The sequence below is a fragment of the Mustela lutreola genome, chromosome 2, assembly GCF_030435805.1.
Source record: "Mustela lutreola isolate mMusLut2 chromosome 2, mMusLut2.pri, whole genome shotgun sequence".
Taxonomy (NCBI): domain Eukaryota; kingdom Metazoa; phylum Chordata; class Mammalia; order Carnivora; family Mustelidae; genus Mustela; species Mustela lutreola.
The window spans coordinates 62,915,243-63,059,421 of NC_081291.1; positions in this window are offsets into that span (position 1 = coordinate 62,915,243).

Sequence of the window (144,179 nt, forward strand, 5' to 3'; positions counted from 1 at the left end):
TTTAGAGTAGTTTGGGGATCAAAGTAAAATTCCCTTTCCCCACATACACACAGCCTTCCCCATTATCAACATCCTGTACCACGGTGATAATTTTTCATGCTCACTGACCCTACACTGACACATAATTATCACACCAAAGTCCCCAGTTTACATTAGAGTTCACACTTGGTGGGGCACCAGGGTGGCTCAGTGGGTTAAGGCTTCTGCCTTCGGCTCAGGTCATAATCTCACGGTCCTGGGATCGAGCCCCAGACCAGACTCTCTGCTTGGCAGGGAGACTGCTTTCCCCCAACCCCTGCTTTCCCCGCCTGACTCTCTGCCTGCTTTGATGTCTGTCAAATAAATAAATAAAATCTTTAAAAAACCTTTTCTCATAGAGTTCACTCTTGGTATAGTATCTTATGCATTTTGACAACTGTGTAGCGATATATATCTAAAATATCATACATATCTTACAGAACATTTTCACTGGCCTAAAAATCCTCTTTGCTCTGCCTGTTCATCCTCCTCCTCTCCTAACTGCTACAAACCGCTGACCTTTTTACCATTTGCATGGTTCTGCCTTTTCTAGAAGGTCATGTAGTTGGAACCTTACAACATGAAGCTTTTTCAAATTGACTTCTTTCACTATTATGACGGATTGTAAGTTTGTTCCATGTCTTTTCTTGCTTGATAGCCATTTCTCTTTATCGCTGAATCATATCCCATTGTTTCAATGGACCACAGTTTATCTATCCATTCTCCTCCTGAAGGACATCTTGATTACTTCCAACTCTTGGCACTTATGGGTAAAGCTGTTACAAACAGAGGTTTATATGCAGGATTCTGTGTACACAAAGTTTTCGCTCTTTTGGGTGAGTACCAAGGAGCACGATTGCTGGATCATATGGTAAGAATATGTTTAGTTTTGTAAGAAACTGCCCAACTGTCTTCCAAAGGGGTAGCACCATTTTGGTGTTCTCACCAGAATGAATTAGAGTTTCTCTTGTTCCTCATCGTCAAAAGCATTTTATGTTGTCAGCATTTTGGATTTTAGCCATTCTAATAGATGTGTAGTGATATATCATTGTTTTATTTATTTAATTTTTTAAAAAATATTTAATTTATTTATTTGATAGAGCGAGATCACAAGAAGACAGAGAGACAGTCAGAGAGAGAGAGAAAGGGAAGCAGGCTTCTGCTGAGCAGAGAGCACAACGTGGAACTCGATCCCAGGACCCTGAGATCATGACCTGATCCAAAGGCAGTGGCTTAACCCACTGAGCCATCCAGGTGCCCCTCATTATTCTTTTAATTTACAATTCCTTAATTAGATTTGCTGTGGATCATCACAGCATCTTTTCTTATCATTATTGCTATCTCAATATCTTCTTCAGTGAAGTGTCTTTTCCAGTCCTTGCCAATTTTTCAATCAGGTCATTCATTTTCTTGTGTTTGAGTTAATAAATAAATACATAATAATAACAAATAAATAAATAATAAATAAATGAATGAATTTTTTTATATATTATATATGTTATATATAGTATATTATATATTATTATATTTTAAATAATACTTTATTAAAAATAAATTTACTAATGTGGCCAAGAATTCAGAATCACAAATATTTCAGAACTAATAATAACTGCCATCACTTGATGTTATTCTATAAGTTAAATCCTACGATCAATTTTAAATTTTAAATTCTTACAATTTTAAATTCTTAAATCCTTATGAAGAAGCATCATATGGAGGGAGCAGTTTTCATAATTTAGCATCCATCAGCATTTTTTTAAAGATTTTATTTATTTATTGGACACAGAGAGAGAGAGAGAGAGAAATCACAAGTAAGCAGAGAGACAGGCAAGCAGGGAGGGAAGCAGTCTTCCTTTTGAGCAGAGCCCGATATGGGGCTGGATCGCAGGACCCAGAGACCATGACTTGAGATGAAGGCAGAGGCTTAAACCACCACCCACGTGATGAGAGAGCCACTCAGGTGCCCCTCATCCAACAGCCTTAATTGTTTGGAGGAAAATGTGTGGATGAATAATGCCTTAGGGAGCTAATCTCTCTAAAGAATTTTCAAGGCTTTACCCCTTCAAGGTTTATGTACAGTTCTGATAGCCTCTAAACATCCAGCTGATTTCTACAGTGACAGGTCTGTTAAAACCTGTCCTCAAACCAGGAATAGAGCTTGAAACATACCAGTCAAGAGCTACTTTGAGTCTTTTAAGGAATTGATCATCATTTCTTTGTTTTTGGTTCATATCTGAAATAGTTCCATATTACACTTGCATAATTTCTCCAGAGCTGATTTTGAAGGAGGCATTCAGTTCCAGCTAGTTCCATATTTTGGCAAGAACTATAATTCTATATAAAAAAAAAACCATATTTTAGGGTGCCTGGGTGGCTCAGTGGGTTAAAATCTCTGCCTTCGGCTCAGGTTATGATTCCAGGTTCCTGGGATTCAGTCCAACAGTGGGCTCTCTTCCCAGTAGGGAGCCTGCTTCCATTCCTGTCTCTCTGCCTGCCTCTTTGCCTTCCTGTGATCTCTATCAAAGAAATAAATAAAATTTTTAAAAAAACATATTTTATACCAGTTATTCATGTTTATTAACTAAGATATCACAATACAAATAATACAAACAGTTGCTCTTTATTAATACCTTCAACGAAGATCAAAAAAATATGTCATATTTTCACCAAAAATTTTATATCATCTGATAGGTCAGATATATATAAAATTACATTTAAAATTTTAAAAATATCAGCAAATATTTTCATTTAAATGCAAATTTCAAAGAAAAGCTACTTTTCAAAACACGACTTTTTATCTTATTTTTTTTTAATTTGTCGACAACTGATAAAATGTTTAGCGAGACTATTAATGTTAGATCGAAAAAAATGATTAATAGATGTAGGTTCAAATTATTAGGTTCCATTAAAAATGATTTAATCTTTCATGAACATCTGTTGGGTAATGTGTTGTATCCAGATATAGTAAATTAATGACATATATAAAATTATAGGGAAATGACTCCTTCCGTTCCATTATGAGTACAGCTTTTAAAATGCTATTTGTCACAACCTGTCATTATGTAGTATTATGTAGCATTTAAAAAATGTATACTCTTTACTATGAAGTCTTTTAGAAATCTAAGATATAACTTTCTATGGATTGTGTTTCCATATTGCTTTATTGCCAGTTTGAACAAATCCACATGCTTTGATTCAAAGGTAATAAATTCCTCTTATTTGGAAAAATGATGTTTATTTTTTTCTCTCACCCTTAGCAGGTGGTTTCATTTTAGCACACTTCTGAGTTATAATTTCATGCTTATTAAAAACATTTTTATGATCTACATAGATGAATGAAACTTTTATTTTATTAAATTATTTGCCAAAAAATCTGTTATTTTTAAAAAAGTATTTCCTTTGAAGGGTTATTTTAGAGCATTCAGAGAGGATCAAGGAGTGTGATATTATGCAATTTTTAAGTTGGTTTGAAATGGTTATTTATATGATTGTTTCTTTAAGGCTCTTATCTTATTTTGGTTTTTTTTGGTCTTATTTTGTCTTATTTTGTCCATTATATGCTATAAAATATTTTGAAAGTAAATTTAAGGTACGTTTTACATAGTTTATTTTTGGAAAAAAATATTGAAATGAATTATGAATTCAGTATACTCTCAACTTTAATTTTTTCTGAAATTTACCAATTGTCTACTGAACCTATTATATGGCAGATATTACTTCAGACTACACTGGTAAATGAAATACGTGGCTTTTTAGAACTTTTTTTTTAAGGGGTGAGACAATTAAAAGCTATAAACCTTAATAAAAATTGCATAGTGCATTCAAAAATAATGAGTACAATGGGGAAAATGAAAAATTAGATCAGGGTGAGAAAAATCAAGGTTCCTAGGCAGGGGATGTGGAGTTAATAATTTTAATAGGAAGATCAGGGTAGTTAAATGAAGCTGACAATTGAACAAAGGTAGGGAAAGGTGATGAATTTGCCCAGAACTATCAGCAATAAGGTCACTCCAGACAAAGGAATTGGCTATCTTGAAGGCCATAAGGTTGGATCGTGCCTGGCATATCTGAGGAATAGCAAGGAGGCCACTGTGAGGGACTGAAGAGTAGCAGGGAAAGAGGTCACAGAGGTTAAATGATTGGCTAGATCATGTAAAAGCTTAGAAGTCATTGTAAAACTCTGGCTTTTATATTTGGAAACTTACTGTGTGATAGAATTTCTGCTAATAACTGAGAGTTCAAATGTCCATAAAATTTCAAGGATTCTTTTTCTTGTAAGACAGAATAAAGAAAAAGACTTCATATTTTCACATGGTGTAACAAATGCTCGGAGATCCAAGTGTAGGAAGCTATGGGAGCACAGAAGAAGGCACTAAAATCACACCAATATATTTGATGACTGTGACTATATATAAATTTGTATTTTCTAGATTTTTTTATAGTCATGGAATCACACAGTACATACTATTCATTGCCTGGCTTTTCTTTTCTCAGCACCATTACTTTGAGAATCTCCAATTGTAAATATTTCATTTTGATGTTGAATAGTAATTTCTTTAATGAATAGATCATAATTTGTCTTTGCTCTATTGATGGACATTGATGAACATTTCACTGTTTTCAATTCTTAAAAATAAAGCTGCTATGAAATTCATATACAAGTCCTTGTATGAACATAGGGTTTGTTTCTCTTGGTTAAATGCCTAGAAGTAAAATGGCTATTCGTGTATCTGCAACATATTTTGCATTTAAAATATTTTCAAACTATTTTCCAAAGTGGTAGTATCATGATATATGCCAACAACAGTTTAGATTTTTTGTCGTTTCTCAATCTAGCTCAGACGAAGTACAATCAGCCTTTATAATTTTAGCCATTTTAATAGATATGTAAGCATGTCTCATTTTGATTTTAATTTGTATTTCTTTAATGTCTAAATGTTGAGAAATTTGTCATGTGCTTATAAGCCATCCATGTCTCTTCAATAATTTTCTTCACATGTAAAATTGGATACTCTGTTTGGTTATTAGTAAGGTATTTTATTTTTATTCATTTTTAAATAATCAGAGTTGATGTCCATTATCAGATATATAATTTGCAAATCCCTTCTCCATCTTTATGGTTTCTCAATGGAGCTTTGATAGCATGTCTTTCAAGAAATATGCTACTTCTTTCCTGGTACACGGAGGTATGACTAGAACATTATCAATGTTGACCTTTGCAAAGAAAATCATGGCTTAAGACATATGTAGTCTGCGGTGTTGGGAGTGTTCTGTAATATCAAGCATATCTAGTTAGTTGATAATTTTGTTCAATTCTTACATATCTTACCAATTTGATGATCATTTGTCTATATAATCTTAAAATAAAGGTGTTGAAATTTTTTTCAATTTCTATCTAAGGTGTTTTGTTCTCCAAGAAATTAAATGCATGATTATCACACAATTATAAAATACTTGTCTCAAGAATTTTTTATTCAAATTTAATAAGAGAAGCAGATATTAAAACTAGTTCACATGGTTATTTGGGATATAAGCAGAGTTGTGCAGCAGAAGTGCTCTGGGCCCATAATTTGGGATATAGAATTTATGTTTTCTAATGAAAAATCACTAACTTGCATTATTGTTAACAAGAATTTTGAGCATTACCATCAGTTTTGTACATTATAACCTCTTGCTGTACAGTTTGTAAATAACTTTGTCAATAGCAAGCTAATAAACGGGGTGACTCCAATGGATTGAGATTATCTCCAGAGTTTCTGCTACATAATGCCCAGGACTCCATTGAAAGGACACCTAAGAATTTATTTTGCCCAAAAATTTGATCATTTTTTTCACTGTCCTTACCTATTTTCCAAACCTAGTCCTTTTGCTTCACCTTTCAGTCTGCGGACAACCCTGTATCTGACTGACTTGTTAATTCTGGGAATGTCTTGCAGATTAATTTGCTTTCCAGAGGTGGTTCCTCTAATTGATGTCTAAGAACCCTAATTAGTTAAGAAAACTTTTTTAACATTTTCATTGCTATTTATTATTATTATTATTATTGCTAATATCTCTATTATAAATAATTCACAAGGGCATCTTTCTGACAAAAGACAAAGAGCTGGCTACTAGTAGATAAAGTACATTTGACTCTGTCACTGAAAGTGGTAAAGGGATTTGAGAAAATAAGGCAAAGCACTGAAATTATGTGTTAAAACTTTAAATATGATAGACACATTTTCTTAATTTCTAATACTGTTGTTGCTTATAATTAAATAAGATGTTTTCCATGGACCACGCTTTACAGCAAATATGTTGTTTATACAGATTAAATTTTCATCAAAAGCGACACCTGGATGGCTCAGTTGGTTAAGCAGCTGCCTTTGGCTCAGGTCATGATACCAGCGTCCTGGGATCGAGTCCCACATCGGGCTCCTTGCTCGGCTGGGAGCCTGCTTCTCCCTCAGCCTCTGCCTGCCATTCTGTCTGCCTGTGCTTGCTCTCTCGCCCACTCTCTCTGATAAATAAATAAAATCTTAAAATAAATATATGAATGTTCATCAAAAAATTGTAAGTGTATTTTATTGTAAGATCATGATCAGCATTTTGCAGATGAGAAAAGTGAAATTTAGAAAAGTATGTCTCTTCAAATCCCTCATACAATATCTGGCCTAGATAGAAGGATATACTATCACAATTGAAGAAGATAATTGAGATTACTTAAAATGATAAACTTACTGTATAGGGTTTTTTAAATGCACAAAAAGAAGGGTGGAGTCTTCATTCCCTGATATGGAGAGAACTCTGAGTTCAAATGTTCTTTCTGATTAAATGGCATAGTGATGATGAGGATTTAGTCAGACAGTGAAAGAGAGCAGTAAGCATATTGTTAAGTGGTAAGACATTATAATACATTTAAACATCAAAAAACGTTGTGATGGATCATCTGTTTATGTGAGTAAATAAATAAATAAGCTTCCTGGGGTTCTGATAGAGGTAAAGAAGACTACTATATGATCCAAAGGGCCACGTGCACCAAATGTTTATAGCAGCAATATCCACAATAGCCAAACTATGGAAAGAACCTAGATGTCTATCAACAAATGAATGGTATAATTTGTTGATATATATATATATATATATATATATATATATATATATATATATATGATGGAATACTATGCAGCCATCAAAAGAAATCAAATCTTGCCATTTGCGATGACATGGATGGAACTAGAGGGTATTATGATTAGCAAAATAAGTCAACCAGAGAAAGACACTATCATATGATCTCCCTGATATGAGGAAATGAAGTGCAATGTGGGGGGTTTGGGGGACAGGAAAAGAGTAAATGAAACAAGATGGGATCGGGAGGGAGACAAACGATAAGAGACTCCTAATCTCACAAAACAAACTGAGAGTTGCCGGGAGGGTGGGGAGGGTAGGGAGAGGATGGTGGGGTTATGAACTTTGGGGAGGGTATGTGCTGTGGTGATTGCTGTGAAGTGTGTAAACCTGGCGATTCACAGATCTCAGACTTCAGCCTTGCCAGAGATATCACCACATCAGTTACTATAAAAAGACAACCAACAGTGGACTGCCTGTAAAGTGGATGGTCCCTAAGGCCATGTTTTTCCAGATCTACATCAACCAGAGTGACTTCTGGTCTTTTGGGGTGATCCTGTGCAAAATCTTCACTCTGGAAGCCTATCATATCCTGGAGTGCCTGTGGAGGTGGTTTTCAAGCTGCTGAAGGAGTCATTTGATGGATAAGTCAATAAGTGCGCCAGAGAGTTATACACAATAATGAGGGGTGGCTGGCATGTGGTACCTTCAAGCTGCTGGTAGAAGACCTGGATCATACTGTGGCCTTGACCTCCAACCAGGAGTACCCGGACCTGTCCTTGGCCCTGGAACAATACTGTCTATGCTTTCCCAACAACCAAAGCTCCACCTGCTCCTCAGAAGAATTCCTCCTTCTCTCATGCGCCGTTGCCCAGGGAGGCCTATATGCCCTGACACCCAGCCCAGCTTGACAATGGTGGACTCAAATGACTAGTATCCCTATTACTCCTGTCCAGATTCCTCATAAGCTGTAACCCTTACCGCCCACCCTCCCTGCAAGACTCACTGCCTTCTCCTTTGTCCCTTTCCTACTGGCAGGAGCCAGCTGCCTACCTGAGGCCTTCACCCCTTGAAGTTCACCTGTCTTCCCCTTCCTCTTCCTCCTCCTTACAACCTGTTCATGAAAGAAAGGCACAGAGAGGCAGGTACTTGCTCGTGGCTACTTCCTTCCCTCCCATATGTTGGACCAAGACCCCTCCCTGGCATCTGGTACTGCCTGGACGTCGAGGGAGTGGGAGATGAGGCATGCCAGTGAAAGCTGTCGGAGCTTTCCTGTTTTGGTTTTGTCTGCTTAGCATAACATGTAAGACTGAGTTCTGGTGGCAGGGACCTAGTCCTTGGGGCTATAGCACTAGCGAGGGGAGTTCAACTGCTCTGGGCCTTGGCTAAGAGCAACCCCTGCTCCAGAGATATGGTGCCAAGGGCTTATTAATTTTGATACTAATTTGCTTTGCTGACCAAATACCTGGTATCAAAAGATGGGAAGGCAAAGACTGGAAGCAGTGTTGTGACCATGGGGTCCAGCCACAAACTATGAAGAAAACACAAAGTGTATAAATCTGAATAAGTATATATTTATACACCTTTTTAAATAGGTTGTTATCAAAGATTTAATCAATGGGTAATATGCTCCTCGTAGCTGGGAAGCATCAGTTGCCATATATTAAAAAGAAAGAAAAGAGGTGTCTGGGTGGCTTCCTCCATAAGTGTCCCTTCTTTTCAGGTCATGATCCCAGGGTCCTGGGATGGAGCCCCACATCAGGCTCTCTGCTCAGTGGGAAACCTGCTTCTCCTTTTCCCTTTGCCCTGCTTATAGTTCCTCTTCCTGTCTCTCTGTCTGTCAAATAAATAACATATTAAAAAAGAAAGAAACAAACAAAATGTTTTTAAAAGTTCTTTTTTTTTTTATTTTTTAGGGGTGCCTAGATGACTCAGTTGTTTAAACAGATGTTTGCCTTTGGCTGAGGTCATGAATCCAGTGTAAAGGGTTCCAGCCCTGCATGGGACTACTTGCACCCCAAGGAGATTGCTTCTTCCTCTAACTTTGCACGTGATTACCCCTGCTTGTGTGCTTCCTCCCTCTCTCTCTCTCTCTCTCTCGCTGTCAATAAACAAAATAAAATATTTTACTAAATAAAGAAAGAAAGAAAGAAAGAAAGTTCTAAACCTACTTTCAGTTTAGGTCCCTTAACAAAAATTGCTACTGATTCATTAAAAAAAAAAAAAAAAAAAAGAAAAGATAATTTAGAAAGATGCTTCCAGAGCTAAAAAGCTGTGGTTTTTTTTCAGGATTAAATATAGAAGTGCTTTATAAAGTAAAAGAAAATATGCTATATTAACACTAATCACACTATAACTTTGGTGGTTATATCAAGATAATGAAAAGTGATTTTAAAGCAAATTTCATTATCAGACATAAAGATCAAGTCAAAATTACAGAAGAGTAAAAGGATGAATTCATCAGGGAGTATAATATGCTTCACTTTTAATACTTAATAACAGATTTGGGGATATATAGGGAAAAACTAAGAACAAAAATCATAACTTCTACCTTAGAAGAGAAATGGAAAAAAGTTTCAACACCTTTATTTTAAGATTATATAGACAAATGGTCTTCAAATTGGTAAGATATGTAAGAATTGAACAAAATTATCAACTAACTAGATATGCTTGATATTACAGAACACTCCCAACAACCGCAGACTACATATATCTTAAGCCATGATTTTCTTTGCAAAGGTCAACATTGATAATGTTCGAGTCATACCTCCGCGTACCAGGAAAGAAGTAGCATATTTCTTGAAAGACACAGCTATCAAAGCTCCATTGAGAAACCGTAAAGATGGAGAAGGGATTTGCAAATTATATATCTGATAATGGACATCAACTCTGATTATTAAAAAATGAATAAAAATAAAATACCTTATTAATAACCAAACAGAGTATCCAATTTTACATGTGAAGAAAATTATTGAAGAGACATGTCAACAAAAGGATATGGATGCCTTATAAGCACATGACAAATTTCTCAACATTTACACATTAAAGAAATACAAATTAAAATCATGAGACATGCTTACATATCTATTAGAATGGCTAAAATTATAAAGGCTAATTGTACTTCGTCTGAGCTAGATTGAGAAGTGACAAAAAATCTAAACTGTTGTTGGCATATATCATGATATCACCACTTTGGAAAATAGTTTGAAAATTTTTTAAATGCAAAATATGTTGCAGTTACACGAATAGCCATTTTCCTTCTAGGCATTTAACCAAGAGAACCAAACCCTATGTTCGTACAAGGACTTGTATATGAATTTCATAGCAGCTTTATTTTTAAGAATTGAAAACAGTGGAAATGTTCATCAATGTCCATCAATAGAGCAAAGACAAATTATGATCTATTCATTAAAGAAATTACTATTCAACATCAGAATGAACTATTTACAATTGGAGATTCTCAAAGTAATGGTGCTGAGAAAAGAAAAGCCAGGCAATGAATAGTATATACTGTGTGATTCCATGACTTTAAAAAAATCTAGAAAATACAAATTTATATATAGTCACAGTCATCAAATATATTGGTGTGATTTTAGTGCCTTCTTCTGTGCTCCCATAGCTTCCTACACTTGGATCTCCGAGCATTTGTTACACCATGTGAAAATATGAACTCTTTTTCTTTATTCTGTCTTACAAGAAAAAGAATCCTTGAAATTTTATGGACATTTGAACTCTCAGTTATTAGCAGAAATTCCATCACACAGTAAGTTTCCAAATATAAAAGCCAGAGTTTTACAATGACTTCTAAGCTTTTACATGATCTAGCCACTCATTTAACCTCTGAACTCTTTCCCTGCTACTCTTCAGACCCTCACAGTGGCCTCCTTGCTATTCCTCAGATATGCCAGGCACGATCCAACCGTATGGCCTTCAAGATAGCCAATTCCTTTGTCTGGAGTGACCTTATTGCTGATAGTTCTGGGCAAATTCATCACCTTTCCCTACCTTTGTTCAATTGTCAGCTTCATTGTAACTACCCTGTGTTAAACTTTGACATTTGTTCCCTCTGTTCAGTGAATAACACTATATCATATTTTGAAAAATACACTCATTTTCATTTTGAAAAATATCCCTTTTTCCTCTTATGGTAATTATTAATATGAATTAATAGTAGAATCTGATATGGTTCCATATGACCATAAATACTTTATTGTATATTATCAAATTTAATAATGAATATAATGTACTTCTTTGGACAATTTTTAAAGACCAGTCTACTCTTAAAAAAAAAAAAATGGAGACGCACTTCTTCAGTTCACACAAATTTCATTTTATTATATATAACCTCAGATAAATTTCAACAAATCATAATTTATTAAAATTATGTCTACTTAAAAATCTCATAGAAGGGTAAAACCATCAAAAATAAAAATAAACACACACAACACACACACATCACCCACATATTGGCAAATCACAATTGCTGTAACAATACATTAGACTTTCCACAGTTAAGGGCTATCAAAATTTCCATCAGTGACAAAAAGATTTGTATCCAAATGGACTGATTTTCCAGAATCCAAGAAAAAGTCTCCTAGGGTTTATTTAAAGAGAAATATTGGAACAAATACTTCTTCAATTTAGGAAATTCAGAACATACGATTAAAGAATATTTGCAGTGCAGACTATATTCAATCCTTCCTTCAAAATGTGCCTTTGAGTACATAATTCTGTTTTCTCTATCTAAATTGAGCTGTCCTCCAAGGATGTTTTCTAAAATGTGTGTCTCTGTGTGATAAATGTTCTAAGACCTAACATGCTTCATTGTATTTTTACTGTGCTCTCAAATTTAATCAATAATTTGCCTTGATGTATAATATCTAGTTTCAAATATCTTTTCCATCTCTACAAACACCCAGCTGTCTCCTTTATATGCTATTACTATTGAGAATTCTGATGTCAGTATTATTCTTGTACATTTTAGGTGATCTGTTCTTCTCTTGGACATCATTTATGCTCTTCTCTGTTTTTGATATTCTTAAAACACACCATAGTATATATGAGTGTTTTCTTTAAATATTTTATTTATTTATCAGAGAGAGAGAGAGAGGGAAGAGAACGAGCACAGGCAGACAGAACGGCAGGCAGAGGCAGAGGGAGAAGCAGGCTCCCTGCTGAGCAAGGAGCCCAATGTGGGACTCCATCCCATGACGCTGGGATCATGACCTGAGCCGAAGGCAGCTGCTTAACCAACTGAGCCACCCAGGCGTCCCTATATGAGTGTTTTTTTTTAAAGATTTTATTTATTTATTTGACAGAGAGAAATCACAAGTAGTTGGAGATTCAGGCAGAGAGAGAGAGAGGAGGAAGCAGGCTCTCCGCTGAGCAGAGACCCCCATGCAGGACTCGATCCCAGGACCCTGAGATCATGACCTGAGCCGAAGGCAGCAGCTTAACCCACTAAGCCACCCAGGCGCCCTGTATGAGTGGTTTTTTGTGTGTGTGGCTTTTGTTTTGTTTTGTTTCTGATTTCTCATATTTGGCATCATGTTAAGTCTGGTATCTTTTATCTTTCTTTAATTCTCCAAAATTTATCTCAGTACTTATTTAAATATTTTCTTTATTTTTTTTTTCTCTTCTGCTGCATTTGGGCAGAAGTCATTAATTTGTTTGTTTGTTTGTTTGTTTTTTCCCAACTCACTTATTCATTTTACAGCTATATTCATCTTAGTCTCCATTTATTGTATTCTTTATTTCATCAATTTTCACTTAATTTATATTCACAGTATAGTATGTTTCTTTTCTTTGTATATGTATATCATTATTTTATCATATACATTTAAGCTATTTTTAAAAATATTTTATTTATATATTTGACAGTGAGAAATCACAAGTAGGCAGAGAGGCGGGCAGAGAGAGAGAGGAAGAGAAGCAGGCTACCTGCTGAGCAGAAAGCCTGATGTGGGGCTTGATCCCAGGACCCTGAGATCATGACTTGAACTGAAGGCAGCGGCTTAACCCACTGAGCCACCCAGGTGCCCCTTTTAAGCTATTTTTTAAAAGTACAGTCATTCTTTTTTTTTTTTAAGATTTTATTTATTTATTTATTTGACAGAGAGAGATCACAAGTAGATGGAGGGCAGGCAGAGAGAGAGAGAGCAGCAGACTCCCTGCTGAGCAAAGAGCCTGATGCAGGATTTGATCCCAGGACCCTGAGATCATGACCTGAGCTGAAGGCAGTGGCTTAATCCACTGAGCCACCTAGTCGCCCCTAAGCTATTTTTTAAATTCCTGTTCCAATAACAATTAGATTGCCATATAAAGTTAACCACATCATCTTTTTTAGGTAAGTAATTGTACTTTTTATGTGCATAGTTATTTTGGTCCATGAGTTCAGCTCCTCTTAGGATCATCAAATCTTTGTAAAGTCTGGGTATGCTAAGATTTTCTAAGCAACAATAAAATACATTGAAACCTGGTAGCTTAATTATAATAATGTTTTCTTTCTCAATCATTCACAATAGCATTACATTCTGAGTAGCTTCCTTCTCTTTTGCAGCTATAGTGTTTGGAAAAACTTGAATTGTGATATCACTGTGATAATGTGAATTAGTCAGGGTTTTTCAGAGAATCGGGAAGAGAAAAAAAAAAAAGGAAGATATTCTCCAGGGCCAACTCTAGAAGTGACTATTAAAACATCTGTCCAGAAGGGTTGAAAGATGGCGGAGAAGTAGCAAGCTGAAACTGCTTCAGCTAGCCGGAGATCAGCTAGATAGCTTATCTAAAGATTGCAAACACCTGAAAATCCATAGGCAGATCGAAGAGAAGAAAAACAGCAATTCTGGAAACAGAAAAACAACCACTTTCTGAAAGGTAGGACCGGCGGAGAAGTGAATCCAAAGCGACGGGAAGATAGACCCCGGGGGGAGGGGCCGGCTCCTGGCAAGTGGCGGAGCAACGGCGCACAAAATCAGGACTTTTAAAAGTCTGCTCCGCTGAGGGACATCGCTCCAGAGGCTAAACCGGGGCGAAACCCACGCGGGGTCAGCGTGGCCTCAGGTCCCGCAGGGTCACAGAAGGATCGGGGGTGTCTGAGTGTCGCAGAGCTTGCGGGTATTGGAACGGGAAAGCCGGCTACAGAGACAGAGCCGACAGTAAGCTCGCAGCTCCGTGTTACCTTGAACCGGTCGCAGGCTCGGTGAGCTCGGAGCGCGGCCGGAGGTCAGGCAGACGGGAGTAACTGGGCGCTGTTCTCTGAGGGCGCACTGAGGAGTGGGGCCCTGGGCTCTCGGCTCCTCCGGGCCGGAGACCAGGAGGCCGCCATTTGTATTCCCGTCCTCTGGAACTCTACGGAAAGCGCTCAGGGAACAAAAGCTCCTGAAAGCAAACCCGAGCGGATTACTCACCCCGGCCCCGGGTAAGGGCGGTGTAATTCCGCCTGGGGCAAAGACACTTGAGAATCACTACACCAGGCCCCTCCCCCAGAAGATCAACAAGAAATCCAGCCGAGACCAAGTTCACCTACCAAGGAGTGCGGTTTCAATACCAAGGAGAGCAGCAGAATTCCAGAGGAGGAGAAAGCCAAACACGGAACTCATGGCTTTTTTCCTGGGATTTTTTTTAGTCTTGCAGTTAATTTGATTTTTTCTTTTTCATTTTTTTTTTTTTTCTCGCCTTCGGGTAAAATTTTTTTTTTTTAACTGTTACCTTTTTCTTTTTTAACGATTTTTTACTAGTTTATCTAATATATATATTTTTTCTTTTTTACATTTTTCTTAGGTGTTTTCTTTTTTTAAAAATTCTTTTCTTTTCTTTTCTTTTTTTTTTTCTTTTCTTTTTGTTTTTTTTTCTTTCTTCCTTTTTGAACCTCTTTTTATCCCCTTTCTCCCCACTCACGATTTTGGATCTCTTCTAATTTGGTTAAAGCATATTTTCCAGGGGTTGTTGCCACCCTTTTAGTATTTTACTTGCCCCTTCATTTACTCTTATCTGGACAAAATGACAAGACATAAAAATTCAACACAAAAAAAAGAACAAGAGGCAGTACCGAAGGCTAGGGACCTAATCAATACAGACATCGGTAATATGTCAGATCTAGAGTTCAGAATGACAATTCTCAAGGTTCTAGCCGGGCTCGAAAAAGGCATGGAAGATATTAGAGAAACCCTCTCGAGAGATATAAAAGCCCTTTCTGGAGAAATAAAAGAACTAAAATCTAACCAAGGTGAAATCAAAAAAGCTATTAATGAGGTGCAATCAAAAATGGAGGCTCTAACTGCTAGGATAAATGAGGCAGAAGAAAGAATTAGTGATATAGAAGACCAAATGACAGAGAATAAAGAAGCTGAGCAAAAGAGGGACAAACAGCTACTGGACCACGAGGGGAGAATTCGAGAGATAAGTGACACCATAAGACGAAACAACATTAGAATAATTGGGATTCCAGAAGAAGAAGAAAGTGAGAGGGGAGCAGAAGGTATACTGGAGAGAATTATTGGGGAGAATTTCCCCAATATGGCAAAGGGAACGAGCATCAAAATTCAGGAGATTCAGAGAACGCCCCTCAAAATCAATAAGAATAGGCCCACACCCCGTCACCTAATAGTAAAATTTACAAGTCTCAATGACAAAGAGAAAATCCTAAAAGCAGCCCGGGAAAAGAAGTCTGTAACATACAATGGTAAAAATATTAGATTGGCAGCTGACTTATCCACAGAGACCTGGCAGGCCAGAAAGAGCTGGCATGATATTTTCAGAGCACTAAACGAGAAAAACATGCAGCCAAGAATACTATATCCAGCTAGGCTATCATTGAAAATAGAAGGAGAGATTAAAAGCTTCCAGGACAAACAACAACTGAAAGAATTTGCAAATACCAAACCAGCTCTACAGGAAATATTGAAAGGGGTCCTCTAAGCAAAGAGAGAGCCTACAAGTGGTAGATCAGAAAGGAACAGAGACAATATACAGTAACAGTCACCTTACAGGCAATACAATGGCACTAAATTCATATCTCTCAATAGTTACCCTGAATGTTAATGGGCTAAATGCCCCTGTCAAAAGACACAGGGTATCAGAATGGATAAAAAAACAAAGCCCATCTATATGTTGCCTCCAAGAAACACATTTTAAGCTCGAAGACACCTCCAGATTTAAAGTGAGGGGGTGGAAAAGAATTTACCATGCTAATGGACATCAGAAGAAAGCAGGAGTGGCAATCCTTATATCAGATCAATTAGATTTTAAGCCAAAGACTATAATAAGAGATGAGGAAGGACACTATATCATACTCAAAGGGTCTGTCCAACAAGAAGATTTAACAATTTTAAATATCTATGCCCCCAACGTGGGAGCAGCCAACTATATAAACCAATTAATAACAAAATCAAAGAAACACATCAACAATAATACAATAATAGTAGGGGACTTTAACACTCCCCTCACTGAAATGGACAGGTCATCCAAGCAAAAGATCAGCAAGGAAATAAAGGCCTTAAACGACACACTGGACCAGATGGACATCACAGATATATTCAGAACATTTCATCCCAAAGCAACAGAATACACATTCTTCTCTAGTGCACATGGAACATTCTCCAGAATAGATCACATCCTCGGTCCTAAATCAGGACTCAACCGGTATCAAAAGATTGGGATCATTCCCTGCATATTTTCAGACCACAATGCTCTAAAGCTAGAACTCAACCACAAAAGGAAGTTTGGAAAGAACCCAAATACATGGAGACTAAACAGTATCCTTCTAAAGAATGAATGGGTCAACCGGGAAATTAAAGAAGAATTGAAAAAAATCATGGAAACAAATGATAATGAAAATACAACGGTTCAAAATCTGTGGGACACAACAAAGGCAGTCCTGAGAGGAAAATATATAGCAGTACAAGCCTTTCTCAAGAAACAAGAAAGGTCTCAGGTACACAACCTAACCCTACACCTAAAGGAGCTGGAGAAAGAACAAGAAAGAAACCCTAAGCCCAGCAGGAGAAGAGAAATCATAAAGATCAGAGCAGAAATCAATGAAATAGAAACCAAAAAAACAATAGAACAAATCAACGAAACTAGGAGCTGGTTCTTTGAAAGAATTAATAAAATTGATAAACCCCTGGCCAGACTTATCAAGAAGAAAAGAGAAAGGACCCAAATAAATAAAATCATGAATGAAAGAGGAGAGATCACAACTAACACCAAAGAAATACAAACTATTATAAGAACATACTATGAGCAACTCTACGGCAATAAATTTGACAATCTGGAAGAAATGGATGCATTCCTAGAAACATATAAACTACCACAACTGAGCCAGGAAGAAATAGAAAGCCTGAACAGACCCATAACCAGTAAGGAGATTGAAACAGTCATTAAAAATCTCCAAACAAACAAAAGCCCAGGGCCAGACGGCTTCCCGGGGGAATTCTACCAAACATTTAAAGAAGAACTAATTCCTATTCTCCTGAAACTGTTCCAAAAAATAGAAATGGAAGGAAAACTTCCAAACTCATTTTATGAGGCCAGCATCACCTTGATCCCAAAACCAGACAAGGATCCCACCAAAAAAGAGAGCTATAGACCGATATCCTTGATGAACACAGATGCGAAAATACTCAACAAAATACTAGCCAATAGGATTCAACAGTACATTAAAAGGATTATTCACCACGACCAAGTGGGATTTATTCCAGGGCTGCAAGGTTGGTTCAACATCCGCAAATCAGTCAATGTGATACAACACATCAATAAAAGAAAGAACAAGAACCATATGATACTCTCAATAGATGCTGAAAAAGCATTTGACAAAGTACAACATCCCTTCCTGATCAAAACTCTTCAAAGTGTAGGGATAGAGGGCGCATACCTCAATATCATCAAAGCCATCTATGAAAAACCCACCGCAAATATCATTCTCAATGGAGAAAAACTGAAAGCTTTTCCGCTAAGGTCAGGAACACGGCAGGGATGTCCATTATCACCACTGCTATTCAACATCGTACTAGAGGTCCTAGCCTCAGCAATCAGACAACAAAAGGAAATTAAATGCATCCAAATCGGCAAAGAAGAAGTCAAATTATCACTCTTCGCAGATGATATGATACTATATGTGGAAAACCCAAAAGACTCCACTCCAAAACTGCTAGAACTTATACAGGAATTCAGTAAAGTGTCAGGATATAAAATCAATGAACATAAATCAGTTGCATTTCTCTACACCAACAGCAAGACAGAAGAAAGAGATATTAAGGAGTCAATCCCATTTACAATTGCATCCAAAACCATAAGATACCTAGGAATAAACCTAACCAAAGAGACACAGAATCTATACTCAGAAAACTATAAAGTACTCATGAAAGAAATTGAGGAAGACACAAAGAAATGGAAAAATGTGCCATGCTCCTGGATTGGAAGAATAAATATTGTGAAAATGTCTATGCTACCTAAAGCAATCTACACATTTAATGCAATTCCTATCAAAGTACCATCCATCTTTTTCAAAGAAATGGAACAAATAATGCTAAAATTTATATGGAACCAGAAAAGACCTCGAATAGCCAAAGGGATATTGAAAAAGAAAGCCAACGTTGGTGGCATCACAATTCCGGACTTCAGGCTCTATTACAAAGCTGTCATCATCAAGACAGCATGGTACTGGCACAAAAACAGACACATAGATCAATGGAACAGAATAGAGAGCCCAGAAATAGACCCTCAAATCTATGGTCAACTAATCTTCGACAAAGCAGGAAAGAATGTCCAATGGAAAAAAGACAGCCTTTTCAATAAATGGTGCTGGGAAAATTGGACAGCCACATGCAGAAAAATGAAATTGGACCATTTCCTTACACCACACACAAAAATAGACTCAAAATGGATGAAGGACCTCAATGTACGAAAGGAATCCATCAAAATCCTTGAGGAGAACACGGGCAGCAACCTCTTCGACCTCTGCCGCAGCAACATCTTCCTAGGAACAACGCAAAAGGCAAGGGAAGCAAGGGAAAAAATGAACTACTGGGATTTCATCAAGATCAAAAGCTTTTGCACAGCAAAGGAAACAGTTAACAAAATCAAAAGACAACTGACAGAATGGGAGAAGATATTTGCAAACGACATATCAGATAAAGGACTAGTGTCCAGAATCTATAAAGAACTGAGCAAACTCAACACCCAAAGAACAAATAATCCAATCAAGAAATGGGCAGAGGACATGAACAGACATTTCTGCAAAGAAGACATCCAGATGGCGAACAGACACATGAAAAAGTGCTCCATATCACTCGGCATCAGGGAAATACAAATCAAAACCACAATGAGATATCACCTCACACCAGTCAGAATGGCTAAAATCAACAAGTCAGGAAATGACAGATGCTGGCGAGGATGCGGAGAAAGGGGAACCCTCCTACACTGTTGGTGGGAATGCAAGCTGGTGCAGCCACTCTGGAAAACAGCATGGAGGTTCCTCAAAATGTTGAAAATAGAACTGCCCTATGACCCAGCAATTGCACTATTGGGTATTTACCCTAAAGATACAAATGTAGTGATCCAAAGGAGCACATGCACCCGAATGTTTATAGCAGCAATGTCCACAATAGCCAAACTATGGAAAGAACCTAGATGTCCATCAACAGATGAATGGATCAAGAAGATGTGGTATATATACACAATGGAATACTATGCAGCCATCAAAAGAAATGAAATCTTGCCATTTGCAACAACATGGATGGAACTAGAGCGTATCATGCTTAGCGAAATAAGTCAAGCAGAGAAAGACAACTATCATATGATCTCCCTGATATGAGGAAGTGGTGATGCAACATGGAGGCTTAAGTGGGTAGAAGAAGAATAAATGAAACAAGATGGGATTGGGAGGGAGACAAACCATAAGTGACTCTTAATCACACAAAACAAACTGAGGGTTGCCGGGGGGAGGGGGTTGGGGAGAAGGGGGTGGGATTATGGACATTGGGGAGGGTATGTGATTTGGTGAGTGCTGTGAAGTGTGTAAACCTGGTGATTCACAGACCTGTACCCCTGGGGATAAAAATATATGTTTATAAAAAATAAAAAAATTATAAAAAAAAAAAAAAAAAAACATCTGTCCAAATTCAATTGAGCAAAACTCAGAAATGCCATCTCCAGTGAAATACAAAGAAGATTATATATAGTTCTGGGCACACACATCTCATTTGACCCAATAATGTACATCAATGAAAAACTGAAGGCCAATCACCACTCCATGGGATAATTTAAAAATAAATTTACTAATGAGGCCAAGAATTCAGAATCACAAATACTTCAGATCTAATAAAAACTGCCTTCACTTGATGTTATTCTGTAACATAAATCCTACGATCAAGTTTCAATTTTAAATTCTTACAATTTTATTTTTTTTTATTTTTTTTTAAAGATTTTATTTATTTATTTGACAGAGAGAAATCACAAGTAGATGGAGAGGCAGGCAGAGAGAGAGAGAGAGGGAAACAGGCTCCCTGCTGAGCAGAGAGCCCGATGTGGGACTCGATCCCAGGACCCTGAGATCATGACCTGAGCCGAAGGCAGCGGCTTAACCCACTGAGCCACCCAGGCGCCCAAATTCTTTTTTTTTTTTTTTTAAAGATTTTATTTATTTATTTGACAGAGAGAAATCACAAGTAGATGGAGAGGCAGGCAGAGAGAGAGAGAGGGAAGCAGGCTCCCTGCTGAGCAGAGAGCCCGATGCGGGACTCGATCCCAGGACCCTGAGATCATGACCTGAGCCGAAGGCAGTGGCTCAACCCACTGAGCCACCCAGGCGCCCCAGGCGCCCAAATTCTTACAATTTTAAATTCTTAAATCCGGGGCGCCTGGGTGGCTCAGTGGGTTAAGCCTCTGCCTTCGGTTCAGGTCATGATCCCAGGTGCCTGGGATTAAGTCCCCCGTCCGACTCTGCTCAGCGGGGAGCCTGCTTCCCTCCTCTCTCTCTCTGCCTGCCTCTCTGCCTACATGTGATATCTGTCTGTCAAATACATAAATAAGGTCTTAAAAAGGAAAAAAAAAAACCTTTAAATTCTTAAATCCTTATGAAGAAGCATCATTTGGAGGGAGAAGCTTTCATAATTTATCATCCTTCAGCCTTTTTTTTAAAAAGATTTATTTACTTATTGGACACAGGGAGAGAGAGAGAGTGAGAGAGAGAGATTACAAGTAAGCAGAGAGGCAGGCAAGCAGGGAGGGACACAGTCTTCCTTTTGAGCAGAGCCCGATGTGGGGCTGGATCCCAGGACCCAGAGACCATGACTTGAGATGAAGGCAGAGGCTTAACCCACCACCCACGTGATGAGAGAGCCCCTCAGGTGTCCCTCATCCATCAGCCTTAATTGTTTGGAGGAAAATGTGTGGATGAATAATGCCTTAGGGAGCTAATCTCTCTAAAGAATTTTTAAGTCTTTACCCCTTCAAGCATTTTGTACAGTTCTGATAGCCTCTAAACATCCAGCAGATTTCTACAGTGACAGGCCTGTTAAAAAATGTCCTCAAACCAGGAATAGAGCTTGAAACATACCAGTCAAGAGCAACTTTGAGTCTTTTAAGGAATTTATCATCATTTCTTTGTTTTTGGTTCATATCTGAAATAGTTCTATATTACACTTGCATAATTTCTCCAGAGCTGACTTTGAAGGAGGCATTCAGTTCCAGCTAGTTCCATATTTTGGCAAGAACTATAATTCTATATAAAAAAAGAACATATTTTAGAGCGACTGGGTGGCTCAGTGGGTTAAAATCTCTGCCTTCGGCTCAGGTTATGATTCCAGGTTCCTAGGATTCAGTCCCACAGTAGCTCTCTTCTCAGCAGGGAGCCTGCTTCCATTCCTCTCTCTCTGCCTGCCTCTTTGCCTTCCTGTGATCTCTGTCAAGGAAATAAATAAAATTATTTAAAAAACATATTTTATTCCAATTATTCATGTTTATCAACTAAGATATCACAATACAAATAATACAAACAGTTGCTCTTTATTAATACCTTCAACCAAGATCAAAATAATATGTCAAATTTTTTCCAAAAACTTTATATCAACTGAAAGGTCAGATATATATAAAATTACATTTAAAGTTTTTAAAATATCAGCAAATATTTTCATTTAAATGCAAATTTCAAAGAAAATCTACTTTTCCAAACACGACTTTTTATCCTATTTTTTTTTTAATTTTGTCGACAACTGATAAATTGTTTAGCGAGACTATAAATGTTAGATCGAAAAAAGGATTAATAGATGTAGGTTCAAAATATTATGTTCGATTAAAAATGATTTAGTCTTTGATGAACATCTGTTTGGTAATATGTTGCATCCAGATACAGTAAATTAATGACATATATAAAATTATAGCGAAATGACACCTTCCGTTCCATTATGAGTAGAGCTTTTAAAATGGTCTCATGAGGTAGGGATTTTAGCCACTGGCTGTGGAAGGCATGAGGCCTGTTAGTGATTCTATTTTTTCCTCTGCAGAATGGGTCTTTCTACATTCCAGGTCCTTTCTACCCGAATAAATAATGCGCCGATTCTCTCAGTGACTTGTACTTTTGGTTTAAACAGCCAACTGTCTCTTAAAAAGGACTTTGGTTTAAATTCCTTTAAAAAAAAAAGTCTTTCAAAAAAATCTTTTTTGTTTTTTTTCTATTTTTTAATCCCATATGTTTACTCTGATCCTGGAACTTTGTCATTTTGACCTTCTCTGCTGATTAAAATATTCTTCATCATCAGCACCTACTGCTCTCCTCTCCTGGTGGTCTCTCTGGAAGGGGGTCTTCTCTAGCTCTTCTAGCAGGAGATGGGCACTTCCCCTCTACCCCTGTTGCCAGACCAACCTCACCTATCCTGCAGGGTCAGGTCGGCCTGGCCTTTTATCTGTTGTTCTCTTCTGAGAGGTTAGTTTTTCATAGATACCGTGCTTTGCTTTTGTCAGGATTTACCCTGGACTATCAAAACCTTTTTCTTGTGCCAGTGAAGCCTAAGAAACAGTCTTGATGAGAGAACCAGGAACTCAAACAGATCATATTTACCTGAATGTTCCGTCCAAAATGAAAAATACATATCTGAGGAGCCTCAAGATCTCTGAGAAGGGAAGTTTCACCAACTCTGTCATGCAGGGACATCAATTCCGATTCTGTGTCAATTTTCCTCCTTTCCCAGCTAATAATTCTCTACCTCAGAAAGCCCAGTCTCAACCGTTTCCTCCCTCAAAGGCAGTTGCTCTTAGAGTCTGCACATGGCCTGCTGGTCGTTGGCTACTGCCCTCTGTACCTTGGGTCTAACAGCTGCGGGGCATCAAGATGAAAATGTCTCTTGTTGTAAGACTTAATATAGTTTGGGGCACATGGGAAGCAATAATCACTCTTTTAGTTGATCCAAGTGTTCGACCTTTCTTAATTATTCTAGTACCACAGTTTACTTGTTCTAAGATTTGTCCTCCCCCCCCCATTCTAATTTCTCTTAAGGTGGCACTCACCTTGCACTTGATGACATATCCTACTTTAACTGACAGCATTTCTCTTTCTTAGTCAAACATAAACTATACTGCATCTTACCCTTGATGAAAGCTAGGATGTAATTAAATACTCTATTATGGTTACGATTCTGATATTTGAAATCCTCCGGTAGCTCTCTGTGCCCCCACAGTGTAGTACCTCACCTCCTCGGCATAGTATACAAACCATCTCACCCCCAGTGTTAACTCCGGGGCTCAGCCTCCATCCCCAGGTGATGCTGCCAGATCAGCTGTCCGTTGTCATGAACTTGCTGTAGTTTCTCGAATGCACTGTGCTGTCCTGGCACTATGAAACTTGACACACTCATCCTCATTCTTCGCTTTGCCCTTGTCTATCACCTCCCCTGAAAATCTGTTCCTACGTGGCTTTTGCCAGCTCCAACCTACCCTTGGCAGTCTTTTATCTCCCTGTGGTAAAGCCTGTCACACTGCACCATGGACATGCCCGTTGTCCCGCTGAGAAGAGAAAAGGGACAGTGAGGGCCCCCCAGCATTTGCAGCTCTAGTGCAGAGCCCCATGCCTGGCTTGCAGGAAATGCCAGATCATGAAGACAAACGGAGATCATCCTCTGGCTAAAACCAGCTCTTCTTTGCCTACCGCAGGATCTGGATCAATAAAGAGCAGCCAGTTATTATTGCTTTTTTTCTAGGGATTTTTTTCCCCATATATGTCCCAGGACTTTAGTTTTTTTATAGCACTTTAATTCAGGCTTCAACCACTTCCTAGTCAGATTAGGTGAAATCTTTTTCCTTCCCTTAGCCTCGATGTATTTCACACCTAGTAATTCTTTTTTTAAAGATCTTATTTACCCATTTGACAGATCACAAGTAGGTAGAGAGGCAGGCAGAGAGAGGGGGGAATACAGGCTCCCCGCTGAGCAGAGAGCCCGATGTGGGGCTCCATCCCAGGACCCTGAAATCATGACCTGAGCCGAAGGCAGAGGCCTAAATCACTGAGCCACCCAGGAGCCCCCATATCTCGTAATTTTTAATCAACGTGGATTTGCTGCATTAAATAGTTCCTTCTTCTTCAAATATAAATATATAAATATATTGATCAAGTCACGCGCATGTCTTAGGAGAATGTCATACCTTTAGTAGCAAACTTGAAATCTTGGCCATTGGTTTTGATTTTTGTTTTGGTTTGATTTGGTTCGGTTTTTGTAATTTTAAAAATCCCTCCAGCCCTTGGCTCTGTCTGACCTGAGTGCTTTCAGCTGTTTCTGCAACAAAATTGTCCTGGCAGCGAAAACTCTCATTGTTTACAGTGGCGCCCCCTTCTGAACACTTTGTTAATAAAAAGTTTTTTTTTTTTTTTTTTTTTTTTTTTTGGCTATAGTATTGTGGAACAACAATGAGGTATATCAAAGAGGTGAACCAGAGATAAATTTCTCTAAGGGTGGGGTGAGGGTTACTCAAAAAGGAACTTGAGAAGGCTTTTAAAGATATCGAAAATCATTATAACATAACATGACTGATTGTTACCCTGCTCTTAACTGGGCAAACACTTGTTGGCTTCCAAGAAAGACTAACATAGTTGAGATGGTTCTAGCGGCCTTCTAGCACAGGGTCTCATGAGGCAGAATTCTAGCCACTGGCTGTGCAAGGCATGAGGCCTGTTAGTGATTCTATTTTTTCCTCTGCAGAATGGGTCTTTCTACATTCTAGGTCCTTTCTACCCCAATAAATAATGTGCCGATTCTCTCAGTGAGTTGTACTTTTGGTTTAAACAGCCAACTGTCTCTTTAAAAGGAGTTTTGTTTAAATTACTTTTAAAAAACAAGTCCTTTGAAAACAATCATTTATTTTATTTTTTATTTTTTAATCCCTTATGTTTACTCTGATCCTGGAACTTTGTCATTTTGACCTTCTCTGCTGATTAAAATATTCTTCATCCAATCCCAAAACAAAGTAAAGGCCAGCTCCACCTCATGGAATACCACCTGCTCTCCCTTAGATAGTGTGCTGTTGCTTTAATAAACCTGCCTTCTGCTTTCACTTTGGGCATTGATCTCTAATTCTCACGTGCCAACAATAAAAATAATGATGGTTTACCGTTACAATTCATAGAAAAGGAGGTACAGGGAAATTGAATGAAAGGAAATAACAAAGTAGGTTCATAAGTCAATCTTCTTTGTTAATATTATCCTGAATGTGCGTTTCTGCCACCTCTCTCCTGTTTGATATGATAAAGAATGACCACGATACATGAATTATAGTTCGGGGTTTTGAAAAGCATAATAGCTTTATACCAACACTTGAGCTTTTATTTATTTATTTATTCATTTATTGCTAACAAGATAGCTGGATTTGATATGCGGTTCCCTACAACCAACCTCAGAAGTAATTCCATCTTCATGAGAAGTCAGAAAGATGCACAAACCAAACCTCAAAATAGATTCAAAGAGAAAATACTCTTAAAAAAATTTCCCTTCCTGGGGCACCCGAGTGGCTCAGTGAGTTTGGCTCACTGGGCCTTTGCGTTCGGCTCAGGTCATGATCCTAGGGTCCTGGGATTGAGCCCCATGTCTGGCTCTCTGCTCAGCAGGGAGCCTGCTTCCACTTCTCTCTCTGCCTGCTCTCTGCCTACTTGTGATCTCTGTCTGTCAAATAAATAAATAAAATCTTTAAAAAAAAATTTCCCTTGGGCACCTGGGTGGCAGAGTGAGTTAAAGCCTCTGACTTTGGCTCAGGTCATGATTCCAGGGTCCTGGGTTCGAACCCCACATCAGGCTCACTCCTCATCAGGGAGCCTGTTTCTTCCTCTCTCTCTGCCTGCCTCTCTTCCTACTTGTGATCTCTATCAAATAAATAAATAAAATCTTTAAAAATAAAATTCCCTTCCTATCAGAAGCAGACCAAACCACTAACAAATTCCCCAAAAAGCTTCATCGAAAAGGTTGTATTTTCTTCAGACACCCAGCAGGACCTTCTTCTCTGGGCCTGGTATTTCTTCAATGGCCTATTCCAGAGAATAAGACACTAAACTACTGAGCGCCAAGGGCCTCAGAACCTTTGTGAGAGGCACAAAGCATGCCTCTGGTCACCAAAAGTGTATGTAAACGTTTGCTGCTTTTCTGTATTTTTCAAAGCTGAGTTTTTAGCTGGAGGCCGCTAAGTGTGCCAAGACAGACACGAATTATTTAAAACCCTGAAGAGAGTGCAATTGCATTTAAATTGCCTGTAACCTTCGTGTAATAGATTTATGATTGATGATAGATTTAGTTAAAATATAACTGTTTTAAATATTTATTATCAGTAAACGATTTCAACCTATGCTCATTTAAGTAAGTTGATGCATAATCCCTTTTCTATTAAACCCTAGTGCAAGGACCCATGCCGCACTTCCGCGAAAACCCCAAGCTCTTTTTCTAGAATGGCCATATGCGTATGTATCAGTCGTCCTCTTTTCACTCACTTTGTGGAGCACCTACCATGGAGGTCATGTAATAACCAATAACCAAAAAACAAACAAAAAACCCAAACATCCAGGTCGAAGTGATTCGCGGGTGCCATCATGCAATGGCGGACCCTGCCTGGAGACTAGGAGACTGCTCAAACAGATCCAGGGCAGGCATTTCAGCCCAGGCCTGTGCTGGGGAAGCTGGTTCCAGGCTTTGGGCACAATCAGGAAGCCAGCGAAGTGACCCGAGAGTGCAGCCGGGGTGTAGGGCTGATGATCTTTTTGCAGCCAGGGAGCGCGCGGACACCCGCTTGGGGAGCCAGGCTAGGAGGCCGCTCAGCGCCGGCGCCGGCCACGCTCGCAGGCCCCCCAGGCTTCGCCGGCGCCGGCCACGCTCGCAGGCCCCCCAGGCTTCGCCGGCGCCCTTAACCTGGGCCCGCGCCTCAGGACCCAGGGGAAGGGAGGCGAGGGCGGGGGCAGCCCGGAGAAGGGGCTTTGTTAATTGCGGAATCCGGAAGTGAGCTCGAGGAGGACGCCGCGGAGAGTCTGAGAGGAGGTGGAGGGGCTGTCGGAGGAGGGGTGCGCAGCGTCTCGGTGCTGTGCTGCGGCTCAGTTGGCACTGCAGGACACCCACTCCTGCGTTCCCGCCCAGCCCCTGAGGCCGCGCTGTCCCGCTCCCGCGGCCCGCTGCCCCGCCCCGCCCCATGGCTTCTCTGGACGACCCTCTGCGAGCAGGTAAAGTGACACCGCGCGGCGCCCTCACCTGGAGCAGAAAGCGCGGGCCGCGAGCTCGCGGGGGTGTCGGGACCCAGCCTCCCCCGACCCCCGGGGCAGCGGGACCACCCCGGACGACGCGCCGCACCTGGATCCTCACGGGGTCGGACCAGGGACGGAGCCACCCGAGGTGCCCCCCGCCAGCGAGCGCAATAGCCCCCATCGTTTGGCACCCCCACGCGCGGGTGCCGAGGACCCCCTTCCCTCATCCCGTGCCGTGGCCCCGCCACTTTTGTTCTGGACTTGGGATCCCAGGTGGTAACTAGTCCCTCAGACCTCCCTGGCAGCAAGGAGCTCAGGGAGGGATTCTCAGGTTTTCCTCCCCGCCCTGGCTCTTCCTCACTCCACATTCACATGCCTTCTCGCATCCCTTTCCTCTCCTCATTGTCACTTTTATTAAATGGTTTTGTTCTGCATGTTGACCCGCAGAGCGATTTCATGAATGAATATACAGGAATCTGAGTAGGAGCCCACCTGTCAGAGCCCATCTTTGGAGGCATTTCATTAGAATGGTCTCTGGTTCTAGCCTCAGTTCAGAATACTGCGTGTACCTGAGGACCGAGTCCAGATGTTTCTTTCATCTCTGACTTGAATTTGAAATCCTAACGTCACTATGACCTGGGAAGCCGAGGTCCACAGCATCTTCACCTGAAATTCCACTAGAGCTCCCACTTACCTAGTGCCCAGCCTGAGTCTGTTTTCCACTACTGTCAGGGTTCTAGAAGTTCATGCACTGCCCACCACTGACAGTAGGGCATCTCTCTGTCCAGATTTTCCCTTTACATAAGGAGGTCAGTTACAGGAGATTAGGGCCCACTCTAACGACCTCACTGTAATGTGATTGCATCTGTAAGGACTCTAGTTCTAAATAAGGTCACGTTCTGTGGTACCAGAGATAAGGACAGCAGCAAGGTTTCTGGGGGAAATGGAGGTCAGCTCTTAACAGTCCACTCTCTGGCTCCCCAAATTTGTGTCCTTCCTGTGTGCAAAATACCTTCACCCAATGCCCTCCAAAGCACTACTCATCCCAGAATCAACTCAAAATCTGAAATCTCATCTGTCCTCCTCCACTCAAAGACCCAGATCTCACCCAGACCATGGGACCTGAGGACTGCATCCAGAAGCCACAATCTCCTGGTAAAGCTGCCCATCAGGTCCTGACATCACCCTCATTGGTCCCAGCAGGCGAGGGCCTACAGTTCCCAGACAGTTTCTCAGAGGAAGTTTGAAGACCACCTCAGAGGACGTTCTTTGGGAGTGAATGAAGAGGGAAGGGGGTCAGAGCCTCCTGCCATTCCCAGGGCACCAACCCAGAGAGTGAGGCCTTGGGTGCTTTCTAGTGACAGATTCAAGGCAATTCTTCGACTTTGGGACTTCAGAGTTAACTTAGTTTTCATTTGTGATTATTACTTTTGTGTGAGGGCCATAGCTTTTCTTTTGACCTATGGCTGTTTTCACTCCCGGTTCTGAAGAAGCCCCTAAATCCTAATCCTGTTGAGGACTCCGAAAGCTCTCAGAGCAGCAGTACTGGGGGACAGTGTGGACACATGGTTTGGTTTCTCCTCTGGCCTGATTCTGCGGCAGCCCCGCTCTGTCCTCCTCAGACTTCAGAGCAATAGCTGAATAAGTGGAGAAAGGACCAGGGGGTCAGGAAGGTGGCCACCGAAGAGTGACTTCTCTGGAGGTTGGCTGAGCTAGCGAGTGAGCCTGTTAGTCCAGCTCTGCCTGCAGTCTGGATGGAGCTGAACAGGGGCCAGGGAAGGGGAGGAGGAGTAGAGAGCGGGGACAAAGGGACCAAAGAGGAGATTCAGAGGAAGGGAAGTATTTGGGAGGAGAGAAGAAACTCTAGAATACAGGCATGTAAGAAAGGAAAAGGGATGAAGTAGGCATCAGGAAAGGGCACCACCAGGAAAGGAGAGAGGGGAAGGGAAGAGGGAGGGAGGGAGGAAAAGGGAAAGGAAGAAGGGAGGAGTCAGCAAGCCAGGGCTCCCCCTGCATCTGAAGAAGAGGTGGCTGGTCCAGCTTGTCAAACAGGGTGCTCACTCTTTGGTCCCAGTTTCTGCTCCCAGTGCTACTAGGCTTTGCAAGGAAGGCAGGCTGTCCCATGGGACCCACTGGAGCCCACTGGAGCCCACAGGAGGATGGAAGAGGTAAGATGCCACCGGGTCCTGTCCTGAGCTGCTCCCAGCTGCTAGCCTCACCACATGGTGCAAGAGGGACCCCAGAACAAAAAAAGGACACAGGCCCGCATGTCTGTGGGAGGCCCTGGGCACTTAGCTCATTGCAGTGAACTACAACGCCTCCTCAACCCAGGCTTTCAAAGACTGCTTCTTCGTTCCTGGCTTTCATGTCTGTAGGAACATGAGCCAGATCTAACTCATCTCCGACAGACAATTCTGACTCACCCCGTGTCAGATTTTTATTAGTGGCTGTGATAGAGTAAGATAGCAATGCTCCAACAAACGGACTATTTCCTCCCACGTGACCTCAACAGTCTTACACATTTTCTTAGCGAAAAAACCTTGTCTCCTTTCATTAAGCCCATATCGTGGTCTAATAGTATACATGTGCCTTCGTTAGATGCGAAGCGATACAGAGGTCCTTTTTTTTTTTTTTTAATTTTACAAGGTAAAGTCAGTGAACACATCTAACTTGATGAATAAGTCTCTAAAATGTCAATCCAGGCAAAGCTTTTTCTGCCTACAGTTTGGAGCCTACGTGGTGACATTTTTAAAACGCTTTCAGTCCCTCAGTGAGGCTCTTAGAAGCTACCCAGGGCTTACTACGTGCCAGGCACTGTGTCAGGTGTTGGAGCTAAATGGACGCAGAGCTTGGAGGCAGGCTGGGGAGGGACATCCGTGACACAACCACAGCTAGAAACGGAGGCCAGTGCTAGAAAAGAGAGAGCAGGCTGCATGGAGAGTGTGTACCATGGGGCTTGTGAGCTCACGAATAAGTGGGAGTAACTGGAGTGGGGAGACAGAGGAGAGGAAGAGGGTCTTCCCATCAATGGGAATCACCTGTGCTTGGAGGCAGGCACCATGAGGGGTCTCCACAGGAAGAGGGAGGCAGCGTGTTTGAAGGGCAGAAAGACAGGGCAGAACAGGCATCAATCAATTGGAAGGGTAGGAAGAGACGGATGGGAGGATTATGGATGCCTTTGGAGGACTGAGAATTTGTTAGAAGATCAGTGCAGATTTCTATGGAGACAAATGCCAGGAACTGCTAGGTCTTTGAAAGGTCACTCTGGCTGCCTTTTGTCAAAGGGGTTGGTAAAAGGCACGTGCAGGTGGGAGGTGAGTGCAGGAAATCAGGCGAGGGAGCATGGGAACTTGGTCTGGGGTATATAAGGGAAAATAGCCTTTAATGAGTTCCACAAATTGGCACCAGCTGTAGCTTCATTACAGCGCTGGAAGGGGTAGGTGGGTGTGTCCTGGAGGGTACAGAAATTACATGAGAAAGGGAAGTCTTTTTAGATCTTTTTTCCAACTAGAGGAACTCTCACCTTATTGATAGAATTCCAGAGTGGGAACGGATGGACATGAGGACATCTTTGAAGACATATCTGCACTCTTATGTTCATTATAAAATTATTAAGTCTAAGCAAGAGATGGAAATAACTTCAGTATCCATTAATGGATGAATGAATAAAATAAGTATGGTAAATATATACTATGGAATACTACTGAACCATGAACAATTAAGAAATACTGCCATTTACAACAGCATGGATGGATCTTGAAGGTACTATACTAAGTGAAATATTTCAAAAATTTTATATATATATTTTAATTTTTGTATTATGATATCCCTTACATACAGAATCTGAAGAAAAAGCAAACTAATGGAAACTTAGAGTTGAGTTGACAAGAGGTGAACCTGGGGTGGAATAAGGTGGCCAAAGGGTACAAACTTGCAACTATAATATGAAAAAGTTCTGGGGATCTAATGTACAGCATGATGATCATAGTTAATAATATATACATCCATTTCTATTGTGCTTCCCTTTATTAAACTTTGCATATATCACATTCTTACAAGTTGAAAGTTTATAGCAACCTTGTGTAAAATAGGTCTGCTGCCACCATTTTTCTAACAACATTTGTTCATTTTGTGTCTCTCTGTCACATGTTGGTAATTCTTGCAATATTTCAAGTTTTTTCATTATTATTGTATTTGTTATGGTGATCTGTGATCAGTAATTATGACCCACTGAAAACTCAGAACTAGTTTACTTAAGGTATATACATTGTTTTTCCTTAAAGGCATAATGCTTTTGAACAGTACAGTATAGTGTTTATTTTTTATATGCACTGGGAAACATAATTTTTTATTTGCGCTGGGAAACAAAAAAAAAATAATAATTTGACTTAGTTTATTGAGATAATCACTTTATTGAGGCGGTCTAGAACAAAACTCACAAGACCTCTGAAGTTTATCTCTACTGTACTATATACATAAAAGTTACTAAGAGAGTAGATCTTAAAATTCCTTACCATACATGCATAAAAAACAGTGGCAACTATATGAGATAGGAGATGTATTAACATTTTTATGTAGATTATATTGCAATACAGATGTATGCCAATTTATCAAATTGTACAAAATTTACACAATGTTAAAAGTTTGCAATGTTATAAGAAATCATTTCTTATATTTACAAATTATATGTCGATTATTTTTCAATAAAGCTGGAAAAAACTTTTTGTAGAATTAATCTATTTTTCAAAAAAGGAAGTAGAAACTGCAACTAACTCTGAAATAATAGAATATAAAATCCATTTTAGTTATCAACACTGTGACAAAAACTATTACTTAGTTTACAATGAAGGAGTACTTAGGAAGCATGAAGGATGGTCTATAAATAAGGCTGAAAGATCTCAGTTTTAAGGTTTAAATTTAAAATCTTCTTTTGAAATACTAAACTGACCACCCATTTTTCCAAACATAAATGTCTTAACTGCATGAATTTATTTCATACAACTCTATAATCTAGTTTCATAAGAAAGCAGCATGCAAATTTTGAATAAGACAGACTTGCTTAAGTTTCTTTATGTTCAACAGTAAAGGATACTTCCCTAAAAAGAAGAAAAATCAGCATATTTATTATGATAATTATTATTCATAATGAGATTCATATTGAATTAGGAAATATATATCCTCAGAGGGGGTAAAGTAAAATGAAATTTATTTTGGTAAAAGTGTCTATGAATAGTCAATACAATGCCTCAATATAAATGAATATTATCATTTTGAACAATTTAAATACTACTATTAGAATTATTATAAGTATAAAAATAGCTATCATTTTAGCATGGAATATGAGACTCTCATGCTCCATGCTTCATTACATCCACACAACAACTCTGCATAATAAGTATTATCATCACCATTTCATGGGTGAAAAAACTGAGGCTAACACATTTAGATAACTGGTTTATGATTACATGGCTAGTAAAGATGCATCACACTAATTTCGGCTTTATGATTTCAGAATTGTACTCTTTCCACTGCACATTCTATTACTCTGTAAATACTTGGCTTGTTTTCATTTAGTTCTTTAATTTTATTCATGTGGTGATGGCTTAAAGCTTCATTTAAAGGAAGCTTAAAAAATTCATTTAACCAAAAGCTCCCAAGAATTAAAAATGTCATGGATATCATTAGTTAATGGGTAACCATATATTTTCCACTCGAGTGAGATAACAATCAGAGAGTTTTTCTAAGTTTTAGTCTCTGAGAGTTCCAAAGGACTTTGTTAAAATAGAAATATTTAGACAAAGGTGATCAAAAGTCTGGATCAGGTCACCTTAAGATAAATATAAGGAAACTGAGGAAACAAATGGAGATTTGAACACTGAGCTATGATATAATGAACGCTTTAAAGTATTTAGTAGAGCATAGAAAAGCCCTTTAAAGCCTGGTCTTAGCCTAGCATTGCAGCTTCTGGGATATCTGTCTATCTATCATCTACCTACCTACCTATCTATCTATCTATCTAGATATAAATTTGAAAACTTTTTCAACTTAAAGATTTTGAGAAATAGAACATAATTAGCACCATAGAAGATCTGTTTATGATAACAACCTAGCCCCTCCTCCCAGTTTGTTAATATTCTCTCTTATTTAATGTAACATTGTGCAAATATACCACTACTGATCTGCCATTATGAATGAAATAACTATAATCATGTTTTCATATCCTGGTGAAAATATTCATTTAGTTCCATGTTGTATTTCTAGGAATGGACCAAATTTTTTTTTTAATTTTTAAGTTTTTTAAATATTGGCCAACTTACCTCATATGTTTTTATTATGTGCACTGTCATTCTTTCACATTCTTGCAAGACATTTTCACTGTTGCCCAATATGGTAAGTGTGTAATAGTATGTCATTCTAGGTTTTAATTTATTTTTAATTTAACTTAATTTAATTCCAGATTCATAATAAAGATAAACAGTTTTTATATATGAGTGGCCATTTGGATTACCCTTTCTGTAAAGTACATGCTCAAATCTTTTGATATATTAACATTGTGTCATACTGACTTCTTGAATAGTAGATTTTCTGAATGAACTTTTAGCTGTGTAGGTCTTCTCTATTTTATTTCGAATTTGTTTTCATTTCAAAATCTTTATATTTATTTTCATAATCTGCTTTTATTTTGCTTTGTCTATTATCTATCTATCTATGTATCTATTTGCAAGCAAGAGAGAGCAAGCAAGTGGGAGCACAGGGAGGGATAGAAAAAGAAGGGAAAAGAATCTTAAGCAGGCTCCAGGCTCAGCACAGAGCCCAAATCTGGGCTCTATTTCACATCCCTGACATCATGACCTGAGCCAAAATGAAAGAAATAAAATAAAATTAAGGTGTTAAAAAAAAAAAAAAAGAATTGGAGGTTTAATTAAGTGAACCATCCAGGCACCCCTGTGGTATCTTAAATTAGCTGTCATATCTTCAAAGTTCTAGAGTATCCATTTAATTCATTTATAAAATCTTTCTCAATATCATTTTTAGTTTCAGTTTTTTGTTCAATTTGCTTCCCCTCTCGTTTCTTTGCGCAGAGTAATCAAGCCATTTTACAATCTTTATTGATCATTTTAACATCATACTTAATCCCATTTTGTCTATCAAATCTTGTTAATGGTTTTTCTTTGTGTGCTTTGTTACCTTTTGCTATGTTCAAGGCATTATATTTGAAACTCTTATTGAGTAGGGATAATTAAGAGCTATAATAATGGTACGGTCCTCCTTGGCAGGATTTTCTCTTATATCTGAAACTCTACAAGACAATCATACTCCAAATTCAGTAATTGACTTTCTCAGTTTACACAGAAGGCAAGGTAGGCTATAGTCTTATTTCTGCTACTCCTTTTGCTTTGGGGATCTCAACTTAAATTTGGGTTGTACCAAAGTTTTCAAATTTGATTGCTGCTGGATTTTGAATTTTGTTTCTCTAGTATCAAGTGTCTATTAAAAACACAGTTCAGTGTGTTTTAGCAGTTTCAAATGCTCTCATAGCTAAAATGGCTTCAGGCATATATCTCTAGACTCTCATTGTGTTTCGTATTTTGGTCCAGTAATCCCTCACTTATTTTTTTAATCATTCTGATATTTTTAACTTTAAAAGCTATTTTGTCTGGATTTTTAAGTTGTCTTAAGTAGGGGTTTTTAGATCACCATTACTAGAAGCAACAACAAATATACATGAAAATATCTGCAGTAGTTTATCACATCTTTATGGCTTTGAACTTCCATAAGCCGAGGCATCCTTCTCTAATCACTTAGGCAAACTCCAATTTACCCTTTAAAACAACACAAGAATTGCTTCATTTAAGAACATGTTCAGGGATGACTTTTCCCCACTGTTCTTACCAACATTCCCACACACTCTTTGCTACCCGCACCTTGTTTATGAACTTTCATTAGGTATATCAGCGTCACCAGAATTTTGCCCTATTGTATTTTTGTCCTTTAGAGCTTTAATTAAATATTAATTCCATAGAAAGTCTGTCCCTTTTCTTTCAAACCTGGGTTAGTTATTTCTTCTCATTCTTTGTCAGAAGCTACTTTTTTAGAGAAACTTACAGCTGTATTGTGACTTTGGAGCCTTTACAGTTTTTTGACTGGAAAAATCACCCATCCCTGAGATTTTTACGCAGCTTCCTAGCTGATATTATTCAGAAATCTGTTCAACACAGACTTTTTCAGGGAGGCCCTTTCAGACCACTCAGTTAAAAAACCTCTTCTCAATCACTGCTCTTTCTAAAATGTGCTTATTTAGTTCAAATATGCATCACTATTAAAGAAAAACCAGTACGATTTTTTTCTTTTTAAAGTTGGCTTACCTATTATCTATCTCTCCCATTAAAATGATTCCTCTGGGCTAGGGTTTTGTTGTGCTCATCTTAGGCCAGGCACTCAATAAATTGTCTCTGAATGATTGAATTGTTTGACTCCCTTGCTAGATTCTCAACTTCATGAGGCCAAGGATTGTTCTATTCAGTCCTTCTTTATCCTCAATGTCTGTTATATTGCAGTCACTTACGTGACTAATGGGAAAAATCACAGAAAGAAAGAGTTAAAACTACAGAAAACCCCCGTAGGTTCAATAACACAAAGCTTTCTAAAATTATTTAGCCCAAGAATTGAATACTGGCTGCACTTTTGATTTTTTTAAATGGTATTGAATTTAATTTAAATGGAAATACTTGAATGGTAGGATAATAAAAATAAAATTATAAAAGCAACTTGCTCATTAAAGTAATAATTATATAGGGCATCTCTTCTAGAAGCAAAATTATCAAATGTCAACCATCTGAAAGCATAGAAGGAGAAGGAAGAGTGTGAATTGTGTACTTCAATGCTCTTTTCTTTATATTCAGCAAACAGCTTCATTCACACCTTTCCAGTTTTTTCAACTCTTTTGACAAAGCGTTCAGAGGAGTTACTGCTGATGACCACCATCACAGCCTGACAGGAGAAATGTTATAAAGAAAAATAATAGCATGTTTTTCCCAAATTGTTAAGGATATGGTGAAGCTCTGTCGGATTCAAAGGAGGAATGTGCAATTCCATGCTATATATAATAATAACTTATTATAATAGTGGCTTTGCAATTTTTCAGATATATCCATTTACTGAAACCACTATCAAATAAACAAAAACAAACAAATTAACAGGGGTTCGAGACAGGAATTATCTAATCTAAAAATAGCACATGTTCACAGAATACACAACACATATCCCAAGTGCTACTATAGGTTTCAAGTAATAGTCAAAACAATAGTAAACATGATTCAGACCCAACCAGTCAAATCCTAAATGGGACCTTAACTGTAAATCCTTATCTTTAGATCAAAGCGGGTAATTGCGTGCTGAATATTCATTATAGAACTAATATGTTATAGAACTCCTCTGAAATGAGTCATTTATTCCATCACTTTTCCTGCACAGCTGCTGACCCATGTTTTGGTTCCTGGAAATAGCTGCTACCCTGTCATACTTCTTAAAAGCACATATATTGATAACTCTACTCATCCTCCATTCCTCTGTGATTGTCACTGTGTTAAAATGTGGAGTCAGCTGACTCACTTGTGGTGGTAATAAAGTAGATGAGTTTGCAAAGTATTTTGTTATTTCTAAAAATGCAAAAACCAAATTACATTGAAACCATAAGGGGTGTTTCAGGGAGAGCTGTAGGATGTGGTTTCTTGTGTCATCCACAGAGATTAGCTCCAACACATATTTAAACTCTCCTCTAGGAGCAACCTTAGTGGTAAAACAAGAAGATAAACAGATGTACACACACCCCGGCTCAAAATTATCACTTATGTTTGGCTTCCTAGTCTCCTCGTGTTACTTATTTACTTTAATTTCTCTCTGAAATCAGGGATACAGAATCTCAATCAGTTGACATTTTTCTACTGAATTACCCAATAGTCTGATCATACCCCTAAGACTTTTTAAAATTATTTCACTCATAATCCCAAATCTGCTTTGCTTCCTCATCTTAGTACACTGTAATTTGATTTCAAAATGAGGACAGTAGTCAGTAATGCCACATTCATTAATCTATTTTACAATTCCATGTACTTAGAACTATGAAAATATGTCAATAACATCCATTCCAATAAGCCACCCTAAATTTATTCTCATGAAACAAGACCTCAAGAAAGAGAATTCAAAATCATCCACGTATTTGCAATTTATTGCAATAAAGCCTTTATCAATAGACTTCCCTGTGCACATGGTGGTCAAATTGCTGGTGAAAACCAGCCAGCTCTATTACAAGCTTTCTCATGGCTTCTAGGTAACCCAAGTGAGCCTTTATTGATACTGGGAAGGGATAAAGCAAGAAGGGATAAACAGTGATGTAAGAACTGGCTAGACAAAAGTAATGACTCTCATTACAAAGTGAGTATTTTAAAGCAAAAGAGCCTGTTGGGAATATTGTTTTATAAAATAGTGGGGTTTTTTTTATTAACTTTTTAAAATTCAATTAGTTAACGTATAGTGTACCATTAGTTTCAAATGTAGATTTCAGTTATTCATCCATAGCATATAATAGCTAATGCTTAGTACTTACTGTTATAGCTTCTTTAAAGCAGAATTTTAACCCCCTGAGCCACCAGGCACCCTTGAAAGCAGAATTTTAGATCATATTTTCCGATTACTTCCATGTAGTACAATACTTCCCTGCTAGCAACCTTCAAAACATACTGTTTGTTAGTGGAATTTCTTTAATAATAAATAAATAGGAATTTATTTAAATTTATAAATATATAAAATAAACAGGAATTTATTATATTTATTTAAATATTGCACACTGTTTCATTGTTCATAAATAAGGTGATGATATTATAGCCATTAGTTGGTAGCCCTGATAAATCACTTTCTTTTTACTTCTCAGTGCATTCTCTTTGCACAAAATAGATATATATTTTAAAAGAATCTGAATCTGTGGCAAAATTTTAAAAAACCCTATACAGTAAAGTTTATCATTTTAAGTAATCTCAATTATCTTCCTCAACTGTGATAGTATATCCTTCTATCTAGGCCAGATATTGTATGAGGGATTTGAAGAGACATACTTTTCTAAATTTCACTTTTCTCATCTGCAATATGCTGATCATGATCTTACAATAAAATACACTTACAATTTTTTGATGAAAATTAATTTATTTATTTTAAGATTTTATTTATTTATCAGAGAGAGTGGGCGAGAGAGCAAGCACAGGCAGACAGAATGGCAGGCAGAGGCAGAGGGAGAAACAGGCTCCCGGCCAAGAAAGGAGCCCGATGCGGGACTCGATCCCAGGACGCTGGGATCATGACCTGATCAAAAGGCAGCTGCTTAACCAACTGAGCCACCCAGGCGTCCCTTTTGATGAAAATTTAATCTGCATAAACAATATATTTGCTGTAATGCGTGGTTCATGGAAAACATCTTATTTAATTATAAGCAACAACAGTATTAGAAATTAAGAAAATGTGTCTATCATATTTAAAGTTTTAACACATAATTCCAGAGCTTTGCTTTATTTTCTCAAATCCCTTTACCACTTTCAGTGACAGAGTCAAATGTACTTTTTCTACTAGTAGCCAGCTCTTTGTCTTTTGTCAGAAAGATGCCCTTGTGAATTATTTATGATAGAGATATTAGCAATAATAATAATAATAATAATAATAATAATAATAAATAACAATGGAAATGTTTAAAAAGTTTTCTTTACTAATTAGGGTTCTTAGACATCAATTAGAGGAACCACCTTTGGAAAGCAAATTAATCTGCAAGACATTCCCAGAATTAACAAGTCAGTCAGATACAGGGTTGTCCGCAGACTGAAAGGTGAAGCAAAAGGACTAGGTTTGGAAAATAGGTAAGGACAGTGAAAAAAATGATCAAATTGTTGGGCAAAATAAATTCTTAGGTGTCCTTTCAATGGAGTCCTGGGCATTATGTAGCAGAAACTCTGGAGATTATCTCAATCCATTGGAGTCACCCCGTTTATTAGCTTGCTATTGACAAAGTTATTTACAAACTGTACAGCAAGAGGTTATAATGTAGAAAACTGATGGTAATGCCCAAGATTCTTCTTAACAATAATGCAAGTTAGTGATTTTTCGTTAGAAAACATAAATTCTATATCCCAAATTATGGGCCCAGAGCACTTCTGCTGCACAACTCTGCTTATATCCCAAATAACCATGTGAACTAGTTTTCATATCTGCTTCTCTTATTAAATTTGAATAAAAATTTCTGACACAAGTATTTTATAATTGTGTGATAATCATGCATTTAATTTCTTGGAGAACAAAACACACTTTAGCATAACTATGTTCTTTCACAGAACCAGCCTTGATAACACACTTCTATATGTTTGAAGTGATGTAATATTTGTAAAATATTGGGCACTCCTTTGGTATTCTTTGCCATGTTTTGCACTATCTAAAAAGAGATCAGTGAACTTGGACTGGAGTTAGTAGACATGGAAGAAAATAAAATATTACAGAGAAGAATACTCTGTGGTCCACAACCTAAACGGGCTGGGATTCCCATCATTTGGATCCCTGTAGCTTTACAAAAGTCAATTAAATTTTTGTATCTCCGATTAAAGTTGATTTCCCAGTACTTTTTCAAACATCTCTTGTAAAGTATTGTTTCCCAGAAAAAAAAGGGATTTTGCACATGTATCTGCCTTTGTCTCTGGTCATGATCTCAGTCAGGATCCTGGGATCGAGCTCCATATTGGGCTTCCTGCTCATTAGGGAGTATACTTCTCAGTCTCTCTCTGCAGCTACCTCCCCCTGCCCCACTCATGCTCTCCCTCTCAAATAAATAAATACAATCTTTAATTTTTTAATTAAAAATCAGATAAATAAAATAAAATGAAAAGCCTGGTCTTACTGCCCCATTTAGCTCCTTTTTTTTTTTTTTGAGTTGTATTTAAAGCAGCGTAAGAGAACATGAGGATCTCAAACTTAAAAAAAAAAGGAAAAACTTGAGTTTTGTTAGGATTTAGGAACTTGTCTGCTAGACAAAAACGTTGTCTTTGTTAACATGTGAAAATTAACAAAAGAGAATAAGATAGAATTCTAACAATTTTTGTAGAAATTAAAAATTTCCTCCAACCCAATTACATACAGACCCATTAAGTAAATTCATTCCAATGTCCCAAACCAACCTTCTCTAATAGTAATGCATCTGTGTAAACAGGGTCACCCCAAGGAATAAATAAATATTATTATATTTTTCCTGTCTCTTCCACAGTCACATCTGGGTATATTGGTAGCAAGCCAATTATCTATCTTATAAGACATGATATCATAAGGAAGGGTATTCTGTCCATTTGGAACAACTGAAAATCATTGTAATTTTATCTTGATGCAGTAACTTGAGATGGCACAGTATGGGTTATGAATATATTTTATTTTTTTTTACTGGGAAGATGAGATTATAGAGATATTGGTTATCCAAGAGAGATTGACAGTGTTGATATTTGCCAGGTCAATATCCATCTACTTATTCCTTTAATATCAGAAAGCACTGAGGGATTGACAACAAGGAAACTTAAAACAACATCAAATATTTTATTGTGTCTTTTCTAGTTATATTGTAACCATATAACATAACAGAGATAGATGACAAGCAGGCAGTGAGGCACGCAGAGAGAGAGCCCGATTTGGGGCTCAATCCCAGGACCCTGGGATCATGACCTGAGCCGAAGACAGTGGCTTAACCCACTGAGCCACCCAGGCGTCCCTCCATTCAATTTCTTAACTGAGTCTCAAATGCATCCTGAGTTCTAACCTAAACCTAAGTTCTACTTCTTACACGTTGTTATATGACCAAATTCTTTCAGTTCAGTATTTTGTAACATTAAAATATTAATCAATTGATACTATGTCTGTGTATTTCTATGAAAATAATTTGAATACAGTAGATTTATTGTTATATTTATAGATTTATAATCAAAGTTTCATCAGTTGAAGTTTTTGGAAATTTCAGATATAATGATTAACCTAAAATGATACTGCCTCAAATCCCTCTGATATCAAGGCCCAACACCTGATTATAGCCAAACCTGTGGTGGATAGTTCCATGGGAAATTGCAGTTACTTAACACTGATAGCATCTCATGTTCTCTCTCTCATTTTAGAATGTGTCCAACACAACCCAAAAGTGTAGGAGAGTTAATGTCCTCTGAGGACAGCTCTCAGTGAAGTGGAAATAAGAACTATAGATAAAATTGTCAGTTTTCGGGTCTTCATGAGGACAACTTAAAGAAGTTTCTCAGGACCTTTCAGTAAAAGCAAGCCTTCATTTTCTATCCACAACAATTATATCAACAATGTACCTCTTTGACAAAGTTGCTTCTTCACTGTATCACTTTACCATTCTTTTCTACCTTGGATAATCTCCCAGATAAACTAACAGTACTCAAATCCTTTGTCCTACTCTTTGCTCTCAGGATAAATGGAGCCAAAAGACTTAGATTAATATCAAGTTCTAAATGGGATCTTAGAGCTATTTCTGTCCAGATTTTCATAAACATAGGGACCTTTGAATTATCAGGCTATAAATAAGTTCTAAATGGAGGGGGCAAAAGCAAAAAGTAGAAATTTTTATGTTTGATTTTTAATCATGATTAATTGACTTTATTGATTATTAAAAATACTAACATTATAAAAGTGTGGATCTTTGTAAAACAATGTCATAATGTAAGAAATAAGTTGCATAGTCCTTTTGAGAATATTAAACCAAGTGTTCAGGTGCCATCTAATTTCTTGTTTAATCCAGAACTTTGGTGTGCATTATCTTGAGGAATAGGATTTTGAAGTCCAGACAGACTAACAGAAAACTGATCCAAATGTGTGTGTTTATATTTCTGCTTTTGTTGTAAAAATCAAAGTGTGATTGCTTGTTTAAAATGGTAAAACTAATAATGTTCATGGACTCTATTATAAATTTTCTAATTGTTTGGGAAGAATCCAATAAACATAGAATTAATTGATTTGCAAATCCTCAAAGAGCTACAGGATCAGGTAGTGGTATGTTCTGATTCAACAGCATCATAATGCAGCATTTTATATGTGTGGCTAATGGATATTTTCATGAATGTTTGCTAGCTAGTCAGCCAATACAGAGAAATATTAGGTAGGGTAATTACTCACAGTTGTGTTTAATAAAATGAGAGAAAATTATCAAATGACACTAATAATAATAATCCTATAGCAGGCTAAATAATTCAATGATAATTACAAGTATTAATCTAGCTTTCTTCCCTGATTATGACTCTTCTCTCCTTTATCATAATGGGAGTAGCAGATTATCTGCAATGAATTGTGAAAACCCAGCAGTGACTTTGGCAGTGAAGACCTCCCATCAATTTTGATAGGTTAAAATGATTCTGGTTGGTCTTGAGCAAATGTGTCCATTTTTTTTTTTCTGTGTGTGTCATAAAAGAAAGAAGCAATAGTAAATTCTTGCTGTTATTCCATGGAGCCAATAAAATCATACTGCCAACAAGAGGCTGTTGACACCGTAAGTGTAGTTAACTGTCCTGAAATACTAGGCCTGGAAATAAAATTCCAATATTTCACATAACCTCTTTTTTTTAAAGAAAAAAAAAAAAACTATACTGCTTACATTTAGGGCCATGCTGTTATGTAACTATTTTTGAACATGTATACTGTAAGTGTATATATATATTTTTTCCATGCAATAAATTCATTTAGAGATAAATTTGGATTGCAAATTATTTTGGGGGAGGCATGGTATTTGTGGCTAGTCTTACAAGTAAAAAGGACTAAAAGAAAGAAGAAAAACATTTTTTATTACAGCATATTTACATCTGTCCAAAGTACTTATTTACTATAATACTGACTAATGTATAATACTGTACACAAAGAAAGAAGTTAAATGAGTTATAATTCAGTCGAAGTATAGCTGGCCATTTTAAAACTTACCACTGAATCTTTCTGGTATGAAATGTGATATCTGGCAATCTGGTCCAGTTCATTACATCAGGTCATTTGTATGTTCTTATTACCATTTTGATAGCATAGCACATTTTATAACCCAGACATTTTACAATGGAACTATGATGCATGTATTTTCCAAAGTATAGACATACATGAAGCTATGAGGTCAAAAAAGATGAATGTCCGTAGTACCATATAGACTCAACAAATAAGTGTCCAAGGCTCTGAGTGAGATTTATGAATATTGTGTAAGATTAGGCCAACATGTGGTTTTGATATAAATAATCTGTTCTTAAATTAGAATTACAGTCGTTGAGTACAGTGTTGAAAATGGCAGATAGATTTTGGCTATCTTTGCTCACTAGGGAAAATGGAAAAATGTTTAGTTTGGTCAGATTTTCACTTAACTTCTGAAAATTCTTATGTTTGAGAGAACCCTTCTGAAATAAGAAACCTTAAAGACATAACCCCTTTGGCACAAGTTTTCAAGAAACGTGTTTGATGTTGGAGACAATTATATGTCACATGTACTGTTCTAGATGTTTCATGCCAATAATATGTAAGCCATACCAAGGCTACATATACATATAGAGATGTTCCTCCGCTTACAAGGGGGCTATGTACAGAGAAACACATAAAAAATTGAAAATGCATTTAATACCCTAAACTATCAAATATCATAGCTTACCTTAGGCTTATTTAAACATACTCAGAACACTTACATTTGCCTGAATTTGGGCAAAATCATCTTAAGCAAAGCCTATTTTATAACAATGTATCAACTATCACATGCAATTTATTAAATATTACACTAAAAAAAAGAAGAATGGTTATATATAGAATGGTTGTAAGAATATCAGGTGTTCACCCCTGTAATCTTCTAGCTGACTGGGAGCTGTGGCTCACTGCCCCTGCTCAGCATCACAAGACGGCACCATACCACATGTCACTGGCCCTTTTTATAAAGACCCAAATTCAAAATTCAAAGTACAGTTTCTAGTGAATCACTTTCACTTTCACATCATTGCCAAATATATCATAAGTTGAATCATTGTAAATCAAGAGCCATCTGATTTGAAAGTTAAATCACAGTCACCCATATACACACAAAAAAAGGCCTTCATGTAGGGCCATCTATGTATCTCTAAACAACATAGCATGACATATCAACAGCAAAAAATGGATGCGAAGGGGACAATTGCTTTGCGTCAGTACTCTGAGCAGTAACATACATGGCCTTACTCACCTAGCAGAACTCCAGAGCTAGCTGATGGCAAGGAATTTTACAAATGTTTGCTGAACAGCTTAAGCACTATTATTTTTAACTTAGTGTGCATATCTGTTTTCTAAAGATATGTTAATTTATTTTATTGACTTATTACAAAACCAAATAATTTCCTCTTATTTAAGTGGCAGGTAAATAGAATTCTTTTTAATTTAAATCAAATGGCTTTTTAGGGAAAATATACTAAAAATTCTGAAACTTGTATTGCTTATGAATCTTTTATTGGAATCCTTATCAAGTTGTATTTTTCAAGTTTTTCCTAAATAATCTTCAATGAATTGAAAATATTTTTTGGATTTTATTCAAGGCTATTAACACAAAATTTCACTTTGTTAAATATAGTGCTAAACGTTCAACCAAAACGTTGTGTCTTTTTTTTTCCACTACCACATCCTCCATCTACTGACTGGATTCTCTCCCCAACTAGCACATATATACCATTGTCTATCCTTAGGATAAGTAAGGGTCATCTTTTGTCTTTATTCTATTCCTCGTATACTTCTGAACTTGTTGAATTTTAATATAGTCACACCATAAGCATCACATATTTGATTCCCCTTTAAATAGTAAACAGTGCACCACCAGAGCATACCTTCAAAGCTATCAATAGACTTACTCTGATATATTATTTTTGTATTTTTGTAAATTAAAATAATTAAATTATAGAACAAGAGTTTCAGGTGGTAGGTGTTGTAAGTTTTACCCAAACTGACTTTTGTCAAACTCGTTTTTGTCATCATATATGTCAAGTAGTTTTCACAGGTTTATTTTTAGAATATCCTTGTATAATGAATATTTACACTGATATCTAGTATAAAAATCTTGCAATTTATTTTAGAAACATTAAGATATTGAAAATCAGTCTATTTCTTTAATTCATTAAAGACACTTTTGGCTTGTTTCCAGTACTTTCTTATTGGTTAAAAAAATGAATTTGAAGTAGTCTGAATTTCATTATTATATGGCACTTTCCCTTTGATGAATACAAAGACGATATTCTATATTAGCTATCTGAGAAGAATTCATTTTTTTAATTTTATTTATTTGTGAGTGAGAGAGAGCACAAGCAGGGGGAGCAGCAGGGTGAGGGAGAAGCAAACTCCTGGCTAAGCAGGGAATCTGTTGCAGAACTGAGTCCCAGGACCCTAAGATCATGACCTGAGCTAAAGGCTCAGGCGTTTAACTGACTGAGCCACCCAGGTGTCCCAATCTGAGAAGAGTTCTGTATGTTATTCCTATTCATATGAAGTTTAAAGTCTAGGTAATTAACTTAATATTTTAGTGCCTATTACATAGATAGCACTATGTTCCAGGCAGAGAGTAAGAAAGAAATATTAAATCAACCATATTCTATGCATTCTAAATGAAAATAATTAATCAATCATAATAAATCCTTCTATTTATGGAATATCAACTTATAAGCTTTCCTCCATATGAATAATGCCAAATACCAGAATAAAGGGTCATCTAATACAAATAAAGGATAGAATTAAAGAATTCTGGTAAGCCATTTAATTTTGAAAAATGGTGCTATATTGTTGCTGAGTTGTGGTTTTCAGTTACATAATATCTGATAAGTGTAGAAGTAACGTGAGTGTTACGTGAGATGAGAAATGGTATATAATTAAGATATTTTTAAAAGTACAGATAAATACAAATTTGTAAACATAGCATTATGGAGGAATAAAAATAAATGATAGCTACACACTCTAAAGTGAATATATCTTGGAAAGTTAATAGAGAAGTAAAACAAGGACAGTGCAAAAAGTATGGTACATTTTTATAAAGTTCAAACAAATTCTGTGAAACCGTAGATGGACTTAAAGATACTATTATGTATCAAATATTGTAAAAATTAAGCAAGGAAATAGCAAACATAAAATAACCAAAGCATACAAACTTGGGTAGATACAATAGGTGTGATCATGTTCTACTTCATAAAGAGATGAGTTAATAGATAAATAAAAGTAACTAGACTTTTTAGAAGTTAATAAAACTTTGCCTGTTATTTCTTAGCTATATAAAATATATGGTTTTCTAACAAAAACGCTTATCTTAAAAATATTTAAAAATAAATTTCAGGCTACTCATAAGGTTATATTTACTTTCCCACTGAAGGAAAAGCTGGTTGTTGTAGTTGTAGTTGTTTGTTTGTTTTAGTTCCCCTCCTAGTTTTTATTATTATAATGTGGAATGAGGAATGTTAGATTGAAAAGTTAGACAAAAATCATTACTTGATTCACCTCCTGGTACAGCAGATGGAACTCCTGAAAATATGCCCTTTTGCCTTACTGAAGAGTAACAGTTATGCTTACTTCTGAAACATACTTGGTGGTGGCCCTAAATAGTGACACAATAGTAAACATTTTGAATATTTGCAAGTAATTTTTATAGTCATAGGGGTCCAAAAGGCACTGCTGGTATCTTAGCAGGTATTTCAATAAAGCTAAAAGTTGCCTGACTGTTTAAAAATATTAACAAGGCACAAAACATGGCAGAAGTACTGTCCTCAGATATTATTTTTTTCCATATGCTCCTGATTCCAGACATGAAAGTTAATTTTTTAAATTTTTGTTATAAAAGATTTTATTTATTTCTTTGACAGAGATCACAAGTAGGCAGAGTCAGGCAGAGAGAGAGGAGGAAGCAGGCTCCCTGTTGAGGTGAGAGCCCGATGTGGGACTTGATCCAAGGATCCTGGGATCATGACCTGAGCCGAAGGCGGAGGCTTTAACCCACTGAGCCACCCAGGCACCCGACAAGTATTTTTGATAGATATATATACAATGTATTTTCCAGTTATAAGAAAAATGGTTCTGCTATTTTTAACCTTTTTAAAAAATTACATAATTTTTTAAATTAAAATTTTATTTTTTAATGTTTTACTTTTCTTTCTTTTTTTTTTAAGATTTTATTTATTTATTTGACAGACAGAGATCACAAGTAGGCAGAGAGGCAGGCAGAGAGAGAGAGAGAGAGAAGCAGGCTTCCTGCGGAGCAGAGAGCCCGATGCAGGGCTCGATCCCAGGACCCTGAGATCATGACCCGAGCAAAAGGCAGCAGCCCAAACCACTGAACCATCCAGGTTCCCCAATGTTTTAGCTTTCAATATACTACTTAGAATATAAAACCTATTCCATTTTGTAAGAAGTTTACCATTTAAAAAATGGTAATTTTCTCATTGTGTCTTCCCCTCTCATTGCTTTATTTTGAATAAAACATTTCACAATAAACATAACGGATGCTTTCCTTTTGATGGTCCCTCTGTTGGTCATATTGTATTTGAGCCATGACAATTAGTTTTACAAAATTTATTGATGTTTGTTGATATGTTTTATCATAACTAATTTTCCCTCCCTTATCTAGATTCCCCAGCTTTCAGACAGGTGGACACTTCAATATACCATACCCAAGGGATGTATCAAGTACTTCTTAGACATTCTCTCAGATCCTTGAGGTCTCATTTTGCCTAGGGATTTGCAATAGGTTCTGCCAGAGGCACCACTGTGACAACTGATGTCCATGGTCTATCTCCTGCTAAGCTCAAGAGGTCACCGGTTTCCAAGTTTATCTATAAATTAATGCATTCCAGCAAGTTCTTTTTTTTTTTAAATATTAACAAACTTATTTTAAAGTTTATATGGAGAGGCAAAGACTCACAATAGTCAACATAGTGTTGAAGGAGAACAAAGACTGAGGACTGACTTCAAAGTTTACCATAACGATGGGGCGCCTGGGTGGCTCAGTGGGTTAAGCCTCTGCCTTCGGCTCAGGTCATGATCCCAGGGGCCTGGGATCTAGTCCCGAATAGGGCTCTCTGCTCAGCAGGGAGCCTGCTTCTCCTCATCTCTCTCTCTGTCTGTCTCTCTGCCTATTTGTGATCTCTCTCTCTGTCAAATAAATAAATAAAATCTTAAAAAAAAAGTATACCATAACGATAATTGTAAGCAAGATATTGTAATACCACAGAAAGACTAGGTTAAAGGAACGGAATATATATTATCAATTATATTTTATATTTAATATAAAAGCAAAAGCAATACAAGAGAGCAAGATACAATCTTTTAAACAAATGGTTCTGGAGTAATGGTGAAGCTAAATGTAAACATATAAAATAAAAATAAAATAAAATAATGAAATAAAATAAAATAAATCCAGGCAGATATCATACACTCTTCACAAAAATTAACTCAGATTGGATTATAAACCTAAACATGAAACATGTAGAAGGTAATATAGAAGAAAATTTAAATGACCTTGGTTTTGGCAATAACTCTAGCTACAAAAGCACAGGCACTGAATTTAAAAATGTCTACTCTGTGAAACAATGCCAAGAGAATGAAAAGGCAAAGCACAGACTATGAGAAAAAATTTGCAAAATACACATCTGGCAAAGGACTGTTAATCAAAAATACACAAAGACCCCTTAAAACTCAACAATGGGGGAAAAATATGATTAAAAATGAGCCAAAGACCTTAGCAGATACCTCACAAAAGAAAATATAACAAATGGCAAATAAGCATATAAAAAGATGCTTCACATCATATGTCATCAGGAAAATGCAAATTAAAACAAAAAAGAGACACCAGTACATACCCAGAATCCAGAACACTGACAACAGAACACGAAATGTTGGTGAGTATGTGGAGCAACAGGAATGTTCTTCCATGTCTATTGAGAATAAAGAATGGAAAACAACTTGGCAGTTTCTCACAAAACTAAACATATTCTTGCCAGATGATTCAGCAGTAGCAGTTCTTGGTATTTATCCAAAGAAGATGAAATCTATACCCACAAAGATGTCTATAGTAGTTTTATTCATAACTGACAAAAGCTTGGAAGCAACCAAGATATCCTTCCATTGGTGAAAGGTCAAATAAAGTGTAGTACATGCAAACAATGGAATATTATTTAATGCTAGAGAAATGAATTACCACGCCATGAAAAGATATGGATATAAATATTTAATAAATATTTGATTTTAGGCTTCTACCAGTCTATCAATAGTATTAGTATATTTTAACAGTGAATGCTCAGCATTCATGAATTTACCTAATAAAATATTTTGGGTTCAATATTTTATTTTATTTTTTTTAAGATTTTATTTATTTATTTGACAGAGAGAGAGATCACAAGTAGGCAGAGAGGCAGGCAGAGAGAGAGAGAGGAGGAAGCAGGCTCTTTGCTGAGCAGAGAGCCCAATGCGGGACTTGATCCCAGGACCCTGAGATCATGACCTGAGCTGAAGGCAGCGGCTTAAACCACTGAGCCACTCAGGCGCCCTGGGTTCAATATTTTAAATACTTCAACCTCTATGATTCTATTCCTAATAATTTTGAATTGGAGTAAATAAACCTTAATTTTTTGTAACTTGTTTCTTATTGCAAAAGAGCTCAATGAAATTTTAGAAAATAAAAGTTTACAAAAAAAAGTTTAGTTTACTATTGCCAAATAATTTAAAACTTTACCTTATATCCAAATACATATATTTTTCTAAATTAATTTATATACCACTGAAACCAAAAACTTTTAGTTATACTAGATTTCATATCATGCAATCAATGCCAGAAAGCCATCTGGCGATGACTTGTCTTAAATAGAGTTAAGATGGGTTTTATTACAATGCAAGATGGAAACAAAGATAGTATAACAATTGAGTGTTACATAACTTTTCTGTTTTGATCAAGTTACTAATCTACAAAAGGGTTTTATCGGTGACAGACTTGGGAATTTAACAAAACTTAAACTAGCATGTGCGACTCATTCCTAGAAAACAACACAATCAATAACACTTTCTTTAGATTAAATCATGACTATTTCTCCATTTGAATAGAAAAGGTAGCAACCCCAATAAGTTTATTGAACATGAAAAGTTGAAATGCTATAATGCTCCTAAGGAATTAAATGATCCAGTCATGAATTACAAAAATAGGATATAAATTACCAAAGTGTTTGTATAATTGTAATGTACAAGTGCCCGTTATCATTCAATACTGTAGGCTTGTACATGAACTCTATAAAAGAACTCCACTTCTAAACCATGGAAAATATGTTCCCTTTCCCCCTATATACAACTATTAAGCCATTCATTTAGCTTTTAAAATATCCACTTAATACAGGCTTTTTACTCATTTGAACAGGCAGCAGGGCTCTATTCTTATTGCTTACATCTGAAGGATAGACTTCTAGCATAAGAGGTAAAGCCCATAAAGGAGCCCAATAATAACAACAAAATACAGTTTAGTGAGCCCTTACAATCTGCCAGCTACCTTTCTGAGAATACTTCAATTAATAAAACATATAAAATACCTGACCACAAAGAGCTTACATTCTTTTGAAATATAATAGTGAAATAAACCAATAATAGAGGGGCACCTCGGTGGCTCAGTCCATTGAGTGACTGCCTTTGGCTTGGGTCATGATCTCAGGGTCCTGGGATGTAACTCCCCAGCAGGCTTTCTAGGCAGTGGGGTGTTTTCTTCTTCCTCTGCGCCCCCTCCCAATTCTCTCTCTCTCTGTCTCCAATAAGAAAATAAACCAGTAATAGAATAATGATTGATGGTTGATGGTGATAAGTGTTACAAAGAAATACAAGAAAGGTAAAAGCCATTGGAGAATGCTGGGATGAAAGTTAATTTTACTTTGTGTTGGGTGGTTATATCTCATTTATGAGATGTTATTTGCACAAAGACCCAGGAAGTGAAGGAGGGTGTTATACAAATATTAAAGGAAAAGATTGCTCTAGGCAGAGCAAGTAAGTATATAGACTTTGTGTGAACAGCTGGTCTGCTACTTTTGAGGAAAAGCAAGGAGGCCAATGAGGAGTTCATAGTGGTGGAGAGAGGAAGAACGTATTGATGAATGACCTTCTAGTACATTGAAACGCCTTCAGTTTTTATTTAATATGAAAGGGGAAGATAACAAAATACTTTCAACAGCAGAATAAAATCATCTGACTTGATTTTTAGGTTAAGTTGCTGTACCAAAATAAATTTGCAGGGAGAAAGGAGTGCAGTATGTGTGGAAGTGGGGTTATCAATCAAGTCAATAATTCAGGAACATATGATGGTGTTTTTAGCATGCTGGGTGGTAATAGAAGTGGTGAGGTATGGTTTTTATTTTGTATATATTTTGATGGTGAATATTCTGGTGAACAGGATGGAGTATGTGCAGGACAGACAATATCAACATTTATTTTACCTGCACAAACAGAAGGGAGGAGTCTTCATTCCCTGATATGGAGAGAACTCTGAGTTCAAATGTTCTTTCTGATTAAATGGCATAGTGATGATGAGGATTTAGTCAGACAGTGAAAGAGAGCAGTAAGCATAGTGTTAAGCGGTAAGACATTATAATACATTTGAACATCAAAAAACGTTGTGTTGGATCATCTGTTTATGCGAGTAAATAAATAAATAAAGCTTCCTGGGGTTCTGATAGAGGTAAAGAAGACTACTATATGATCCAAAGGGGCACGTGCACCAAATGTTTATAGCAGCAATATCCACAATAGCCAAACTATGGAAAGAACCTAGATGTCCATCAACAAATGAATGATATATATATATATATATATATATATATATATATATATATACACACACGATGGAATACTATGCAGCCATCAAAAGAAATGAAATCTTGCCATTTGCGATGACATGGATGGAACTAGAGGGATTATGCTTAGCAAAATAAGTCAACCATAGAAAGACACTATCATATGATCTCCCTGATATGAGGAAATGGAAGTGCAATGTGAGGGGTTTCGGGGACAGGATAAGAGTAAATGAAACAAGATGGGATCGGGAGGGAGACAAACCATAAGAGACTCTTAATCTCACAAAACAAACTGAGAGTTGCCGGGGGGGTGGGGAGGGTAGGGAGAGGGTGGTGGGGTTATGAACATTGGGGAGGGTATGTGCTGTGTTGAGTGCTGTGAAGTGTGTAAACCTGGCGATTCACAGACCTGTACTCCTGGGGCTAATAATACATTATATGTTAATTTAAAAAAAAAAAGAAGAAGAAGACTACTATAAATCAAATGCTATGGTTTTCAGGAAAGGGTGTGTAATCAGGCATATTTTATTAAAGTAACCCAGTAAAATGATGGTTGAAAATTGGAATAACAGAAAACATAAAAATCAGAGATTTTAAAAAGAGATATGGGACAGTGTAGAGAATATAGTCAATGATATTATATTAGTGTTATATGGTGAGAGATGGTGGCTATATTTGTAGTGATCATAGAATAATGTATGGAGATATTGAAAACCTGAAACCAATGTAACACTGAATATCAACTATACTCAAATAACAAAATAGTAAAAATAAAACATTTTAATTTAAAAAGATAAAAAGAGGAACAAGAATTTGAAAAGTGAATTTCAAAAAGAGTAAAGATGAGGCTGAGACATACTCTGAACCTTGAGGAAAACATCATTTTGAAAATTCTTCCCATTTTGAGAAAACTCAAATGAATCAATACCATAAAAGAACCCATTTTAACTGAGAGATGTAATGAATGCTCAAGAAATAATTTTATGACAGGATAATTCTTCCCTATGAAACAGCACAGGAAAACCAGGGGAAACACCTAGAAGCAAAATAAACTATACTGAAAATAAGAATTAGGAAAAAGGTAAATGATGAAAGATAAGATAATTAGACCTGCGACAGAGACCTAGTGAAGAGAACTTTTAGCTTGTGGTTTAATGTTTTTGAGGATAATCTAGAGTTCCTAACTGCCTTGAGGCAGGCTGGTTGTAGGTAGTTTAGGCAGACCACTAAGACAGGCCTACTTTGGGCAGGTGGTGTTGGAGGAGGCCATTGGGCCTGACAAAGACAAATCCAACCATTTGACTAAAGTGTCCGTGAAGATATTGAAGTCAGATGCAACAGAGAAAGACCTGTCAAACCTAATCTCAGAAACGGAGATGATGAAGATGATTGGACAGCACAAGGACACCATCAACCTGCTGGGTCCTGCACACAGGACGGCCCTTCATACACTCTCACGGAATATGCCTCCAAAGACAACATACAGGAGTACCTGCAGGCCCAGAGGCCTACTGACCTAGAGTACTGTTACAATATCAGCCAAAATGCAGCAGAGCAACTCTTCTCCAAGGACCTGGTATCCTGTGCCTATCAGGTAGCCTGAGGCATGGAGTACCTTGCCTCCAAGAAGTGCATACACCAAGACTTGGCCACCAGGGAAGTGCTGGTGACAAAGGACAACATGATGAAGATCTCAGACTTCAGCCTTGCCAGAGATATCACCATATCAGTTACTATAAAAAGACAACCAACAGTTGACTGCCTGTGAATTGGATGGTCCCTAAGGCCATGTTTGACCAGATCTACATCCACCAGAGTGACTTCTGGTCTTTTGGGGTGATCCTGTGCAAAATCTTCACTCTGGAAGCCTCCCATATCCGGAAGTGCCTGTGGAGGTGGTTTTCAAGCTGCTGAAGGAGTCATTTGATGGATAAGCCAATAAGTGCACCAGAGTTATACACAATAATGAGGGGTGGCTGCCATGTGGTACCTTCAAGCTGCTGGTAGAAGACCTGGATCATACTGTGGCCTTGACCTCCAACCAGGAGTACCCGGACCTGTCCTTGGCCCTGGAACAATACTGTCTATGCTTTCCCAACACCCAAAGCTCCACCTGCTCCTCAGAGAAGAATTCCACCTTCTCTCATGAACCATTGCCCAGGGAGGCCTATCTGCCCTGACACCCAGCCCAGCTTGCCAATGGTGGACTCAAATGACTAGTATCCCTATTACTCCTGTCCAGATTCTGTCATAAGCTGTAACCCTTACCCCCACCCTCCCTGCAAGACTCACTGCCTTCTCCTTTGTCCCTTTCCTACTTGCAGGAGCCAGCTGCCTACCTGAGGCCTTCACACCTTGAAGTTCACCTGTCTTCCCCTTCCTCTTCAACCTCCTTACAACCTGCTCATGAAAGTAAGGCACAGAGAGGCAGGTACTTGCTCGTGGCTACTTCCTTCCCTCCCATATGTTGGACCAAGACCCTCCCTGGCATCTGGTACTGCCTGGACGTCAAGGGAGTGGGAGATGAGGCATGCCAGTGAAAGCTGTCGGAGCAAAGACAAATTATGATCTATTCATTAAAGAGATTACTATTCAACATCAAAATGAACTATTTACAATTGGAGATTCTCAAAGTAATGATGCTGAGAAAAGAAAAGCCATGCAATGAATAGTATATACTGTGTGATTCCATGACTATAAAAAAATCTAGAAAATACAAATTTATATATAGGCACAGTCATCAAATATATTGGTTTGATTTTAGTGCCTTCTTCTGTGCTTCCATAGCTTCCTACACTTGGATCTCCGAGCATTTGTTACACCATGTGAAAATATGAACTCTTTTTCTTTATTCTGTTTTACTAGAATAAGAATCCTTGAAATTTTATGGACATTTGAACTCTCAGTTATTAGCAGAAATTCTATCACACAGTAAGTTTCCAAATATAAAAGCCAGAGTTTTACAATGACTTCTAAGCTTTTACATGATCTAGCCACTCATTTAACCTCTGTGACCTCTTTCCCTGATACTCTTCAGTCCCTCACAGTGGCCTCCTTGCTATTCCTCAGATATGCCAGGCATGATCCACCTTATGGCCTTCAAGATAGCAATTCCTTTGTCTGGAGTGACCTTATTGCTGATAGTTCTGGGCAAATTCATCACCTTTCCATACCTTTGTTCAGTTGTCAGGTTCATTGTAACTACCCTGATCTTCCTATTAAAATTCTTAACTCCCCATCCCCTGCCTAGCAACCTTGATTTTTCTCACCCTGATCGAATTTTTCTTTTTCCCCATTGTACTCATCATTTTTGAATACACTATGCAAATTTAATTAAGGTTTATAGCTTTTAATTGTCTCACCCAATAAAATAAAAGTTCTACAAAGCGAAGTATTTCATTTACCAGTGTAGTCTGAAGTAATATCTGCATATAATAGGTTCAGTAGACAATTGGTAAATTTCAGAAAAAATTAATGTTGAGATTATACTGAATTTCATAAGTCATTTAAATATTATTTTCCAAAAAATAAACTATGTAAAACATACCTTAAATTTACTTCAAAATATTTTATAGCATATAATGTCCATTTATAGCATATAATGGACAATATACATAAGCCTTAATGAAACAATCATATAAATAACCATTTCATACCTACTTAAAAATTGCATAATACCACACTCCTAGATCCTCTCTGAATGCTCAAAATTAACCTTTCAAAGGAAATACATTTTTAAAAATAACAGATTTTTTTGGCAAATAATTTAATGAAATAAAAGTTTCATTCATCTATTTAGATCATAATAAATGTTTTTAATAAGCATGAAATTATAACTCTGAAGTGTGCTAAAATGAAACCACCTGCTAAGGGTGAGAGAACAAAAATAAACATCATGTTTCCAAATAAGAGGTATTTATTACCTTTGAATCAAAGCATGTGGATTTGTTCAAACTGGCAATAAAGGAATATGGAAACACAATCCATAGAATGTCAAATTTTAGATGTCTAAAAGACTTCAAAGTGAAGAGTATACATTTTTTAAATGCTACATAATGCTACATAATGACAAGATGACAGGTTGTGACAAATAGCATTTTAAAAGCTCTACTCATAGTGGAACGGAAGGTGTCATTTCCCTATAATTTTATATATGTCATTAATTTACTGTATCTGGATACAACATATTACCAAAGACTAAATCATTTTTAATGAAACATAATATTTTGAAACTATATCTATTAATTATTTTGTCGATCTAACATTTATAGTGTCGCTAAACATTTTATCAGTTGTCGACAAAATTAAAAAAAAATAGGATAAAAAGTCGTGTTTGGAAAAGTAGATTTTCTTTGAAATGTGCATTTAAATGAAAATATTTGATGATATTTTTAGAACTTTAAATGTAATTTTATATATATCTGACCTATCAGATGATATAAAATTTTTGGAGAAAATATGACATATTTTTTGAACTTGGTTGAATGTATTAATAAAGAGCAACTATTTGTATTATTTGTATTGTGATATCTTAGTTAATAAACATGAATAACTGGTATAAAATATGTTTTTTTAAAAATTTTATTTATTTCCTTGACAGAGATCACAGGAAGGCAGAGAGGCAGGTAGAGAGAGAGGAATGGAAGCAGGCTCCCTGCTGAGAAGAGAGCCCACTGTGGGACTCAATCCCAGGAACCTGGAATCATAACCTGAGCCGAAGGCAGAAATTTTAACCCACTGAGCCACCCAGGCGCTCTAAAATATGTACTTTTTTTATATAGAATTATAGTTCTTTCCAAAATATGGAACTAGCTGGAACTGAATGCCTCCTTCAAAGTCAGCTCTGGAGAAATTATGCAAGTGTAATATGGAACTATTTCAGATATGAATCAGAAACAAAGAAATGATGACAAATTCCTTAAAAGACTCAAAGTTGCTCTTGACTGGTATGTTTCAAGCTCTATTCCTGGTTTGAGGACAGATTTTAACAGGCCTGTCACTGTAGAAATCAGCTGGATGTTTAGAGGCTATCAGAACTGTACAAAAACCTTGAAGGGGTAAAGACTTGAAAATTCTTTAGAGAGATTAGCTCCCTAAGGCATTATTCATCCACACATTTTCCTCCAAACAATTAAGGCTGATGGATGAGGGGCACCTGAGGGGCTCTCTCATCACGTGGGTGGTGGGTTAAGCCTCTGCCTTCATCTCAAGTCATGGTCTCTGGGTCCTGGGATCCAGCCCCACATCAGGCTCTGCTCAAAAGGAAGCCTGCATCCCTCCCCTGCTTGCCTGTCTCTCTGCTTACTTGTAATCTCTCTCTCTCTCTCTCTGTGTCCAATAAATAAATAAAATCTTAAAAAAAGGCTGATGGATGATAAATTATGAAAACTGCTCCCTCCAAATGATGGTTCTTCATAAGGATTTAAGAATTTAAAATTGTAAGAATTTAAAATTGAAACTTGATCGTAGGATTTATGTTACAGAATAACATCAAGTGAAGGCAGTTATTATTAGATCTGAAGTATTTGTGATTCTGAATTCTTGGCCTCATTAGTAAATTTATTTTTAAATTATCCCATGGAGTGGTGATTGGTCTTCAGTCTTTCATTGATGTACATCATTGGGTCAAATGAGATGTGTGTGCCCAGAACTATATATAATCTTCTTTGTATTTCACTGGAGATGGCATTTCTGAGTTTTGTTCAATTGAATTTGGACAAATGTTTTAATAGTCACTTCTAGAGTTGGCCCTGGAGAATATCTTCCTTTTTTTTTTCTCTTCCCGATTCTCTGAAAAACCCTGACTAATTCACATTATCACAGTGATATCACAATTCAAGTTTTCCAAACACTATAGCTACAAAAGAGAAGGAAGCTACTCAGAATGTAATGCTATTGTGAATGATTGAGAAAGAAAACATTATTATAATTAAGCTACCAGATTTCAATGTATTTTATTGTTGCTTAGAAAATCTTAGCATACCCAGACTTTACAGAGATTTGATGATCCTAAGAGGAGCTGAACTCATGGATCAAAATAACTATGCACATAAAAAGTACAATTACTTACCTAAAAAAGATGATATGGTTAACTTTATATGGCAATCCAAGTGTTATTGGAACAGGAATTTAAAAAATAGCTTAGGGGCGCCTAGGTGGCTCAGTGAATTAAGCCACTGCCTTCAGCTCAGGTCATGGTCTCAGGGTCCTGGGATCAAATCCTGCATCAGGCTCTTTGCTCAGCAGGGAGTCTGTTTTCTCTCTCTCTCTCTCTCTCTCTCTGCCTGTCCTCCGTCTACTTGCGATCTCTCTCTGTCAAATAAATAAATAAATAAAATCTTAAAAAAAAAATAATGACTGTACTTTAAAAAAATAGCTTAAAAGGGGCACCTGGGTGGCTCAGTGGGTTAAGCCGCTGCCTTCAGTTCAAGTCATGCTCTCAGGGTCCTGGGATCAAGCCCCACATCAGGATTTCTGCTCAGCAGGTAGCCTGCTTCCCTTCCTCTCTCTCTGCCCGCCTCTCTGCCTACTTGTGATTTCTCACTGTCAAATATATAAATAAAATATTTTAAAAAATAGCTTAAATGTATATGATAAAATAATGATATACAAAGAAAAGAAAGATACTATACTGTGAATATAAATTAAGTGAAAATTGTTGAAATAAAGAATACAATAAATGGAGACTAAGATGAATATAGCTGTAAAATGAATAAGTGAGTTGGGAAAAACAAACTAACAAACAAATTAATGACTTCTCCCCAAATGCAGCAGAAGAGAATAAAAATAAAGAAAATATTTAAATAAGTACTGAGATAAATTTTGGAGAATTAAAGAAAGATAAAAGATACCAGACTTAACATGATGCCAAACATGAGAAATCACAAACAAAACAAAACAAAAATCACACACCCAAAATCCACTCATATAGGGTGTCTGGGTGGCTCAGTGGGTTAAGCCGCTGCCTTCAGCTCAGGTCATGATCTCAGGGTCCTGGGATCCAGTCCCACATGGGGCTCTCTGCTCAGCGGGGAACCTGCTTCCTCCTCTCTCTCTCTCTCTCTGCCTGCCTCTCCAACTACTTGTGATTTCTTTCTGTCAAATAAATAAATAAAATCTTTAAAAAAACACTCATATAAATTATGGTGAGTTTTAAGAATATCAAAAATAGAGAAGAGCATAAATGATGCCCAAGAGAAAAACAGATCACCTAAAATGTACAAGAATAATACTGACAGCAGAATTCTCAATAGTAATAGCATATAAAGGAGACAGCTGGGTGTTTGTAGAGATGGAAAAGATATTTGAAACTAGATATTATACATCAAGGCAAATTATTGATTAAATTTGAGAGCACAGTAAAAATACAATGAAGCATGTTAGGTCCTAGAACATTTATCACACAGAGACACACATTTTAGAAAACATCCTTGGAGGACAGCTCAATTTAGATAGAGAAAACAGAATTATGTGCTCAAAGGCACATTTTGAAGGAAGGATTGAATATAGTCTGCACTGCAAATATTCTTTAATCGTATGTTCTATTGGGTTTATTACACGGTGCTCAGGAGACCAGCTCAGGCAAACAGGAGCATCCCTCAGACGGGACTCTGATTTCCCAAAGAATGCTGTGCTTTCCCAGAGGGGATGCCAGGGCAAAGAGGCTTTTGCTCTATGCGGGTTTCTCCCATCGTGCTGCGAATACTAGGCTAAGGCAAGCAGCAACAGCAGTCCTCAGAACCGGCTCTGATTTCCCAGCGACAGCTATGCTTTCTCAGGGGCTTTCAGCTTGGCACGAAACGCACTTCGCTGCTGCTTCCTCAGAAAGGCTTTGGGTGTTCACTCTGTGCGGCAGGGAAGAAGAGCCGCGGGAGAGCTGGTGCCTCTTGGGACTTGCTTTCCTGGACTCCGAGTTTACGCCCAGGATTCACCTTGCTATTCAGAACTAAGCAGACACAGTCACCACCCTGCAGCAGCGTGCTTGGCCTAGCATGGCACTCTATGCCTATTACCATCTCCTGGGGTAGGTTAGGATTTGCTTTTTGCTCCGGCTCTCAGACAGACTCAGAGTCTAGGCCCGTGCCTTCACCACAGGAGAGAGGAGGCGACAGAACCCCTGCACACGGCCCGTGCACAGATTAGGGAGCTTTGCGGGACTGTGCCCACTCCTTCCCCTTAAACCCGTGCCTCCTCCAAGCTTCCACATCGTGGAGGAAGATGGCATCTGACTGCCCGTTATTTTGGGAGCTGTTTCTGCGAGTTCAGCGTAGGTGCCTGGTGGCTAGCGCGTCTGCCCCAAGGACAGGGGGCCAAGGAGCTGCTGTCTCCTTGGGCCCAGAGGCTCAGGACAGGCATGCTTTCTGCCCAGACTCCTTCCTAAGGGTGGAGCACGCGCCCCTGCCCTACTCACCCCCTCCTGTCTCCTTAGCAGCCAGGCTTCTGTCTCGCTGCACTGGGAGCGGGTGATACTTGTATCGCCGGCTATCCTGCTTCGCAACCGTTTCCAGACCAGAAGGCCAACGGCTCCTGCGCTTCTCCCTGGGAAGCGTGCTGCACCTTCCACTGACATGCTCCTGGGGACCGCAGTGAAAAACGTGTCCCTTTCCTTAAGGCTCATTCCACAGGCGCCACCGCGCTTCTCTCTCAGGCAGAGGGGATGCCCAGGCATAGAGGATTTCGCTCCATCCGGGTTTATTACACGGTGCTCAGGAGACCAGCTCAGGCAAACAGGAGCATCCCTCAGACGGGACGCTGATTTCCCAAAGAATGCTGTGATTTCCCAGAGGGGATGCTAGGGCAAAGAGGCTTTCGCTCTATGCGGGTTTCTCCCATCGTGCTGCGAATACTAGGCTAAGGCAAGCAGCAACAGCAGTCCTCAGAACCGACTCTGATTTCGCAGCGACAGCTATGCTTTCTCAGGGGCTTTCAGCTAGGCACGAACCACACTTCGCTGCTGCTTCCTCAGAAAGGCTTTGGGTGTTCACTCTGTGTGGCAGGGAAGAAGAGCCGCGGGAGAGCTGGTGCCTCTTGGGACTTGCTTACCTGGACTCCGAGTTTACGCCCGGGATTCACCTTGCTATTCAGAACTAAGCAGACACAGTCACAACACTGCAGCAGCGTGCTTGGCCTAGCATGGCACTCTCTGCCTATTACCATCTCCTGGGGTAGGTTAGGATTTGCTTTTTGCTCCAGCTATCAGACAGACTCAGAGTCTAGGCCCGTGCCTTCACCACAGGAGAGAGGAGGCGACAGAACCCCTGCACACGGCCCGTGTACAGATTAGGGAGCTTTGCGGGACTGTGCCCACTCCTTCCCCTTAAACCCGTGCCTCCTCCAAGCTTCCACATCCTGGAGGAAGATGGCATCTGACTGCCCGTTATTTTGGGAGCTGTTTCTGCAAGTTCAGCGTAGGCGCCTGGTGGCTAGCGCGTCTGCCCCAGGGACAGGTGGCCAAGGAGCTGCTGTCTCCTTGGGCCCAGAGGCTCAGGACAGGCATGCTTTCTGCCCAGACTCCTTCCTAAGAGTGGAGCACGCGCCTCTGCCCTAGTCGTCCCCTCATGTCTCCTTAGCAGCCAGGCTTCCATCTAAACGCACAGGGAGCAGGTGACTCTTGTCTTGCCACCGGCCGGCTGTTCGTGCCGCGGCAGGCTATCCTGCTTCTCGAACGTTTCCCGACCCCAAGGCCATGGGTTCCTTCACCTCTCCGGGGGCGGTGTGCTGCGCCTCCCCACCCTTAGCTTCTATCTCAGGCAGAGGGGATGCTAGGGCAAAGAGTATTTCGCTCCATGCGGGTTTTTCGCCTGAGCTGCGGTACTAGCTCAGGCAAGCAGCAGCAGCATCCCCAAACCCAACTCTGATTTCCCAAGGAACGCTGTGCTTTCCCAGGGGAGAGGCCCAGGCAAAGAAGATTTCGCTGTATGCGGGTTTCTCCCACCGCGAGACTGGGCTCAGGCAAACAGCAGCAGCCCGCACAATATTTCTCAGCGAATGCTGTGCTTTCGCTGAGGCTTTGGCTTGGAGCGAACAGCACTTCGCTGCTGCTTCCTCAGCAAGGCTTCAGTCGCGTCAGGGAAGAAGAGCTGCGGGAGAGCTGGTGCCTCTTGGGCCTTGCTTTCCCGGGCTTCATGTTCGCGTCCTGGGTTCACCCTGCCAGGCCGAACTAAGCAGACACAGCTACAACATTGCAGTAGCGTGCATAGCCTAGGATGGCACTCTATGCACACTACCATCTCCCAGTGTAGGCATCGATTGGCCTTTTACTCTGGCACTCAGGCGGATATTCGGACTAGTCCAGTGCTTTCCCCACAGGAAAGGAGAGGTGACAGGATCCCTGCACACGGCCCGTGCACTGAATAGGGAGCATTGGGGGTCTGTGCCCACTCCTTCCCCTTAAACCCCGTGCCTCCTCCAAGCTTCCACATCCTTGAGTAAGACGGCATCTGACTGCCCGTTATATCAGGGAGCTGTTTCCGCGAGGTCAGCGTAGGCGCCTGGTGGCTAGTGCATGTGTGCTTCGCCTCCCGACCCTTGGCTTCTCTCTCAGGCAGAGGGGATGCTAGGGCAAAGAGTATTTTGCTCCATGCGGGTATCTTCCCCCGAGCTGCTGAGACTAGCTCAGGCAAGCAGCAGCAGCATCCCCAAACCCAACTCTGATTTCCCAAGGAACGCTGTGCTTTCCCAGGGGAGAGGCCCAGGCAAAGAGGCTTTCGCTGTATGCGGGTTTCTCCCACCGCGAGACTGGGCTCAGGCAATCAGCAGCAGCCTGCAGATCATTTCTCAGTGAATGCTGTGCTTTCGCAGAGGCTTTGGCTTGGAGCGAACAGCACTTCGCTGCTGCTTCCTCAGCAAGGCTTCAGTCGCGTCAGGGAAGAAGAGCTGTGGGAGAGCTGGTGGCTCTTGGGCCTTTCTTTCCCGGATTCCACGATCGCGTCCTGGGTTCACCCTGCCAGGCCGAAGTAAGCAGACACAGCCACAACCCTGCAGTAGCGTGCGTAGCCTAGCATGGCACTCTATGCACACTACCATCTCCCAGTGTAGGCATCGCTTGGCCTTTTACTCTGGCGCTCAGGCGGATACTCGGACTAGTCCAGTGCTTTCCCCACAGGAAAGGAGAGGTGACAGGATCCCTGCACACCACCCGTGCACTGACTAGGGAGCATTGGGGGTCTGTTCCCACTCCTTCCCCTTAAACCCCGTGCCTCCTCCAAGCTTCCACATTCTGGAGGAAGAAGTCATCTGAATCCCCGTTATTTCTGGGAGCTTTTTCCACGAGGTAAGCGTTGGCGCCCGGTGGCTAGTGCATGTCTGCCCCAGGGACAGGTGGCCAAGGAGCTGATGTCTACTTTGGCCCAGACGTTCAGGACAGGCATGCTTTCTGCCCAGACTCCTTCCTAAGAGTGGAGCACGCTCCTCTGCCCTACTCACTCCCTCCTGTCTCCTTAGCAGCCAGGCTTCTGTGTCCCTACACTAGGAGCGGGTGATACTTGTATTGTCGGCTCTCCTGCTTCGCAACCCTTTCCAGACCAGAAGGCCAACGGCTCCTGCTCTTCTCCCTCGGCAGCGTGCTGCACCTTCCACTGATATGCTCCTGGGGACCGCATTGAAAAACGTTTCCCTTTCCTTAAGGCTCTTTCCACAGGCGCCACCGCGCTTTTCTCTCAGGCAGAGGGGATGCCCAGGCATAGAGAATTTCGCTCCATTCGGGTTTATTACACGGTGCTCAGGAGACCAGCTCAGGCAAACAGGAGCATCCCGCAGACCGGACTCTGATTTCCAAAGAATGCTGTGCTTTCCCAGAGGGGATGCTAGGGCAAAGAGTATTTCGCTCCATGCGGGTATCTTCGCCCGAGCTGCGGAGACTAGCTCAGGAAAGCAGCAGCAGCATCCCCAAACCCAACTCTGATTTCCCAAGGAACGCTTTGCTTTCCCAGGGGAGAGGCCCAGGCAAAGAAGCTTTCGCTGCATGCGGGTTTCTCCCACCGCGAGACTGGGATCAGGCAAGCAGCAGCAGCCCGCACAATATTTCTCAGCGAATGCTGTGCTTTCGCTGAGGCTTTGGCTTGGAGCGAACAGCACTTCGCTGCTGCTTCCTCAGCAAGGCTTCAGTCGCGTCAGGGAAGAAGAGCTGCGGGAGAGCTGGTGCCTCTTGGGCCTTGCTTTCCTGGACTCCGAGTTTACGCCCGGGATTCACCTTGCTATTCAGAACTTAGCAGACACAGTCACAACCCTGCAGCAGCGTGCGTGGCCTAGCATGGCACTCTATGCCTATTACCATCTCCTGGTGTAGGTTAGGCTTTGCTTTTTGCTCCGGCTCTCATGCAGCCTCGGGGTCTAGGCCCGTGCCTTCACCACAGGAGAGAGGAGGAGACAGGACCCCTGCACACGGCCCGTGCACAGATTAGGGAGCTTTGCGGGAATGTGCCCACTCCTTGCCCTTAAACCCGTGCCTCGTCCAAGCTTCCACTTCCTGGAGGAAGACGGCATCTGACTGCCCGTTATTTTGGGAGCTGTTTCTACGAGTTCAGCGTAGGCGCCTGGTGGCTAGCACAAGTCTGCCCAGGGACAGGTGGCCAAGGAGCTGCTGTCTCCTTGGGCCCAGAGGCTCAGGACAGGCATGCTTTCTGCCCAGACTCCTTCCTAAGAGTGGAGCACGCGCCTCTGCTCTAGTCGTCCCCTCATGTCTCCTTAGCATCCAGGCTTTCATCTCACCGCACAGGGGGCGGATGACTCTTGTCTTGCCACCGGCCGGCTGTTCGTGCCGCGCAGGCTATCCTGCTTCCCGAGCGTTTCCCGACCCCAAGGCCAAGGGCTCCTTCTCCACTCCGGGGGCCATGTGCTGCGCCTTCCCCACCCTTGGCTTCTCTCTCAGGCAGAGGGGATGCTAGGGCAAAGAGTATTTCGCTCCATGCGGGTATCTTCCCCCGAGCTGCGGAGACCAGCTCAGGCAAGCAGCAGCAGCATCCCCAAACCCAACTCTGATTTCACAAGGAACGCTGTGCTTTCCCAGGGGAGAGGCCCAGGCAAAGAGACTTTCGCTGTATGCGGGTTTCTCCCACCGCGAGACTGGGATCAGGCAAGCAGCAGCAGCCCGCAGAGCATTTCTCAGCGAATGCTGTGCTTTCGCTGAGGCTTTGGCTTGGAGCGAACAGCACTTCGCTGCTGCTTCCTCAGCAAGGCTTCAGTCGCGTCAGGGAAGAAGAGCTGCGGGAGAGCTGGTGCCTCTTGGGCCTTGCTTTCCCGGGCTTCATGTTCGCGTCCTGGGTTCACCCAGCCAGGCCGATCTAAGCAGACACAGCTACAACATTGCAGTAGCGTGCGTAGCCTAGGATGGCACTCTATGCACACTACCATCTCCCAGTGTAGGCATCGCTTGGCCTTTTACTCTGGCGCTCAGGCGGATACTCGGACTAGTCCAGTGCTTTCCCCACAGGAAAGAAGAGGTGACAGGATCCCTGCACACGGCCCGTGCACTGAATAGGGAGCATTGGGGGTCTGTGCCCACTCCTTCCCCTTAAACCCCGTGCCTCCTCCAAGCTTCCACATCCTTGAGTAAGACGGCATCTGACTGCCCGTTATATCAGGGAGCTGTTTCCGCGAGGTCAGCGTAGGCGCCTGGTGGCTAGTGCATGTGTGCTTCGCCTCCCGACCCTTGGCTTCTCTCTCAGGCAGAGGGGATGCTAGGGCAAAGAGTATTTTGCTCCATGCGGGTATCATCCCCCGAGCTGCTGAGACTAGCTCAGGCAAGCAGCAGCAGCATCCCCAAACCCAACTTTGATTTCCCAAGGAACGCTGTGCTTTCCCAGGGGAGATGCCCAAAGAGGCTTTCGCTGTATGCGGGTTTCTCCCACCGCGAGACTGGGATCAGGCAAGCAGCAGCAGCCCGCAGAACATTTCACAGCGAATGCTGTGCTTTTGCAGAGGCTTTGGCTTGGAACGAACAGCACTTCGCTGCTGCTTCCTCAGCAAGGCTTCAGTCGCGTCAGGGAAGAAGAGCTGTGGGAGAGCTGGTGCCTCTTGGGCCTTGCTTTCCCGGGCTCCATGTTCGCGTCCTGGGTTCACCTTGCCAGGCCGAACTAAGCAGACACAGCCACAACCCTGCAGTAGCGTGCATAGCCTAGGATGGCACTCTATGCACACTACCATCTCCCAGTGTAGGCATCGCTTGGCTTTTTACTCTGGCGCTCAGGCGGATACTCGGACTAGGCCAGTGCTTTCCCCACAGGAAAGGAGAGGTGACAGGATCCCTGCACACCGCCCGTACACTGAATAGGGAGCTTTGGGGGTCTGTTCCCACTCCTTCCCCTTAAAACCCGTGCCTCCTCCAAGCTTCCACATCCTGGAGGAAGACGGCATCTGAATGCCCGTTATTACAGGGAGCTGTTTCCGCGAGGTCAGCGTAGGCGCCCGGTGGCTAGCGCATGTCTGCCCCAGGGACAGGTGGCCAAGGAGCTGATGTCTCCTTGGCCCAGAGGTTCAGGACAGGCATGCTTTCTGCCCAGACTCCTTTCTAAGAGTGGAGCACGCGCCTCTAGCCTACTCACCCCTCCTGTCTCCTTAGCAGCCAGGCTTCTGTCTCTCTGCACTGGGAGCGGGTGATACTTGTATTGCCGGCTCTCCTGCTTAGCAACCCTTTCCAGACCAGAAGGCCAATGGCTCCTGCTCTTCTCCCTGGGCAGCGTGCTGCACCTTCCACTGACATGCTCCTGGAGACCGACGTGAAAAACGTGTCCCTTTCCTTAATGCTCTTTACACAGGCGCCACCGCGCTTCTCTCTCAGACAGAGAGGATTCCCAGGCATAGAGGATTTTGCTCCATCCGTGTTTATTACACGGTGATCTGGATAGCAGCTCAGGCAAACAGGAGCATCCCTCAGACCGGACTCTGATTTCCCAAAGAATGCTGTGCTTTCCCAGAGGGGAAGCCAGGGCAAAGAGGCTTTCGGTCTATGCGGGTCTCTCCCATCGTGCTGTGAATACTAGTCTAAGGCAAGCAGCAACCGGAGCCCTCAGAACCGACTCTGAATTCCCAGTGAAGGCTATGCTTTCGCAGTGGCTTTCAGCTTGGCACGAACCGCACATCGCTGCTGCTTCCTCAGAAAGGCTTTGGGTGTTCACTTTGTGCGGCAGGAAAGAAGAGCCGCGAGAGAGCTGGGGCCTCTTGGGACTTGCTTTCCTGGACTCTGAGTTTACGCCCGGGATTCACCTTGCTATTCAGAACTAAGCAGACACAGTCACCACCCTGCAGCAGCGTGCTTGGCCTAGCATGGCACTCTATGTCTATTACCATCTCCTGGGGTAGGTTAGGCTTTGCTTTTTGCTCTGGCTCTCATGCAGCCTCGGGGTCTATGGCCGTGCCTTCACCACAGGAGAGAGGAGGCGACAGGACCCCTGCACACGGACCGTGCACAGATTTAGGGAGCTTTGCGAGACTGTGCCCAGTCCTTCCCCTTAAACCCGTGCCTCGTCCAAGCTTCCACATCCGGGAGGAAGATGGCATCTGACTGCCCGTTATTTTGGGAGCTGTTTCTGAAAGTTCAGCGTAGGCGCATGGTGGCTAGCGTAAGTCTACCTCAGGGACAGGTGGCCAAGGAGCTGCTGTCTCCTTGGGCCCAGAGGCTCAGGACAGGCATGCTTTCTGCCCAGACTCCTTCCTAAGAGTGGAGCACGCGCCTCTGCTCTAGTCGTCCCCTCATGTCTCCTTAGCAGCCAGGCTTTCATCTAACCGCACAGGGAGCGGGTGACTCTAGCCACCGGCCGGCTGTTCTTGCCGCGGCAGGCTATCCTGCTTCCCGAGCGTTTCCCGACCCCAAGGACAAGGGCTCGTGCTCCTCTCCGGGGGCAGTGTGCTGTGCCTCCCCAACCTTGGCTTTTCTCTCAGGCAGAGGGGATGCTAGGGCAAAGAGTATTTCGCTCCATGCGGGTATCTTCGCCCGGGCTGCGGAGACTAGCTCAGGAAAGCAGCAGCAGCATCCCCAAACCCAACTCTGATTTCCCAAGGAACGCTGTGCTTTCCCAGGGGAGATGACCAGGCAAAGAGGCTTTCGCTGTATGCGGGTTTCTCCCACCGCGAGACTGGGCTCAGGCAATCAGCAGCAGCCTGCAGATCATTTCTCAGCGAATGCTGTGCTTTCGCAGAGGCTTTGGCTTGGAGCGAACAGCACTTCGCTGCTGCTTCCTCAGCAAGGCTTCAGTCGCGTCAGGGAAGAAGAGCTGCGGGAGAGCTGGTGCCTCTTGGGCCTTGCTTTCCCGGGCTCCATGTTCGCGTCCTGGGTTCACCCTGCCAGGCCGAACTAAGCAGACACAGCCACAACCCTGCAATAGCGTGCGTAGCCTAGGATGGCACTCTATGCACACTACCATCTCCCAGTGTAGGCATCGCTTGGCTTTTTACTCTGGCGCTCAGGCGGATACTCGGAGTAGGCCAGTGCTTTCCCCACAGGAAAGGAGAGGTGACAGGATCCCTGCACACCGCCCGTACACTGAATAGGGAGCTTTGGGGGGCTGTGCCCACTCCTTCCCCTTAAAACCCGTGCCTCCTCCAAGCTTCCACATCCTGGAGGAAGACGGCATCTGAATGCCCGTTATTACAGGGAGCTGTTTCCGCGAGGTCAGCGTAGGCGCCCGGTGGCTAGCGCATGTCTGCCCCAGGGACATGTGGCCTAGGAGCTGATGTCTCCTTGGCCCAGAGGTTCAGGACAGGCATGCTTTCTGCCCAGACTCCTTTCTAAGAGTGGAGCACGCGCCTCTAGCCTACTCACCCCTCCTGGCTCCTTAGCAGCCAGGCTTCTGTCTCTCTGCACTGGGAGCGGGTGATACTTGTATTGCCGGCTCTCCTGCTTAGCAACCCTTTCCAGACCAGAAGGCCAATGGCTCCTGCTCTTCTCACTGGGCAGCGTGCTGCACCTTCCACTGACATGCTCCTGGGGACCGCAGTGAAAAACGTGTCCCTTTCCTTAAGGCTCTTTACACAGGCGCCACCGCGCTTCTCTCTCAGACAGAGAGGATTCCCAGGCATAGAGGATTTTGCTCCATCCGTGTTTATTACACGGTGATCTGGATAGCCGCTCAGGCAAACAGGAGCATCCCTCAGACCGGACTCTGATTTCCCAAAGAATGCTGTGCTTTCCCAGAGGGGAAGCCAGGGCAAAGAGGCTTTCGGTCTATGCGGGTCTCTCCCATCGTGCTGTGAATACTAGTCTAAGGCAAGCAGCAACCGGAGCCCTCAGAACCGACTCTGAATTCCCAGCGAAGGCTATGCTTTCGCAGTGGCTTTTAGCTTGGCACGAAACGCACATCGCTGCTGCTTCCTCAGAAAGGCTTTGGGTGTTCACTTTGTGCGGCAGGAAAGAAGAGCCGCGGGAGAGCTCCTGCCTCTTGGGACTTGCTTTCCTGGACTCCGAGTTTACGCCCGGGATTCACCTTGCTATTCAGAACTAAGCAGACACAGTCACCACCCTGCAGCAGCGTGCTTGGCCTAGCATGGCACTCTATGCCTATTACCATCTCCTGGGGTAGGTTAGGCTTTGCTTTTTGCTCCGGCTCTCATGCAGCCTCGGGGTCTATGGCCGTGCCTTCACCACAGGAGAGAGGAGGCGACAGGACCCCTGCACACGGCCCGTGCACAGATTTTGGGAGCTTTGCGAGACTGTGCCCAGTCCTTCCCCTTAAACCCGTGCCTCGTCCAAGCTTCCACATCCGGGAGGAAGATGGCATCTGACTGCCCGTTATTTTGGGAGCTGTTTCTGCGAGTTCAGCGTAGGCGCATGGTGGCTAGCGTAAGTCTACCCCAGGGACAGGTGGCCAAGGAACTGCTGTCTCCTTGGGCCCAGAGGCTCAGGACAGGCATGCTTTCTGCCGAGACTCCTTCCTAAGAGTGGAGCACGCGCCTCTGCTCTAGTCGTCCCCTCATGTCTCCTTAGCAGCCAGGCTTTCATCTAACCGCACAGGGAGCGGGTGACTCTAGCCACCGGCCGGCTGTTCTTGCCGCGGCAGGCTATCCTGCTTCCCGAGCGTTTCCCGACCCCAAGGACAAGGGCTCGTGCTCCTCTCCGGGGGCAGTGTGCTGTGCCTCCCCAACCTTGGCTTTTCTCTCAGGCAGAGGGGATGCTAGGGCAAAGAGTATTTCGCTCCATGCGGGTATCTTCGCCCGGGCTGCGGAGACTAGCTCAGGAAAGCAGCAGCAGCATCCCCAAACCCAACTCTGATTTGACAAGGAACGCTGTGCTTTCCCAGGGGAGATGACCAGGCAAAGAGGCTTTCGCTGTATGCGGGTTTCTCCCACCGCGAGACTGGGCTCAGGCAATCAGCAGCAGCCTGCAGATCATTTCTTAGCGAATGCTGTGCTTTCGCAGAGGCTTTGGCTTGGAGCGAACAGCACTTCGCTGCTGCTTCCTCAGCAAGGCTTCAGTCGCGTCAGGGAAGAAGAGCTGCGGGAGAGCTGGTGCCTCTTGGGCCTTGCTTTCCCGGGCTTCATGTTCGCGTCCTGGGTTCACCTTGCCAGGCCGAACTAAGCAGACACAGCTACAACATTGCAGTAGCGTGCATAGCCTAAGACGGCAGTCTATGCACACTACCATCTCCCAGTGTAGGCATCCATTGGCCTTTTACTCTTGCACTCAGGCGGATACTCCGACTAGTCCAGTGCTTTCCCCACAGGAAAGGAGAGGTGACAGGATCCCTGCACACCACCCGTGCACTGAATAGGGAGCATTGGGGGTCTGTGCCCACTCCTTCCCCTTAAACCCCATGCCTCCTCCAAGCTTCCACATCCTGGAGTAAGACGGCATCTGACTGCCCGTTATATCACGGAGCTGTTTCCGCGAGGTCAGCGGAGGCGCCTGGTGGCTAGTGCATGTGTGCTTCGCCTCCCGACCCTTGGCTTCTCTCTCAGGCAGAGGGGATGCTAGGGCAAAGAGTATTTTGCTCCATGCGGGTATCTTCCCCCGAGCTGCTGAGACTAGCTCAGGCAAGCAGCAGCAGCATCCCCAAACCCAACTCTGATTTCCCAAGGAACGCTGTGCTTTCCCAGGGGAGATGCCCAGGCAAAGAGGCTTTCGCTGTATGCGGGTTTCTCCCACCGCGAGACTGGGCTCAGGCAATCAGCAGCAGCCTGCAGATCATTTCTCAGCGAATGCTGTGCTTTCGCAGAGGCTTTGGCTTGGAGCGAACAGCACTTCGCTGCTGCTTCCTCAGCAAGGCTTCAGTCGCGTCAGGGAAGAAGAGCTGCGGGAGAGCTGGTGCCTCTTGGGCCTTGCTTTCCCGGGCTCCATGTTCGCGTCCTGGGTTCACCCTGCCAGGCCGAACTAAGCAGACACAGCCACAACCCTGCAATAGCGTGCGTAGCCTAGGATGGCACTCTATGCACACTACCATCTCCCAGTGTAGGCATCGCTTGGCTTTTTACTCTGGCGCTCAGGCGGATACTCGGAGTAGGCCAGTGCTTTCCCCACAGGAAAGGAGAGGTGACAGGATCCCTGCACACCGCCCGTACACTGAATAGGGAGCTTTGGGGGGCTGTGCCCACTCCTTCCCCTTAAAACCCGTGCCTCCTCCAAGCTTCCACATCCTGGAGGAAGACGGCATCTGAATGCCCGTTATTACAGGGAGCTGTTTCCGCGAGGTCAGCGTAGGCGCCCGGTGGCTAGCGCATGTCTGCCCCAGGGACATGTGGCCTAGGAGCTGATGTCTCCTTGGCCCAGAGGTTCAGGACAGGCATGCTTTCTGCCCAGACTCCTTTCTAAGAGTGGAGCACGCGCCTCTAGCCTACTCACCCCTCCTGGCTCCTTAGCAGCCAGGCTTCTGTCTCTCTGCACTGGGAGCGGGTGATACTTGTATTGCCGGCTCTCCTGCTTAGCAACCCTTTCCAGACCAGAAGGCCAATGGCTCCTGCTCTTCTCACTGGGCAGCGTGCTGCACCTTCCACTGACATGCTCCTGGGGACCGCAGTGAAAAACGTGTCCCTTTCCTTAAGGCTCTTTACACAGGCGCCACCGCGCTTCTCTCTCAGACAGAGAGGATTCCCAGGCATAGAGGATTTTGCTCCATCCGTGTTTATTACACGGTGATCTGGATAGCCGCTCAGGCAAACAGGAGCATCCCTCAGACCGGACTCTGATTTCCCAAAGAATGCTGTGCTTTCCCAGAGGGGAAGCCAGGGCAAAGAGGCTTTCGGTCTATGCGGGTCTCTCCCATCGTGCTGTGAATACTAGTCTAAGGCAAGCAGCAACCGGAGCCCTCAGAACCGACTCTGAATTCCCAGCGAAGGCTATGCTTTCGCAGTGGCTTTTAGCTTGGCACGAAACGCACATCGCTGCTGCTTCCTCAGAAAGGCTTTGGGTGTTCACTTTGTGCGGCAGGAAAGAAGAGCCGCGGGAGAGCTCCTGCCTCTTGGGACTTGCTTTCCTGGACTCCGAGTTTACGCCCGGGATTCACCTTGCTATTCAGAACTAAGCAGACACAGTCACCACCCTGCAGCAGCGTGCTTGGCCTAGCATGGCACTCTATGCCTATTACCATCTCCTGGGGTAGGTTAGGCTTTGCTTTTTGCTCCGGCTCTCATGCAGCCTCGGGGTCTATGGCCGTGCCTTCACCACAGGAGAGAGGAGGCGACAGGACCCCTGCACACGGCCCGTGCACAGATTTTGGGAGCTTTGCGAGACTGTGCCCAGTCCTTCCCCTTAAACCCGTGCCTCGTCCAAGCTTCCACATCCGGGAGGAAGATGGCATCTGACTGCCCGTTATTTTGGGAGCTGTTTCTGCGAGTTCAGCGTAGGCGCATGGTGGCTAGCGTAAGTCTACCCCAGGGACAGGTGGCCAAGGAGCTGCTGTCTCCTTGGGCCCAGAGGCTCAGGACAGGCATGCTTTCTGCCGAGACTCCTTCCTAAGAGTGGAGCACGCGCCTCTGCTCTAGTCGTCCCCTCATGTCTCCTTAGCAGCCAGGCTTTCATCTAACCGCACAGGGAGCGGGTGACTCTAGCCACCGGCCGGCTGTTCTTGCCGCGGCAGGCTATCCTGCTTCCCGAGCGTTTCCCGACCCCAAGGACAAGGGCTCGTGCTCCTCTCCGGGGGCAGTGTGCTGTGCCTCCCCAACCTTGGCTTTTCTCTCAGGCAGAGGGGATGCTAGGGCAAAGAGTATTTCGCTCCATGCGGGTATCTTCGCCCGGGCTGCGGAGACTAGCTCAGGAAAGCAGCAGCAGCATCCCCAAACCCAACTCTGATTTGACAAGGAACGCTGTGCTTTCCCAGGGGAGATGACCAGGCAAAGAGGCTTTCGCTGTATGCGGGTTTCTCCCACCGCGAGACTGGGCTCAGGCAATCAGCAGCAGCCTGCAGATCATTTCTTAGCGAATGCTGTGCTTTCGCAGAGGCTTTGGCTTGGAGCGAACAGCACTTCGCTGCTGCTTCCTCAGCAAGGCTTCAGTCGCGTCAGGGAAGAAGAGCTGCGGGAGAGCTGGTGCCTCTTGGGCCTTGCTTTCCCGGGCTTCATGTTCGCGTCCTGGGTTCACCTTGCCAGGCCGAACTAAGCAGACACAGCTACAACATTGCAGTAGCGTGCATAGCCTAAGACGGCAGTCTATGCACACTACCATCTCCCAGTGTAGGCATCCATTGGCCTTTTACTCTTGCACTCAGGCGGATACTCCGACTAGTCCAGTGCTTTCCCCACAGGAAAGGAGAGGTGACAGGATCCCTGCACACCACCCGTGCACTGAATAGGGAGCATTGGGGGTCTGTGCCCACTCCTTCCCCTTAAACCCCATGCCTCCTCCAAGCTTCCACATCCTGGAGTAAGACGGCATCTGACTGCCCGTTATATCACGGAGCTGTTTCCGCGAGGTCAGCGGAGGCGCCTGGTGGCTAGTGCATGTGTGCTTCGCCTCCCGACCCTTGGCTTCTCTCTCAGGCAGAGGGGATGCTAGGGCAAAGAGTATTTTGCTCCATGCGGGTATCTTCCCCCGAGCTGCTGAGACTAGCTCAGGCAAGCAGCAGCAGCATCCCCAAACCCAACTCTGATTTCCCAAGGAACGCTGTGCTTTCCCAGGGGAGATGCCCAGGCAAAGAGGCTTTCGCTGTATGCGGGTTTCTCCCACCGCGAGACTGGGCTCAGGCAATCAGCAGCAGCCTGCAGATCATTTCTCAGCGAATGCTGTGCTTTCGCAGAGGCTTTGGCTTGGAGCGAACAGCACTTCGCTGCTGCTTCCTCAGCAAGGCTTCAGTCGCGTCAGGGAAGAAGAGCTGCGGGAGAGCTGGTGCCTCTTGGGCCTTGCTTTCCCGGGCTCCATGTTCGCGTCCTGGGTTCACCCTGCCAGGCCGAACTAAGCAGACACAGCCACAACCCTGCAATAGCGTGCGTAGCCTAGGATGGCACTCTATGCACACTACCATCTCCCAGTGTAGGCATCGCTTGGCTTTTTACTCTGGCGCTCAGGCGGATACTCGGAGTAGGCCAGTGCTTTCCCCACAGGAAAGGAGAGGTGACAGGATCCCTGCACACCGCCCGTACACTGAATAGGGAGCTTTGGGGGGCTGTGCCCACTCCTTCCCCTTAAAACCCGTGCCTCCTCCAAGCTTCCACATCCTGGAGGAAGACGGCATCTGAATGCCCGTTATTACAGGGAGCTGTTTCCGCGAGGTCAGCGTAGGCGCCCGGTGGCTAGCGCATGTCTGCCCCAGGGACATGTGGCCTAGGAGCTGATGTCTCCTTGGCCCAGAGGTTCAGGACAGGCATGCTTTCTGCCCAGACTCCTTTCTAAGAGTGGAGCACGCGCCTCTAGCCTACTCACCCCTCCTGGCTCCTTAGCAGCCAGGCTTCTGTCTCTCTGCACTGGGAGCGGGTGATACTTGTATTGCCGGCTCTCCTGCTTAGCAACCCTTTCCAGACCAGAAGGCCAATGGCTCCTGCTCTTCTCACTGGGCAGCGTGCTGCACCTTCCACTGACATGCTCCTGGGGACCGCAGTGAAAAACGTGTCCCTTTCCTTAAGGCTCTTTACACAGGCGCCACCGCGCTTCTCTCTCAGACAGAGAGGATTCCCAGGCATAGAGGATTTTGCTCCATCCGTGTTTATTACACGGTGATCTGGATAGCCGCTCAGGCAAACAGGAGCATCCCTCAGACCGGACTCTGATTTCCCAAAGAATGCTGTGCTTTCCCAGAGGGGAAGCCAGGGCAAAGAGGCTTTCGGTCTATGCGGGTCTCTCCCATCGTGCTGTGAATACTAGTCTAAGGCAAGCAGCAACCGGAGCCCTCAGAACCGACTCTGAATTCCCAGCGAAGGCTATGCTTTCGCAGTGGCTTTTAGCTTGGCACGAAACGCACATCGCTGCTGCTTCCTCAGAAAGGCTTTGGGTGTTCACTTTGTGCGGCAGGAAAGAAGAGCCGCGGGAGAGCTCCTGCCTCTTGGGACTTGCTTTCCTGGACTCCGAGTTTACGCCCGGGATTCACCTTGCTATTCAGAACTAAGCAGACACAGTCACCACCCTGCAGCAGCGTGCTTGGCCTAGCATGGCACTCTATGCCTATTACCATCTCCTGGGGTAGGTTAGGCTTTGCTTTTTGCTCCGGCTCTCATGCAGCCTCGGGGTCTATGGCCGTGCCTTCACCACAGGAGAGAGGAGGCGACAGGACCCCTGCACACGGCCCGTGCACAGATTTTGGGAGCTTTGCGAGACTGTGCCCAGTCCTTCCCCTTAAACCCGTGCCTCGTCCAAGCTTCCACATCCGGGAGGAAGATGGCATCTGACTGCCCGTTATTTTGGGAGCTGTTTCTGCGAGTTCAGCGTAGGCGCATGGTGGCTAGCGTAAGTCTACCCCAGGGACAGGTGGCCAAGGAGCTGCTGTCTCCTTGGGCCCAGAGGCTCAGGACAGGCATGCTTTCTGCCGAGACTCCTTCCTAAGAGTGGAGCACGCGCCTCTGCTCTAGTCGTCCCCTCATGTCTCCTTAGCAGCCAGGCTTTCATCTAACCGCACAGGGAGCGGGTGACTCTAGCCACCGGCCGGCTGTTCTTGCCGCGGCAGGCTATCCTGCTTCCCGAGCGTTTCCCGACCCCAAGGACAAGGGCTCGTGCTCCTCTCCGGGGGCAGTGTGCTGTGCCTCCCCAACCTTGGCTTTTCTCTCAGGCAGAGGGGATGCTAGGGCAAAGAGTATTTCGCTCCATGCGGGTATCTTCGCCCGGGCTGCGGAGACTAGCTCAGGAAAGCAGCAGCAGCATCCCCAAACCCAACTCTGATTTGACAAGGAACGCTGTGCTTTCCCAGGGGAGATGACCAGGCAAAGAGGCTTTCGCTGTATGCGGGTTTCTCCCACCGCGAGACTGGGCTCAGGCAATCAGCAGCAGCCTGCAGATCATTTCTTAGCGAATGCTGTGCTTTCGCAGAGGCTTTGGCTTGGAGCGAACAGCACTTCGCTGCTGCTTCCTCAGCAAGGCTTCAGTCGCGTCAGGGAAGAAGAGCTGCGGGAGAGCTGGTGCCTCTTGGGCCTTGCTTTCCCGGGCTTCATGTTCGCGTCCTGGGTTCACCTTGCCAGGCCGAACTAAGCAGACACAGCTACAACATTGCAGTAGCGTGCATAGCCTAAGACGGCAGTCTATGCACACTACCATCTCCCAGTGTAGGCATCCATTGGCCTTTTACTCTTGCACTCAGGCGGATACTCCGACTAGTCCAGTGCTTTCCCCACAGGAAAGGAGAGGTGACAGGATCCCTGCACACCACCCGTGCACTGAATAGGGAGCATTGGGGGTCTGTGCCCACTCCTTCCCCTTAAACCCCATGCCTCCTCCAAGCTTCCACATCCTGGAGTAAGACGGCATCTGACTGCCCGTTATATCACGGAGCTGTTTCCGCGAGGTCAGCGGAGGCGCCTGGTGGCTAGTGCATGTGTGCTTCGCCTCCCGACCCTTGGCTTCTCTCTCAGGCAGAGGGGATGCTAGGGCAAAGAGTATTTTGCTCCATGCGGGTATCTTCCCCCGAGCTGCTGAGACTAGCTCAGGCAAGCAGCAGCAGCATCCCCAAACCCAACTCTGATTTCCCAAGGAACGCTGTGCTTTCCCAGGGGAGATGCCCAGGCAAAGAGGCTTTCGCTGTATGCGGGTTTCTCCCACCGCGAGACTGGGCTCAGGCAATCAGCAGCAGCCTGCAGATCATTTCTCAGCGAATGCTGTGCTTTCGCAGAGGCTTTGGCTTGGAGCGAACAGCACTTCGCTGCTGCTTCCTCAGCAAGGCTTCAGTCGCGTCAGGGAAGAAGAGCTGCGGGAGAGCTGGTGCCTCTTGGGCCTTGCTTTCCCGGGCTCCATGTTCGCGTCCTGGGTTCACCCTGCCAGGCCGAACTAAGCAGACACAGCCACAACCCTGCAATAGCGTGCGTAGCCTAGGATGGCACTCTATGCACACTACCATCTCCCAGTGTAGGCATCGCTTGGCTTTTTACTCTGGCGCTCAGGCGGATACTCGGAGTAGGCCAGTGCTTTCCCCACAGGAAAGGAGAGGTGACAGGATCCCTGCACACCGCCCGTACACTGAATAGGGAGCTTTGGGGGGCTGTGCCCACTCCTTCCCCTTAAAACCCGTGCCTCCTCCAAGCTTCCACATCCTGGAGGAAGACGGCATCTGAATGCCCGTTATTACAGGGAGCTGTTTCCGCGAGGTCAGCGTAGGCGCCCGGTGGCTAGCGCATGTCTGCCCCAGGGACATGTGGCCTAGGAGCTGATGTCTCCTTGGCCCAGAGGTTCAGGACAGGCATGCTTTCTGCCCAGACTCCTTTCTAAGAGTGGAGCACGCGCCTCTAGCCTACTCACCCCTCCTGGCTCCTTAGCAGCCAGGCTTCTGTCTCTCTGCACTGGGAGCGGGTGATACTTGTATTGCCGGCTCTCCTGCTTAGCAACCCTTTCCAGACCAGAAGGCCAATGGCTCCTGCTCTTCTCACTGGGCAGCGTGCTGCACCTTCCACTGACATGCTCCTGGGGACCGCAGTGAAAAACGTGTCCCTTTCCTTAAGGCTCTTTACACAGGCGCCACCGCGCTTCTCTCTCAGACAGAGAGGATTCCCAGGCATAGAGGATTTTGCTCCATCCGTGTTTATTACACGGTGATCTGGATAGCCGCTCAGGCAAACAGGAGCATCCCTCAGACCGGACTCTGATTTCCCAAAGAATGCTGTGCTTTCCCAGAGGGGAAGCCAGGGCAAAGAGGCTTTCGGTCTATGCGGGTCTCTCCCATCGTGCTGTGAATACTAGTCTAAGGCAAGCAGCAACCGGAGCCCTCAGAACCGACTCTGAATTCCCAGCGAAGGCTATGCTTTCGCAGTGGCTTTTAGCTTGGCACGAAACGCACATCGCTGCTGCTTCCTCAGAAAGGCTTTGGGTGTTCACTTTGTGCGGCAGGAAAGAAGAGCCGCGGGAGAGCTCCTGCCTCTTGGGACTTGCTTTCCTGGACTCCGAGTTTACGCCCGGGATTCACCTTGCTATTCAGAACTAAGCAGACACAGTCACCACCCTGCAGCAGCGTGCTTGGCCTAGCATGGCACTCTATGCCTATTACCATCTCCTGGGGTAGGTTAGGCTTTGCTTTTTGCTCCGGCTCTCATGCAGCCTCGGGGTCTATGGCCGTGCCTTCACCACAGGAGAGAGGAGGCGACAGGACCCCTGCACACGGCCCGTGCACAGATTTTGGGAGCTTTGCGAGACTGTGCCCAGTCCTTCCCCTTAAACCCGTGCCTCGTCCAAGCTTCCACATCCGGGAGGAAGATGGCATCTGACTGCCCGTTATTTTGGGAGCTGTTTCTGCGAGTTCAGCGTAGGCGCATGGTGGCTAGCGTAAGTCTACCCCAGGGACAGGTGGCCAAGGAGCTGCTGTCTCCTTGGGCCCAGAGGCTCAGGACAGGCATGCTTTCTGCCGAGACTCCTTCCTAAGAGTGGAGCACGCGCCTCTGCTCTAGTCGTCCCCTCATGTCTCCTTAGCAGCCAGGCTTTCATCTAACCGCACAGGGAGCGGGTGACTCTAGCCACCGGCCGGCTGTTCTTGCCGCGGCAGGCTATCCTGCTTCCCGAGCGTTTCCCGACCCCAAGGACAAGGGCTCGTGCTCCTCTCCGGGGGCAGTGTGCTGTGCCTCCCCAACCTTGGCTTTTCTCTCAGGCAGAGGGGATGCTAGGGCAAAGAGTATTTCGCTCCATGCGGGTATCTTCGCCCGGGCTGCGGAGACTAGCTCAGGAAAGCAGCAGCAGCATCCCCAAACCCAACTCTGATTTGACAAGGAACGCTGTGCTTTCCCAGGGGAGATGACCAGGCAAAGAGGCTTTCGCTGTATGCGGGTTTCTCCCACCGCGAGACTGGGCTCAGGCAATCAGCAGCAGCCTGCAGATCATTTCTTAGCGAATGCTGTGCTTTCGCAGAGGCTTTGGCTTGGAGCGAACAGCACTTCGCTGCTGCTTCCTCAGCAAGGCTTCAGTCGCGTCAGGGAAGAAGAGCTGCGGGAGAGCTGGTGCCTCTTGGGCCTTGCTTTCCCGGGCTTCATGTTCGCGTCCTGGGTTCACCTTGCCAGGCCGAACTAAGCAGACACAGCTACAACATTGCAGTAGCGTGCATAGCCTAAGACGGCAGTCTATGCACACTACCATCTCCCAGTGTAGGCATCCATTGGCCTTTTACTCTTGCACTCAGGCGGATACTCCGACTAGTCCAGTGCTTTCCCCACAGGAAAGGAGAGGTGACAGGATCCCTGCACACCACCCGTGCACTGAATAGGGAGCATTGGGGGTCTGTGCCCACTCCTTCCCCTTAAACCCCATGCCTCCTCCAAGCTTCCACATCCTGGAGTAAGACGGCATCTGACTGCCCGTTATATCACGGAGCTGTTTCCGCGAGGTCAGCGGAGGCGCCTGGTGGCTAGTGCATGTGTGCTTCGCCTCCCGACCCTTGGCTTCTCTCTCAGGCAGAGGGGATGCTAGGGCAAAGAGTATTTTGCTCCATGCGGGTATCTTCCCCCGAGCTGCTGAGACTAGCTCAGGCAAGCAGCAGCAGCATCCCCAAACCCAACTCTGATTTCCCAAGGAACGCTGTGCTTTCCCAGGGGAGATGCCCAGGCAAAGAGGCTTTCGCTGTATGCGGGTTTCTCCCACCGCGAGACTGGGCTCAGGCAATCAGCAGCAGCCTGCAGATCATTTCTCAGCGAATGCTGTGCTTTCGCAGAGGCTTTGGCTTGGAGCGAACAGCACTTCGCTGCTGCTTCCTCAGCAAGGCTTCAGTCGCGTCAGGGAAGAAGAGCTGCGGGAGAGCTGGTGCCTCTTGGGCCTTGCTTTCCCGGGCTCCATGTTCGCGTCCTGGGTTCACCCTGCCAGGCCGAACTAAGCAGACACAGCCACAACCCTGCAATAGCGTGCGTAGCCTAGGATGGCACTCTATGCACACTACCATCTCCCAGTGTAGGCATCGCTTGGCTTTTTACTCTGGCGCTCAGGCGGATACTCGGAGTAGGCCAGTGCTTTCCCCACAGGAAAGGAGAGGTGACAGGATCCCTGCACACCGCCCGTACACTGAATAGGGAGCTTTGGGGGGCTGTGCCCACTCCTTCCCCTTAAAACCCGTGCCTCCTCCAAGCTTCCACATCCTGGAGGAAGACGGCATCTGAATGCCCGTTATTACAGGGAGCTGTTTCCGCGAGGTCAGCGTAGGCGCCCGGTGGCTAGCGCATGTCTGCCCCAGGGACATGTGGCCTAGGAGCTGATGTCTCCTTGGCCCAGAGGTTCAGGACAGGCATGCTTTCTGCCCAGACTCCTTTCTAAGAGTGGAGCACGCGCCTCTAGCCTACTCACCCCTCCTGGCTCCTTAGCAGCCAGGCTTCTGTCTCTCTGCACTGGGAGCGGGTGATACTTGTATTGCCGGCTCTCCTGCTTAGCAACCCTTTCCAGACCAGAAGGCCAATGGCTCCTGCTCTTCTCACTGGGCAGCGTGCTGCACCTTCCACTGACATGCTCCTGGGGACCGCAGTGAAAAACGTGTCCCTTTCCTTAAGGCTCTTTACACAGGCGCCACCGCGCTTCTCTCTCAGACAGAGAGGATTCCCAGGCATAGAGGATTTTGCTCCATCCGTGTTTATTACACGGTGATCTGGATAGCCGCTCAGGCAAACAGGAGCATCCCTCAGACCGGACTCTGATTTCCCAAAGAATGCTGTGCTTTCCCAGAGGGGAAGCCAGGGCAAAGAGGCTTTCGGTCTATGCGGGTCTCTCCCATCGTGCTGTGAATACTAGTCTAAGGCAAGCAGCAACCGGAGCCCTCAGAACCGACTCTGAATTCCCAGCGAAGGCTATGCTTTCGCAGTGGCTTTTAGCTTGGCACGAAACGCACATCGCTGCTGCTTCCTCAGAAAGGCTTTGGGTGTTCACTTTGTGCGGCAGGAAAGAAGAGCCGCGGGAGAGCTCCTGCCTCTTGGGACTTGCTTTCCTGGACTCCGAGTTTACGCCCGGGATTCACCTTGCTATTCAGAACTAAGCAGACACAGTCACCACCCTGCAGCAGCGTGCTTGGCCTAGCATGGCACTCTATGCCTATTACCATCTCCTGGGGTAGGTTAGGCTTTGCTTTTTGCTCCGGCTCTCATGCAGCCTCGGGGTCTATGGCCGTGCCTTCACCACAGGAGAGAGGAGGCGACAGGACCCCTGCACACGGCCCGTGCACAGATTTTGGGAGCTTTGCGAGACTGTGCCCAGTCCTTCCCCTTAAACCCGTGCCTCGTCCAAGCTTCCACATCCGGGAGGAAGATGGCATCTGACTGCCCGTTATTTTGGGAGCTGTTTCTGCGAGTTCAGCGTAGGCGCATGGTGGCTAGCGTAAGTCTACCCCAGGGACAGGTGGCCAAGGAGCTGCTGTCTCCTTGGGCCCAGAGGCTCAGGACAGGCATGCTTTCTGCCGAGACTCCTTCCTAAGAGTGGAGCACGCGCCTCTGCTCTAGTCGTCCCCTCATGTCTCCTTAGCAGCCAGGCTTTCATCTAACCGCACAGGGAGCGGGTGACTCTAGCCACCGGCCGGCTGTTCTTGCCGCGGCAGGCTATCCTGCTTCCCGAGCGTTTCCCGACCCCAAGGACAAGGGCTCGTGCTCCTCTCCGGGGGCAGTGTGCTGTGCCTCCCCAACCTTGGCTTTTCTCTCAGGCAGAGGGGATGCTAGGGCAAAGAGTATTTCGCTCCATGCGGGTATCTTCGCCCGGGCTGCGGAGACTAGCTCAGGAAAGCAGCAGCAGCATCCCCAAACCCAACTCTGATTTGACAAGGAACGCTGTGCTTTCCCAGGGGAGATGACCAGGCAAAGAGGCTTTCGCTGTATGCGGGTTTCTCCCACCGCGAGACTGGGCTCAGGCAATCAGCAGCAGCCTGCAGATCATTTCTTAGCGAATGCTGTGCTTTCGCAGAGGCTTTGGCTTGGAGCGAACAGCACTTCGCTGCTGCTTCCTCAGCAAGGCTTCAGTCGCGTCAGGGAAGAAGAGCTGCGGGAGAGCTGGTGCCTCTTGGGCCTTGCTTTCCCGGGCTTCATGTTCGCGTCCTGGGTTCACCTTGCCAGGCCGAACTAAGCAGACACAGCTACAACATTGCAGTAGCGTGCATAGCCTAAGACGGCAGTCTATGCACACTACCATCTCCCAGTGTAGGCATCCATTGGCCTTTTACTCTTGCACTCAGGCGGATACTCCGACTAGTCCAGTGCTTTCCCCACAGGAAAGGAGAGGTGACAGGATCCCTGCACACCACCCGTGCACTGAATAGGGAGCATTGGGGGTCTGTGCCCACTCCTTCCCCTTAAACCCCATGCCTCCTCCAAGCTTCCACATCCTGGAGTAAGACGGCATCTGACTGCCCGTTATATCACGGAGCTGTTTCCGCGAGGTCAGCGGAGGCGCCTGGTGGCTAGTGCATGTGTGCTTCGCCTCCCGACCCTTGGCTTCTCTCTCAGGCAGAGGGGATGCTAGGGCAAAGAGTATTTTGCTCCATGCGGGTATCTTCCCCCGAGCTGCTGAGACTAGCTCAGGCAAGCAGCAGCAGCATCCCCAAACCCAACTCTGATTTCCCAAGGAACGCTGTGCTTTCCCAGGGGAGATGCCCAGGCAAAGAGGCTTTCGCTGTATGCGGGTTTCTCCCACCGCGAGACTGGGCTCAGGCAATCAGCAGCAGCCTGCAGATCATTTCTCAGCGAATGCTGTGCTTTCGCAGAGGCTTTGGCTTGGAGCGAACAGCACTTCGCTGCTGCTTCCTCAGCAAGGCTTCAGTCGCGTCAGGGAAGAAGAGCTGCGGGAGAGCTGGTGCCTCTTGGGCCTTGCTTTCCCGGGCTCCATGTTCGCGTCCTGGGTTCACCCTGCCAGGCCGAACTAAGCAGACACAGCCACAACCCTGCAATAGCGTGCGTAGCCTAGGATGGCACTCTATGCACACTACCATCTCCCAGTGTAGGCATCGCTTGGCTTTTTACTCTGGCGCTCAGGCGGATACTCGGAGTAGGCCAGTGCTTTCCCCACAGGAAAGGAGAGGTGACAGGATCCCTGCACACCGCCCGTACACTGAATAGGGAGCTTTGGGGGGCTGTGCCCACTCCTTCCCCTTAAAACCCGTGCCTCCTCCAAGCTTCCACATCCTGGAGGAAGACGGCATCTGAATGCCCGTTATTACAGGGAGCTGTTTCCGCGAGGTCAGCGTAGGCGCCCGGTGGCTAGCGCATGTCTGCCCCAGGGACATGTGGCCTAGGAGCTGATGTCTCCTTGGCCCAGAGGTTCAGGACAGGCATGCTTTCTGCCCAGACTCCTTTCTAAGAGTGGAGCACGCGCCTCTAGCCTACTCACCCCTCCTGGCTCCTTAGCAGCCAGGCTTCTGTCTCTCTGCACTGGGAGCGGGTGATACTTGTATTGCCGGCTCTCCTGCTTAGCAACCCTTTCCAGACCAGAAGGCCAATGGCTCCTGCTCTTCTCACTGGGCAGCGTGCTGCACCTTCCACTGACATGCTCCTGGGGACCGCAGTGAAAAACGTGTCCCTTTCCTTAAGGCTCTTTACACAGGCGCCACCGCGCTTCTCTCTCAGACAGAGAGGATTCCCAGGCATAGAGGATTTTGCTCCATCCGTGTTTATTACACGGTGATCTGGATAGCCGCTCAGGCAAACAGGAGCATCCCTCAGACCGGACTCTGATTTCCCAAAGAATGCTGTGCTTTCCCAGAGGGGAAGCCAGGGCAAAGAGGCTTTCGGTCTATGCGGGTCTCTCCCATCGTGCTGTGAATACTAGTCTAAGGCAAGCAGCAACCGGAGCCCTCAGAACCGACTCTGAATTCCCAGCGAAGGCTATGCTTTCGCAGTGGCTTTTAGCTTGGCACGAAACGCACATCGCTGCTGCTTCCTCAGAAAGGCTTTGGGTGTTCACTTTGTGCGGCAGGAAAGAAGAGCCGCGGGAGAGCTCCTGCCTCTTGGGACTTGCTTTCCTGGACTCCGAGTTTACGCCCGGGATTCACCTTGCTATTCAGAACTAAGCAGACACAGTCACCACCCTGCAGCAGCGTGCTTGGCCTAGCATGGCACTCTATGCCTATTACCATCTCCTGGGGTAGGTTAGGCTTTGCTTTTTGCTCCGGCTCTCATGCAGCCTCGGGGTCTATGGCCGTGCCTTCACCACAGGAGAGAGGAGGCGACAGGACCCCTGCACACGGCCCGTGCACAGATTTTGGGAGCTTTGCGAGACTGTGCCCAGTCCTTCCCCTTAAACCCGTGCCTCGTCCAAGCTTCCACATCCGGGAGGAAGATGGCATCTGACTGCCCGTTATTTTGGGAGCTGTTTCTGCGAGTTCAGCGTAGGCGCATGGTGGCTAGCGTAAGTCTACCCCAGGGACAGGTGGCCAAGGAGCTGCTGTCTCCTTGGGCCCAGAGGCTCAGGACAGGCATGCTTTCTGCCGAGACTCCTTCCTAAGAGTGGAGCACGCGCCTCTGCTCTAGTCGTCCCCTCATGTCTCCTTAGCAGCCAGGCTTTCATCTAACCGCACAGGGAGCGGGTGACTCTAGCCACCGGCCGGCTGTTCTTGCCGCGGCAGGCTATCCTGCTTCCCGAGCGTTTCCCGACCCCAAGGACAAGGGCTCGTGCTCCTCTCCGGGGGCAGTGTGCTGTGCCTCCCCAACCTTGGCTTTTCTCTCAGGCAGAGGGGATGCTAGGGCAAAGAGTATTTCGCTCCATGCGGGTATCTTCGCCCGGGCTGCGGAGACTAGCTCAGGAAAGCAGCAGCAGCATCCCCAAACCCAACTCTGATTTGACAAGGAACGCTGTGCTTTCCCAGGGGAGATGACCAGGCAAAGAGGCTTTCGCTGTATGCGGGTTTCTCCCACCGCGAGACTGGGCTCAGGCAATCAGCAGCAGCCTGCAGATCATTTCTTAGCGAATGCTGTGCTTTCGCAGAGGCTTTGGCTTGGAGCGAACAGCACTTCGCTGCTGCTTCCTCAGCAAGGCTTCAGTCGCGTCAGGGAAGAAGAGCTGCGGGAGAGCTGGTGCCTCTTGGGCCTTGCTTTCCCGGGCTTCATGTTCGCGTCCTGGGTTCACCTTGCCAGGCCGAACTAAGCAGACACAGCTACAACATTGCAGTAGCGTGCATAGCCTAAGACGGCAGTCTATGCACACTACCATCTCCCAGTGTAGGCATCCATTGGCCTTTTACTCTTGCACTCAGGCGGATACTCCGACTAGTCCAGTGCTTTCCCCACAGGAAAGGAGAGGTGACAGGATCCCTGCACACCACCCGTGCACTGAATAGGGAGCATTGGGGGTCTGTGCCCACTCCTTCCCCTTAAACCCCATGCCTCCTCCAAGCTTCCACATCCTGGAGTAAGACGGCATCTGACTGCCCGTTATATCACGGAGCTGTTTCCGCGAGGTCAGCGGAGGCGCCTGGTGGCTAGTGCATGTGTGCTTCGCCTCCCGACCCTTGGCTTCTCTCTCAGGCAGAGGGGATGCTAGGGCAAAGAGTATTTTGCTCCATGCGGGTATCTTCCCCCGAGCTGCTGAGACTAGCTCAGGCAAGCAGCAGCAGCATCCCCAAACCCAACTCTGATTTCCCAAGGAACGCTGTGCTTTCCCAGGGGAGATGCCCAGGCAAAGAGGCTTTCGCTGTATGCGGGTTTCTCCCACCGCGAGACTGGGCTCAGGCAATCAGCAGCCTGCAGATCATTTCTCAGCGAATGCTGTGCTTTCGCAGAGGCTTTGGCTTGGAGCGAACAGCACTTCGCTGCTGCTTCCTCAGCAAGGCTTCAGTCGCGTCAGGGAAGAAGAGCTGCGGGAGAGCTGGTGCCTCTTGGGCCTTGCTTTCCCGGGCTCCATGTTCGCGTCCTGGGTTCACCCTGCCAGGCCGAACTAAGCAGACACAGCCACAACCCTGCAATAGCGTGCGTAGCCTAGGATGGCACTCTATGCACACTACCATCTCCCAGTGTAGGCATCGCTTGGCTTTTTACTCTGGCGCTCAGGCGGATACTCGGAGTAGGCCAGTGCTTTCCCCACAGGAAAGGAGAGGTGACAGGATCCCTGCACACCGCCCGTACACTGAATAGGGAGCTTTGGGGGGCTGTGCCCACTCCTTCCCCTTAAAACCCGTGCCTCCTCCAAGCTTCCACATCCTGGAGGAAGACGGCATCTGAATGCCCGTTATTACAGGGAGCTGTTTCCGCGAGGTCAGCGTAGGCGCCCGGTGGCTAGCGCATGTCTGCCCCAGGGACATGTGGCCTAGGAGCTGATGTCTCCTTGGCCCAGAGGTTCAGGACAGGCATGCTTTCTGCCCAGACTCCTTTCTAAGAGTGGAGCACGCGCCTCTAGCCTACTCACCCCTCCTGGCTCCTTAGCAGCCAGGCTTCTGTCTCTCTGCACTGGGAGCGGGTGATACTTGTATTGCCGGCTCTCCTGCTTAGCAACCCTTTCCAGACCAGAAGGCCAATGGCTCCTGCTCTTCTCACTGGGCAGCGTGCTGCACCTTCCACTGACATGCTCCTGGGGACCGCAGTGAAAAACGTGTCCCTTTCCTTAAGGCTCTTTACACAGGCGCCACCGCGCTTCTCTCTCAGACAGAGAGGATTCCCAGGCATAGAGGATTTTGCTCCATCCGTGTTTATTACACGGTGATCTGGATAGCCGCTCAGGCAAACAGGAGCATCCCTCAGACCGGACTCTGATTTCCCAAAGAATGCTGTGCTTTCCCAGAGGGGAAGCCAGGGCAAAGAGGCTTTCGGTCTATGCGGGTCTCTCCCATCGTGCTGTGAATACTAGTCTAAGGCAAGCAGCAACCGGAGCCCTCAGAACCGACTCTGAATTCCCAGCGAAGGCTATGCTTTCGCAGTGGCTTTTAGCTTGGCACGAAACGCACATCGCTGCTGCTTCCTCAGAAAGGCTTTGGGTGTTCACTTTGTGCGGCAGGAAAGAAGAGCCGCGGGAGAGCTCCTGCCTCTTGGGACTTGCTTTCCTGGACTCCGAGTTTACGCCCGGGATTCACCTTGCTATTCAGAACTAAGCAGACACAGTCACCACCCTGCAGCAGCGTGCTTGGCCTAGCATGGCACTCTATGCCTATTACCATCTCCTGGGGTAGGTTAGGCTTTGCTTTTTGCTCCGGCTCTCATGCAGCCTCGGGGTCTATGGCCGTGCCTTCACCACAGGAGAGAGGAGGCGACAGGACCCCTGCACACGGCCCGTGCACAGATTTTGGGAGCTTTGCGAGACTGTGCCCAGTCCTTCCCCTTAAACCCGTGCCTCGTCCAAGCTTCCACATCCGGGAGGAAGATGGCATCTGACTGCCCGTTATTTTGGGAGCTGTTTCTGCGAGTTCAGCGTAGGCGCATGGTGGCTAGCGTAAGTCTACCCCAGGGACAGGTGGCCAAGGAGCTGCTGTCTCCTTGGGCCCAGAGGCTCAGGACAGGCATGCTTTCTGCCGAGACTCCTTCCTAAGAGTGGAGCACGCGCCTCTGCTCTAGTCGTCCCCTCATGTCTCCTTAGCAGCCAGGCTTTCATCTAACCGCACAGGGAGCGGGTGACTCTAGCCACCGGCCGGCTGTTCTTGCCGCGGCAGGCTATCCTGCTTCCCGAGCGTTTCCCGACCCCAAGGACAAGGGCTCGTGCTCCTCTCCGGGGGCAGTGTGCTGTGCCTCCCCAACCTTGGCTTTTCTCTCAGGCAGAGGGGATGCTAGGGCAAAGAGTATTTCGCTCCATGCGGGTATCTTCGCCCGGGCTGCGGAGACTAGCTCAGGAAAGCAGCAGCAGCATCCCCAAACCCAACTCTGATTTGACAAGGAACGCTGTGCTTTCCCAGGGGAGATGACCAGGCAAAGAGGCTTTCGCTGTATGCGGGTTTCTCCCACCGCGAGACTGGGCTCAGGCAATCAGCAGCAGCCTGCAGATCATTTCTTAGCGAATGCTGTGCTTTCGCAGAGGCTTTGGCTTGGAGCGAACAGCACTTCGCTGCTGCTTCCTCAGCAAGGCTTCAGTCGCGTCAGGGAAGAAGAGCTGCGGGAGAGCTGGTGCCTCTTGGGCCTTGCTTTCCCGGGCTTCATGTTCGCGTCCTGGGTTCACCTTGCCAGGCCGAACTAAGCAGACACAGCTACAACATTGCAGTAGCGTGCATAGCCTAAGACGGCAGTCTATGCACACTACCATCTCCCAGTGTAGGCATCCATTGGCCTTTTACTCTTGCACTCAGGCGGATACTCCGACTAGTCCAGTGCTTTCCCCACAGGAAAGGAGAGGTGACAGGATCCCTGCACACCACCCGTGCACTGAATAGGGAGCATTGGGGGTCTGTGACCACTCCTTCCCCTTAAACCCCATGCCTCCTCCAAGCTTCCACATCCTGGAGTAAGACGGCATCTGACTGCCCGTTATATCACGGAGCTGTTTCCGCGAGGTCAGCGGAGGCGCCTGGTGGCTAGTGCATGTGTGCTTCGCCTCCCGACCCTTGGCTTCTCTCTCAGGCAGAGGGGATGCTAGGGCAAAGAGTATTTTGCTCCATGCGGGTATCTTCCCCCGAGCTGCTGAGACTAGCTCAGGCAAGCAGCAGCAGCATCCCCAAACCCAACTCTGATTTCCCAAGGAACGCTGTGCTTTCCCAGGGGAGATGCCCAGGCAAAGAGGCTTTCGCTGTATGCGGGTTTCTCCCACCGCGAGACTGGGCTCAGGCAATCAGCAGCAGCCTGCAGATCATTTCTCAGCGAATGCTGTGCTTTCGCAGAGGCTTTGGCTTGGAGCGAACAGCACTTCGCTGCTGCTTCCTCAGCAAGGCTTCAGTCGCGTCAGGGAAGAAGAGCTGCGGGAGAGCTGGTGCCTCTTGGGCCTTGCTTTCCCGGGCTCCATGTTCGCGTCCTGGGTTCACCCTGCCAGGCCGAACTAAGCAGACACAGCCACAACCCTGCAATAGCGTGCGTAGCCTAGGATGGCACTCTATGCACACTACCATCTCCCAGTGTAGGCATCGCTTGGCTTTTTACTCTGGCGCTCAGGCGGATACTCGGAGTAGGCCAGTGCTTTCCCCACAGGAAAGGAGAGGTGACAGGATCCCTGCACACCGCCCGTACACTGAATAGGGAGCTTTGGGGGGCTGTGCCCACTCCTTCCCCTTAAAACCCGTGCCTCCTCCAAGCTTCCACATCCTGGAGGAAGACGGCATCTGAATGCCCGTTATTACAGGGAGCTGTTTCCGCGAGGTCAGCGTAGGCGCCCGGTGGCTAGCGCATGTCTGCCCCAGGGACATGTGGCCTAGGAGCTGATGTCTCCTTGGCCCAGAGGTTCAGGACAGGCATGCTTTCTGCCCAGACTCCTTTCTAAGAGTGGAGCACGCGCCTCTAGCCTACTCACCCCTCCTGGCTCCTTAGCAGCCAGGCTTCTGTCTCTCTGCACTGGGAGCGGGTGATACTTGTATTGCCGGCTCTCCTGCTTAGCAACCCTTTCCAGACCAGAAGGCCAATGGCTCCTGCTCTTCTCACTGGGCAGCGTGCTGCACCTTCCACTGACATGCTCCTGGGGACCGCAGTGAAAAACGTGTCCCTTTCCTTAAGGCTCTTTACACAGGCGCCACCGCGCTTCTCTCTCAGACAGAGAGGATTCCCAGGCATAGAGGATTTTGCTCCATCCGTGTTTATTACACGGTGATCTGGATAGCCGCTCAGGCAAACAGGAGCATCCCTCAGACCGGACTCTGATTTCCCAAAGAATGCTGTGCTTTCCCAGAGGGGAAGCCAGGGCAAAGAGGCTTTCGGTCTATGCGGGTCTCTCCCATCGTGCTGTGAATACTAGTCTAAGGCAAGCAGCAACCGGAGCCCTCAGAACCGACTCTGAATTCCCAGCGAAGGCTATGCTTTCGCAGTGGCTTTTAGCTTGGCACGAAACGCACATCGCTGCTGCTTCCTCAGAAAGGCTTTGGGTGTTCACTTTGTGCGGCAGGAAAGAAGAGCCGCGGGAGAGCTCCTGCCTCTTGGGACTTGCTTTCCTGGACTCCGAGTTTACGCCCGGGATTCACCTTGCTATTCAGAACTAAGCAGACACAGTCACCACCCTGCAGCAGCGTGCTTGGCCTAGCATGGCACTCTATGCCTATTACCATCTCCTGGGGTAGGTTAGGCTTTGCTTTTTGCTCCGGCTCTCATGCAGCCTCGGGGTCTATGGCCGTGCCTTCACCACAGGAGAGAGGAGGCGACAGGACCCCTGCACACGGCCCGTGCACAGATTTTGGGAGCTTTGCGAGACTGTGCCCAGTCCTTCCCCTTAAACCCGTGCCTCGTCCAAGCTTCCACATCCGGGAGGAAGATGGCATCTGACTGCCCGTTATTTTGGGAGCTGTTTCTGCGAGTTCAGCGTAGGCGCATGGTGGCTAGCGTAAGTCTACCCCAGGGACAGGTGGCCAAGGAGCTGCTGTCTCCTTGGGCCCAGAGGCTCAGGACAGGCATGCTTTCTGCCGAGACTCCTTCCTAAGAGTGGAGCACGCGCCTCTGCTCTAGTCGTCCCCTCATGTCTCCTTAGCAGCCAGGCTTTCATCTAACCGCACAGGGAGCGGGTGACTCTAGCCACCGGCCGGCTGTTCTTGCCGCGGCAGGCTATCCTGCTTCCCGAGCGTTTCCCGACCCCAAGGACAAGGGCTCGTGCTCCTCTCCGGGGGCAGTGTGCTGTGCCTCCCCAACCTTGGCTTTTCTCTCAGGCAGAGGGGATGCTAGGGCAAAGAGTATTTCGCTCCATGCGGGTATCTTCGCCCGGGCTGCGGAGACTAGCTCAGGAAAGCAGCAGCAGCATCCCCAAACCCAACTCTGATTTGACAAGGAACGCTGTGCTTTCCCAGGGGAGATGACCAGGCAAAGAGGCTTTCGCTGTATGCGGGTTTCTCCCACCGCGAGACTGGGCTCAGGCAATCAGCAGCAGCCTGCAGATCATTTCTTAGCGAATGCTGTGCTTTCGCAGAGGCTTTGGCTTGGAGCGAACAGCACTTCGCTGCTGCTTCCTCAGCAAGGCTTCAGTCGCGTCAGGGAAGAAGAGCTGCGGGAGAGCTGGTGCCTCTTGGGCCTTGCTTTCCCGGGCTTCATGTTCGCGTCCTGGGTTCACCTTGCCAGGCCGAACTAAGCAGACACAGCTACAACATTGCAGTAGCGTGCATAGCCTAAGACGGCAGTCTATGCACACTACCATCTCCCAGTGTAGGCATCCATTGGCCTTTTACTCTTGCACTCAGGCGGATACTCCGACTAGTCCAGTGCTTTCCCCACAGGAAAGGAGAGGTGACAGGATCCCTGCACACCACCCGTGCACTGAATAGGGAGCATTGGGGGTCTGTGCCCACTCCTTCCCCTTAAACCCCATGCCTCCTCCAAGCTTCCACATCCTGGAGTAAGACGGCATCTGACTGCCCGTTATATCACGGAGCTGTTTCCGCGAGGTCAGCGGAGGCGCCTGGTGGCTAGTGCATGTGTGCTTCGCCTCCCGACCCTTGGCTTCTCTCTCAGGCAGAGGGGATGCTAGGGCAAAGAGTATTTTGCTCCATGCGGGTATCTTCCCCCGAGCTGCTGAGACTAGCTCAGGCAAGCAGCAGCAGCATCCCCAAACCCAACTCTGATTTCCCAAGGAACGCTGTGCTTTCCCAGGGGAGATGCCCAGGCAAAGAGGCTTTCGCTGTATGCGGGTTTCTCCCACCGCGAGACTGGGCTCAGGCAATCAGCAGCAGCCTGCAGATCATTTCTCAGCGAATGCTGTGCTTTCGCAGAGGCTTTGGCTTGGAGCGAACAGCACTTCGCTGCTGCTTCCTCAGCAAGGCTTCAGTCGCGTCAGGGAAGAAGAGCTGCGGGAGAGCTGGTGCCTCTTGGGCCTTGCTTTCCCGGGCTCCATGTTCGCGTCCTGGGTTCACCCTGCCAGGCCGAACTAAGCAGACACAGCCACAACCCTGCAATAGCGTGCGTAGCCTAGGATGGCACTCTATGCACACTACCATCTCCCAGTGTAGGCATCGCTTGGCTTTTTACTCTGGCGCTCAGGCGGATACTCGGAGTAGGCCAGTGCTTTCCCCACAGGAAAGGAGAGGTGACAGGATCCCTGCACACCGCCCGTACACTGAATAGGGAGCTTTGGGGGGCTGTGCCCACTCCTTCCCCTTAAAACCCGTGCCTCCTCCAAGCTTCCACATCCTGGAGGAAGACGGCATCTGAATGCCCGTTATTACAGGGAGCTGTTTCCGCGAGGTCAGCGTAGGCGCCCGGTGGCTAGCGCATGTCTGCCCCAGGGACATGTGGCCTAGGAGCTGATGTCTCCTTGGCCCAGAGGTTCAGGACAGGCATGCTTTCTGCCCAGACTCCTTTCTAAGAGTGGAGCACGCGCCTCTAGCCTACTCACCCCTCCTGGCTCCTTAGCAGCCAGGCTTCTGTCTCTCTGCACTGGGAGCGGGTGATACTTGTATTGCCGGCTCTCCTGCTTAGCAACCCTTTCCAGACCAGAAGGCCAATGGCTCCTGCTCTTCTCACTGGGCAGCGTGCTGCACCTTCCACTGACATGCTCCTGGGGACCGCAGTGAAAAACGTGTCCCTTTCCTTAAGGCTCTTTACACAGGCGCCACCGCGCTTCTCTCTCAGACAGAGAGGATTCCCAGGCATAGAGGATTTTGCTCCATCCGTGTTTATTACACGGTGATCTGGATAGCCGCTCAGGCAAACAGGAGCATCCCTCAGACCGGACTCTGATTTCCCAAAGAATGCTGTGCTTTCCCAGAGGGGAAGCCAGGGCAAAGAGGCTTTCGGTCTATGCGGGTCTCTCCCATCGTGCTGTGAATACTAGTCTAAGGCAAGCAGCAACCGGAGCCCTCAGAACCGACTCTGAATTCCCAGCGAAGGCTATGCTTTCGCAGTGGCTTTTAGCTTGGCACGAAACGCACATCGCTGCTGCTTCCTCAGAAAGGCTTTGGGTGTTCACTTTGTGCGGCAGGAAAGAAGAGCCGCGGGAGAGCTCCTGCCTCTTGGGACTTGCTTTCCTGGACTCCGAGTTTACGCCCGGGATTCACCTTGCTATTCAGAACTAAGCAGACACAGTCACCACCCTGCAGCAGCGTGCTTGGCCTAGCATGGCACTCTATGCCTATTACCATCTCCTGGGGTAGGTTAGGCTTTGCTTTTTGCTCCGGCTCTCATGCAGCCTCGGGGTCTATGGCCGTGCCTTCACCACAGGAGAGAGGAGGCGACAGGACCCCTGCACACGGCCCGTGCACAGATTTTGGGAGCTTTGCGAGACTGTGCCCAGTCCTTCCCCTTAAACCCGTGCCTCGTCCAAGCTTCCACATCCGGGAGGAAGATGGCATCTGACTGCCCGTTATTTTGGGAGCTGTTTCTGCGAGTTCAGCGTAGGCGCATGGTGGCTAGCGTAAGTCTACCCCAGGGACAGGTGGCCAAGGAGCTGCTGTCTCCTTGGGCCCAGAGGCTCAGGACAGGCATGCTTTCTGCCGAGACTCCTTCCTAAGAGTGGAGCACGCGCCTCTGCTCTAGTCGTCCCCTCATGTCTCCTTAGCAGCCAGGCTTTCATCTAACCGCACAGGGAGCGGGTGACTCTAGCCACCGGCCGGCTGTTCTTGCCGCGGCAGGCTATCCTGCTTCCCGAGCGTTTCCCGACCCCAAGGACAAGGGCTCGTGCTCCTCTCCGGGGGCAGTGTGCTGTGCCTCCCCAACCTTGGCTTTTCTCTCAGGCAGAGGGGATGCTAGGGCAAAGAGTATTTCGCTCCATGCGGGTATCTTCGCCCGGGCTGCGGAGACTAGCTCAGGAAAGCAGCAGCAGCATCCCCAAACCCAACTCTGATTTGACAAGGAACGCTGTGCTTTCCCAGGGGAGATGACCAGGCAAAGAGGCTTTCGCTGTATGCGGGTTTCTCCCACCGCGAGACTGGGCTCAGGCAATCAGCAGCAGCCTGCAGATCATTTCTTAGCGAATGCTGTGCTTTCGCAGAGGCTTTGGCTTGGAGCGAACAGCACTTCGCTGCTGCTTCCTCAGCAAGGCTTCAGTCGCGTCAGGGAAGAAGAGCTGCGGGAGAGCTGGTGCCTCTTGGGCCTTGCTTTCCCGGGCTTCATGTTCGCGTCCTGGGTTCACCTTGCCAGGCCGAACTAAGCAGACACAGCTACAACATTGCAGTAGCGTGCATAGCCTAAGACGGCAGTCTATGCACACTACCATCTCCCAGTGTAGGCATCCATTGGCCTTTTACTCTTGCACTCAGGCGGATACTCCGACTAGTCCAGTGCTTTCCCCACAGGAAAGGAGAGGTGACAGGATCCCTGCACACCACCCGTGCACTGAATAGGGAGCATTGGGGGTCTGTGCCCACTCCTTCCCCTTAAACCCCATGCCTCCTCCAAGCTTCCACATCCTGGAGTAAGACGGCATCTGACTGCCCGTTATATCACGGAGCTGTTTCCGCGAGGTCAGCGGAGGCGCCTGGTGGCTAGTGCATGTGTGCTTCGCCTCCCGACCCTTGGCTTCTCTCTCAGGCAGAGGGGATGCTAGGGCAAAGAGTATTTTGCTCCATGCGGGTATCTTCCCCCGAGCTGCTGAGACTAGCTCAGGCAAGCAGCAGCAGCATCCCCAAACCCAACTCTGATTTCCCAAGGAACGCTGTGCTTTCCCAGGGGAGATGCCCAGGCAAAGAGGCTTTCGCTGTATGCGGGTTTCTCCCACCGCGAGACTGGGCTCAGGCAATCAGCAGCAGCCTGCAGATCATTTCTCAGCGAATGCTGTGCTTTCGCAGAGGCTTTGGCTTGGAGCGAACAGCACTTCGCTGCTGCTTCCTCAGCAAGGCTTCAGTCGCGTCAGGGAAGAAGAGCTGCGGGAGAGCTGGTGCCTCTTGGGCCTTGCTTTCCCGGGCTCCATGTTCGCGTCCTGGGTTCACCCTGCCAGGCCGAACTAAGCAGACACAGCCACAACCCTGCAATAGCGTGCGTAGCCTAGGATGGCACTCTATGCACACTACCATCTCCCAGTGTAGGCATCGCTTGGCTTTTTACTCTGGCGCTCAGGCGGATACTCGGAGTAGGCCAGTGCTTTCCCCACAGGAAAGGAGAGGTGACAGGATCCCTGCACACCGCCCGTACACTGAATAGGGAGCTTTGGGGGGCTGTGCCCACTCCTTCCCCTTAAAACCCGTGCCTCCTCCAAGCTTCCACATCCTGGAGGAAGACGGCATCTGAATGCCCGTTATTACAGGGAGCTGTTTCCGCGAGGTCAGCGTAGGCGCCCGGTGGCTAGCGCATGTCTGCCCCAGGGACATGTGGCCTAGGAGCTGATGTCTCCTTGGCCCAGAGGTTCAGGACAGGCATGCTTTCTGCCCAGACTCCTTTCTAAGAGTGGAGCACGCGCCTCTAGCCTACTCACCCCTCCTGGCTCCTTAGCAGCCAGGCTTCTGTCTCTCTGCACTGGGAGCGGGTGATACTTGTATTGCCGGCTCTCCTGCTTAGCAACCCTTTCCAGACCAGAAGGCCAATGGCTCCTGCTCTTCTCACTGGGCAGCGTGCTGCACCTTCCACTGACATGCTCCTGGGGACCGCAGTGAAAAACGTGTCCCTTTCCTTAAGGCTCTTTACACAGGCGCCACCGCGCTTCTCTCTCAGACAGAGAGGATTCCCAGGCATAGAGGATTTTGCTCCATCCGTGTTTATTACACGGTGATCTGGATAGCCGCTCAGGCAAACAGGAGCATCCCTCAGACCGGACTCTGATTTCCCAAAGAATGCTGTGCTTTCCCAGAGGGGAAGCCAGGGCAAAGAGGCTTTCGGTCTATGCGGGTCTCTCCCATCGTGCTGTGAATACTAGTCTAAGGCAAGCAGCAACCGGAGCCCTCAGAACCGACTCTGAATTCCCAGCGAAGGCTATGCTTTCGCAGTGGCTTTTAGCTTGGCACGAAACGCACATCGCTGCTGCTTCCTCAGAAAGGCTTTGGGTGTTCACTTTGTGCGGCAGGAAAGAAGAGCCGCGGGAGAGCTCCTGCCTCTTGGGACTTGCTTTCCTGGACTCCGAGTTTACGCCCGGGATTCACCTTGCTATTCAGAACTAAGCAGACACAGTCACCACCCTGCAGCAGCGTGCTTGGCCTAGCATGGCACTCTATGCCTATTACCATCTCCTGGGGTAGGTTAGGCTTTGCTTTTTGCTCCGGCTCTCATGCAGCCTCGGGGTCTATGGCCGTGCCTTCACCACAGGAGAGAGGAGGCGACAGGACCCCTGCACACGGCCCGTGCACAGATTTTGGGAGCTTTGCGAGACTGTGCCCAGTCCTTCCCCTTAAACCCGTGCCTCGTCCAAGCTTCCACATCCGGGAGGAAGATGGCATCTGACTGCCCGTTATTTTGGGAGCTGTTTCTGCGAGTTCAGCGTAGGCGCATGGTGGCTAGCGTAAGTCTACCCCAGGGACAGGTGGCCAAGGAGCTGCTGTCTCCTTGGGCCCAGAGGCTCAGGACAGGCATGCTTTCTGCCGAGACTCCTTCCTAAGAGTGGAGCACGCGCCTCTGCTCTAGTCGTCCCCTCATGTCTCCTTAGCAGCCAGGCTTTCATCTAACCGCACAGGGAGCGGGTGACTCTAGCCACCGGCCGGCTGTTCTTGCCGCGGCAGGCTATCCTGCTTCCCGAGCGTTTCCCGACCCCAAGGACAAGGGCTCGTGCTCCTCTCCGGGGGCAGTGTGCTGTGCCTCCCCAACCTTGGCTTTTCTCTCAGGCAGAGGGGATGCTAGGGCAAAGAGTATTTCGCTCCATGCGGGTATCTTCGCCCGGGCTGCGGAGACTAGCTCAGGAAAGCAGCAGCAGCATCCCCAAACCCAACTCTGATTTGACAAGGAACGCTGTGCTTTCCCAGGGGAGATGACCAGGCAAAGAGGCTTTCGCTGTATGCGGGTTTCTCCCACCGCGAGACTGGGCTCAGGCAATCAGCAGCAGCCTGCAGATCATTTCTTAGCGAATGCTGTGCTTTCGCAGAGGCTTTGGCTTGGAGCGAACAGCACTTCGCTGCTGCTTCCTCAGCAAGGCTTCAGTCGCGTCAGGGAAGAAGAGCTGCGGGAGAGCTGGTGCCTCTTGGGCCTTGCTTTCCCGGGCTTCATGTTCGCGTCCTGGGTTCACCTTGCCAGGCCGAACTAAGCAGACACAGCTACAACATTGCAGTAGCGTGCATAGCCTAAGACGGCAGTCTATGCACACTACCATCTCCCAGTGTAGGCATCCATTGGCCTTTTACTCTTGCACTCAGGCGGATACTCCGACTAGTCCAGTGCTTTCCCCACAGGAAAGGAGAGGTGACAGGATCCCTGCACACCACCCGTGCACTGAATAGGGAGCATTGGGGGTCTGTGCCCACTCCTTCCCCTTAAACCCCATGCCTCCTCCAAGCTTCCACATCCTGGAGTAAGACGGCATCTGACTGCCCGTTATATCACGGAGCTGTTTCCGCGAGGTCAGCGGAGGCGCCTGGTGGCTAGTGCATGTGTGCTTCGCCTCCCGACCCTTGGCTTCTCTCTCAGGCAGAGGGGATGCTAGGGCAAAGAGTATTTTGCTCCATGCGGGTATCTTCCCCCGAGCTGCTGAGACTAGCTCAGGCAAGCAGCAGCAGCATCCCCAAACCCAACTCTGATTTCCCAAGGAACGCTGTGCTTTCCCAGGGGAGATGCCCAGGCAAAGAGGCTTTCGCTGTATGCGGGTTTCTCCCACCGCGAGACTGGGCTCAGGCAATCAGCAGCAGCCTGCAGATCATTTCTCAGCGAATGCTGTGCTTTCGCAGAGGCTTTGGCTTGGAGCGAACAGCACTTCGCTGCTGCTTCCTCAGCAAGGCTTCAGTCGCGTCAGGGAAGAAGAGCTGCGGGAGAGCTGGTGCCTCTTGGGCCTTGCTTTCCCGGGCTCCATGTTCGCGTCCTGGGTTCACCCTGCCAGGCCGAACTAAGCAGACACAGCCACAACCCTGCAATAGCGTGCGTAGCCTAGGATGGCACTCTATGCACACTACCATCTCCCAGTGTAGGCATCGCTTGGCTTTTTACTCTGGCGCTCAGGCGGATACTCGGAGTAGGCCAGTGCTTTCCCCACAGGAAAGGAGAGGTGACAGGATCCCTGCACACCGCCCGTACACTGAATAGGGAGCTTTGGGGGGCTGTGCCCACTCCTTCCCCTTAAAACCCGTGCCTCCTCCAAGCTTCCACATCCTGGAGGAAGACGGCATCTGAATGCCCGTTATTACAGGGAGCTGTTTCCGCGAGGTCAGCGTAGGCGCCCGGTGGCTAGCGCATGTCTGCCCCAGGGACATGTGGCCTAGGAGCTGATGTCTCCTTGGCCCAGAGGTTCAGGACAGGCATGCTTTCTGCCCAGACTCCTTTCTAAGAGTGGAGCACGCGCCTCTAGCCTACTCACCCCTCCTGGCTCCTTAGCAGCCAGGCTTCTGTCTCTCTGCACTGGGAGCGGGTGATACTTGTATTGCCGGCTCTCCTGCTTAGCAACCCTTTCCAGACCAGAAGGCCAATGGCTCCTGCTCTTCTCACTGGGCAGCGTGCTGCACCTTCCACTGACATGCTCCTGGGGACCGCAGTGAAAAACGTGTCCCTTTCCTTAAGGCTCTTTACACAGGCGCCACCGCGCTTCTCTCTCAGACAGAGAGGATTCCCAGGCATAGAGGATTTTGCTCCATCCGTGTTTATTACACGGTGATCTGGATAGCCGCTCAGGCAAACAGGAGCATCCCTCAGACCGGACTCTGATTTCCCAAAGAATGCTGTGCTTTCCCAGAGGGGAAGCCAGGGCAAAGAGGCTTTCGGTCTATGCGGGTCTCTCCCATCGTGCTGTGAATACTAGTCTAAGGCAAGCAGCAACCGGAGCCCTCAGAACCGACTCTGAATTCCCAGCGAAGGCTATGCTTTCGCAGTGGCTTTTAGCTTGGCACGAAACGCACATCGCTGCTGCTTCCTCAGAAAGGCTTTGGGTGTTCACTTTGTGCGGCAGGAAAGAAGAGCCGCGGGAGAGCTCCTGCCTCTTGGGACTTGCTTTCCTGGACTCCGAGTTTACGCCCGGGATTCACCTTGCTATTCAGAACTAAGCAGACACAGTCACCACCCTGCAGCAGCGTGCTTGGCCTAGCATGGCACTCTATGCCTATTACCATCTCCTGGGGTAGGTTAGGCTTTGCTTTTTGCTCCGGCTCTCATGCAGCCTCGGGGTCTATGGCCGTGCCTTCACCACAGGAGAGAGGAGGCGACAGGACCCCTGCACACGGCCCGTGCACAGATTTTGGGAGCTTTGCGAGACTGTGCCCAGTCCTTCCCCTTAAACCCGTGCCTCGTCCAAGCTTCCACATCCGGGAGGAAGATGGCATCTGACTGCCCGTTATTTTGGGAGCTGTTTCTGCGAGTTCAGCGTAGGCGCATGGTGGCTAGCGTAAGTCTACCCCAGGGACAGGTGGCCAAGGAGCTGCTGTCTCCTTGGGCCCAGAGGCTCAGGACAGGCATGCTTTCTGCCGAGACTCCTTCCTAAGAGTGGAGCACGCGCCTCTGCTCTAGTCGTCCCCTCATGTCTCCTTAGCAGCCAGGCTTTCATCTAACCGCACAGGGAGCGGGTGACTCTAGCCACCGGCCGGCTGTTCTTGCCGCGGCAGGCTATCCTGCTTCCCGAGCGTTTCCCGACCCCAAGGACAAGGGCTCGTGCTCCTCTCCGGGGGCAGTGTGCTGTGCCTCCCCAACCTTGGCTTTTCTCTCAGGCAGAGGGGATGCTAGGGCAAAGAGTATTTCGCTCCATGCGGGTATCTTCGCCCGGGCTGCGGAGACTAGCTCAGGAAAGCAGCAGCAGCATCCCCAAACCCAACTCTGATTTGACAAGGAACGCTGTGCTTTCCCAGGGGAGATGACCAGGCAAAGAGGCTTTCGCTGTATGCGGGTTTCTCCCACCGCGAGACTGGGCTCAGGCAATCAGCAGCAGCCTGCAGATCATTTCTTAGCGAATGCTGTGCTTTCGCAGAGGCTTTGGCTTGGAGCGAACAGCACTTCGCTGCTGCTTCCTCAGCAAGGCTTCAGTCGCGTCAGGGAAGAAGAGCTGCGGGAGAGCTGGTGCCTCTTGGGCCTTGCTTTCCCGGGCTTCATGTTCGCGTCCTGGGTTCACCTTGCCAGGCCGAACTAAGCAGACACAGCTACAACATTGCAGTAGCGTGCATAGCCTAAGACGGCAGTCTATGCACACTACCATCTCCCAGTGTAGGCATCCATTGGCCTTTTACTCTTGCACTCAGGCGGATACTCCGACTAGTCCAGTGCTTTCCCCACAGGAAAGGAGAGGTGACAGGATCCCTGCACACCACCCGTGCACTGAATAGGGAGCATTGGGGGTCTGTGCCCACTCCTTCCCCTTAAACCCCATGCCTCCTCCAAGCTTCCACATCCTGGAGTAAGACGGCATCTGACTGCCCGTTATATCACGGAGCTGTTTCCGCGAGGTCAGCGGAGGCGCCTGGTGGCTAGTGCATGTGTGCTTCGCCTCCCGACCCTTGGCTTCTCTCTCAGGCAGAGGGGATGCTAGGGCAAAGAGTATTTTGCTCCATGCGGGTATCTTCCCCCGAGCTGCTGAGACTAGCTCAGGCAAGCAGCAGCAGCATCCCCAAACCCAACTCTGATTTCCCAAGGAACGCTGTGCTTTCCCAGGGGAGATGACCAGGCAAAGAGGCTTTCGCTGTATGCGGGTTTCTCCCACCGCGAGACTGGGCTCAGGCAATCAGCAGCAGCCTGCAGATCATTTCTCAGCGAATGCTGTGCTTTCGCAGAGGCTTTGGCTTGGAGCGAACAGCACTTCGCTGCTGCTTCCTCAGCAAGGCTTCAGTCGCGTCAGGGAAGAAGAGCTGCGGGAGAGCTGGTGCCTCTTGGGCCTTGCTTTCCCGGGCTCCATGTTCGCGTCCTGGGTTCACCCTGCCAGGCCGAACTAAGCAGACACAGCCACAACCCTGCAATAGCGTGCGTAGCCTAGGATGGCACTCTATGCACACTACCATCTCCCAGTGTAGGCATCGCTTGGCTTTTTACTCTGGCGCTCAGGCGGATACTCGGAGTAGGCCAGTGCTTTCCCCACAGGAAAGGAGAGGTGACAGGATCCCTGCACACCGCCCGTACACTGAATAGGGAGCTTTGGGGGGCTGTGCCCACTCCTTCCCCTTAAAACCCGTGCCTCCTCCAAGCTTCCACATCCTGGAGGAAGACGGCATCTGAATGCCCGTTATTACAGGGAGCTGTTTCCGCGAGGTCAGCGTAGGCGCCCGGTGGCTAGCGCATGTCTGCCCCAGGGACATGTGGCCTAGGAGCTGATGTCTCCTTGGCCCAGAGGTTCAGGACAGGCATGCTTTCTGCCCAGACTCCTTTCTAAGAGTGGAGCACGCGCCTCTAGCCTACTCACCCCTCCTGGCTCCTTAGCAGCCAGGCTTCTGTCTCTCTGCACTGGGAGCGGGTGATACTTGTATTGCCGGCTCTCCTGCTTAGCAACCCTTTCCAGACCAGAAGGCCAATGGCTCCTGCTCTTCTCACTGGGCAGCGTGCTGCACCTTCCACTGACATGCTCCTGGGGACCGCAGTGAAAAACGTGTCCCTTTCCTTAAGGCTCTTTACACAGGCGCCACCGCGCTTCTCTCTCAGACAGAGAGGATTCCCAGGCATAGAGGATTTTGCTCCATCCGTGTTTATTACACGGTGATCTGGATAGCCGCTCAGGCAAACAGGAGCATCCCTCAGACCGGACTCTGATTTCCCAAAGAATGCTGTGCTTTCCCAGAGGGGAAGCCAGGGCAAAGAGGCTTTCGGTCTATGCGGGTCTCTCCCATCGTGCTGTGAATACTAGTCTAAGGCAAGCAGCAACCGGAGCCCTCAGAACCGACTCTGAATTCCCAGCGAAGGCTATGCTTTCGCAGTGGCTTTTAGCTTGGCACGAAACGCACATCGCTGCTGCTTCCTCAGAAAGGCTTTGGGTGTTCACTTTGTGCGGCAGGAAAGAAGAGCCGCGGGAGAGCTCCTGCCTCTTGGGACTTGCTTTCCTGGACTCCGAGTTTACGCCCGGGATTCACCTTGCTATTCAGAACTAAGCAGACACAGTCACCACCCTGCAGCAGCGTGCTTGGCCTAGCATGGCACTCTATGCCTATTACCATCTCCTGGGGTAGGTTAGGCTTTGCTTTTTGCTCCGGCTCTCATGCAGCCTCGGGGTCTATGGCCGTGCCTTCACCACAGGAGAGAGGAGGCGACAGGACCCCTGCACACGGCCCGTGCACAGATTTTGGGAGCTTTGCGAGACTGTGCCCAGTCCTTCCCCTTAAACCCGTGCCTCGTCCAAGCTTCCACATCCGGGAGGAAGATGGCATCTGACTGCCCGTTATTTTGGGAGCTGTTTCTGCGAGTTCAGCGTAGGCGCATGGTGGCTAGCGTAAGTCTACCCCAGGGACAGGTGGCCAAGGAGCTGCTGTCTCCTTGGGCCCAGAGGCTCAGGACAGGCATGCTTTCTGCCGAGACTCCTTCCTAAGAGTGGAGCACGCGCCTCTGCTCTAGTCGTCCCCTCATGTCTCCTTAGCAGCCAGGCTTTCATCTAACCGCACAGGGAGCGGGTGACTCTAGCCACCGGCCGGCTGTTCTTGCCGCGGCAGGCTATCCTGCTTCCCGAGCGTTTCCCGACCCCAAGGACAAGGGCTCGTGCTCCTCTCCGGGGGCAGTGTGCTGTGCCTCCCCAACCTTGGCTTTTCTCTCAGGCAGAGGGGATGCTAGGGCAAAGAGTATTTCGCTCCATGCGGGTATCTTCGCCCGGGCTGCGGAGACTAGCTCAGGAAAGCAGCAGCAGCATCCCCAAACCCAACTCTGATTTGACAAGGAACGCTGTGCTTTCCCAGGGGAGATGACCAGGCAAAGAGGCTTTCGCTGTATGCGGGTTTCTCCCACCGCGAGACTGGGCTCAGGCAATCAGCAGCAGCCTGCAGATCATTTCTTAGCGAATGCTGTGCTTTCGCAGAGGCTTTGGCTTGGAGCGAACAGCACTTCGCTGCTGCTTCCTCAGCAAGGCTTCAGTCGCGTCAGGGAAGAAGAGCTGCGGGAGAGCTGGTGCCTCTTGGGCCTTGCTTTCCCGGGCTTCATGTTCGCGTCCTGGGTTCACCTTGCCAGGCCGAACTAAGCAGACACAGCTACAACATTGCAGTAGCGTGCATAGCCTAAGACGGCAGTCTATGCACACTACCATCTCCCAGTGTAGGCATCCATTGGCCTTTTACTCTTGCACTCAGGCGGATACTCCGACTAGTCCAGTGCTTTCCCCACAGGAAAGGAGAGGTGACAGGATCCCTGCACACCACCCGTGCACTGAATAGGGAGCATTGGGGGTCTGTGACCACTCCTTCCCCTTAAACCCCATGCCTCCTCCAAGCTTCCACATCCTGGAGTAAGACGGCATCTGACTGCCCGTTATATCACGGAGCTGTTTCCGCGAGGTCAGCGGAGGCGCCTGGTGGCTAGTGCATGTGTGCTTCGCCTCCCGACCCTTGGCTTCTCTCTCAGGCAGAGGGGATGCTAGGGCAAAGAGTATTTTGCTCCATGCGGGTATCTTCCCCCGAGCTGCTGAGACTAGCTCAGGCAAGCAGCAGCAGCATCCCCAAACCCAACTCTGATTTCCCAAGGAACGCTGTGCTTTCCCAGGGGAGATGCCCAGGCAAAGAGGCTTTCGCTGTATGCGGGTTTCTCCCACCGCGAGACTGGGCTCAGGCAATCAGCAGCAGCCTGCAGATCATTTCTCAGCGAATGCTGTGCTTTCGCAGAGGCTTTGGCTTGGAGCGAACAGCACTTCGCTGCTGCTTCCTCAGCAAGGCTTCAGTCGCGTCAGGGAAGAAGAGCTGCGGGAGAGCTGGTGCCTCTTGGGCCTTGCTTTCCCGGGCTCCATGTTCGCGTCCTGGGTTCACCCTGCCAGGCCGAACTAAGCAGACACAGCCACAACCCTGCAATAGCGTGCGTAGCCTAGGATGGCACTCTATGCACACTACCATCTCCCAGTGTAGGCATCGCTTGGCTTTTTACTCTGGCGCTCAGGCGGATACTCGGAGTAGGCCAGTGCTTTCCCCACAGGAAAGGAGAGGTGACAGGATCCCTGCACACCGCCCGTACACTGAATAGGGAGCTTTGGGGGGCTGTGCCCACTCCTTCCCCTTAAAACCCGTGCCTCCTCCAAGCTTCCACATCCTGGAGGAAGACGGCATCTGAATGCCCGTTATTACAGGGAGCTGTTTCCGCGAGGTCAGCGTAGGCGCCCGGTGGCTAGCGCATGTCTGCCCCAGGGACATGTGGCCTAGGAGCTGATGTCTCCTTGGCCCAGAGGTTCAGGACAGGCATGCTTTCTGCCCAGACTCCTTTCTAAGAGTGGAGCACGCGCCTCTAGCCTACTCACCCCTCCTGGCTCCTTAGCAGCCAGGCTTCTGTCTCTCTGCACTGGGAGCGGGTGATACTTGTATTGCCGGCTCTCCTGCTTAGCAACCCTTTCCAGACCAGAAGGCCAATGGCTCCTGCTCTTCTCACTGGGCAGCGTGCTGCACCTTCCACTGACATGCTCCTGGGGACCGCAGTGAAAAACGTGTCCCTTTCCTTAAGGCTCTTTACACAGGCGCCACCGCGCTTCTCTCTCAGACAGAGAGGATTCCCAGGCATAGAGGATTTTGCTCCATCCGTGTTTATTACACGGTGATCTGGATAGCCGCTCAGGCAAACAGGAGCATCCCTCAGACCGGACTCTGATTTCCCAAAGAATGCTGTGCTTTCCCAGAGGGGAAGCCAGGGCAAAGAGGCTTTCGGTCTATGCGGGTCTCTCCCATCGTGCTGTGAATACTAGTCTAAGGCAAGCAGCAACCGGAGCCCTCAGAACCGACTCTGAATTCCCAGCGAAGGCTATGCTTTCGCAGTGGCTTTTAGCTTGGCACGAAACGCACATCGCTGCTGCTTCCTCAGAAAGGCTTTGGGTGTTCACTTTGTGCGGCAGGAAAGAAGAGCCGCGGGAGAGCTCCTGCCTCTTGGGACTTGCTTTCCTGGACTCCGAGTTTACGCCCGGGATTCACCTTGCTATTCAGAACTAAGCAGACACAGTCACCACCCTGCAGCAGCGTGCTTGGCCTAGCATGGCACTCTATGCCTATTACCATCTCCTGGGGTAGGTTAGGCTTTGCTTTTTGCTCCGGCTCTCATGCAGCCTCGGGGTCTATGGCCGTGCCTTCACCACAGGAGAGAGGAGGCGACAGGACCCCTGCACACGGCCCGTGCACAGATTTTGGGAGCTTTGCGAGACTGTGCCCAGTCCTTCCCCTTAAACCCGTGCCTCGTCCAAGCTTCCACATCCGGGAGGAAGATGGCATCTGACTGCCCGTTATTTTGGGAGCTGTTTCTGCGAGTTCAGCGTAGGCGCATGGTGGCTAGCGTAAGTCTACCCCAGGGACAGGTGGCCAAGGAGCTGCTGTCTCCTTGGGCCCAGAGGCTCAGGACAGGCATGCTTTCTGCCGAGACTCCTTCCTAAGAGTGGAGCACGCGCCTCTGCTCTAGTCGTCCCCTCATGTCTCCTTAGCAGCCAGGCTTTCATCTAACCGCACAGGGAGCGGGTGACTCTAGCCACCGGCCGGCTGTTCTTGCCGCGGCAGGCTATCCTGCTTCCCGAGCGTTTCCCGACCCCAAGGACAAGGGCTCGTGCTCCTCTCCGGGGGCAGTGTGCTGTGCCTCCCCAACCTTGGCTTTTCTCTCAGGCAGAGGGGATGCTAGGGCAAAGAGTATTTCGCTCCATGCGGGTATCTTCGCCCGGGCTGCGGAGACTAGCTCAGGAAAGCAGCAGCAGCATCCCCAAACCCAACTCTGATTTGACAAGGAACGCTGTGCTTTCCCAGGGGAGATGACCAGGCAAAGAGGCTTTCGCTGTATGCGGGTTTCTCCCACCGCGAGACTGGGCTCAGGCAATCAGCAGCAGCCTGCAGATCATTTCTTAGCGAATGCTGTGCTTTCGCAGAGGCTTTGGCTTGGAGCGAACAGCACTTCGCTGCTGCTTCCTCAGCAAGGCTTCAGTCGCGTCAGGGAAGAAGAGCTGCGGGAGAGCTGGTGCCTCTTGGGCCTTGCTTTCCCGGGCTTCATGTTCGCGTCCTGGGTTCACCTTGCCAGGCCGAACTAAGCAGACACAGCTACAACATTGCAGTAGCGTGCATAGCCTAAGACGGCAGTCTATGCACACTACCATCTCCCAGTGTAGGCATCCATTGGCCTTTTACTCTTGCACTCAGGCGGATACTCCGACTAGTCCAGTGCTTTCCCCACAGGAAAGGAGAGGTGACAGGATCCCTGCACACCACCCGTGCACTGAATAGGGAGCATTGGGGGTCTGTGCCCACTCCTTCCCCTTAAACCCCATGCCTCCTCCAAGCTTCCACATCCTGGAGTAAGACGGCATCTGACTGCCCGTTATATCACGGAGCTGTTTCCGCGAGGTCAGCGGAGGCGCCTGGTGGCTAGTGCATGTGTGCTTCGCCTCCCGACCCTTGGCTTCTCTCTCAGGCAGAGGGGATGCTAGGGCAAAGAGTATTTTGCTCCATGCGGGTATCTTCCCCCGAGCTGCTGAGACTAGCTCAGGCAAGCAGCAGCAGCATCCCCAAACCCAACTCTGATTTCCCAAGGAACGCTGTGCTTTCCCAGGGGAGATGCCCAGGCAAAGAGGCTTTCGCTGTATGCGGGTTTCTCCCACCGCGAGACTGGGCTCAGGCAATCAGCAGCAGCCTGCAGATCATTTCTCAGCGAATGCTGTGCTTTCGCAGAGGCTTTGGCTTGGAGCGAACAGCACTTCGCTGCTGCTTCCTCAGCAAGGCTTCAGTCGCGTCAGGGAAGAAGAGCTGCGGGAGAGCTGGTGCCTCTTGGGCCTTGCTTTCCCGGGCTCCATGTTCGCGTCCTGGGTTCACCCTGCCAGGCCGAACTAAGCAGACACAGCCACAACCCTGCAATAGCGTGCGTAGCCTAGGATGGCACTCTATGCACACTACCATCTCCCAGTGTAGGCATCGCTTGGCTTTTTACTCTGGCGCTCAGGCGGATACTCGGAGTAGGCCAGTGCTTTCCCCACAGGAAAGGAGAGGTGACAGGATCCCTGCACACCGCCCGTACACTGAATAGGGAGCTTTGGGGGGCTGTGCCCACTCCTTCCCCTTAAAACCCGTGCCTCCTCCAAGCTTCCACATCCTGGAGGAAGACGGCATCTGAATGCCCGTTATTACAGGGAGCTGTTTCCGCGAGGTCAGCGTAGGCGCCCGGTGGCTAGCGCATGTCTGCCCCAGGGACATGTGGCCTAGGAGCTGATGTCTCCTTGGCCCAGAGGTTCAGGACAGGCATGCTTTCTGCCCAGACTCCTTTCTAAGAGTGGAGCACGCGCCTCTAGCCTACTCACCCCTCCTGGCTCCTTAGCAGCCAGGCTTCTGTCTCTCTGCACTGGGAGCGGGTGATACTTGTATTGCCGGCTCTCCTGCTTAGCAACCCTTTCCAGACCAGAAGGCCAATGGCTCCTGCTCTTCTCACTGGGCAGCGTGCTGCACCTTCCACTGACATGCTCCTGGGGACCGCAGTGAAAAACGTGTCCCTTTCCTTAAGGCTCTTTACACAGGCGCCACCGCGCTTCTCTCTCAGACAGAGAGGATTCCCAGGCATAGAGGATTTTGCTCCATCCGTGTTTATTACACGGTGATCTGGATAGCCGCTCAGGCAAACAGGAGCATCCCTCAGACCGGACTCTGATTTCCCAAAGAATGCTGTGCTTTCCCAGAGGGGAAGCCAGGGCAAAGAGGCTTTCGGTCTATGCGGGTCTCTCCCATCGTGCTGTGAATACTAGTCTAAGGCAAGCAGCAACCGGAGCCCTCAGAACCGACTCTGAATTCCCAGCGAAGGCTATGCTTTCGCAGTGGCTTTTAGCTTGGCACGAAACGCACATCGCTGCTGCTTCCTCAGAAAGGCTTTGGGTGTTCACTTTGTGCGGCAGGAAAGAAGAGCCGCGGGAGAGCTCCTGCCTCTTGGGACTTGCTTTCCTGGACTCCGAGTTTACGCCCGGGATTCACCTTGCTATTCAGAACTAAGCAGACACAGTCACCACCCTGCAGCAGCGTGCTTGGCCTAGCATGGCACTCTATGCCTATTACCATCTCCTGGGGTAGGTTAGGCTTTGCTTTTTGCTCCGGCTCTCATGCAGCCTCGGGGTCTATGGCCGTGCCTTCACCACAGGAGAGAGGAGGCGACAGGACCCCTGCACACGGCCCGTGCACAGATTTTGGGAGCTTTGCGAGACTGTGCCCAGTCCTTCCCCTTAAACCCGTGCCTCGTCCAAGCTTCCACATCCGGGAGGAAGATGGCATCTGACTGCCCGTTATTTTGGGAGCTGTTTCTGCGAGTTCAGCGTAGGCGCATGGTGGCTAGCGTAAGTCTACCCCAGGGACAGGTGGCCAAGGAGCTGCTGTCTCCTTGGGCCCAGAGGCTCAGGACAGGCATGCTTTCTGCCGAGACTCCTTCCTAAGAGTGGAGCACGCGCCTCTGCTCTAGTCGTCCCCTCATGTCTCCTTAGCAGCCAGGCTTTCATCTAACCGCACAGGGAGCGGGTGACTCTAGCCACCGGCCGGCTGTTCTTGCCGCGGCAGGCTATCCTGCTTCCCGAGCGTTTCCCGACCCCAAGGACAAGGGCTCGTGCTCCTCTCCGGGGGCAGTGTGCTGTGCCTCCCCAACCTTGGCTTTTCTCTCAGGCAGAGGGGATGCTAGGGCAAAGAGTATTTCGCTCCATGCGGGTATCTTCGCCCGGGCTGCGGAGACTAGCTCAGGAAAGCAGCAGCAGCATCCCCAAACCCAACTCTGATTTGACAAGGAACGCTGTGCTTTCCCAGGGGAGATGCCCAGGCAAAGAGGCTTTCGCTGTATGCGGGTTTCTCCCACCGCGAGACTGGGCTCAGGCAATCAGCAGCAGCCTGCAGATCATTTCTCAGCGAATGCTGTGCTTTCGCAGAGGCTTTGGCTTGGAGCGAACAGCACTTCGCTGCTGCTTCCTCAGCAAGGCTTCAGTCGCGTCAGGGAAGAAGAGCTGCGGGAGAGCTGGTGCCTCTTGGGCCTTGCTTTCCCGGGCTCCATATTCGCGTCCTGGGTTCACCCTGCCAGGCCGAACTAAGCAGACACAGCCACAACCCTGCAATAGCGTGCGTAGCCTAGGATGGCACTCTATGCACACTACCATCTCCCAGTGTAGGCATCGCTTGGCTTTTTACTCTGGCGCTCAGGCGGATACTCGGACTAGGCCAGTGCTTTCCCCACAGGAAAGGAGAGGTGACAGGATCCCTGCACACCGCCCGTACACTGAATAGGGAGCTTTGGGGGGCTGTGCCCACTCCTTCCCCTTAAAACCCGTGCCTCCTCCAAGCTTCCACATCCTGGAGGAAGACGGCATCTGAATGCCCGTTATTACAGGGAGCTGTTTCCGCGAGGTCAGCGTAGGCGCCCGGTGGCTAGCGCATGTCTGCCCCAGGGACATGTGGCCTAGGAGCTGATGTCTCCTTGGCCCAGAGGTTCAGGACAGGCATGCTTTCTGCCCAGACTCCTTTCTAAGAGTGGAGCACGCGCCTCTAGCCTACTCACCCCTCCTGGCTCCTTAGCAGCCAGGCTTCTGTCTCTCTGCACTGGGAGCGGGTGATACTTGTATTGCCGGCTCTCCTGCTTAGCAACCCTTTCCAGACCAGAAGGCCAATGGCTCCTGCTCTTCTCACTGGGCAGCGTGCTGCACCTTCCACTGACATGCTCCTGGGGACCGCAGTGAAAAACGTGTCCCTTTCCTTAAGGCTCTTTACACAGGCGCCACCGCGCTTCTCTCTCAGACAGAGAGGATTCCCAGGCATAGAGGATTTTGCTCCATCCGTGTTTATTACACGGTGATCTGGATAGCCGCTCAGGCAAACAGGAGCATCCCTCAGACCGGACTCTGATTTCCCAAAGAATGCTGTGCTTTCCCAGAGGGGAAGCCAGGGCAAAGAGGCTTTCGGTCTATGCGGGTCTCTCCCATCGTGCTGTGAATACTAGTCTAAGGCAAGCAGCAACCGGAGCCCTCAGAACCGACTCTGAATTCCCAGCGAAGGCTATGCTTTCGCAGTGGCTTTTAGCTTGGCACGAAACGCACATCGCTGCTGCTTCCTCAGAAAGGCTTTGGGTGTTCACTTTGTGCGGCAGGAAAGAAGAGCCGCGGGAGAGCTCCTGCCTCTTGGGACTTGCTTTCCTGGACTCCGAGTTTACGCCCGGGATTCACCTTGCTATTCAGAACTAAGCAGACACAGTCACCACCCTGCAGCAGCGTGCTTGGCCTAGCATGGCACTCTATGCCTATTACCATCTCCTGGGGTAGGTTAGGCTTTGCTTTTTGCTCCGGCTCTCATGCAGCCTCGGGGTCTATGGCCGTGCCTTCACCACAGGAGAGAGGAGGCGACAGGACCCCTGCACACGGCCCGTGCACAGATTTTGGGAGCTTTGCGAGACTGTGCCCAGTCCTTCCCCTTAAACCCGTGCCTCGTCCAAGCTTCCACATCCGGGAGGAAGATGGCATCTGACTGCCCGTTATTTTGGGAGCTGTTTCTGCGAGTTCAGCGTAGGCGCATGGTGGCTAGCGTAAGTCTACCCCAGGGACAGGTGGCCAAGGAGCTGCTGTGTCCTTGGGCCCAGAGGAGCAGGACAGGTATGCTTTCTGCCCAGACTCCTTCCTAAGAGTGGAGCACGCGCCTTTGCCCTAGTCGTCCCTCATGTCTCCTCAGCAGCCAGGCTTTCATCTAACCGCACAGGGAGCGGGTGACTCTAGCCACCGGCCGGCTGTTCTTGCCGCGGCAGGCTATCCTGCTTCCCGAGCGTTTCCCGACCCCAAGGACAAGGGCTCGTGCTCCTCTCCGGGGGCAGTGTGCTGTGCCTCCCCAACCTTGGCTTTTCTCTCAGGCAGAGGGGATGCTAGGGCAAAGAGTATTTCGCTCCATGCGGGTATCTTCGCCCGGGCTGCGGAGACTAGCTCAGGAAAGCAGCAGCAGCATCCCCAAACCCAACTCTGATTTCACAAGGAACGCTGTGCTTTCCCAGGGGAGATGACCAGGCAAAGAGGCTTTCGCTGTATGCGGGTTTCTCCCACCGCGAGACTGGGCTCAGGCAATCAGCAGCAGCCTGCAGATCATTTCTTAGCGAATGCTGTGCTTTCGCAGAGGCTTTGGCTTGGAGCGAACAGCACTTCGCTGCTGCTTCCTCAGCAAGGCTTCAGTCGCGTCAGGGAAGAAGAGCTGCGGGAGAGCTGGTGCCTCTTGGGCCTTGCTTTCCCGGGCTTCATGTTCGCGTCCTGGGTTCACCTTGCCAGGCCGAACTAAGCAGACACAGCTACAACATTGCAGTAGCGTGCATAGCCTAAGACGGCAGTCTATGCACACTACCATCTCCCAGTGTAGGCATCCATTGGCCTTTTACTCTTGCACTCAGGCGGATACTCCGACTAGTCCAGTGCTTTCCCCACAGGAAAGGAGAGGTGACAGGATCCCTGCACACCACCCGTGCACTGAATAGGGAGCATTGGGGGTCTGTGACCACTCCTTCCCCTTAAACCCCATGCCTCCTCCAAGCTTCCACATCCTGGAGTAAGACGGCATCTGACTGCCCGTTATATCACGGAGCTGTTTCCGCGAGGTCAGCGGAGGCGCCTGGTGGCTAGTGCATGTGTGCTTCGCCTCCCGACCCTTGGCTTCTCTCTCAGGCAGAGGGGATGCTTGGGCAAAGAGTATTTTGCTCCATGCGGGTATCTTCCCCCGAGCTGCTGAGACTAGCTCAGGCAAGCAGCAGCAGCATCCCCAAACCCAACTCTGATTTCACAAGGAACGCTGTGCTTTCCCAGGGGAGATGACCAGGCAAAGAGGCTTTCGCTGTATGCGGGTTTCTCCCACCGCGAGACTGGGCTCAGGCAATCAGCAGCAGCCTGCAGATCATTTCTCAGCGAATGCTGTGCTGTCGCAGAGGCTTTGGCTTGGAGCGAACAGCACTTCGCTGCTGCTTCCTCAGCAAGGCTTCAGTCGCGTCAGGGAAGAAGAGCTGCGGGAGAGCTGGTGCCTCTTGGGCCTTTCTTTCCCGGATTCCACGATCGCGTCCTGGGTTCACCCTGCCAGGCCGAAGTAAGCAGACACAGCCACAACCCTGCAGTAGCGTGCGTAGCCTAGCATGGCACTCTATGCACACTACCATCTCCCAGTGTAGGCATTGCTTGGCCTTTTACTCTGGCGGTCAGGCGGATACTAGGACTAGTCCAGTGCTTTCCCCACAGGAAAGGAGAGGTGACAGGATCCCTGCACACCACCCGTGCACTGAATAGGGAGCTTTGGGGGTCTGTTCCCATTCCTTCCCCTTAAACCCAGTGGCTCCTCCAAGCTTCCTCATCCTGGAGGAAGAAGTCATCTGAATCCCCGTTATTTCTGGGAGCTTTTTCCACGAGGTAAGCGTTGGCGCCCGGTGGCTAGTGCATGTCTGCCCCAGGGACAGGTGGCCAAGGAGCTGATGTCTACTTTGGCCCAGACGTTCAGGACAGGCATGCTTTCTGCCCAGACTCCTTCCTAAGAGTGGAGCACGCTCCTCTGCCCTACTCACTCCCTCCTGTCTCCTTAGCAGCCAGGCTACTGTGTCCCTACACTGGGAGCGGGTGATACTTGTATTGTCGTCTCTCCTGCTTCGCAACCCTTTCCAGACCAGAAGGCCAACGGCTCCTGCTCTTCTCCCTCGGCAGCGTGCTGCACCTTCCACTGACATGCTCCTGGGGACCGCATTGAAAAACGTTTCCCTTTCCTTAAGGCTCTTTCCACAGGCGCCACCGCGCTTTCCTCTCAGGCAGAGGGGATGCCCAGGCATAGAGAATTTCGCTCCATCCGGGTTTATTACACGGTGCTCAGGAGACCAGCTCAGGCAAACAGTAGCATCCCTCAGACCGGACTCTGATTTCCAAAGAATGCTGTGCTTTCCCAGAGGGGATGCTAGGGCAAAGAGGCTTTCGCTCTATGCGGGTTTCTCCCATCGTGCTGCGAATACTAGGCTAAGGCAAGCAGCAACAGCAGCCCTCAGAACTGACTCTGATTTCCCAGCGACAGTTATGCTTTCTCAGGTGCTTTCAGCTTGGCACGAACCGCACTTCCTTGCTGCTTCCTCAGAAAGGCTTTGGGAGTTCACTCTGTGCGGCAGGGAAGAAGAGCCGCGGGAGAGCTGGTGCCCCTTGGGACTTGCTTTCCTGGACTCCGAGTTTACGCCCGGGGTTCACCTTGCTATTCAGAACTTAGCAGACACAGTCACAACCCTGCAGCAGCGTGCGTGGCCTTGCATGGCACTCGATGCCTATTACCATCTTCTGGTGTAGGTTAGGCTTTGCTTTTTGCTCCGGCTCTCATGCAGCCTCGGGGTCTAGGCCCGTGCCTTCACCACAGGAGAGAGGAGGAGACAGGACCCCTGCACACGGCCCGTGCACAGATTAGGGAGCTTTGCGGGACTATGCCCACTCCTTGCCCTTAAACCCGTGCCTCGTCCAAGCTTCCACATCCTGGAGGAAGATGGCATCTGACTGCCCGTTATTTTGGGAGCTGTTTCTGCGAGTTCAGCGTAGGCGCCTGGTGGCTAGCACAAGTCTGCCCCAGGGACAGGTGGCCAAGGAGCTGCTGTCTCCTTGGGCCCAGAGGCTCAGGACAGGCATGCTTTCTGCCCAGACTCCTTCCTAAGAGTGGAGCACGCGCCTCTGCTCTAGTCGTCCCCTCATGTCTCCTTAGCAGCCAGGCTTTCATCTAACCGCACAGGGAGCGTGTGACTCTTGCCACCGGCCGGCTGTTCTTGCCGCGGCAGGCTATCCTGCTTCCCGAGCGTTTCCCGACCCCAAGGCCAAGGGCTCGTTCTCCTCTCCGGGGGCGGTGTGCTGCGCCTCCCCACCCTTGGCTTTTCTCTCAGGCAGAGGGGATGCTAGGGCAAAGAGTATTTCGCTCCATGCGGGTATCTTCGCCCGGGCTGCGGAGACTAGCTCAGGAAAGCAGCAGCAGCATCCCCAAAACCAACTCTGATTTCCCAAGGAACGCTGTGCTTTCCCAGGGGAGATGCCCAGGCAAAGAGGCTTTCGCTGTATGCGGGTTTCTCCCACCGAGAGACTGGGCTCAGGCAAGCAGCAGCAGCCCGCACAATATTTCTCAGCGAATGCTGTGCTTTCAGTGAGGCTTTGGCTTGGAGCGAACAGCACTTCGCTGCTGCTTCCTCAGCAAGGCTTCAGTCGCCTCAGGGAAGAAGAGCTGCGGGAGAGCTGGTGCCTCTTGGGCCTTTCTTTCCCGGATTCCACGATCGCGTCCTGGGTTCACCCTGCCAGGCCGAAGTAAGCAGACACAGCCACAACCCTGCAGTAGCATGCGTAGCCTAGCATGGCACTCTATGCACACTACCATCTCCCGGTGTAGGCATCGCTTGGCCTTTTACTCTGGCGCTCAGGCGGATACTCGGACTAGTCCAGTGCTTTCCCCACAGGAAAGGAGAGGTGACAGGATCCCTGCACACCACCCGTGCACTGAATAGGGAGCTTTGGGGGTCTGTTCCCACTCCTTCCCCTTAAACCCAGTGGCTCCTCCAAGCTTCCTCATCCTGGAGGAAGAAGTCATCTGAATCCCCGTTATTTCTGGGAGCTTTTTCCACGAGGTAAGCGTTGGCGCCCGGTGGCTAGTGCATGTCTGCCCCAGGGACAGGTGGCCAAGGAGCTGATGTCTACTTTGGCCCAGACGTTCAGGACAGGCATGCTTTCTGCCCAGACTCCTTCCTAAGAGTGGAGCACGCTCCTCTGCCCTACTCACTCCCTCCTGTCTCCTTAGCAGCCAGGCTACTGTGTCCCTACACTGGGAGCGGGTGATACTTGTATTGTCGGCTCTCCTGCTTCGCAACCCTTTCCAGACCAGAAGGCCAACGGCTCCTGCTCTTCTCCCTCGGCAGCGTGCTGCACCTTCCACTGACATGCTCCTGGGGACCGCATTGAAAAACGTTTCCCTTTCCTTAAGGCTCTTTCCACAGGCGCCACCGCGCTTTTCTCTCAGGCAGAGGGGATGCCCAGGCATAGAGAATTTCGCTCCATCCGGGTTTATTACACGGTGCTCAGGAGACCAGCTCAGGCAAACAGTAGCATCCCTCAGACCGGACTCTGATTTCCAAAGAATGCTGTGCTTTCCCAGAGGGGATGCTAGGGCAAAGAGGCTTTCGCTCTATGCGGGTTTCTCCCATCGTGCTGCGAATACTAGGCTAAGGCAAGCAGCAACAGCAGCCCTCAGAACTGACTCTGATTTCCCAGCGACAGTTATGCTTTCTCAGGTGCTTTCAGCTTGGCACGAACCGCACTTCCTTGCTGCTTCCTCAGAAAGGCTTTGGGAGTTCACTCTGTGCGGCAGGGAAGAAGAGCCGCGGGAGAGCTGGTGCCCCTTGGGACTTGCTTTCCTGGACTCCGAGTTTACACCCGGGATTCACCTTGCTATTCAGAACTTAGCAGACACAGTCACAACCCTGCAGCAGCGTGCGTGGCCTAGCATGGCACTCTATGCCTATTACCATCTCCTGGTGTAGGTTAGGCTTTGCTTTTTGCTCCGGCTCTCATGCAGCCTCGGGGTCTAGGCCCGTGCCTTCACCACAGGAGAGAGGAGGAGACAGGACCCCTGCACACGGCCCGTGCACAGATTAGGGAGCTTTGCGGGACTGTGCCCACTCCTTGCCCTTAAACCCGTGCCTCGTCCAAGCTTCCACATCCTGGAGGAAGATGGCATCTGACTGCCCGTTATTTTGGGAGCTGTTTCTGCGAGTTCAGCGTAGGCGCCTGGTGGCTAGCACAAGTCTGCCCCAGGGACAGGTGGCCAAGGAGCTGCTGTCTCCTTGGGCCCAGAGGCTCAGGACAGGCATGCTTTCTGCCCAGACTCCTTCCTAAGAGTGGAGCACGCGCCTCTGCTCTAGTCGTCCCCTCATGTCTCCTTAGCAGCCAGGCTTTCATCTAACCGCACAGGGAGCGTGTGACTCTTGTCTTGCCACCGGCCGGCTGTTCGTGCCGCGGCAGGCTATCCTGCTTCCCGAGCGTTTCCCGACCCCAAGGCCAAGGGCTCCTTCTCCACTCCGGGGGCCGTGTGCTGCGCCTCCCCACCCTTGGCTTTTCTCTCAGGCAGAGGGGATGCTAGGGCAAAGAGTATTTCGCTCCATGCGGGTATCTTCGCCCGAGTTGCGGAGACTAGCTCAGGAAAGCAGCAGCAGCATCCCCAAACCCAACTCTGATTTCCCAAGGAACGCTGTGCTTTCCCAGGGGAGATGCCCAGGCAAAGAGGCTTTCGCTGTATGCGGGTTTCTCCCACCGAGAGACTGGGCTCAGGCAAGCAGCAGCAGCCCGCACAATATTTCTCAGCGAATGCTGTGCTTTCAGTGAGGCTTTGGCTTGGAGCGAACAGCACTTCGCTGCTGCTTCCTCAGCAAGGCTTCAGTCGCCTCAGGGAAGAAGAGCTGCGGGAGAGCTGGTGCCTCTTGGGCCTTTCTTTCCCGGATTCCACGATCGCGTCCTGGGTTCACCCTGCCAGGCCGAAGTAAGCAGACACAGCCACAACCCTGCAGTACCATGCGTAGCCTAGCATGGCACTCTATGCACACTACCATCTCCCGGTGTAGGCATCGCTTGGCCTTTTACTCTGGCGCTCAGGCGGATACTCGGACTAGTCCAGTGCTTTCCCCACAGGAAAGGAGAGGTGACAGGATCCCTGCACACCACCCGTGCACTGAATAGGGAGCTTTGGGTGTCTGTTCCCACTCCTTCCCCTTAAACCCCGTACCTCCTCCAAGATTCCACATCCTGGAGGAAGAAGTCATCTGAATCCCCGTTATTTCTGGGAGCTTTTTCCACGAGGTAAGCGTTGGCGCCCGGTGGCTAGTGCATGTCTGCCCCAGGGACAGGTGGCCAAGGAGCTGATGTCTACTTTGGCCCAGACGTTCAGGACAGGCATGCTTTCTGCCCAGACTCCTTCCTAAGTGTGGAGCACGCTCCTCTGCCCTACACACTCCCTCCTGTCTCCTTAGCAGCCAGGCTACTGTGTCCCTACACTGGGAGCGGGTGATACTTGTATTGTCGGCTCTCCTGCTTCGCAACCCTTTCCAGACCAGAAGGCCAACGGCTCCTGCTCTTCTCCCTCGGCAGCGTGCTGCACCTTCCACTGACATGCTCCTGGGGACCGCATTGAAAAACGTTTCCCTTTCCTTAAGGCTCTTTCCACAGGCGCCACCGCTCTTTTCTCTCAGGCAGAGGGGATGCCCAGGCATAGAGAATTTCGCTCCATTCGGGTTTATTACACGGTGCTCAGGAGACCAGCTCAGGCAAACAGGAGCATCCCTCAGACCGGACTCTGATTTCCAAAGAATGCTGTGCTTTCCCAGAGGGGATGCTAGGGCAAAGAGGCTTTCGCTCTATGCGGGTTTCTCCCATCGTGCTGCGAATACTAGGCTAAGGCAAGCAGCAACAGCAGCCCTCAGAACTGACTCTGATTTCCCAGCGACAGTTATGCTTTCTCATGTGCTTTCAGCTTGGCACGAACCGCACTTCCTTGCTGCTTCCTCAGAAAGGCTTTGGGAGTTCACTCTGTGCGGCAGGGAAGAAGAGCCGCGGGAGAGCTGGTGCCCCTTGGGACTTGCTTTCCTGGACTCCGAGTTTACGCCCGGGATTCACCTTGCTATTCAGAACTTAGCAGACACAGTCACAACCCTGCAGCAGCGTGCGTGGCCTAGCATGGCACTCTATGCCTATTACCATCTCCTGGTGTAGGTTAGGCTTTGCTTTTTGCTCCGGCTCTCATGCAGCCTCGGGGTCTAGGCCCGTGCCTTCACCACAGGAGAGAGGAGGAGACAGGACCCCTGCACACGGCCCGTGCACAGATTAGGGAGCTTTGCGGGACTGTGCCCACTCCTTGCCCTTAAACCCGTGCCTCGTCCAAGCTTCCACATCCTGGAGGAAGATGGCATCTGACTGCCCGTTATTTTGGGAGCTGTTTCTGCGAGTTCAGCGTAGGCGCCTGGTGGCTAGCACAAGTCTGCCCCAGGGACAGGTGGCCAAGGAGCTGCTGTCTCCTTGGGCCCAGAGGCTCAGGACAGGCATGCTTTCTGCCCAGACTCCTTCCTAAGAGTGGAGCACGCGCCTCTGCTCTAGTCGTCCCCTCATGTCTCCTTAGCAGCCAGGCTTTCATCTAACCGCACAGGGAGCGTGTGACTCTTGTCTTGCCACCGGCCGGCTGTTCGTGCCGCGGCAGGCTATCCTGCTTCCCGAGCGTTTCCCGACCCCAAGGCCAAGGGCTCCTTCTCCACTCCGGGGGCCGTGTGCTGCGCCTCCCCACCCTTGGCTTTTCTCTCAGGCAGAGGGGATGCTAGGGCAAAGAGTATTTCGCTCCATGCCGGTATCTTCGCCCGAGTTGCGGAGACTAGCTCAGGAAAGCAGCAGCAGCATCCCCAAACCCAACTCTGATTTCCCAAGGAACGCTGTGCTTTCCCAGGGGAGATGCCCAGGCAAAGAGGCTTTCGCTGTATGCGGGTTTCTCCCACCGAGAGACTGGGCTCAGGCAAGCAGCAGCAGCCCGCACAATATTTCTCAGCGAATGCTGTGCTTTCAGTGAGGCTTTGGCTTGGAGCGAACAGCACTTCGCTGCTGCTTCCTCAGCAAGGCTTCAGTCGCCTCAGGGAAGAAGAGCTGCGGGAGAGCTGGTGCCTCTTGGGCCTTGCTTTCCCGGGCTTCATGTTCGCGTCCTGGGTTCACCCTGCCAGGCCGAACTAAGCAGACACAGCTACAACATTGCAGTAGCGTGCATAGCCTAGGACGGCACTCTATGCACACTACCATCTCCCGGTGTAGGCATCGCTTGGCCTTTTACTCTGGCGCTCAGGCGGATACTCGGACTAGTCCAGTGCTTTCCCCACAGGAAAGGAGAGGTGACAGGATCCCTGCACACCACCCGTGCACTGAATAGGGAGCTTTGGGGGTCTGTTCCCACTCCTTCCCCTTAAACCCCGTACCTAATACCTCATTGTTATTCCACATTTACCATAGCCCAAAAAAAAAAAAAAAAACAAAAACGCTTTTTATTAACAAAGTGTTCAGAAGGGGGCGCCACTGTAAACAATGAGAGTTTTCACTGCCAGGACAGTTTTGTTGCAGAAACAGCTGAAAGCACTCAGGTCAGACAGAGCCAAGGGCTGGAGGGCTTTTTAAAATTACAAAAACCGAACCAAATCAAACCAAAACAAAAGTCAAAACCAATGGCCAAGATTTCAAGTTAGCTACTAAAGATATGACATTCTCCTCAGACATGCGAGTGACTTGATCAATATATTTATATTTTTATATTTGAAGAAGAAGGAACTATTTGATGCAGCAAATCCACGTTGATTAAAAATTACCAGATATGGGTGCTCCTGTGTGGCTCAGTGGTTTAGACCTCTGCCTTCGGCTCAGGTCATCATTTCAGGGTCCTGGGATGGAGCCCCACATCGGGCTCTCTGCTCAGCGGGGAGCCTGCTTCCCCCCCTCTCTCTGCCTGCCTCTCCACCTACTTGTGATCTGTCAAATGGGTAAATAAGATCTTTAAAAAAAGAATTACTAGGTGTGAAATACATCGAGGCTATGGGAAGGAAAATGATTTCACCTGATCTGACTAGGAAGTGGTTGAAGCCTGAATTAAAGTGCTATAAAAAGAGTAAAGACCTGGGAGATATATGGCGAAAAAATCCCTAGAAAAACAGCAATAATAACTGGCTGCTCTTTATTGTTCCAGATCCTGCGGTAGGCAAAGAAGAACTGGCTTTAGCCAGTGGATGATCTCCGTTTGTCTTCATGATCTGGCATTTCCTGCAAGCCAGGCATGGGGCTCTGCACTAGAGCCACAAATGCTGGGGGGCCCTCACTGTCCCTTTTCTCTTCTCAGCGGGACAACGGGCATGTCCATCATGCAGTGTGACAGGTTTTACCACAGGGAGATAAAAGACTGCCAAGGGTAGGTTGGAGCTGGGAAAGACACATAGGAACAGATTTTCAGGGGAGGTAATTGACAAGGGCAAAGCGAAGAATGAGGATGAGTGTGTCAAGTTTCATAGTGCCAGGAGTCAGCACAGTGCATTCGGGAAACTAGAGCAAGTTCATGACAACGGACAGCTGCTCTGGCAACATCACCTGGGGATGGAGGCTGAGCCCCAGGGTTAACAATGGGGGTGAGATGGTTTGTATACTATGCCGAGGAGGTGAGGTACTACACTGTGGGGGCACAGGGAGCTACCGGAGGATTTCAAATATCAGAATCGTAACCATAATAGAGTATTTAATTGCATCCTAGCTTTCACCAAGGGTAAGATGCACTACAGTTTATGATCGACTAAGAGAGTAATGCTCTCAGTTAGGGTGGGATATGTCATCAAGTGCAAGGTGAGTGCCACCGTAAGAGATATTAAAATGGGCGGGAGGACAAATCTTAGACAAGTAAATTGTGGTACTAGAATAATTAAAAAAAGGTCGAACACTTGGATCAACTAAAAAAGTGATTATTGCTTCCCATGTGCCCCAAACTATATTAAGTCTTAGAAGAAGAGACGTTCTCATCTTGATGCCCCGCAGCTGTTAGACCCAAGGTACAGAGGGAGTAGCCAACGACCAGCAGGCCCCAAGAGCCATGTGCAGATTCTTAGAGCAACTGCCTTTGAGAGAGGAAACGGTTGAGACTGGGCTTTCTGAGGTAGAGAATTATTAGCTGGGAAAGTAGGAAAATTGACATAGAATCGGAATTGATGCCCCTACATGACAGAGTGGGTGAAACTTCCCTTCTCAGAGATCTTGAGGCTCCTCAGAAATGTATTTTTCATTTTGGACGGAACATTCAGGATAAATATGATCTGTTCGAGTTCCTGGTTCTCTCATTAGGACTGTTTCTTAGGCTTCACTGGCACAAGAAAAGGGTTTTGATAGTCCAGGGTAAATCCTGACAAAAGCAAAGCACGGTATCTATGAAATCTAACCACTCAGAAGAGAACAAGAGATAAACGCCAGGTCGACCTGACCCTGCAGGATAGGTAAGGTTGGTCCAGCAACAGGGATAGAGGGGAAGTGCCCATCTCCTGCTAGAAGAGCTAGAGAAGACCCCTTCCGGAGACCCACCAGGAGAGGAGAGCAGTAGGTGCTGATGATGAAGAATATTTTAATCAGCAGAGAAAGTCAAAATGACAAAGTTACAGGATCAGAGTAAACATATGGGATTAAAAAATAAAAAAGAAAAAAAAAGATTTTTTTGAAAGAACTTCTTTTTTAAAGAAATTTAAACAAAATTCCTTTTTAAGAGACAGTTGGCAGTTTAAACTAAAATTACAACTCATTGAGAGAATCGCCGCATTATTTATTGGGGTAGAAAGGACCTGGAATATAGAAAGACTCATTCTGCTTACGAAAAAATAGAATCACTAACAGGCCTCATGCCTTGCACAGCCAGTGGCTAGAATCCCTGCCTCATGAGACCCTGTGCTAGAAGGCCGCTAGAACCATCTCAACTATGTTGGTCTTTCTTGGAAGCCAACAATTGTTTGCCCAGTTAAGAGCAGGGTAACAATCAGTCATGTTATGTTATAATGATTGTCGATATCTTTAAAAGCCTTGTCAAGTTCCTTTTTGAGTAACCCTCACCCCACCCTTAGAGAAATTTATCTGTGGTTCACCTCTTTGAAATACCACATTGTTGTTCCACATTTAAGACACAATGAAGAAAAAAAAATTGACAATGAATTCCAGATTTTAAAAGTCACTTGCCATTCAATCCAAATTGTGAGTTTGATCGGTTACCGAACACTTTTTAATGCTCCCCGGTAATTTTACAGAGATTATTTTTTCTTACCAATTCTTGATTATTCTGTCTTGCAATGCAGAGAAAGCTAACTAATTTAAAATAAACTTCCATTAATTTTAATTGTTATAAACTTAAAATTGATTAATTTCCATATATAGAGTTTAAAATGTTCACAATTTACATTAAATATATATTCTGTGTATACCTTGGAAAAATTATACTGAAAATTGAAATTGAAATGATGTTGTATATAGCTGCAAGAAGCCACCTGTCCCATTTCACCTTACTATAATTTGTGTTACGTAATTTATAAAATCCCTACTGCATAACAAATCTACTTTTTGTTGGAATGGGTAGTAATGTTTGTTCTTATTTCTAAATAAGAGTTGGTCTATGAGTGCATCTGCAACTTATTTTTCCTAAGTGGCTTCATGGTCTTGAACTGAGAAAGCTCAGAACATTAAACATCAAAATAATATAATTTGACATAATTAGACATCAAGGAAATGCAATTAAAATGACACTGAGATATCACTACGCACTTATCAGAATGGCTAAAATAAAATATAATGACAAGACCAAAAGAAAAAAATATACCATTTGATGATACACAATGGCAAGTTGTACCATAACTTAACCATCTCAGACTAGTGTAGTGTTAAATTTGTTTTTCTAAGCAATGTTTTGGGTCACTTACCACTTTTCAAGGATTTAAAGTGCTATCATTTTACTGAAAACTGTGAAATTTGTTCAGATTTAAATTTCAATTTATGTTAAAACATTCTTAAAACTGTGTTAAACTTTGACATTTGTTCCCTCTTTTCAGTGAATAACACTATATCATATTTTGAAAAAATACACTAATTTTCATTTTGAAAAATATCCCTTTTTCCTCTTATGGTAATTATTAATATGAATTAATAGAAGAATTTGATATGGTTCCATATAACCATAAATACTTTATTGTATATTATCAAATTTAATAATGAATATAATGTACTTCTTTGGACAATTTTTAAAGACCAGTCTACTCTTAAAAAAAAAATGGAGACGCACTTCTTCAGTTCACACAAATTTGATTTTATTATATATAACAAGAGATAAATTTCAACAAATCATAATTTATTAAAATTATGTCTACTTAAAAATCTCACAGAAGGGTAAAACCATCAAAAATAAAAATAAACACACACAACACACACACATCACCCATGTATTTGCAAATCACAATTGCTGTTACAATACATTAGACATTCCACAGTTAAGGGCTATCAAAATTTCCATCAGTGACAAGAAGATTTGTATCCAAATGGACTGATTTTCCAGAATCCAAGAAAAAGTCTCCTAGGGTTTATTTAAAGATAAATATTTGAACAAATACTTCTTAAATTTAGGAAATTCAGAACATACGATTAAAGAGTATTTGCAGTGCAGACTATATTCAATCCTTCCTTCAAAATGTGCCTTTGAGTACATAATTCTGTTTTCTCTATCTAAATTGAGCTGTCCTCTGAGGAAGTTTTCTAAAATGTGTGTCTCTGTGTGATAAATGTTCTAAGACCTAACACGCTTCATTGTATTTTTACTGTGCTCTCAAATTTAATCAATAATTTGGCTTGATGTATAATATCTTTTTTCAAATATATTTTCCATCTATACAAACACCCAGCTGTCTCCTTTATATGCTATTACTATTGAGAATTCTGCTGTCAGTATTATTCTTGTACATTTTAGGTGATCTGTTTTTCTCTTGCGCATCATTTATGCTCTTCTCTGTTTTTGATATTCTTAAAACTCGCCATAATATATATGAGTGTTTTTTTAAAGGTTTTATTTATTTATTTGACAGAAAGAAATCACAAGTAGTTGGAGAGGCAGGCAGAGAGAGAGAGAGAAGAGGAAGCAGGCTCCCCGCCGAGCAGAGAGCCCCATGTGGGAATGGATCCCAGGACCCTGACATCATGACCTGAGCTGAAGGCAGCGGCTTAACCCACTGAGCCACCCAGGTGCCCTATATGAGTGGTTTTTTGTGTGTGTGGCTTTTGTTTTGTTTTGTTTCTCATTTCTCATGTTTGGCATCATTTTAAGTCTGGTATCGTTTATCTTTCTTTAATTCTCCAAAATTTATCTCAGTACTTATATAAATATTTTCTTTATTTTTTTTCTCTTCTGCTGCATTTGGGCAGAAGTCATTAATTTGTTTGTTTGTTTGTTTTTTGCAACTCACTTATTTATTTTACAGCTATAATCATCTTAGTCTCCATTTATTGTATTCTTTATTTCAACAATTTTCACTTAATTTATATTCACAGTATAGTATCTTTCTTTTCCTTGTATATGTATATCATTATTTTATCATATACATTTAAGGTATTTTTTAAAAAATTTTATTTATATATTTGACAGTGAGAAATCACAAGTAGGCAGAGAGGCGGGCAGAGAGAGAGGAAGGGAAGCAGGCTACCTGCTGAGCAGAAAGCCTGATGTGGGGCTTTATTCCAGGACCCTGATATCATGACTTGAACCGAAGGCAGCGGCTTTACCCACTGAGCCACCCAGGTGCCCCTTTTAAGCTATTTTTTAAAAATACAGTCATTCTTTTTTTTTAAAGATTTATTTATTTATTTATTTATTTGACAGAGAGAGATCAAAAGTAGATGGAGGGCAGGCAGAGAGAGAGAGAGAGCGAGAGAGAGCAGCATACTCCCTGCTGAGCAAAGAGCCTGATGCAGGATTTGATCCCAGGACCCTGACATCATGACCTGAGCTGAAGGCAGTGGTTTAATCCACTGAGCCACCTAGGCGCCCCTAAGCTATTTTTTAAATTCCTGTTCCAATAACACTTGGATTGCCATATGAAGTTAACCACATCATCTTTTTTAGGTAAGTAATTGTACTTTTTATGTGCATAGTTATTTTGGTCCATGAGTTCATCTCCTCTTAGGATCTTCAAATCTCTGTAAAGTCTGGGTATGCTAAGATTTTCTATGCAACAATAAAATACATTGAAACCTGGTAGCTTAATTATAATAATGTTTTCTTTCTCAATCATTCACAATAGCATTACATTCTGAGTTGCTTCCTTCTATTTTGCAGCTATAGTGTTTGTAAAAACTTGAATTGTGATATCACTGTGATAATGTGAATTAGTCAGGGTTTTTCAGAGAATCGGGAAGAGAAAAAAAAAAGGAAGATATTCTCCAGGGCCACCTCTAGAAGTGACTATTAAAACATCTGTCCAAATTCAATTGAACAAAACTCAGAAATGCCCTCTCCAGTAAAATACAAAGAAGATTATATATAGTTCTGGGCACACACATCTCATTTGACCCAATGATGTACATCAATGAAAGACTGAAGGCCAATCACCACTCCATGGGAGAATTTAAAAATAAATTTACTAATGAGGCCAAGAATTCAGAATCACAAATACTTCAGATCTAATAATAACTGCCTTCACTTGATGTTATTCTGTAACATAAATCCTATGATCAAGTTTCAATTTTAAATTCTTACAATTTTAAATTCTTAAATCCTTATGAAGAAGCATCATTTGGAGGGAGCAGTTTTCATAATTTATCATCCATCAGCGTTTTTTAAAGATTTTATTTATTTATTGGACACAGAGAGAGAGATAGAGAGAGAGAGTGAGAGATTACAAGTAAGCAGAGAGGCAGGCATGCAGGGAGGGAAGCAGGCTCCATTTTGAGCAGAGCCTGATGTGGGGCTGGATCCCAGGACCCAGAGACCATGACTTGAGATGAAGGCAGAGGCTTAACCCACCACCCACGTGATGAGAGAGCCCCTCAGGTGCCCCTCATCCATCAGCCTTAATTGTTTGGAGGAAAATGTGTGGATGAATAATGCCTTAGGGAGCTAATTTCTCTAAAGAATTTTCAAGTCTTTACACCTTCAAGGTTTTTGTACAGTTCTGATAGCCTCTAAACATCCAGCTGATTTCTACAGTGACAGGCCTGTTAAAACCAGTCCTCAAACCAGGAATAGAGCTTGAAACATACCAGTCAAGAGCAACTTTGAGTCTTTTAAGGAATTTATCATCCTTTCTTTGTTTTTGGTTCATATCTGAAATAGTTCCATATTACACTTGCATAATTTCTCCAGAGCTGACTTTGAAGGAGGCATTCAGTTCCAGCTAGTTCCATATTTTGGCAAGAACTATAATTCTATATAAGAAAGGAACATATTTTAGAGCACCTGGGTGGCTCAGTGGGTTGAAATCTCTGCCTTCGGCTCAGGTGGTGATTCCAGGTTCCTGGGATTCAGTCCCACAGTGGGCTCTCTTCTCAGCAGGGGGCCTGCTTCCATTCCTCTCTCTCTGCCTGCCTCTCTGCCTTCCTGTGATCTCTGTCAAGGAAATAAATAAAATTTTTAAGAAACCATATTTTATACCAGTTATTCATGTTTATTAACTAAGATATCACAATACAAATAATACAAACAGTTGCTCTTTATTAATACCTTCAACCAAGATCAAAAAATATGTCATATTTTCTCCAAAAATTTTATATCATCTGATAGGTCAGATATATATAAAATTACATTTAAAGTTTTAAAAATATCAGCAAATATTTTCATTTAAATTCAAATTTCAAAGAAAAGCTACTTTTCCAAACACGACTTTTTATATTATTTTTTTTAAATTTTGTTGACAACTGATAAAATGTTTAGCTAGACTATAAATGTGAGATCAACAAAATGATTAATAGATGTAGGTTCAAAATATTATGTTCCATTAAAAATGATTTAGTCTTTGATGAACATCTGTTTGGTAATATGTAGTATCCAGATACAGTAAATTAATGACATATATAAAATTATAGGGAAATGACACCTTCCGTTCCATTATGAGTAGAGCTTTTATTTTATATATTTTTAAAGATTTAATTTATTTACTTGTCAGAGATAGAGGGAGAGAGAGTGAGTGAGCACATGCAGACAGAGAGGCAGGCAGAGGCAGAGGGAGAAGCAGCCTCCCTGCTGAGCAAGGAGCCCGATGTGGGACTAGATCCCAGGGTGCTGGGATCATGACCTAAGCCGAAGGCAGCTGCCCAACCAATGAGCCACCCAGGCATCCCATGATTAGAGCTTTTAAAATGCTATTTGTCACAACCTGTCATCTTGTCATTATGTAGCATTATGTAGCATTTCAAAAATGTATACTCTTCACTTTGAAGTCTTTTAGAAATCTAAAATATAACTTTCTATGGATTGTGTTTCCATATTCCTTTATTGCCAGTTTGAACAAATCCACATGCTTTGATTCAAAGGTAATAATTTCCTCTTATTTGGAAAAATGATGTTTATTTTTGTTCTCTCACCCTTAGCAGGTGGTTTCATTTTACCACACTTCAGATTTATAATTTCATGCTTATTAAAAACATTTATTATGATCTACATAGATGAATGAAACTTTTATTTTATTAAATTATTTGCCAAAAAATCTGTTATTTTTAATAATGTATTTCCTTTGAAGGGTTATTTTTGAGCATTCAGAGAGGATCTAGGAGTGTGGTATTATGCAATTTTTAAGTAGGAATGAAATGGTTATTTATATGATTGTTTCTTTAAGGCTTATGTATATTGTCCATTATATGCTATGAAATATTTTGAAAGTAAATTTAAGGTATGTTTTACATAGTTTATTGTTTGGAAAAAAATATTGAAATGACTTATGAAATTCAGTATACTCTCAACATTAATTTTTTCTGAAATTTACCAATTGTCTACTGAACCTATTATATGGCAGATATTACTTCAGAATACACTGGTAAATGAAATACTTGGCTTTGTAGAACTTTTATTTTAAAGGGTGAGACAATTAAAAGCTATAAACCTTAATAAAAATTGCATAGTGTATTCAAAAATGATGAGTACAATGGGGAAAAAGAAAAATTAGATCAGGGTGCGAAAAATCAAGGTTGCTAGGCAGGGGATGGGGAGTTAAGAATTTTAATAAGAAGATCAGGGTACTTTCAATGAACCTGACAACTGAACAAAGGTAGGGAAAGGTGATGAATTTGCCCAGAACTATCAGCAATAAGGTCACTCCAGACAAAGGAATTGGCTATCTTGAAGGCCATAAGGTGGATCATGCCTGGCATATCTGAGGAATAGCAAGGAGACCACTGTGAGTGGCTGAAGAGTAGCAGGGAAAGAGGTCACAGAGGTTAAATGAGTGGCTAGATCATGTAAAAGCTTAGAAGTCATTGTAAAACTCTGGCTTTTATATTTGGAAACTCTCTGTGGGATAGAATTTCTGCTAATAACTGAGAGTTCAAATGTCCATAAAATTTCAAGGATTCTTATTCTAGTAAGACAGAATAAAGAAAAAGAGTTCATATTTTCACATGGTGTAACAAATGCTCAGAGATCCAAGTGTAGGAAGCTATGGGAGCACAGAAGAAGGCACTAAAATCACACCAATATATTTGATGACTGTGACTATATATAAATTTGTATTTTCTTGATTTTTTTATAGTCATGGAATCACTCAGTATATACTATTCATTGCCTGGCTTTTCTTTTCACAGCATCATTACTTTGAGAATAGTAATCTGTTTAATGAATAGATCATAATTTGTCTTTGCTCTATTGATGGACATTGATGAACATTTCCACTGTTTTCAATTCTTAAAAATAAAGCTGCTATGAAATTCATATACAAGTCCTTGTATGAACATAGGGTTTGTTTCTCTTGGTTAAATGCCTAGAGGTAAAATGGCTATTCATGTAACTGCAACATATTTTGCATTTAAAAATTTTTCAAACTATTTTCCAAAGTGGTGCTATCATGATATATGCCAACAACAGTTTAGATTTTTTGTTGCTTCTCAATCTAGCTCAGACGAAGTACAATTAGCCTTTATAATTTTAGCCATTCTAATAGATATGTAAGCATGTCTCATGATTTTAATTTGTATTTCTTTAATGTCTAAATGTTGAGAAATTTGTCATGTGCTTATAAGCCATCCATATCCTTTTGGTGACATGTCTCTTCAATAATTTTCTTCACATGTAAAATTGGATACTCTGTTTGGTTATTAGTAAGGTTTTTTATTTTTATTCATTTTTTAATAATCAGAGTAGATGTCCATTATCAGATATATAATTTGCAAATCCCTTCTCCATCTTTACGTTTTCTCAATGGAGCTTTGATAGCTGTGTCTTTCAAGAAATATGCTACTTCTTTCCTGGTACACGGAGGTATGACTCGAATATTATCAATGTTGACCTTTGCAAAGAAAATCATGGCTTAAGATATATGTAGTCTGCGGCTGATGGGAGTGTTCTGTAATATCAAGCATATCTAGTTAGTTGATAATTTTGTTCAAGTCTTACATATCTTACCAGTTTGATGACCATTTGTCTATATAATCTTAAAATAAAGATGTTGAAACCTTTTTCCATTTCTCTTCTAAGGTAGAATTTTTGATTTTTGTTCTTAGTTTTTCCCTATATATACGCAAATCTGTGATTAAGTATTAAAAGTCAAGCATTATTATACTCCCTGATGAATTCATCCTTTTACTCTTCTGTAATTTTGGCTTGATCTTTATGTCTGATAATGAAATTTGCTTTAAAATCACTTTTCATTATCTTGATATAACTACCAAAGTTATAGTGTGATTAGTTTTAATATGGCATAGTTTTTCTTTTACTTTATAAAGCACTTCTATATTTAATCCTGGGAAAAAAAACAGCTTTTTAGCTCTGGAAGCATCTTTCTAATATCTTTTCTTTTTTATTTTTTAATGAATCAGTAGCAATTTTTGTTAAGAGACCTAAACTGAAAGTTGGTTTACAACTTTATTTATTTATTTATTTATTTAGTAAAAGATTTTATTTTGTTTATTGACAGCGAGAGAGAGAGAGAGAGAGAGAGAGAGAAGAAGCGCACAAGTGGGGGTAATCACGTGCAAAGGGAGAGGAAGAAGCAAGCTCCTTGGGGTGCAAGTAGTTCCATGCAGGGCTGGATCCCTGTACACTGGAATCATGACCTTAGCCAAAGGCAAACATCTGCTTAAACAACTGAGTCATCCAGGCACCCCTAGAAAATTTAAAAAAAAAAGACCTTTTTAAAACATTTTGTTTTTTTCTCTTTTTTTTAATATTTGATTTATTTGACAGACAGAGTGACAGGAAGAGGAACGATAAGCAGGGCAGAGGGAAAAGGAGAAGTAGGTTTCCCACTGAGCAGAGAGCCTGATGTGGGACTCCATCCCAGGACCCTGGGATCATGACCTGAAAAGAAGGGACACTTATGGAGGAAGCCACCCAGACACCTCTTTTCTTTCTTTTTAATATATGGCAACTGATGCTTCCCAGCCATGAGGAGCATATTACCCATTGATTAAATCTTTGATAACAACCTATTTAAAGAGGTGTGTACATATATACTTACTCAGATTTATACACTTTGTGTTTTCTTCATAGTTTTGGGCTGGACCCCATGGTCACAACATTGCTTCCAGTCTTTGCCTTCCCATCTTTTGATACCAGGTATTTGGTCAGCAAAGCAAATTAGTATCAAAATTAATAAGCCCTTGGCACCATATCTCTGGAGCAGGGGTTGCTCTTAGCCAAGGCCCAGAGCAGTTGACCTCCCCTCGCTAGTGCTATAGCCCCAAGGACTAGGTCCCTGCCACCAGAACTCAGTCTTACGTGTTATGCTAAGCAGACAAAACCAAAACAGGAAAGCTCCGACAGCTTTCACTGGCATGCCTCATCTCCCACTCCCTCGACGTCCAGGCAGTACCAGATGCCAGGGAGGGGTCTTGGTCCAACATATGGGAGGGAAGGAAGTAGCCACGAGCAAGTACCTGCCTCTCTGTGCCTTTCTTTCATGAGCAGGTTGTAAGGAGGAGGAAGAGGAAGGGGAAGACAGGTGAACTTCAAGGGGTGAAGGCCTCAGGTAGGCAGCTGGCTCCTGCAAGGAGGAAAGGGACAAAGGAGAAGGCAGTGAGTCTTGCAGGGAGGGTGTGGGGTAAGGGTTACAGCTTATGAGGAATCTGGACAGGAGTAATAGAGATACTAGACATTTGAGTCCACCATTGGCAAGCTGGGCTGGGTGTCAGGGCAGATAGGCCTCCCTGGGCAACGGCACATGAGAGAAGGAGGAATTCTTCTGAGGAGCAGGTGGAGCTTTGGGTGTTGGGAAAGCATAGACAGTATTGTTCCAGGGCCAAGGACAGGTCCGGGTACTCCTGGTTGGAGGTCAAGGTCACAGTATGATCCAGGTCTTCTACCAGCAGCTTGAAGGTACCACATGCCAGCAACCCCTCATTATTGTGTATAACTCTCTGGTGCACTTATTGGCTTATCCATCAAATGACTCCTTCAGCAGCTTGAAAACCACCTCCACAGGCACTCCAGGATATGGGAGGCTTCCAGAGTGAAGATTTTGCACAGGATCACCCCAAAAGACCAGAAGTCACTCTGGTGGATGTAGATCTGGACAAACATGGCCTTAGGGACCATCCACTTCACAGGCAGTCCACTGTTGGTTGTCTTTTTATAGTAACTGATGTGGTGATATCTCTGGCAAGGCTGAAGTCTGAGATCTTCATCATGTTGTCCTTTGTCACCAGCACTTCCCTGGTGGCCAGGTCTTGGTGTATGCACTTCTTGGAGGCAAGGTACTCCATGCCTCAGGCTACCTGATAGGCACAGGATACCAGGTCCTTGGAGGAGAGTTGCTCTGCTGCATTGTGGCTGATATTGTAACAGTACTCCAAGTCAGGAGGCCTCTGGGCCTGCAGGTACTCTTGTATGTTGTCTTTGGAGGCATATTCCGTGAGAGTGTACGAAGGACCGTCCTGTGTGCAGGACCCAGCAGGTTGATGGTGTCCTTGTGCTGTCCAATCATCTTCATCATCTCCGTTTCTGAGATTAGGTTTGACAGGTCTTTCTCTGTTGCATCTGACTTCAACATCTTCACAGACACTTTAGTCAAATGGTTGGATTTGTCTTTGTCCAGCCCAATGGCCTCCTCCAACACCACCTGCCCAAAGTAGGCCTGTCTTAGGGGTCTGCCTAAACTGCCTACAACCAGCCTGTCTCAAGGCAGTTATGAACTCTAGATTATCCTCAAAAACATTAAACCACAAGCTAAAAATTCTCTTCACTAGGTCTCTATCGCATGTCTAATTTTGTCATCTTTCATCATTTATCTTTTTCCTAATTCTTATTTTCAGTATAGTTTATTTTGCTTCCAGGTGTTTCCCCTGGTTTCCCTGTGCTGTTTCATAGGGAAGAATTATCCTGTCATAAAATTATTTCTTGAGCATTCATTACATCTCTCAGTTAAAATGGGTTCTTTTATGGTATTGATTCATTTGAGTTTTCTCAAAATGGGAAGAATTTTCAACATGGTGTTTTCCTCAAGGTTCAGAGTATGTCTCAGCCTCATCTTTACTCTTTTTGAAATTCACTTTTCAAATTCTTGTCCATCTTTTTATCTTTTTATTTTTTCTTTCTTTCTTTCTTTCTTTCTTTATTTTTTAATAAACATATATTTTTATCCCCAGGTGTACAGGTCTGTGAATTACCAGGTTTACACACTTCACAGCACTCACCAAATCACATACCCTCCCCAATGTCCGTAATCCCACCCCGTTCTCCCAAACCCCCTCCCCCCAGCAACCCTCAGTTTGTTTTGTGAGATGAAGAGTCACTTATGGTTTGTCTCCCTCCCAATCCCATCTTGTTTCATTGATTCTTCTCCTACCCACTTAAGCCTCCATGTTGCATCACCACTTCCTCATATCAGGGAGATCATATGATAGTTGTCTTTCTCTGCTTGTCTTATTTCGCTAAGCATGATACGCTCTAGTTCCATCCATGTTGTCGCAAATGGCAAGATTTCATTTCTTTTGATGGCTGCATAGTATTCCATTGTGTATATATACCACATCTTCTTGATCCATTCATCTGTTGATGGACATCTAGGTTCTTTCCATAGTTTGGCTATTGTGGACATTGCTGCTATAAACATTCGGGTGCATGTGTCCCTTTGGATCACTACATTTGTATCTTTAGGGTAAATACCCAATAGTGCAATTGCTGGGTCATAGGGCAGTTCTATTTTCAACATTTTGAGGAACCTCCATGCTGTTTTCCAGAGTGGCTGCACCAGCTTGCATTCCCACCAACAGTGTAGGAGGGTTCCCCTTTCTCCGCATCCTCGCCAGCATCTGTCATTTCCTGACTTGTTGATTTTAGCCATTCTGATTCGTGTGAGGTGATATCTCATTGTGGTTTTGATTTGTATTTCCCTGATGCCGAGTGATATGGAGCACTTTTTCATGTGTCTGTTGGCCATCTGGATGTCTTCTTTGCAGAAATGTCTGTTCATGTCCTCTGCCCATTTCTTGATTGGATTATTTGTTCTTTGGGTGTTGAGTTTGCTAAGTTCTTTATAGATTCTGGACACTAGTCCTTTATCTGATATGTCGTTTTCAAATATCTTCTCCCATTCTGTCAGTTGTCTTTTGATTTTGTTAACTGTTTCCTTTGCTGTGCAAAAGCTTTTGATCTTGATGAAATCCCAATAGTTCATTATTTCCCTTGCTTCCCTTGCCTTTTGCGTTGTTCCTAGGAAGATGTTGCTGCAGCAGAGGTCGAAGAGGTTGCTGCCCGTGTTCTCCTCAAGGATTTTGATGGATTCCTTTCGCACATTGAGGCACCAACAGCAAGACAGAAGAAAGAGATATTAAGGAGTCAATCCCATTTACAATTGCATCCAAAACCATAAGATACCTAGGAATAAACCTAACCAAAGAGACACAGAATCTATACTCAGAAAACTATAAAGTACTCATGAAAGAAATTGAGGAAGACACAAAGAAATGGAAAAATGTTCCATGCTCCTGGATTGGAAGAATAAATATTGTGAAACTGTCTATGCTACCTAAAGCAATCTACACATTTAATGCAATTCCTATCAAAGTACCATCCATCTTTTTCAAAGAAATGGAACAAATAATGCTAAAATTTATATGGAACCAGAAAAGACCTCAAATAGCCAAAGGGATATTGAAAAAGAAAGCCAACGTTGGTGGCATCACAATTCCGGACTTCAAGCTCTATTACAAAGCTGTCATCATCAAGACAGCATGGTACTGGCACAAAAACAGACACATAGATCAATGGAACAGAATAGAGAGCCCAGAAACAGACCCTCAAATCTATGGTCAACTAATCTTCGACAAAGCAGGAAAGAATGTCCAATGGAAAAAAGACAGCCTCTTCAATAAATGGTGCTGGGAAAATTGGACAGCCACATGCAGAAAAATGAAATTGGACCATTTCCTTACACCACACACAAAAATAGACTCAAAATGGATGAAGGACCTCTTTTTATCTTTTTAAATTAAAATGTTTTATTTTTACTATTTTGTTATTTGAGTATAGTTGATATTCAGTGTTACATTGGTTTCAGGTTTCAATATCTCCATACATTATTCTATGATCACTACAAATATAGCCACCATCTGTCAAAATATAACACTATTATAATATCATTGACTATATTCTCTACACTTTCCCATATCTCTTTTTAAAATCTCTGATTTTTATGTTTCCTGTTATTCCAATTTTCGACCATCATTTTACTTGCTTACTTTAGTAAAATACGCCTGATTACACACTCTTTGCTGAAAACCATAGCATTTGATTTATAGTATTCTTCTTCTTCTTCTTTTTTTTTTTAAATTAACATATAATGTATTATTATCCCCAGGGGTACAGGTCTGTGAATCACCAGGTTTACACACTTCACAGCACTCACCACAGCACATACCCTCCCCAATGTTCATAACCCCACCATCCTCTCCCTACCTTCCCCATCCCCCCAGCAACTCTTAGTTTGTTTTGTGAGATTAACAGTCTCTTATGGTTTGTCTCCCTCCCGATCCCATCTTGTTTCATTTACTCTTTTCCTATCCCCCAAACCCCCCATATTGCACCACCATATCAGGGAGTTCATATGATAGTGTCTTTCTCTGGTTGATTTATTTTGCTAAGCATAATACCCTCTAGTTCCATCCATGTCATCGCAAATGGCAAGATTTCATTTCTTTTGATGGCTGCATAGTATATATATATATATATATATATATATATATATATACCATTCATTTGTTGTTGATGGACATCTAGGTTCTTTCCATAGTTTGGCTATTGTGGATATTGCTGCTATAAACATTTGGTGCACGTGCCCCTTTGGATCATATAGTAGTCTTCCTTACCTCTATCAGAACCCCAGGAAGCTTTATTTATTTATTTACTCACATAAACAGATGATCCAACACAACGTTTTTTGATGTTCAAATGTATTATAATGTCTTACCGCTTAACACTATGCTTACTGCTCTCTTTCACTGTCTGACTAAATCCTCATCATCACTATGCCATTTAATCAGAAAGAACATTTGAACTCAGAGTTCTCTCCATATCAGGGAATGAAGACTCCACCCTTCTGTTTGTGCAGGTAAAATAAATGTTGATATTGTCTGTCCTGCACATCCTGTTCACCAGAATATTCACCATCAAAATATATACAAAATAAAACCATACCTCGGGGCGCCTGGGTGGCTCAGTGGGTTAAGCCTCTACCTTCGGCTCAGGACATGATCCCAGGGGTCTGGGATCGAGTCCCGCATAGGGCTTTCTGCTCAGCAGGGAGCCTGCTTCTCCTCATCTCTCTCTCTGACTGTCTCTCTGCCTATTTTGATCTCTCTCTGTCAAATAAATAAATAAAATCTTTTTAAAAAACCATACCTGACCACTTCTATTACCACCCAGCATGCTAAAAACACCATTGTATGTTACTGAATTATTGACTTGATTGATAACCCCACTACCACACATACTGCACTCCTTTCTCCCTGCAAATTCATTTTGGTACAGCATCTTAACCTAAAAATCAAGTCAGATGATTTTATTCTGCTGTTGAAAGTCTTTTGGTATCTTCCCCTTTCATATTAAATAAAAACTGAAGGCGTTTCAATGTACTAGAAGGTCATGCATCAATACGTTCTTCCTCTCGCCACCACTATGAACTCCTCATTGGCCTCCTGCTTTTCCTCAAAAGTAACAGACCAGCTGTTCACACAAAGTCTATATACTTACTTGCTCTGCCTAGAGCAATCTTTTCCTTTAATATTTGTATAACACCCTCCTTCTCTTCCTGGGTCTTTGTGCAAATAGCATCTCATAAATGAGATATAACCACGCAACACAAAATAAAATTAACTTTCATCCCAGCATTCTCCAATGGCTTTTACCTTTCTTGTATTTCTTTGTAACACTTATCACCATCAACCATCAATCATTATTCTATTACTGGTTTATTTTCTTATTGGAGACAGAGAGAGAGAGAATTGGGAGGGGGCACAGAGGAAGAAGAAAACACCCCACTGCCTAGAAAGCCTGCTGGGGAGTTACATCTCAGGACCCTGAGATCATGACCCAAGCCAAAGGCAGTCACTCAATGGACTGAGCCACCGAGGTGCCCCTCTATTATTGGTTTATTTCACTATTATATTTCAAAAGAATGTAAGCTCTTTGTGGTCAGGTATTTTATATGTTTTATTAATTGAAATATTCTCAGAAAGGTAGCTGGCAGATTCTAAGGGCTCACTAAACTGTATTTTGTAGTTATTATTGGGCTCCTTTATGGGCTTTACCTCTTACGCTAGAAGTCTATCCTTCAGATGTAAGCAATAAGAATAGAGCCCTGCTGCCTGTTCAAATGAGTAAAAAGCCTGTATTAAGTGGATATTTTAAAAGCTAAATGAATGGCTTAATAGTTGTATATAGGAGGAAAGGGAACATATTTTCCACGGTTTAGAAGTGGAGTTCTTTTATAGAGTTCTTGTACAAGCCTGCACTATTGAATGATAACGGGCAGTTGTACATTCCAATTATACAAACACTTTGGTAATTTATACCCTTTTTTTGTAATTCATGACTGGATCATTTAATTCCTTAGGAGCATTATAGCATTTCAACTTTTCATGTTCAATAAACTTATTGGGGTTGCTACCTTTTTTATTCAAATGGAGAAATAGTCATGATTTAATCTAAAGAAAGTGTTATTGATTGTGTTGTTTTCTAGGAATGAGTCGCACATGCTAGTTTAAAAGTTTTGTTAAATTCCCAAGTCTGTCACTGATAAAGGCCTTTTGTAGATTAGTAACTTGATCAAAACAGAAAAGTTATGTAACACTCAATTGTTATATTATCTTTGTTTCCATCTTGCATTGTAATAACACCCATCTTAACTCTATTTAATACAAGTCATTGCCAGATGGCTTTCTGGCATTGATTGCATGATATGAAATCTAGTATAACTAAAAGTTTTTGGTTTTAGTAGCATATAAATCAATTTAGAAAAATATATGTATTTGAATATAAGGTAAAGTTTTAAATATTTGGCAATAGTAAACTAAACATTTTTTTGTAAATTTTTATTTTCTAAAATTTCATTGAGCTCTTTTGCAATAAGAAACAAGTTCCAAAAAATTAAGGTTTATTTACCCCAATTCAAAATTATTAGGAATATAATCATAGAGGTTGAAGTATTTAAAATATTGAACCCAAAATATTTTATTAGGTTAATTCATGAATGCTGAGCATTCACTGTTAAAATATACTAATATTATTGATAGACAGGTAGAAGCCTAAAATCAAATATTTATTAAATATTTATATTCATATCTTTTCATGGCGTGGTAATTCATTTCTCTAGCATTAAATAATATTCCATTGTTTGCATGTACTACACTTTATTTGACCTTTCACCTATGGAAGGATATCTTGGTTGCTTCCAAGCTTTTGTCAGTTATGAATAAAACTACTATAGACATCTTTGTGGGTATAGATTTCATCTTCTTTGGATAAATACCAAGAACTGCTACTGCTGAATCATCTGGCAAGAATATGTTTAGTTTTGTGAGAAACTGCCAAGTTGTTTTCCATTCTTTATTCTCAATAGACATGGAAGAACATTCCTGTTGCTCCACATCCTCACCAACATTTCGTGTTCTGTTGTCAGTGTTCTGGATTCTGGGTATGTACTGGTGTCTCTTTTTTGTTTTAATTTGCATTTTCCTGATGACATATGATGTGAAGCATCTTTTTATATGCTTATTTGCCATCTGTAATATTTTCTTTTGTGAGGTATCTGCTAAGGTCTTTGGCTCATTTTTAATCAGGTTTTTCCCCCATTGTTGAGTTTTAAGGGGTCTTTGTGTATTTTTGATTAACAGTCCTTTGCCAGATGTGTATTTTGCAAATTTTTTCTCATAGTCTGTGCTTTGCCTTTTCATTCTCTTGGCATTGTTTCACAGAGTAGACATTTTTAAATTCAGTGCTTGTGCTTTTGTAGCTAAAGTTATTGCCAAAACCAAGGTCATTTAAATTTTCTTCTATATTACCTTCTACATGTTTCATGTTTAGGTTTATAATCCAATCTGAGTTAATTTTTGTGAAGAGTGTATGATATCTGCCTGGATTTATTTTATTTTATTATTTTATTTTATTTTTATTTTATATGTTTACATTTAGCTTCACCATTACTCCAGAACCATTTGTTTAAATATTGTATTTTGCTCTCTTGTATTGCTTTTGCTTTTATATTAAATATAAAATATAATTGATAATATATATTCTGTTCCTTTAATCTAGTCTTTCTGTGGTATTACAATATCTTGCTTACAATTATCGTTATGGTAAGCTTTTTAAAAAAGATTTTATTTATTTATTTGACAGAGAGAGAGATCACAAATAGGCAGAGAGACAGACAGAGAGAGAGATGAGGAGAAGCAGGCTCCCTGCTGAGCAGAGAGCCCTATTCGGGACTCGATCCCAGGCCCCTGGGATCATGATCTGAGCCGAAGGCAGAGGCTTAACCCACTGAGCCACCCAGGCGCCCCATCGTTATGGTAAACTTTGAAGGCAGTCCTCAGTCTTTGTTCTCCTTCAACACTATGTTGACTATTGTGAGTCTTTGCCTCTCAATATAAACGTTAAAATATGTTTGTTAATATTAAGCAAAATGAGACCTCAGGGATCTGAGAGATGTCTAAGAAGTACTTGATACATCCCTTGGGTATGGTTTATTGAAGTGTCCACCTGTCTGAAAGCTGGGGAATCTAGATAAGGGAGGGAAAATTAGTTATGATAAAACATATCATCAAACATGAATAAATTTTGGAAGACTAATTGTCATGGCTCATATACAATATGACCAACAGAGGGACTATCAAAAGGAAAGCATCAGTTATGTTTATTGTGAAATTTTTTATTCAAAATAAAGCAATGAGAGGGGAAGACACAATGAGAAAATTACCATTTTTTAAACGGTAAACTTGTTACCAAATAGAATAGGTTTTATATTCTAAGTAGTATATTGAAAAGTAAAACATTGGGGCACCTGGATGGCTCAGTGGTTTGGGCTGCTGCCTTTGGCTCGGGTCATGATCTCAGGGTCCTGGGATCGAACCCTGAATTGGGCTCCCTGCTGCGCAGGAAGCCTGCTTCCCTCTCTCTTTCTCTCTCTCTCTGCCTGCCTTTCTGCCTACTTGTAATCTCTGTCTGTCAAATAAATAAATAAAATCTTTTAAAAAAAGAAAAGAAAAGTAAAACATTAAAAAATAAAATTTTAATTTAAAAAATTATGTAATGTTAAAAAAAGGTTAAAAATAGCAGAACCATTTTTCTTATAACTGGAAAATACATTGTATATATATCTATCAAAAATACTTGTCGGGTGCCTGGGTGGCTCAGTGGGTTAAAGCCTCTGCCTTCGGCTCAGGTCATGATCCCAGGATCCTTGGATCAAGTCCCACATCGGGCTCTCACCTCAACAGGGAGCCTGCTTCCTCCTCTCTCTCTGCCTGACTCTGCCTACTTGTGATCTCTGTCAAATAAATAAATAAAATCTTTTATTAAAAAAATTAAAAAAAAATAACTTTCATGTCTGGAATCAGGAGCATATGGAAGAAAATAATATCTGAGGACAGTACTTCTGCCATGTTTTGTGCCTTGTTAATATTTTTAAACAGTCAGGCAACTTTTAGCTTTTTTGAAATATCTGCTAAGATACCAGCAGTGCCTTTTGGAGCCTTATGACTATAAAAATTACTTGCAAATATTCAAAATGTTTACTATTGTGTCACTATTTAGGGCCACCACCAAGTATGTTTCAGAAGTAAGCATAACTGTTACTCTTCCGTAAGGCAAAAGGGCATATTTTCAGGAGTTCCATCTGCTGTACCAGGAGGTGAATCAAGTAATGATTTTTGTCTAACTTTTCAATCTAACATTCCTCATTCCACATTATAATAATAAAAACTAGGAGGGGACTAAAACAAACAAACAACTACAACTACAACAACCAGCTTTTCCTTCAGTGGGAAAGTAAATATAACCTTATGAGTAGCCTGAAATTTATTTTTAAATATTTTTAAGATAAGCGTTTTTGTTAGAAAACCATATATTTTATATAGCTAAGAAATAACAGGCAAAGTTTTATTAACTTCTAAAAAGTCTAGTTACTTTTATTTATCTATTAACTCATCTCTTTATGAAGTAGAACATGATCACACCTATTGTATCTACCCAAGTTTGTATGCTTTGGTTATTTTATGTTTGCTATTTCCTTGCTTAATTTTTACAATATTTGATACATAATAGTATCTTTAAGTCCATCTACGGTTTCACAGAATTTGTTTGAACTTCATAAAAATGTACCATACTTTTTGCACTGTCCTTGTTTTACTTCTCTATTAACTTTCCAAGATATATTCACTTTAGAGTGTGTAACTATCATTTATTTTTATTCCTCCATAATGCTATGTTTACAAATTTGTATTTATCTGTACTTTTAAAAATATCTTAATTATATACCATTTCTCATCTCACGTAACACTCACGTTACTTCTACACTTATCAGATATTATGTAACTGAAAACCACAACTCAGCAACAATATAACACCATTTTTCAAAATTAAATGGCTTATCAGAATTCTTTAATTCTATCCTTTATTTGTATTAGATGACCCTTTATTCTGGTATTTGGCATTGTTCATATGGAGGAAAGCTTATAAGTTGATATTCCATAAATAGAAGGATTTATTATGATTGATTAATTATTTTCATTTAGAATGCATAGAATATGGTTGATTTAATATTTCTTTCTTACTCTCTGCCTGGAACATAGTGCTATCTATGTAATAGCCACTAAAATATTAAGTTAATTACCTAGACTTGAAACTTCATATGAATAGGAATAACATACAGAACTCTTCTCAGATTGGGACACCTGGGTGGCTCAGTCAGTTAAACGCCTGAGCCTTTAGCTCAGGTCATGATCTTAGGGTCCTGGGACTCAGTTCTGCAACAGATTCCCTGCTTAGCCGGGAGTTTGCTTCTCCCTCCCCCTGCTGCTCCCCCTGCTTGTGCTATCTCTCACTCTCACTCTTACAAATAAATAAAATTTAAAAAATGAATTCTTCTCAGATAGCTAATATAGAATATCGTCTTTGTATTCATCAAAGGGAAAGTGCCATATAATAATGAAATTCAGACTACTTCAAATTCATTTTTTAACCAGTAAGAAAGTACTGGAAACAAGCCAAAAATGTCTTTAATGAATTAAAGAAATAGATTGATTTTCAATATCTTAATGTTTCTAAAATAAATTGCAAGATTTTTATACTAGATATCAGTGTAAATATTCATTATACAAGGATATTCTAAAATTAAACCTGAGAAAACTACTTGACATATATGATGACAAAAACGAGTTTGACAAAAGTCAGTTTGGGTAAAACTTACAACACCTACCACCTGAAACTCTTGTTCTATAATCTAATTATTTTAATTTACAAAAATACAAAAATAATATATCAGAGTAAGTCTATTGATAGCTTTGAAGGTATGCTCTGGTTGTGATGCTTATGGTGTGACTATATTAAAATTCAACAAATTCAGAAGCATACGAGGAATAGAATAAAGACAAAAGATGACCCTTACTTATCCTAAAGATAGACAATGGTATATATGTGCTAGTTGGGGAGAGAATCTAGTCAGTAGATGGAGGATGTGGTAGTGGAAAAAAAAAGACACACGTTTTGGTTGAACGTTTAGCTATATTTAACAAAGTGAAATTGGGTGTTAATAGCCTCGAATAAAATCCAAAAAATATTTTCAATTCATTGAAGATTATTTAGGAAAAACTTGAAAAATACAACTTGATAAGGATTCCAATAAAAGATTCATAAGCAATACAAGTTTCAGAATTTTTAGTATATTTTCCCTAAAAAGCCATTGGATTTAAATTAAAGAGAATTCTATTTACCTGCCACTTAAATAAGAGGAAATTATTTGGTTTTGTAATAAGTCAATAAAATAAATTAACATATCTTTACAAAACAGATATGCACACTAATTTAAAAATAATAGTGCTTAAGCTGTTCAGCAAACATTTGTAAAATTCCTTGCCATCAGCTAGCTCTGGAGTTCTGCTAGGTGAGTAAGGCCATGTATGTTACTGCTCAGAGTACTGACGCAAAGCAATTGTCCCCTTCGCATCCATTTTTTGCCGTTGATATGTCATGCTATGTTGTTTAGAGATACATAGATGGCCCTACATGAAGGCCTTTTTTTGTGTGTATATGGGTGACTGTGATTTAACTTTCAAATCAGATGGCTCCTGATTTACAATGATTCAACTTATGATATATTTGGCAATGATGTGAAAGTGAAAGTGATTCAGTAGAAACTGTACTTTGAATTTTGAATTTGGGTCTTTATAAAAAGGGCCAGTGACATGTGGTATGGTGCCGTCTTGTGATGCTGGGCAGGGGCAGTGAGCCACAGCTCCCAGTCAGCTAGAAGATTACAGGGGTGAACACCTGATATTCTTACAACCATTCTATATATAACCATTCTTCTTTTTTTTAGTGTAATATTTAATAAATTGCATGTGATATTTGATACTTTGTTATAAAATAGGCTTTGCTTAAGATGATTTTGCCCAAATGCAGGCAAATGTAAGTGTTCTGAGTATGTTCAAATAAGCTTAAGGTAAGCTATGATATTTG